At 34.4% G+C, this 132,656-nt stretch overlaps 10 protein-coding genes and 3 pseudogenes across 13 annotated transcripts; 9 read left to right on the plus strand and 4 right to left on the minus strand.

Moving 5' to 3' along the window:
• The first annotated feature begins 7,058 nt into the window (after positions 1-7,058).
• LOC145601834 (uncharacterized) lies at positions 7,059-17,015 on the plus strand. The gene is made up of 7 exons (XM_081657912.1): positions 7,059-7,421; positions 7,778-7,908; positions 8,262-8,299; positions 8,394-9,004; positions 10,158-10,238; positions 15,506-15,568; positions 16,672-17,015. Exons 1-7 carry the CDS (start codon positions 7,368-7,370, stop codon positions 16,726-16,728), a joined length of 1,035 nt encoding a protein of 344 aa, XP_081514038.1. The 5' UTR covers positions 7,059-7,367; the 3' UTR covers positions 16,729-17,015.
• A 2,500-nt stretch (positions 17,016-19,515) lies between these two features.
• Positions 19,516-20,806, plus strand: LOC145600703 (uncharacterized). Its single transcript, XM_081656583.1, has 2 exons — positions 19,516-20,559; positions 20,738-20,806. Exons 1-2 carry the CDS (start codon positions 19,516-19,518, stop codon positions 20,804-20,806), a joined length of 1,113 nt encoding a protein of 370 aa, XP_081512709.1.
• A 10,632-nt stretch (positions 20,807-31,438) lies between these two features.
• LOC145603115 (uncharacterized) lies at positions 31,439-32,041 on the plus strand. Its single transcript, XM_081659247.1, has one exon. The coding sequence runs from the start codon at positions 31,439-31,441 to the stop codon at positions 32,039-32,041; it is 603 nt and encodes a 200-aa protein (XP_081515373.1).
• A 12,391-nt stretch (positions 32,042-44,432) lies between these two features.
• Positions 44,433-51,416, plus strand: LOC145601506 (actin-related protein 2/3 complex subunit 2A-like). 2 transcript variants are annotated; one of them, XM_081657536.1, is made up of 12 exons: positions 44,433-44,502; positions 45,757-45,993; positions 46,839-46,905; positions 47,108-47,315; positions 48,381-48,550; positions 48,706-48,783; positions 48,951-49,089; positions 49,179-49,270; positions 49,762-49,818; positions 50,711-50,782; positions 50,873-50,950; positions 51,059-51,416. In XM_081657536.1, the coding sequence occupies exons 2-11, from the start codon at positions 45,932-45,934 to the stop codon at positions 50,927-50,929; spliced, it is 1,002 nt and encodes a 333-aa protein (XP_081513662.1). In that variant the 5' UTR covers positions 44,433-44,502; positions 45,757-45,931; the 3' UTR covers positions 50,930-50,950; positions 51,059-51,416. The 2 variants fall into 2 exon arrangements, with proteins under 2 accessions (XP_081513662.1, XP_081513661.1); XM_081657535.1 differs by having other exon boundaries at positions 50,873-51,413.
• A 4,196-nt stretch (positions 51,417-55,612) lies between these two features.
• On the plus strand, positions 55,613-56,731 carry LOC145600705 (uncharacterized). The gene has a single exon (XM_081656584.1). It carries the CDS (start codon positions 55,613-55,615, stop codon positions 56,729-56,731), a length of 1,119 nt encoding a protein of 372 aa, XP_081512710.1.
• A 6,510-nt stretch (positions 56,732-63,241) lies between these two features.
• LOC145602853 (putative FBD-associated F-box protein At1g55030) lies at positions 63,242-65,515 on the plus strand. The gene is made up of 3 exons (XM_081659007.1): positions 63,242-64,113; positions 64,281-64,430; positions 64,502-65,515. The coding sequence occupies exons 1-3, from the start codon at positions 64,000-64,002 to the stop codon at positions 64,781-64,783; spliced, it is 546 nt and encodes a 181-aa protein (XP_081515133.1). The 5' UTR covers positions 63,242-63,999; the 3' UTR covers positions 64,784-65,515.
• A 4,931-nt stretch (positions 65,516-70,446) lies between these two features.
• LOC145600967 (chaperone protein dnaJ 16-like) lies at positions 70,447-78,728 on the plus strand. 2 transcript variants are annotated; one of them, XM_081656849.1, is made up of 11 exons: positions 70,447-70,996; positions 73,765-73,888; positions 73,998-74,192; positions 74,393-74,497; positions 75,630-75,680; positions 75,977-76,066; positions 76,151-76,259; positions 77,504-77,652; positions 77,887-77,940; positions 78,054-78,285; positions 78,432-78,727. In XM_081656849.1, the coding sequence occupies exons 1-10, from the start codon at positions 70,824-70,826 to the stop codon at positions 78,270-78,272; spliced, it is 1,269 nt and encodes a 422-aa protein (XP_081512975.1). In that variant the 5' UTR covers positions 70,447-70,823; the 3' UTR covers positions 78,273-78,285; positions 78,432-78,727. The 2 variants fall into 2 exon arrangements, with proteins under 2 accessions (XP_081512975.1, XP_081512974.1); XM_081656848.1 differs by having other exon boundaries at positions 78,054-78,728.
• A 460-nt stretch (positions 78,729-79,188) lies between these two features.
• On the minus strand, positions 79,189-80,933 carry LOC145602965 (peroxidase 41-like). The gene is made up of 2 exons (XM_081659103.1): positions 80,430-80,933; positions 79,189-80,186 (listed from the first exon to the last, which is right to left on the minus strand). The coding sequence occupies exons 1-2, from the start codon at positions 80,931-80,933 to the stop codon at positions 79,665-79,667; spliced, it is 1,026 nt and encodes a 341-aa protein (XP_081515229.1). The 3' UTR covers positions 79,189-79,664.
• Positions 80,934-87,144: 6,211 nt separating this feature from the next.
• On the minus strand, positions 87,145-89,016 carry LOC145600706 (anthranilate N-benzoyltransferase protein 2 pseudogene; annotated as a pseudogene).
• A 6,315-nt stretch (positions 89,017-95,331) lies between these two features.
• On the minus strand, positions 95,332-96,984 carry LOC145600707 (anthranilate N-benzoyltransferase protein 3 pseudogene; annotated as a pseudogene).
• Positions 96,985-97,922: 938 nt separating this feature from the next.
• Positions 97,923-99,600, minus strand: LOC145600708 (anthranilate N-benzoyltransferase protein 2 pseudogene; annotated as a pseudogene).
• A 9,000-nt stretch (positions 99,601-108,600) lies between these two features.
• Positions 108,601-109,583, plus strand: LOC145600710 (uncharacterized). Its single transcript, XM_081656586.1, has 2 exons — positions 108,601-108,814; positions 108,916-109,583. Exons 1-2 carry the CDS (start codon positions 108,601-108,603, stop codon positions 109,581-109,583), a joined length of 882 nt encoding a protein of 293 aa, XP_081512712.1.
• A 10,831-nt stretch (positions 109,584-120,414) lies between these two features.
• On the plus strand, positions 120,415-129,813 carry LOC145601189 (uncharacterized). 2 transcript variants are annotated; one of them, XM_081657142.1, is made up of 17 exons: positions 120,415-120,895; positions 122,293-122,505; positions 122,763-122,821; positions 123,964-124,101; positions 125,606-125,680; positions 125,873-125,956; positions 126,056-126,117; positions 126,271-126,340; positions 126,543-126,618; positions 126,843-126,973; positions 128,026-128,085; positions 128,186-128,260; positions 128,349-128,453; positions 128,537-128,632; positions 128,748-128,828; positions 128,932-129,033; positions 129,126-129,809. In XM_081657142.1, exons 1-17 carry the CDS (start codon positions 120,592-120,594, stop codon positions 129,192-129,194), a joined length of 1,800 nt encoding a protein of 599 aa, XP_081513268.1. In that variant the 5' UTR covers positions 120,415-120,591; the 3' UTR covers positions 129,195-129,809. The 2 variants fall into 2 exon arrangements, with proteins under 2 accessions (XP_081513268.1, XP_081513269.1); XM_081657143.1 differs by having other exon boundaries at positions 120,690-120,895; positions 122,286-122,505; positions 129,126-129,813.
• Positions 129,814-132,656: the final 2,843 nt, after the last annotated feature.

Genomic DNA, 132,656 nt, shown 5'->3' on the forward strand with positions numbered 1-132,656 from the left:
CTAGTATGGCCCAAAGTTTAAATTAAAAAAAATACGATCTGCGTATCGTTATGTATTTTTGTAATTTAAATACGATCTGCGTATCGTTAAGTATTTTTGTAATTTTATTTAATTAAGAATTAGTTTAATTATTTAAATTATTAATTAATCCAAAGAAGAGCCCAGATGAGAAGGCCCATGATGAAGGTGGATGGTGATCCATGAAGAGTCCAAGGAGGTGCCCATTCAGGCTTAGTTCTTAGGATTAGGGGCCATACTAGCTCATATTTAATTTTGCATTTTATTATTATTCTTAAAATGCTTATAAGTTTATTGTATGTATGTTATCAATGCGCTAGAGTTCACTGATTTATAACAACATAATAAACTTAAGTCCCACAAATATTGAGGCTCGCTTTTACAAATATAAAGTACTTATTAAACCCTTGATTAATAGTAATGGGTCATGCCTCCGCAGGGTATTATTGTTAATCTTGGGAGGTAAGGTGAAATTGCGAATTTCGCACACTTAATTTGGTCATCCTCAACAAAATCATCAAAAGCGTTTTGGATTTTGAAGCAAGGGGATAGTAGAACATGTGATGTTATCTATCCAACCAAGAATTATGTTGTAATTAGTAAAGGAGTTTACTTACCTTGAAAATGTAACCTTAAGGAAGGGCCTCCGTCCGCTTAATGCTACATAGGGATAGGATCTTGGAATCACGTTATTCATAAAGGGACACAAAATGAATATAGTGTAAAGTAGCTAAAATGATTTCAAAGAATGTTTGAATCATAAACTGCTTTGATAAACATAGTTGAATTTTGTATTTGTTTGCAAATAATGTCTTTATTGATTAATTTTCGTGTTATATATGTTATCTCCTCGATTGAAAGAAGTATTGAGAAACGTTCTCAAGACTAAAAGAGTATCCGTAAACCATTATTCATGCTTTGCTAAAAGGATTTTAAAGACTAAAAGGAGTATTAAAAACCTATTTAATAATGTCACATGTCTAATGAGAGCTTCCAAGAACTCAAAAAGTTTGAATAATTGAATGGCTCTACCATTGACTCATTTTGAAAAACGTTTCAAGTGATTGGACTCGATGGAGAGGTACAAGACCTCTAAAGACAACATGAGTGCGACTCACATGAAGAACCCAATATTTTTCTTTGATCAATATGATTGAACATGGTGAATGACTTGGATTTTCATACTGTCAAATGTTGACTAATTTAAGTGACATCATTCATTACTTATTGCATACGGTGTTAAATACAAGATTAAACTCCAACATGAATTGTGTTGAATGGTTTTGGCAAAATTATGTAAGATGCTTAAAGTAGTTGAGCATAGTATCATTTTGAGCTTGACAGAATTGTTCTAGATGGTTCAAATGAGAAAGGGTTAAGATGGATGGGGACTACAATAAAAGCTAAAGGATAAAGAAAAGACAAATAATTTGTCAATTCTTAATCACAAGGCTACTAAAATGTCAAGTGCTATTATGAATAACAAATGTTTAAATTGAGGACTAGCTCCAAGAAATTGAAAACTACCCCATAAAGTATAGTTGGAAGGTAAAGAATGGAAATGTTCCACATCAAGTATTTATAGAAATTGATTTAGCAAAAAATCTACTTATTTGACATGTGATGTCAAGATTAACTCTCTTATTGAAGAATGAGGTTAAGCTAAAGAGTAGAAACTTGGATAAGGGAAACGTAAATCTACAATGAGAAACAAATGTTGTCTCACATGTATGACTTTACATTTCACTTAACTATATATAGTTTAGCATTGACATAAATAATCGTTATTATATTCTTGCTATAATCAAAACATCATTCCATTGCAGTTATCACTGAATGTCAAAGATTCAAAGCATCGAACAAATGTTATTTTGTGCTTAGTTGAATCAAGGGATGTTTTGAAATGCTAAATAGGTTAAAGAGTTCTATATGTTAGATATAGATGAACCATTTCTATGTATGAATCACTTCTAGAAATGTCAGTTTGATCAAAATACGAATAGAATTGCATACGGAAGCTCCGAAGGGATAGACTTCTAACATCATAAGATTATGAATCCATTGATGCATGCAAATCTTATTGTAGTTTGATGATTGAAAAGTTTATCTTTTGGAGAAAAGGTGACGTGAACCCATGGTTGAATACATAACGATGTAATTAAGAAACCTAAGGTTCACAGGCTAAAGATGAACATGGACACTTCATTTGAATGTGATCACACATGCTTACATGAAGCATGGATCTCATTTGAATGTGATCACACATGCTTACATGAAGCATGAATCTGAAAATTTTGAAAGAGTTCAATAAGGTTCAAAAGAAGAATAAAAGAGACTTGGCAAACATTGCGACATGATCGTAACAGTTTACTTTTTGAGTCAAATTGTTAACTTGGCAAGAATACAAAAGCATTTACGATGTGATCGTAGTGATGAGCATTTGAGCCAAGAACTTGATGATCATCCCAAGGATTGTAAAATTAGTTTACAACCTACTCCACTAAAAGAAAATGTTTTTCAAATGGAGGAATTAAACTATATAAGATATAGCATAATTCATGATGAACTGTACCTATCTTCCAAACAATAGTTCTAAGGATACACTTTTAAAATGAGCTTCTTACACTAATTAAAACTGCGTCAAATCACAATGTAGATAAGACATCATATAAGATATGGATAAGAGAAGTTCTTATTTTGTTTTTCTACAAATTTAAGAATAAGAAACTTGTATTAAACTGTTTAATGCAATGTTGAATTCTAAAGCTTAGTACGAGGGTACTTCAACCACAAAATGTTAATTGGTTGTTACTCTACATTGGTGCCTTTTTGAAAAAAGATGTCATTTCTAAAAGGCAAGTGAGAGTAATTCTCGAAAAGGTCGAGAAGAGCAACATACCCTATGCTAAAAGACTCTTTTTCATAAGGCAAGTGGGAGTATAAGACTCGAAGGTGTTCGAGATAAGGTAAGTGGGAGTATAAGTCTCGAAGGTGTTCGAGAGAACCAACTCACACCATGTTAAAAACAACAACAAGTGGTCTCATTAATGTAATGGGATACGTAACCATGCGTCAAGGGCCACATTCCATGTATACCCTTCTTATGTTGTTCTTCATTGAAAATAAGTTTTCACTTGTTGCGCATAAACCCAAAAAGTCTAGTAAATCTAAGCCAGAGAAATAAGTTCGATGGTTAAGAAATTCTAAAATATTGATTTTTGAATGTAAGATTTGACGAGTCACAAAATAGCTTAGTACAATGAAAATCTGAAATGGTTTCCATGTCTGAAAAAATTGAGTGTGAGACACTTGGCTGATTTGCATGAATTGGGAGAGAACCATTGAATGCAAAGAGTAGACAAGGAAGGAAAAATGTTTTCCATGCATTGATTAGTCACTAAAGGATTTAACGAATTCATAGTATTAACTATGATGAAATCTTTCGTTGCTAATATTGCTTATATCTATTCAGACTCTTCTAGTGATTTCAACTCTATGTGATATGGTTGATGGAGTTCAAAACACTTTCCTGAAATTGTTCATGAAAGGGAATGTGTATGAGATACACACATTAACGTTTTGAAGAACCAGGAAGTCCTAGAAATGCATGTAAGTTTCATAAGTCCATTAGTGGATTGAAGTAAGCATCATGGAGCAAAATCTTCAATTTACTAAGTTAATCAAATTGGTTGATAGTTTTATAAATGAAGAAGCCTGTACATACAAGAAGTTTAGTGGGAGCTGTGTAGTCTTCTTGGTTTTGTATGTAGATGACATACTTCTTACAAGATACGATGTTTCCATACTTGAATATGTCAAGTAATGGCTAATGAATTGTTATTGTATGAAAGACCTTGAAGGTTTAAATGAGTACATCTTGGGAATCAAGATTTATTTAGATTGGTCTTAAAGAGGATTGAACTTGATTGAGAAACTTATATAGATGAGGTTCTCTCTACGTTCAAGCATGAAAACTCCAAAGGAGGTTTCACTCCCATGTGGCATAGCACATTGCTTATCAAGACTCAGTGCAAAGCGAAGACTGATGAGATTTAGCGAATGAGTGACATTCCTTGTGCATTTGCAAGGGATTCGTCATAAAAGCCACGCATTATACTCATTAGATGCATGTATGCAATTTTCAATCGAATTATGATATGTGATATTGGAAATTATAGAATTAAGAGTTTCCTGAAGTACTTGGAGAAGAACAAAAGGCAACGTCTAAGTATATGGAGATAAACTATCATAAAAGAAAAGGTCGCAAAGTTCATATGGATGAGAATGTCTCAAAATTTGTTAACTAAACTATTTCAGAAGCCTAAATATGAAAGTCATATTAGGTTCAATAGAAATTGAACATATTAGATGGCTTTGATTGTGTATTGGACACAGTTGCAAAACTATCAATTGTGTTCTCCCTATGTTTATCAATGTGAAACAAAGTTTCATACTTATTTAATCATGGTTTAATATTAAATAAAATGTCCAATATATTTATTGAATTTAATGGGCTTGTCAAATACGTGATTTGATGAATGAAACCCCATAAGTGAACTGGATTCATAAAATATTTAAGTTCCTAATCTGAGTTGTTAATTTGGACATAAATGACTCAATAAAAAGATTAGCATATAAGATTGATTGATGGTGCCGTTTCATGCGCTATGGAAACATGGAGATGTTTAGTCAATCATATGGATATGTATAGTCAATACATGATCGAACAGACCTACTTAGAAGTTTTAAAACTTCGCGAATTATATTAGCAGATTCCTTAGACATGAGTGGAACACTACTCAATTCAATGATTAGTGTAACCTTGATGTTATCAAACGTCATGCCGTAAAAGGGGACTATAAAGGCGACACTCGGGTTGTGCTAAAAGTTGAGTGGGAGTTTTGGTTGCTACAAGATTGAATAGGTCCTCCTATGTTAGATAGGATGGGTGTCTTGGCCTCTTGAAGAGTATGGATTGGAAATGCATGGCCGTGCTCAAATAGATTACTAGATAATCATTTGTTCAGCAATTCGAACTCGGATTTCAAGAAATAATTTGAACGCTAGTATGGATGACATAGAGATGTAATCATACTATCAAATTAGACACTAAGAGACTTAAGGAATTTGAAGATTGCACGCTTGTCTCAGACAAGTGGGAGATTGAAGGAAATGTGTCCTCGACTCTCGTGCAATTACTAATATAATATGGATCGAATTATGGAGATAATAAGTTCGTTTAGTTGGGTCGTCTTTACGTCTTGCTAGAGACCAATATTGATCATTGGATTAAACCAATGCCAACTAAATGGATCCTATGAGGTCACACGTTATAGTGTTAGGTCGAACATGAATACCGAGTCCAAAAGTTGGGCTTAGTGAATGACTGGCCATAAGGAGTAAGATAGGAATAAGTCTTGCCCTAATTAGATAATATGATTATATATAATAAAGGGCTTGGGGAAAAATAAAATGGACGTTCATCTCTCAAAAGAAACAACGTAATATTTTTCCCTTCCTCTCTCTCTACAACCGGTTAGAAGTTCTCCATAGAAGAGGAGATTAATCTCTCCCGTCCAACTAGCATTGGTAGAGGTTCGATCTACACTTGTGGACCAATATTAGAGGAGCAACAATTGGGGCTCTAATCTCCGCAAGAAGGTAGAAGAAAGCTTGGGAATTCACGCATCAAAGGTTAATTCTAAACTATTATGTGATCCTTTATTTGTATATGCATGAGATCCTGTTTAGGTGCGTATGAATGAGATTCATGAAATTCCGCTTAGAGTACCTAAAACCCTACACATTACTCAAGACTATAAGTTACAATTCCTTCACATTAAGGGGCCGTTTGGCTTATTAGGGAAGTGGAAATTCCCATCAAATTTCAATTTGTAGGAAATAAATTCCATCATCAAAATCATGGAAATTCAACAAATTTATCTAGTTAACAATGGAGGAAGTAAATTCCCATGGGAATTTCAACTTACCAAGGGAGGATAGATAAGTGAATTCTTATATTTTGAGGGAAGTCAAAATTCCCATGAATTTTCATTGCTTTCATTTTCACTTTTTTGTGTCAACCAAACTAGACGTTGAAAATAAAATTCATGGGACTTTTGACTTTCCACAAAATATTTAGCCAACCAAACAAGGCCTAAACTAAAATAAACCACACATATATTACAAAAGGGGATAGAAAAATTCCCAGCAAGCAGAAAGGTACACATGGCCTATAGATCCGCGACAAGGCAACTGAGAAAACCGAATTCGCCCCAACCTCCAAAAAATCTCGCATCGGCTTGCTACTTTTTCTCCTAAAAGGGAAGTCAACGAGGAGAGTGAGATAGCAGGTAAAGGCCCCGGGAGCTTTCTCGGGGTGGGACATGTGCTTTTGCCGCGGACGCCACTAAATCAAAATGAAATGCCACCTCAGGAAGGGAAATCCGCGGCGTGTTCGAATTCTGATCGCTTTTACGCGAGAAAGGGGGGACTAGTGCTAAGGAGGCATCTCCTGGCGACAGGTAGTCAGTCCGTCAAAGCCCTCTCGCAAGCCCAGAAGACAATTACTGCCAGTTCGCCACCCAAATTTATCACCACCGCCTTCATTTCAAGCAAACTGACAATCTTGCCCTTACTAACTTTTTTCCCATTTTCCTTTGGTAATATTAGTCCACCAACCACAACCGTGTCAACCAACACCTTCTACACCGGACAACCACAATGATGGCGAAAGTCGACAAGAAATGGATGGTCATCGAGGTGGCTCGATGGAAAACGAACCGGGGGTCAATCGGAGCTCTATGGTGACCGATTTTGACATTCGGTTATTGTGGACGGTTATTGGTTTGGGCTCCGATTATTGGTTTTGCCTCCGATTACTAGGTTATCTACTTAAAAGGTTTTGTATTAAGGGACGGAAGGAGTACTTTTATAGTTTTATCACCACTTACGGGCTAAAGCCTAGCTTATATATGGGCTAACATAAAATAATTGAAAATAGTGATCAAGGCCCATTACATCACCCCCTCTCTGAGACTCTGACTCTCTCTCCTCCCTCTTCAACATTTTGCCTCTTGTTCCAACCTTCAAACTCTTTCAGCAAAAGGGGAAAATTTTGGAAAAATAAAACCCTAAATTCGAAATCAATCTCCATTTTTAATCTCTCTCAAATTACTGCAACTTCCAATCTTTTCCTTCTTAGTGTCGTCGCTGTTTGAAAGTTTTAATGTTTAGTTTGTCTATAAATCTTCTGTTTCGTCAGCTTTCGAATCAAATTTATTCTCAGTACTAATTTTTTTAATTTTTTTTGGAGATTTATAATTAATTGAGAGCTTTGAGAATTTCTAATGTCGGAAAGTTCGAGGCCTGGTTTTACCGTTACTCTTGGTCGTGGTGGTCGGGTACATTTCTTCATGCTGTTGTTTTTTATCATCAATTTTTAATTTTAACCCAAATTTAGGGTTTTAGTTACTTATTGATTGTTAATTTTCCCCATATTTTTAGAGAAATTGTGAGCATGGTGAAAGTGTTGGAAAATTAGTAATATTTTCATTTTGAATTGGGGAAAATGGTGAAGAAATGGGGAATGGGTGTTTATAAGAAACAATGGTAATTGTTTGGGAAGACTCGAAGCTCGCCGAAACATGGAATTTAAAATTACAACGTGATTATAGAACGTGACATCAGTTAATTGAATATTTTTAAGGGGTGTTGTTGCTATTGATTTTGATTAATTAATGGGTATGAGTGAATGTAGGTGGTGAAGAAGGCTGGTGGTTTGTCGGAGGAAGGGTTTCGCAATGACCGAGGAATGACAGGAAGCAAACGATCTATCAGAGATAGACTGGGTGGCAATTCTGATGATAGATATCATCCGTACAACAAGCGGTGCGTTACCTTGCCCCCCTGCCTTAGTAGATGTTTTAGAGTTCACATATTACAATTTTGTTTTAGTTTCTCGACTTATACGAAGTATTATGTAGTGTTTGTGGATGGCTAATGCTTCAGAATGTCATCCTGAATTCAATATGAGCTTTGTTGCTTCCTTTGTTTAGAATCAATCTACTGCTTCATTTGTCTGTTGCTTTCTTGAATACATCTGGTTTCTCGAACATGTGCCAATTATGTATGATCTACAACCCATTGGGGTTTATAGTTGATTTGCACATTGCAATTAGTTGATCAATTAAGGTATTCTTTCCTGGGATTGGCAGTTGATACCCTATGTTTATAATTCTCAGGCAACGTGGGGAGGGCTTTGGCACAAGTAGCTTAAATGGTAACGAGCTTTTATGAGCATTAGAGTGTTTTCCCTTCTGTATTTCAGAGCTTATTTTCCTGTTACTGACCATGTTGCCTTTGGAACACAAAAGATACGCATCTTCGTAAGGATGATCTTCGATTTAAATTGATGCAAAAAAACACAAGCCAATCTCAGAACAGTGGTGCACGTGGTAATGTTGATCTCCGAGATAAACTGTTGAGTAGGACCTCTCGACCTTCAGTAGATAGTAATTCCATGCGTCCTCCTGAGTCTACTGTTAGTACTCGACATCCTTTAGATGAACAGAGGAATACTGTAATACCTAGGCACCCTATGCTTGAACAGAGGGATGCTAGCATATTAGGGCGGTATCCTTCCACAAGAAAAACAAGTGAGTTATCTCCAGCGGACCCTGGCCGAACTTATTCTTCCTGGACTTTGGACAATTTGAGACGAAGGTCCCCGGAGAGGCTATATCATTCTTCTGTTCATAGAGGGATATCTCCTGAAAGAAGTAGGGAAGATTTGCAGAGAAGGGCAGTTAGGGCATATGATGATGGGAGATCAAGTTCATACATGAGAATTAGTCCACAAAGACCTGTCAGTTCTTCACCCTTTCTGTCAAAACCTTCTATTTCTGTTGCTCCTGTTAAGTCTTCTGTACCTCTTCCTCCACATTATTCTCAAGCGAGTGGAATTATGCACAAGATTCCATCCACGGTATGTGTTGCATTCTATGTTACCTTAATTTTTTTTGAGGTAATATGTTACCTTAATCATTAGAGTGTCATTTGAGTTTGGCAGAGAAGAGCTTGTATACTGAGTTTATGTCCTGCCCTTCTGACATTTGGACTCATTGGATATTCCTAAATTGTATGTGTCTGAATAATAAGTATATCTAAAGAACTATTGTATGATGCTAGTACCGCAAATCCTTTTCATAGACCTGATGGTTGTAGTTTTTTTTTTTTTTTTTTTTGTTTTTTTTTTTGTTTTTTTTTGGGTGTTTATCTGCTTATGCAAATGTTAATGTTAATGCTCCCTATTGTGACGAGCTTCACATGAAAATAGAAGGGGTTTAATTTTTAGATTAGAAACAGTGACAGTAGGTCAACAGGTGAAGCTTGTGCGTTTTCCAATGACTATAGATGATAATCAACTCATAAGTTTGTGTCAATGAAGAGTTGTTGATTTAGGTAGTGAATTTTTTGTTACTCTTGACAGAATAGCTACCAAAAGCAATTGTGTTGGGTTTTGTGCCTTGTTTATGAGGATAGGCTAATGTTAAGTAAGAGTTTAGACATGTTTGTTATGGATTTGGAACCTGATTAAATTTTTTTTTGATGAATAAGAGATTAATAATATATATGATAAGATATACTTCCTCCGCCCATGATTATTTGCACCAAACGTCCTTTTTGCAGACTCCTAGGCAAAACTTTTAGTTTAATTAAGTTTAGGTGGGTTTAATTAAGTTGTAAAAAGGAGGAAAATAGGAGAGAGAAAGTGGTCCCATATGTTTAAGTTTGTCAGTGGGTTAAAGTGAGTGAGAAATAAGAGAGAGAAAGTGGTCCCATATGTTTAAGTTTGGTAAGATGGTCTTTTTACACTTTAAAATTTACTAAAAGAGGAAAGATAAAAAATTGTTGCACATAATAGAGAACATCCATTTATGGCAAATGTTGCAGATAATTGTGGGCGGAGAATTGGGGTGATGCTTGGTGGCTGGCTGATTGACTTTGCTCCTTTGTGAAATTGTACATGCCAGTGCCACAGACCAAAGCTGCTACCCATTACTCTGAAAGGATACTTTCTTAAGTTGATATTTTTTATCCGTCCTGCTTCTGTTTGTTGACTATTATAACCTTTGCAGGTTGATGAACTACCCACTGTTGATAGCTTCTTGCATTCTCTAGGGTTGGATAAGTACATCATTAATTTCAAGGCTGAGGAGGTGTGTATACTTTATTCTTATGTATCTGACTGCTGATCACTAAAATCTTACAGATTGAGATAGGTTGTAGTATGAATATTTATTCAGCTTCAGATTAGGTGAAGGAAATTTGAATACTTGTTAGGAAAATTAATGTGCTTCTATGAGTAGGCTTAAACCTGAAATTGCCTTTTACACTAGGTTCATAATCATTATTTGTGTTAGCATTCTGAATTTGAAATTGTCAAGGTAGGTACTTATCTCTGGAATTTGTGTACGTGAATGGGCTATGTATCTGAATTGGCTATGTATGGAAAGGTTTTAGTTTATTATTTTTAAATGTCCTGAAACCAGATAACATATAGCGTCATATGTAATCGTGTGCCAATCACCAAAAAAAAAAAAAAAAAAAAAAAAAAAAAGAAAGAAAGAAAATTGAGATGAAATAGCAGCTGAGTAGTTGACGAATGAGAAAGAAAATAGTGAGAAAAAAGTTCGGCAGTGTAAAGCCGTAAACTGTATAGTGGAAACCCAAAGTGAGGATCTAGAAATAATATTTGATAAGTTTTATAAAAGACGGCTAAGGGGACATATTTCGGTTTATGTAAATAATTATCTTGAAAATTGTAGTACCCGTGTATACATGTCAGATCTTTGAGATTTTTGACATGGGTTTTTATACTCAATTTGATTATTCATTTTGAGCCATATTTCATGAAATAGATGAGTATGTGACCTAGACACCGTCTCCACTTAGCCGCCTAGTTTTAATAACAATGCAGAGTTAATTGATTAAGGTGCTTTTTCAAGAAATAACAGCTTTTTCACTCCAAGAATGTCTGAAGTTGTAAGTGGACTTTTGGTGTTAGGTTTGTGTTTCATGCAAATTAGGTCAATTGTCATGCCTGCTGTCTTTTTCTATAGGGATTTAGACTTTATGACTTTCTTCATGCTGTTTATGATTTTGTGGTCTCAGACAACACTTACTACCTTTCAGCCTTGCTTAAGTGGTACGATTGTCATGCCAAATAATAAACCTAATTATAACCTCTTAAAAATGTAGTAGAAAGCTAGGGTCGATCCCACAAAGAATTGAATTTATCAAATTATAACTTCTGTAAGTTAGAAAACCCCTATTTGAAAGAGTATATGATCTAATTGAACCACATACAAATTAGATTATAATTAGAGAGCAGTAAACTTTTTTTTTGAAGGGGGGAGATTAAAATTCATTAATAATAAGCCATACGGCACTTACATAAGAGATCGTAATCGAACAATACAAAGACAAAAGAACCAATTACAAGTTCGAAATAAAGGAAACTACAATTGCACTTGCAAAATGACTTTCTTAAGTACCCTTGGCTCATATAACGCTGTCCTATGCAGCCTCTTGCAAGGGGGTCTAGCAATATGCTGTAGTTTCTGACGTGAACCTTCATTGGCTCAGAATCCCGTACTCCTCGACCTGAAATCAAAATTGGTGTCGTACACTTCACCATAGACAAGACAATCTCCGATTCAAACACGGATATCGGCATGGAAGCATAACCCTTAAGTCCAAACCAACAGAAGATCCAACCAAAGCCCCATAGCCAAAAAACCCGGCTTAAATCCTGCACCAGAAGATCGGTACACCGATCTGCATGCCCCATGTCACCCAAACACACCACACAGACAGAAAATATAACAAAACTAAACAGCACACAAAGACTCCTAAAACAAAAAACAGGAAGAAACTTAAAAACTAAAACAACGAACAAAACCCTAACAACCCACCCCGCCTCCACTCCGAGCACAACCACCAAAGCTCCGAGGATCACCAACCCAACCCACATGCCGCCTGACAATAAAACCCGAACCACCAAGGCCCGCCCGAGAAGCCCATACCCCCCACACCTCTGAACCGCGGCAGCGACGGCCCTACGCGAGGGACTAAGAACAGCCCTACGCGAGGGACTCAGAGGGATCTCCCTCCCCGTTCTCGACAACAACGGCGCAACGACGGACAAAACGGAGGGGCATAGCCACGGCGGGGAAGCGGCAACAAAAACCGGCGGCAAGCCGGCAGCAAGGCCGGTGAGAAACTGTAGCGGCCGAAAAGGGGAAGCGGTGCGCGATGCTAGGCCGGAAAAACAAAACACCAAAACGAAAACTAAAACGCAAAAGAGAAAGGAAAAAAACAAATTAAAGGAGGAGATCGGAGGCTCGCCGACGCCGTGGCATGGGCGGTGAGCCGCACGCCGGCCGGCAAGCCTCATGACTGGAGAGGTTAAGGGGGAGGCGAAAGGGTTTGAGAGAGGGAGAGGGGCGCTAGAGAGAGAAAACGTGGCTCTTATGCTACAATAGAGAGCAGTAAACTAATAAGACTAAGAAACATCAAAATCAAGAATAATGAAATAGGGATTGGAAGACATATATTAGTATTGGAATATTAATTGATCATTGAACTAAATAAACCATACATATACTTTGATGCTAACTTGAGAAAACAAACTAGTATTCAAATTTTCCCTTAATTGCAAATAAACCAAACAAGCTCTTGGATTATTGTCTAGGTAACTAATAATCTAGAACAAGCTCTCTAGACTTGATTAATTAGCAGCATTGATAATGAAGAAGTAGTCAACCTAAGCCACAATCTCACAAGCTTGGATTGTGCAACTTAAAAGGGTTGATAGTCTTAGGTGTTCGACAACTTTAGTCACTAATTTAACAGCTAATCGCTACTAATGGCATTAACGAGGAAAGTTATGCATCACAAGTTAAAAGTAGCAATAAAACTATCCAATTGCACTAAAGAGAGCCGGTCTAAAATGCATTTAAACTAGTTTTAATCAATAATACGGAGTATCAATCCAATCAAAGTACAAGCATAATCGCCAAATAATGAATTTATAACTCTTCCGTTCTCACAAGTCAATAATCCAATACTTCATTAGTTCACATATCTCTCCCGACCTCCCCTAAGAACAATTAGCCTAGCATGTATTTGATTATTTAATCAATGAATTGATAATTAATAACAGTGACGAATTCAAGTAACAAAGTACCAACAAACTGTATACGATTATTCCTAGTAATCGAATCCTAATTATTATCACCCACCTAATTTGCAAGTGAACAAAATAATTGCAATTAAAGTTTATTAGCAAATCCTACCACTTATATTAAGATATAACATCATCCACCACTACCAATTACATGGTAAATAAAACTAAACTATACCCAGCTCTTGAAGTAAAAAGGATCTGCTAGCCCCAAGTTGACGACGTCGTGTAATTTCCTTTATTCCCTGCTGCTTTTGATGCTGCTGCTACCTGCAAAATTCAGACGATGCTAGTAAATTTGCATAAGATACCAGCCATGATACACCCCATTACTGCCATAATACCATGATACACCCCATTACCGCCATAATACCATATAATATATAGTATATATCCCTCCATGATACACCCCATTATTGCCATAACCATATTTTGATACTAAGAAAATATCAATGATACTGTTACCAAAATTGATATCCAAAAGACCCAAATCTTCCTCTCCACAATATTACGACTCCAATAACTTTCCAATTTTATATTTGATTTCCTTTTGCTCGATAATTTGAGAATCTTGTGAATCATGCTCAAGATTTTCCTTTGTTGCTTCCGCAAGAAGGGTGAGAGGGTTTGAGACTTTGAGGTGCTCTTTGCTTTTGTCAAACAGAAGTTTGCTAGACATAAAATCCCACTTGGGCTTATTACTTAATTCATTAGTTTTGGGCTTGAGGCAAGTGTGAGTCGTCAACTCGTCATGAACTTGTAGGTTTCGCTTCTTTTTTTTTTAATTTTTATTTTTAGGAATAGGTTTCACTTCCTTTACTCCCAAGCAGTAGTAAAATCCATTTTGATGCCAAATTTCTCCTTTTTATAAACAAATAAAATAGTAATAATTCGCGTCTCTGAAAGGAAAATTACATAAAACACTCTTAAGGCATAGAAAGAGTTTAAATGATAAAGATAATGCAGATTTATGACCCTATCATTAAGCGTAAGAGTATCCTGAGCTTATTGGGTTGAGCTTAAAGCCTTTTTTTAATTTTAATCCTTAGTAGTATCTGTGCATGTAGTTTTTTGTGTAAAATTGTTTGTCATACACATCTGTAAAGACTTGTAACCGGAATTATCATATCATTTTGGTCATTTATGATTTTCTATTAGACAAACTTTTAAATAAATATTGAACATCCGTTATAAAGTTACCCCTAAAATGAACAAAAGTTACCCTAATATGAATAAAAGTTACCCTGACATAAATAAAAGTTACGAAGTATTTATGCTTTACTGATAAAAGTTACCCAAAAAATTGTAAAGTGACCCTAAACTTAATAAAAAGTGACCCCCGATGTACAGTAAATTACTGTACACCGGATGTATACAAAAGTTATTCTTTCTATTATGGCATTGGTCAATATTATCTGAAAGAGGGAAGGTACATTTCCTTTTGTAGTCGGAAAGTTACTTTCATGGCATCCATTGAGATTTAGTAAACCAAATAACCAATTAAGCATTGTGTTCTATACACCTCCTAGTACCCATCAAATGTGCCGATTTCATTAAAAAAAAAAAAAAAAAAATCGTTGTAAAAGGGCTTTGCTGGAAACCTAGCTTGTATCAGATAAGCTGTGTAGAGAATAAGATGAGTAGGATATGTCTAAGTTAATTTTTTAATGACATGGAAAGTGTGTTGAGATTCAATTGGACAACTATCGTAGTAATTTTAAATATGGAAAGTGAGTAAAATTATACAGGTTGGATAAAGCATTATGTCCTATATATCTGTCATATGTTGGATAAAAGACATCATTGGCTAAATTATGGCTCTATATATACATGATTTAGTTGATTGAAAAACCCTATTTGACATCATTCATGTTACCTGGACTATCAATTAATGATTTTAATCCAAGTAGCATGACTATAGCACTAGTATAAGATATATGTACCTATCATGAAAGAGATTCATGTTACCTGTACTATAAATTTAATCCAAGTGAGTAGCATGACTATCACTAGTACGTGATATTGTATCTATCATATTAGAGCAAAAGCATATATCTTATAGCTCTGCATTCTTTTTATCCGTGTCTGATCTAGATGGTAATATAGTATATTTTGGTGCTCAACTTAGACATGCCAATAACAGAGGAGCTTAGTATTAAGTGCTATCAAACCTTTTCTTTCTCCTTCCTGTGATTTTGTATGCTGATTATGTTATAAATTTAATTTTTCCTTGAACAGATAGACATGAATGCATTGAAGCAGTTGGGTGACAATGACTTGAAAGAATTGGGTGTACCTATGGTAATTCACAATATTCCTCCTGTCTTTTTTCTCCCTATTCTGTAGAGTTTCATAAAAGATCCTCGTCATCCTTTCATTAATTATATGTCAGCTGTCTCTTGCCATTTACTTTTGCAATATGCTGAGGTCAGTTTCAAATTACTTGACAACAACAATGAACTGTGGAACTTTTAATCCCAGATAATATATATACGCATGTCAAATGTATTGTATTGCATATGCTCCAGTCAAAACTACATTCATTCATGTGCCCTAGTTGGTATCTTTAAAAACCCTTAACTTCTTTTTGTCTTTGGTATCTTTAGAATGGAATGTATATATAATAATGGGACAACCATATTTGTCAAGTGTGTACGTTTTATCTGTAAGGATTGAGGAGTATTAGCTATTCATTTTGCTTGTGACTTCAACTTGATGGATTCATTTCATTTTACTTGGGGTTTTGCATGTACATTGAGGTCCTGGACAAACTTCAATACTCTCGATTACAGTGTTTACTTTTATTTTATTTGTTTTTGTTTTACGTCTTGTTTCTGGAAACTTGCCATCTGTGAAGAAAGTGGAGTGGGAAACCTGCTCTTCCATAAATGTTCAACTCAGAGAGTGAGGGATAGCTCAAGTGGTTTCCTGAGATCGATTCTCACCCCCGCCCTTGTGGCTCTCTAAATACCAAAAAAAAAAAAAAATGTTCAACTCAGGCTATGATGGCTGAATTGCTTTCCCATACTTAATTTTAGCAGTCACGAATTGCTTTCTTAAGAATATTGTGCACTAGTTGTTGCTGTGGTCTGTGAAGAATGCATCTCTAATACTTCTACTTCAGTAGCATAGATGGTCTTCTAATATTTGATTTCTTATAATTTGAGATGCAGATGTAGGGAAGGATGTCTTTTTAATTTTTTCCCCCTCCCCTTTTTACTGAGGGGAGCATATCCCAGGATTTACTTTTATGTTGTGTTTGGATGAGAAAACTTGAAGGGAAGGGCAGAGAAGAAGAGTATCAAATAATTCTGATTTTCTTTGCTTTCAATACTGGCTATGATCGTATGACTACTTGATTAGGCTTTCCTTTCTGATTGATGGATGTTGATTATCTTCTGCAGGGGCCTAGAAAGAAGATACTTCAATCCCTTGTGTCTCGTTCTAGACGGCATCCATAAGCTGGCATCTGCAAACTTTCTATCATATACAGTTGCAAAATCTGTGTTGGGCATATATTCAGCTGTACATCAACACAATGGATACTCTTAGACTTTGTTTCACCCTTGGGTTGATAAGAGACCCTTATACTGCTGTCTAGATTACCCACTTCAGCCATTTATAAATCATGCTTGTAATGTGGGCAAGATGAGTAGTTGATGTATGTATGATAATTGAAATTTTTTGCCATAATTTTGCAATTGAGCTTGAAAATTAAAGAAGGCAGGAATTGTTTCAGCTCTAAGCTTAGCTCTGAGCTTGTAGTGCAATTTTTTTGTCTAGCAAAATCTGTGAATGTGACTTGTTGGAACTAACTGTCTGCATCTTCAATTCTGTGAAGGTGTAGAAATTCTGTATGCATTTGGCTTTTGATTTAGGTAAATTTTTCTGGAAATGTGGCAGATGCATGAAGAGTGTTGCAGTCACTGCTCCTGATAACTGTATGTATTGACATGAATAAGGCAATGCCTATATCAAAGATGTTAGAAGCTGTGATCGTTATTGTCGTTGGTTTAATGGTGGGTGATGGCTGTGGCCTTGTGGGGTTGTGATGGTCAGGCAAGTACAACAAGATAAGCAAAGTGCTTTGTGCTTTGCTTTTGTCTAGATCTATTAAAATCAAAGCCACTTTTGTACATTTGCTAGTAGTGACTATGTTGGGTTGTTTTTCCACTGTTAATGGTGGTCTTCTGGTGGATGTAATGGTAGAAGTAGAATAGTGGAATTGCAAATTCTAATTCTATAGTTATGTGCGATTATGGCTATATGTTGGCAGGGCATATTACATAACTAAGGTTGTTTCTTTGCTTGCATTTTACCCTAAGTACTTGCGAAATGCACTGTGTACACCTAAACAGTTTTGAATTCCCTGACAAATGATAATGTATTTATTAAACACCCTTAATGACTAACACTGTTAAGTCTAATTTTATGTCCCAAAATAGATCAGATATCCTAAAAGCTTTCATTCTGATTTTTGGCGCGCTATAATTTTTGTGTAAATTCTACATAAGTCATGTACTCCCTCCGTTTTTTTATATGCATCACTTTGACAATTGCACTATTCACATACTATGGTTGACTTACTTTTTTTACCTCTAAAAAATAAATAAATATTATTATATAATATATCATTAGATTTGTCAGAATGTCTAGTTTCATAATATAATTTTGTTACAATTTTTACTAATACACAATTAAAGTTATTAATGGTCAAAGTAACGTCTCGACAAATGTGCCAGTCAAACTGATGCATATAAAAAAACAAAGGGAGTAGTTTGCAGTTTTGCACTGCTGCATATCTACTTAATGCTTGTTCACTTCTAGAAAAAAAGCGCTATAATGAGGAAGCTTCTTATTTGTTAATGCTTCATTAATGGTGTTTGGTACATACATACTCTTATTTATTAGGGTACATTGTTCATTAAAAATCTTTTCAAAGGTACACGAAGCATAATTTAAATCCTCAAAGGTACACAAAATAGTTTTTTTTTTTTTTTTAATCTTATTTGAATATTAGCCTTGAACTTATATTCTTAAGACTTATTCCTCGTACCAGATTTGAAATAAGTGAGTAGCAACAAGTTTAGGAAGTAAAAACCTAAAATGGTTGTTAAAACCCCTTGGCTTTTATGTCGACGGCTAATTTGTACTTTTATGACCTTTATCTTAGTATCAGTAAGAAGTATGTACTAGAGTCTTGAGTGTCAACTCTTATGACTTGTATAGTCCAAGGTATCTGGATGTATTTGGTATGGTATGCTGCTTGTTGTGTTTGACTCTAGTGACTTTTGAAACTCAAGAAGCCAAAAATGAATGAGTTATCTTGTTTGGTGAGGCTGCTTGTGATAACAGTATACTACCTCCGTTAAATATTATGTGCAACTTTGAGTGAGTTCACGGTTGCCAATGCAAAAAATGGATGGGGTAGATTAAGGTGTATTTAGATTGAATTAATCAAATGGAGAGGAGAGAGAAAAAATGGTCCCCCCATGTGGGTTAGTGGGAAAATCAGATTCCCTCTTTTTTTGGCCAAAAATTCAAATTTTTTGAAAATTTGGGAGGGTTTAAAATTCCCTCCACTTTTTTTAAAAAAAACAAGCATTCATTTCTCCTCCAACATCATAAATAGAGCATTCTACAGCATTTAAGAGGCTTATAAAAGGAAGCCCCCATTGTCAAACAAGCTTTGATCACTCAAAGCATTAAATACAGCCATCAACAAGTTTAATCATACATCCAAATGTTTAACCCCAAAAGTTAGACCCTAAATTAGAAATTAGCCCCCCATTAATCCAAAAAATTACATCCTAAGCATCATTAGTACTGCACAGAGGAAACCACCATCACCAAGTGTTGTTGCTCGTTCTTTATGTACACAAAAGTGTAGGGCAGCTTCATCTTGCCAAAAAACTTCATCTGCCAACCCTACATCATCATCAACAACCTGAAAAAGGAAGGGACCCCAACAAAAAATGGCAGATTTCGATGAATCTCAGCAGTTTGATATCAATGAATTACTAACAGAGGAACTCATGGCAGAACTTTATTATGAAGAGGAAGAACAAATGCAAGATGAAGACATTGAGTTCTATGATTCTGATAATGAAAACATGCAGCAAGAAGAGGACACAGAAGGGACTCAGTCCACAAATGAGCAAGCTCAATAGGAGACTATCCACCAAGATGAAGAACAACAACAAGGAAAAACTGATGAAGCATCAACAACCAGCAGAAAACAACTCACCATGTATCAGAGAAGAGAGATTGTTGATGCAATGTTGCTGATGATGCAAGATGGGGCTTTGCCAAGAGGGTATAAAATTCAACTTTCAACAAAATTCAAAGTGCATAAATCAACAATCACAAGAATCTTCACAGACATCAAAAAACAGATGGCAGAGGGGAATATGATTGATGTCAGGACTAAAAAGTTGGGCAAAACAGGTCCAAAACCAAGAGAATTCACAGATGAATTCTTACAATCTGTCCCACTGTATTTAAGGCAAACAGAGAGGTCATATGCAGCAGCACTCAACATTTCACATGTCACTTTGCACTATTTGAAGAAAAAGGGAAGGCTGAGAACACACACAGCAAGTTGCAAACCAGCACTCTCAGCAGATCACAAGATAGCTAGAATGAAGTGGGTTTTAAGTCACATAAACCCAGTTGAAGGTAATCAGGACCCCACATTTGAAGACATGAGTTCCAACATTCACATAGATGAGAAATGGTTCTACTTGAACCCTGATAAAAGGAGGTTTTACCTTCTACCAAGTGAAGAGGATCCATACATGGCACAACAGTCTAGAAGATTCAAGTTAAAGGCAATGTTCATGGCCATAATTGGTAAGCCATTATATGGCAGAAATGGTGAACTTGTACATGATGGAAAGTATGGGATTTTCCCATTCACAGTCCAGGACAGAGCTAAAAAATCAAGCAAGAACAGAGCAGCAGGAACAATGGTGACAAGAGCACTTCAGAATGTTAACAGGGAGGTCATTAGGGACATGTTACTCAACAAAGTCATTCCAGCAATCAAGGAAAAATGGCCAGAAAGTCTACCCAAGAATGTTACAATACAATGGGATAATGCAAGGCCACATCAAATACCAAGAGATGAGGAGTTTATTGCAGCAACAACATCCAATGGGTTTAACATTCAATTTGTGTTCCAACCAGCTCAATCTCCTGATTTAAATGTGTTGGATTTAGGTCTGTTCAGGTCTATACAATCATTACAATATCAATCTTTCCCTAACAATCTAGATGAGCTAGTTGAGAAGGTGATAGAGTCATACAACACATTCAAGCCTGAAGTGAACAAGTACATATGGGTCACTCTACAGAGATGCATGATCAAAATACTGAAGGCACAAGGAGGGAATAGGTACAAAATTCCACACATGAACAAAAAAAAAACTTGAAAATCTAGGTATTCTGCCAAATCAAGTGTTTGTTCAGAAGGAGATAGTGCTAGAGGCTGTGGAGTACTTGAACACAATGTTCAGACCAGCACCAGATGACACTTAAGCCGCAACAACACATGAATTTGAGGTGGATGCAGATTAGGCAAGAGAACTCCTCAAATCAGGACAACAGCATATACTGCCACACATAACCATCTTTAGTCAACTTTTTTTTTTCCTTTTTGTTGTTAGGTGGTTAGGTGTATTTTGTGTTTTACACTCTCAAATCAACAACAACATAGCCAACTAAACTCCATCAAGGATGAATCAGTCACCCATCAAAACAAACAACCAGATCCAAGCCCAAAAATAACCACCAACAAAAAAAAAACAGCAGCAATTACATCAACAACCAACAAACATCAACAATTAACATGGTAATTAAACATGAAATTGGGACATCATCAACAACAGTATAACCAGCACATAGTGAAACAGATCCGTCAATAAATAGGGACTCAAATAATTTAAAGAATAAATTAGGGTTAGGAAGCGTTACGAGATCAGTCACTCTGAGGGTTGAACCCTAGAGTTCATCCGCCTCACGTAGCACTGCACAACAGGGACAGGAGAAGAGGCGGGCTCATCTTTTTGGGATGGTGGATCCTCATCTCCCTCATCATCAGAAGACAAAACGATGAACTCGGTGTCAGGGAGCCCACGCATCCTTCGCAAAGTCACACGCGCCGCCTTCCTCGAAGAACGAACCTTTGGTGGTGGCCTTTCCCGCTTAGATCTGGCCTTTGTTGGGGCCACAACACTACCCTGAGCACTCTCAGCAACCAGATCTGGAGTACCCTCACAAGGATCAACAGATTTGACACGGGACTCACCTTGTCCTTCCTCCCTCTTCTACCTTTCCTCCTCATCCAAGCTTTTCAGCACTTTTCCCAGATCCCTGTAAGTGTATAAGGTACAGTAGGGACCCGTTTCACATGACTCATAGAACTCACGAGGGAAGTTAGATCCAGTCTCGAAGCAGTGGAGGAAGTGGTTGATGAGATTCTCCTCCCCTTTGTCGTTAGTAGCCATGTAAGCATCTTTCAATGGATCTAGGTCTGGCATTTTGTGGTAAGGAAAGTAGTGTTTCAGAAAGAGAGAAGGAAAGGGGAAGAGGGAAATCGAAGAAAAGAGGAGAGAGGTTGTGCAGATCTGGAGAGAGGAAGTGGGAAAACGAAGAACAGAGGAGAGAGAAAAACCCAGATGATGAACTAGGGTTCATCTGGGGAAATCTCCAGAACAAATACAGAAGCTCAACCATCTTCATTAATTGAAGGTGGTTGGGAATGTGAGTAAATGAGAGAGTTGGGGGGAATTGGGGGTAATAAATGGAGGGAGTCATTAGTTTTAGGTAATCTGATTAGTTTAGGTTAATGTGATTAGTTTAAAGTAAGGGCATTGTTTTTAAAAAAAATTAAGTTAAGTAAGGGTAAAAAGGTAATTTCACAGCTTTTTCCTTACTAAAAATAGGTAAAAAACTGAAAGTTGCACATAATAGAAAACATCCCAAAATGGCAAAAGTTGCACATAATATTTAACGGAGGTAGTATTTGAAATAAAGGAAAACATTCCATAGGTCATTGCATTGTTGGCAATATTGAAATTTTTCCTTAGAAAGATTGCGCCATAGCAGTTGCGTTTTATGTGCGATTGGCCACATCATGTAGCTGCTTATAAAAATACAAAATAACCTTTATAAAAACTAACGAAATAACTATTATAATGGTTTGCCACATAGTGTAGTTAACCACATACTCCCTCCGTCCCCTTTTGATAGTCCCTTATGGGCAAATTTTAGTCCCAAAATGTTCACCCAATTTGCTTTTTTCAACAACCATTAATATTACTCCCTCCGTCCCATAATTACAGGCAAATAACTCTAAAAAGTACGACTTTTAAGGAGGATGGAAAAAGTAGAGGAATATTGTATGGAAAAGCTAAAAAGTGAAGAATGTTGATAAAAAGTAGAGAATATTGTATGGAAAAGTTAAAAAGTAGGTAATGATTTTTTAGGCATGTATGTATTTTGTATGAAAAAGTGAAAAAGTAAGTAATGATTTTTTAGATATGTGTGTAATTTGTATGGAAAAGGTAAAAAGTAAGTAATGATTGGGTGTTATTTTTAGTAATAGGAGGAACATTTGGGACACCCAAAAATAGTATATTTGCCTGTAATTATGGGATGGAGGGAGTAATTTTTTACCAAAATTTCCTCCAATTTGTAACAATACTTGTGCAAATTTAAATTCCTCATGTAAATTTTGTTTTCCCATGTACTTTTATTACTTTCTTTCTCTACATTTTTGCATATCCAATGTTAATTTACTTTTTCAATGTAATTTTACTACTCTTATTTATGTTTATTAATTTCCGTGAAAAATGCCCATAAAGGACTATCAAAAGGGGATGGAGGTAGTATAAGAATTTGAATTATTATTATTATTATTATTATTATTATTATTATTATTATTATTATTATTGTTGGGCAGGTTGATGTCTACTCTAAACTATATAAGTGGTACATGGAACACCAAAATAGATTCCAAATTATAGTTTAGTCAATAAAACTCTTCTCTAATTAAAGACTATAGTGATACGTTTGTGTAGAACAATTCATACACCCCATTTGTACTTGTAACTAAAGCCCCTTCTATGCTTATAAATATGATGTATGGGACCCTAATAAATAAACACTACCCAAGAAAATACGAATTCAAGATCCAAACTAGACCAAATAAAATTGCTCATTAAATCTATTTTAATCAATTAAATTTTGTCCCGACTTGCCATAAAATATACGAGTTATTTGTATGTAGCTAGAATTGATTATATTTAAGTGATAAACATACAAATTGTACATTGGGCCTGTTCTCATACGATTATTTTCAGTTCACTTCAGTTCAATTCAGCTTTAATAAGTTTAGTTTAGTTCAGTTGAGTTCAGTTCAGCTCCTAATTTCCTTCTTTTATAAATATTCATTTTAGTTCAGTTCAGCTCCCAATTTCCTTCTCATATAAAATATTCATTTAAGTTCAGTTCAGTCCAGCTCCTAATTTCCTTCTTTTATAAAATATTCATTACATTTCAGTTCAGTTCAGTTCAGCTCTAATAAGTTCAGTTTCATACAGTTCAGCTCAATTCAGTCAATGAGAATAGGCCCTTTGTATATTGTACATTGTACTTGATTATAATTCAACAAAAAAATGATGATATTCATTCAGTATTATTAACGAGCATAAATTATTATAGTCAAAACTCCGTTTAAAAAAAAATTCTTATTGTAAAAAAAATAAAAAATAAAAATAAATAAATTAACGAGCATATATAACTATATAAAAGACACTAAAGGTTTCTCTTAAGTCCTTAAGTAAATTATTGCACAAGCAAATTAATGAAGTTGTATTAATATTAAAGTGAAGTTTACCTCGTAAGTCTTAAGCATCATTTTCATGCATTTTCATATGCATTTTCATTTGTATGATCGGTATAAATCTTGTGAGATAGCTCACTAGTATATGCATTTGGTGATTTAAGTCCCCCTATATCTCTCAATAAGCTCTACATACGCACATTCATGAACGATATGTTGCTCTATATCGATCGTTCATATTATCATATACTACGTATACTAGTAATACATTTTTAAAAAGTTAATACATTACGTGATTACATTAACATACTAGCTAGTACTACGTACCAATACTTTCCAATTTATGACTAGAAAACCAAATTAGGATTTATAGCTAATTAACACATATCGTTGAATGATAAGATGATGAAATTAATTCCCTCAATTAAAATTTAATTATCACGACTTTAGAAATACACAATCAGCCATCATAAGTTCATAACTGTTAATTCCTAAATAAATCAATCATCTCACACGTAATATGGTGCAATGTCATGCATCTGATCTAATAGTCTAATTATAAGTTCCCTCAATGTCATAACTATTAATTGGAACTATAGAGGACTACTCATAATGGACCTTAATATTTTTTTTCATTCTAAATGAAGATAAATTCAAACACGCAACAATGATCAAACTCAATGTCTAATCAAAGGAGTGTTAGGTTGTACGAAAATAAAGGTCACGAAACAAGCTAGAAGAGCTAATGGTTAGGTTTAATTTAATAAAAATTATAACTTATTATTATTATGTGATTATGTCTAATCATGTTGTTATCCTGTGGAGTTAGATACTTATAAGTCATCCGTTTGTTTGGCACACAATAATTTGTAGGAGGTGTTGGCTTCTTGTGCATTATACATGATCTTATCCAATTAACACATAGCTAGAAGCTTTACCATCCTATTACACTAATTAACATTATCTCATGCCACATATATAATTGTGTACATTAATAATAGAGTATGATTTACAATAAAAGGGAAAATGTAATGTATAAAATCATACAAAGTACTTTTAAGATTATTTAATTATTCCCGTCAAAAAAAGATTATTTATTTATTACAATAATGCATATGTAGTCATTTTTTTTAAAAAAAATATATATAAAAAAAACTATGACCATGTACAAATCTACTGATTAGAACAATCATATTCAAAGGTTTATCATATATTTATCTCCATGTATAGAATCAAAATATTATCTTTTGATAATTTTTTTAAACAACATATGCACAAAGTAAATAAACAGTGCATATATTGTTAGCTAAAGACGTGAACGAAAATAGTGTAAAGTGAATAATGAGAGTATGAGACATACGTAGTATATATAATGGATCAGGTCAAATGGGTAGTAATCTAAGAGCCATGACAAATTCTATTTACTTGTATATCTTTAACTAACTTGAAAGAAAGCATTGTATTTTACTTCAACAATTATATTTACCAAAAATGTAATAATTCACCAATAGTTAAAAATATTAGGGTAAAACATGCAAAGTCTTATGCTCTTATCTTCTTGTTGGAACATGCCAAATGCCTAGAGACTAAACAAGCTAGCTAGAACCTATTGCAAAAAGACGAATAATGGTTACATTATTGTCTATTACCCTCATTTTTCAAACTATGTATATATATATATAGTTAAGAAGCTCATTGATAAGACAAAATTCCTCTAACTTAGGTGTTCATGCAACTTAGCTTCTTTGTTCTTACCTCGAGTAGAGTTATTCAAACTCACAAATATGCAGCCTATCCAAATCATCCAATATTCCAATTGCACCAACTTTTCTTTTTGTTTATTGTTAGATTGTTATAAATCTTATAATTAGAGGGATTTTCAAAATATTGTAATTTTAAGTTCATGATTATTGGTCAACATCACTTATTTTATCTAAACTTATTAATTGAGTTTAATTTATCGTATCTGATTAACCCTATTCTAGATTGTTTTACCAAAACTTATTGTAGCTTAAAATTGAACTTAAGTACCATGCACGGAAAGCGCACTAATAAAGAGCAATCCATCACTAATTATTTTAATGTTTCTCATTTAGCTAAAATTAGAATTATTTACATGATCAATGGCTCTAATTTTAGAATAAAGGACAATAAGCAAAATGATGGGTGTTACAAGTATGCCGTATTTCTGTATTTGGAGCTTGTGTAGTTATATTTGGGAAGACTAGCCAATATATAAGTCACTAAGTCAGTCAACAGTATACGTACTGCTATATATCTGTACTGTTATTGTTCTCTTGGATATGTACTTACATAATACTCTAATACTAAGCACTAATTATCATCATTATTACATTTCATTATTTAACTATCATTCGCTTTTTCCAGGTATGATTTATATTGCCGGCCGTCGTGGCTTCTAGCTAGCCTGAGAATCTAGACCAAATCACACTTCTATGGGGTTCGTTGTTGCTTGTGTTACAGCTCCAATTCAGCTAAAAGTTTAAGCTTATGGTTGATGCATAATATTGATTGTATACTCTATCACACATTCACACTCACTCACACAAGAGTGTGTTGAGCTTGAAATATGATTGCGACATGGGCCTTCTCATGTCTAACACTAACTATTCTATTTGAAAGGAGGTGTGAATGAGATTTGAACCCGTAACCTTGTCACCCTATACTACCTCTGATGTCATACAAGTTAGATAACCAATTCAACCAAAAACTTAAAGTTATAGTTGAGGCTTGGGATTGTTGATAAACTCTATAAGATTATACATATATATGTCACTCGTATCATACTCGATTGCTCGTACACCTTCAAAGTATTTAAACATCTATCCATACCAATACAATACATATACAATTGTATGTGACATTACTTCTTATATTATTACATACAAAGTAGCTAATCACTATTATAATCTACTTCGTATGATTTAGAGTGTTGATTGTTCAGCAAATTTCCCTCATATAATTTGAAGTTGTTAGATTAGTTGTCCATATGAACAATTTAAGTCATAATGCGTAAACAAGTGTGAATAATGTCAAAACGGAAAAAATACAAGTTGATATAATCTTCATGATAAACAGCAATTGTTTATCAAGTGGCAATATTGTGAATAATAAGTACATATTTTTTTTATTGTTTATCAGTATAAGCGCTACTCAAAGTACCGGATTATACCAAAACCGGTATTTGAAATAGCGGTTTTAGGGCAAAACTGCTACTTGAGATAAACATTAATCGTTATAAGAAAATCCACGGGCTTGCTCGTCAAAACGCTGTAATAAAAGTGAACAGAAGAAGTGTGCTTTTAGATATTTTGACTTTTTCTATATAAGTAGATACGTAACGTGGCACATGTTGGGTGGATAACATGCAATTAATACCTTTAATTGCAAATTTTCCTTAATATTAAGCTAAATATTCCTTTTCCACCAACTAGAACAATTTTCTAGCTTAGCACATTGGTATCTAAGACTGTGCATGATAAAAGTGAGAATATATGTGATAACTAAGAACATCATATCGATGCTTCATTGTCCCCATCTCTTTTCAAACACTGCTAGGGCCAATCATCTAAGGCTACGTTTGCATTCATTGGCTGATATTTTTGTAATTAATTAATAATTAATGTCATTTCTATACCTTATTTTACTGTTGATTTATTAAAGAACCTAATTAATTAACTTTTTATGAGTTAATTGTACAAGTGTTTGGTTTAATAATACTGATTAGGATGAATTGAGTCCATTTATAATAAAGTCAAGATATGCACTATTCTTTGATGTTAGATATTGTGATGGACTAAGTAAACATGATCAATTTAATCTTCCTTATACTTCAATTTTGTTGTAATGGTGTATGCTTTCTATTTGCCTACAAATAATAAACTACGAAGTATAATTTTCAAAAAAAAAAAAAAAAAAAAAAAAACCCTACATTTTGATATGTGGTCTTTAACTGATAATTCACTCTTAATTTTGTACTTTAAGCTATACCTTCAATTGTTATACATAAAGTCCATTTAAAAACATCATTTTTTTTAATCTTATATTTAATTTCTACCACATTCATTGCCAATTTTAGAGGAGACTTTAATTAGTAACAGAAATAAATACAATTCTTTTTAAAAATGCATACTATTGTGAACATTTGAGATCATCTTTACATATACAATTAAGTATATAAAAAGGTATACTTTAATTAATATTGTCGTTTCAACCTTAGATTAATTATTGCCTAATACGTTTAAGATATGGTATTGATTATATACTTAACTAAAAATACCACCGAAATCTATCTACAATGTACTATGTATAGAAGTTGAAATACATAGTGAATAATAGTGATGGTTATGGTATTCTCTAACTTTGTTCTTTACAAAATAAAACGACTCTCAATTTTAATGTATATTACCTAGCTAATAATTAGTCCGCATATAAGTACGAATAGAGTAAAAATTTAAAATAAATATATTTCTATAATTATATTGATCACCATATAGTTCGGAGCCGGTAAGGTTGCATGAATCTAATCCGTCACTTTACCTTATCATAGGACACTTTACCATATCATAGGATAGGCAACAACTTCATAAACACATGCAATTTGGTCATGTCACTATTGATGAATTTATTGGCAGACATAAAAGGGTAAGATCAACATAACAGGCACATAACTTTTCTTGCTTCTTGTTTACTGAATTGCTTTGGCTAAGAATAGTAAAATGTCAATGAGTAAAAAATGTCATGCATATATATAACTAAGCTTAATGTGACAAAGTTCAATGTTTCTTAAAGTATATATATATCACATGATCTTTGCTTATAAAAGTATAAGTTCACCTGGTCAATTTTGGTACACAATTTTTGTGACAAGAATTGTCTAGAGGAAAAGTATTTAAATGATATTGAAAATGGAAAATTGATGTGGCTTACTAAAATGGTGGGGTTATCTTAGGATCCTAAAATTAGAGATTAGATTAGATCAAATCAATCAACCAACCCACCCACCTAGCCAACTTAATCCAAATTATCATCCCTTATTTATAAAATTAATTACTATTAAAAAAAAAAAACCCTTATATTCTTCCACATGTCAATGACAACATACTCACTACTCTAATTTGGAATTTTTCTCTTATAAAGAAGAAAGCAATTTGAATATGATTGAAAAGATTAGATGATGAAGGAGATAGGAAGAAAGAAAAATTATAAATAAAAATTCTAATTTAATATATAAAAAATAAAATAAAATAGAATAGAGTGGGAATTGATAGAGTATGGGAAACCTATTGGTGGACTATTTCCACCAATCAAAGAAAAAGATCTAATCAAGAGAGACAATAGAATAAACAACATAATCTAATTAGTTTAATTTGTTTTCTCATGTCCTAAATAAAGCTAAAACTAAAGATGGGGTCCAACAAGAACAACTGTCCAACAAAAATAACTTTGTTTCAATTTCAATAATAATAGTTGATGACTTGATTCACCTATAAACATATGCTTTTTATTTGGGTATATTATATGGGTTTTGCCTGCTCTAAGAAGATATGCTGAGATCTTAACGAAGACCTCCTAAATTGTAATTTATTACTTTACAATTATAATATAAAGTGTACTACTATATAATTATGATGCTTACATCATTTGCCCACTTCTTAATATTCCTTAGCTTGGTTGTAGCAACTACTCTGCTCTTCCAAGAGCTTTTATCACATTCATGGTCATAAATTTATAGATAAACATCTTCAAGTTGCTCTCTTTGTTAATTTATTTATTTAAAATAGAGTTACTTAGATGTGAATCTTTCTATTAAATTTAGGGTTTTGAATATATTAATTCGACCCAAAGTTCTAATTGAGAAACCGAAAAATAAATTGATTAAAAGTTCCCTAAAAAACAAGTTGTATGTACAACATAGAAGTTCATTTGACCTAATTAGTTAACCGACCTGATCATAGGTTTCGCTCGGTCGAGTAATCAAGTATAGTTATTTGACCCATAATTCTAACCAAGAACACAAAAACTGAAACATTTTTTTATCCAAAATGATCTATTATTACGACATACGTATAAGTTTATCTGATATGATTAATTAATTTTGCAATTATCGCTCTTAAATATAATTATCTATTAATTCGGTTCAAAACCCTAGTCCAAAACCCTAATAAAATTATACTTTAAAGTGTTTTGATCCAAAAGCTACTCATAAATAAACAAACCAACTTCATCCAACTTGATCTATCGATTTGACAGGTCTAGACATTGTGTTTGATTAGTTCAATGAAGCTTCATCTAGAGCTGAATAATCACACCTTCTACAGAAGTATAGGTTAAAATAATATGCATCATTTTTGAAGCTACATAGTGGATGGGACTAGAGACCAAATTAAAGTAGATGTTTATTAATTAATCAATTAAATTAATTATTAAACAATTAAATTAATTATTAAAGTAAGTAGCTAGCATATATTAATTAATTTCAGATTTATGTATATCATATTATAATAAGCTTTTCGGTAGATGGCATTATATCATGACTCCACTAGCTTGTTAGTTGGTCAAGATATATATAATTAATTTTTAATTACATTGTTAAGTACAGTATGCTAGATTTGTTACAGACCAACAGGAACCTTAAACTATAAACCAGGGTGATTACATCCCCATCTTTCTTTGACTTCTCTATATAATATGATTATTTTATTACCATTCTCACATCTTTAAACATGGAATATTAGCTTATATTATTCCACATGATGTCCCATAATTGCAAGTTTAATCAATTCATAATTATAATGCTTATCTACCATAATTCTTCTTAATTATTAAACCAACTGAATCTCTTTTGATAGTGAAAGTTAGAGGTGTATCTATTATTTTATACAAAAGTTTCAATTTTTTTTCCTTAGATTATAAATTAACTATATAATATACCATTTTGCATGCATACATGAGCTTCCCTTATATGACTTTTTGTTTTTTTTTTCCTACCTTCCTCTTATCATTATTTTTTTAAAATTGACCTTTGCTATTCATGTCAATTAAACTAACATAAGGTGTGTTTGCTTGTGATGCAACGCATCGTCGAAACCGGCCCGTAAGTAGTCCTATATAAGGAAGGTTATACCAAAGGACAAACAACACCAAATTAGTGAAACAACAAAAAAAAAAAACACTAATCATACTTTCCTTTGTTATTTTGTTACACCCCAAAAAAAAAATCTAATAACATGGAGAGTAGTCCATATTGTGTAGAAAAGAAGCTAAAACTATTCGGGTTTGAAGTCGATTTATACAAAAATCCCATGAACATAAACGAACACGAAGAAAGTACGAATTCATCCAACACAATCTCCTCTGGTTCTAATAAAAAAGAAAACCAGGGTGATCGTGAAAGAAGCTCATCCGTAAACAACAACAACATTGAGATCGAAATCGGAAAGAAATTCGAGTGTCAATATTGTTACAAAGAATTTGCAAATTCTCAAGCATTAGGTGGCCATCAAAATGCCCATAAAAAGGAGAGGATGAAGAAGAAGAGGCTTCAACTACAAGCTCGAAAAGCGAGTATTAATTTTTACCTTCAACCATACCAACAAAAAAACAATAATTCTTCTTTATGGTACTTTGATCCTAAATCTTACTATCATGCACCAGCTGAAAATCATTTTTCACTATATGAAGAATCTCAGATTAGCTTCGGCCCGTTTGATTATCAACACGAACATGAACACGAACACGAACACGAACACGACCATCAGAAGCCGAGGGCAGCGGCGGCTTTCCAGCAGTTCACGGTAACGCATGGTGGCAGCAGGTGCACTTCAGAAAATAGTAGTCCTGTTGTAGTGAAACCTGTTACAAAAAAAAGCTGTAAATCTTTGGATCTTCAATTAGGGCTTATTTAGCTTAGATTCTAATGTTGTTATCAAAAGCTCTCCTAGAGCTGGGTAACTTTTATGAATTCTTTGCATTTTTCTTAATCATAGGTTAATATATATATCATATTAATTTTTTTTGAAACATATATCATATTAATTCATATACTTAGTTTTTTCAAAGATTGCCAGCTTCAATTTTTTTATTTTATTTTTTTATTTAGTTAGTTATTTTTTTTTTTCATCTTAGTTTTGATTTCTTCATGTACAAAAGTATATAAAATGAAATTAATATTTTTCCCTGCCTTTCATGAATAGATATACTCATTTCCGTATTACACAATCTCCACTAACGCATAATTTTGATTATTCTTATAATCAATTACTATATACTCCAATAATGCATAATTTTGATTATTATTAGTATTATAATCAATTACTATATACTCCAATAATGCATAACTTTTTTTTTGAAGGAAGGCAATAATGCATAATTTTGATTAGTAGTATATATTAATAGTTTTTTTTTTTTTTTTTTTTTTTTTTTTTTTTTTTTTTTTTTTTTTTGGTTGTAAACTATACATTGAAATGAATCTAACCTAGATTTCAAATGATTATGTTTTACATTGTATATAGTTTCCTAAACAGTACACAATCAATGGTAGGAAAAATAAAAATATTTGACCACATAAATAGTAAATGTGTAGTCATCTAGAATATTGAGAAAATGAGTAGGCCCTGTTCTCTTTATCTTAAAAAACTAATATTAAGTAAAAATAATTTCAATTCAGTAAAAATAAGTTCAGTTCAGTAAAAATAATTTCATAAGTAAAAATAAGTTCAGTTCAGCAAAAATAATTTCAGTTCAGTAAAAATAAGTTCAGTTTAGTAAAAATAATTTAAGCTCAATAAAAATCAGTAACTTCAAAGAAGAAATATAACATGGAATCAGTAAAATTAATTTCAATTCAGCAAAAATAATTTCAATTCAGTAAAAATAATTTCAGCTCAGTAAATATAATTAAAGTTCAGCAAAAATAATTTCAGTTCAGTAAAAATAATTTCAGTTTAGCAAAAAAAATGGGTGAAGAGAACGGGCCTTATCTTAAAGAAGAATTATAATAGAAAATCAGTAAAAATAATTTCAGTTCAGCAAAAATAATTTAAGTTCAGTAAAATTAATTTAAGTTCAGTAAAAATAATTTAAGTTTAGCAAACATAATTTTGTTTCAGTAAAAAAAATTTCAATTCAACAAAAATAAGGTGAAGAGAACGGAGCCTTATGAAGGGAATCCAATATGGCATGCAGTATTATTATTAGTTTAGCTAGGTTCGTTCATCATCTATGATGCCGAATGGTTGATTAGAAGCTAAGGCAAGGCTTGTAATTATTTATATATATAATCTATATATTCGTACTCTATATTTCAATGATTATATATAAAAAATCTATATAGTCGCACTACCATATAGTAATTGTAAGGAAGAATCCAATGATTTTAATCAGCTTGTTCACCGTACCCGCTAAATATGTACAAATAATGGTACAAAGTACAATGAATAATTATATAGTGTTATTTATTTTTTTTTTTTTTTTTTGAAACCAAATAATTATAGTAGTATATGTAGTTAGTTTAGTTTGCACCCTTCAATTAATTACTCCACATGGTGTAATGTTCGTTAAGATGAGTTACCTTTTAGATATCTATGATTTGTACAAATAATCGATGATTTGTACTATCATTATAACGTTTGTCGAGGTTGATTATCAATTATCAAATACTTATAATTTTGTTACACTAAATAATAAAACAAAATGATGACTTAGCTTGATATAAAAGAGATAAAATATTCTACGTAAACATCGTTGAACTAGGGATGGAAATTGGGAGCTAAAAGCAGGTAGAAACCTAGATTCACACCCAATGCACCACTCATGTGGATATCCACTACTCGCTTTTACTCGTTTTTTACCCTCCTACCTAATAACATTTGTTTAACAAATTTCATATAAATATGTTATTTTTCCATCTCTAAATTGTTGTAAAGTCATAATTTAATAGTATATTATACAAGGTAGTAGTCAATTTGTGATAAAGTAATAAAAGTAGAAATAAGTTACCGGGTAACTAAGAGGGTAGGCGGGGAACTGCGCGGTTAGGTGGGTAGTTAGGCGGGTAGACGGGTAATAGACGGATATAGTATGGCATCAAATCCACCACCTATCTGTTACCCAACATGGCTGGTGGGTGTGACTTTTATACTCATAGCCGTTTACTTACCCACTAAAATTAGATCCATACCCGCTTCAACAGGGACAAATGTGGTGCAAAATCCGCATTTTTATACCAACCTACCATCCCTTCCTTGAACCATTTTATTATTATACCCCCTAAGTTAAGAAATACTCTGAAACTGTGTTATTGTCGCAATTTCTTATAATTAAACACTTACTAGTCTAGTCTATTTCTCTAGTATTATGAGTTATGATCAATTTAGGAACTAAAGGAAGTAAAAATAGTAAAAATCATATAGCACGGAATGAGCTATGGCCTATGGCCCATGTTAAACATAAAACTGAAGCCCACGATCGACACATAGTCGCGTGCATACTCTGCCAAACTATTCGCAACTAGCATGTTGGTGTCACAAGGAGCCTTCAACACCGAGCTAGCTCACAATGCCTATATTCACAAAAGAGTTGTTTTACTAGGCTAAGTGTGCTACAAATTTGGCTAAGTAAGAGAAGTAAGATGCTCATAATAGATTTTAAAGGAATGCTTTGATTGCTTGAGAGAAATTACAAATGTGTTGGCTAAATGTACAAATGAATGGGATGGCCTATTTACAGGCATCCAAGCTCTACCCTAAGTTTCTAGAGAAATCCTAACCTCCTCAAATGGAGGGTTCTAGACTACCCTTTTCTACACTACTCTAGAACGTTCTCACCTCCAAATGAACATACACACAAGGAGGTTTCTACATCCTTTCCTAGCTTGAATGTCCAAGACAACCCTAGATTATTCTAAAATGTAAAACACTTATGTACATGAATAGAAGACCTTAGACACTTCTACTATGTACATGAAGACCCTTGAATATTCTAGAGAGATCCCCTCTAGAATACTCCATCAAAAGAACACTTTGGAGAAGCCTGGAACCTTCTAGAAGCATCTCACGTTTTCTGGACTGCCCAAACTCATACCTTGGGACCTCATTTCGGAAAACCGACACCACCATGGTCTTCCTTGGCCTAAAATATGGTGGACCCTTAAATTTGAGCCCATTTGAAGCCCATTAGCCCATCCAAATGGCCCATTATTATGTTACCGTCAAGTGGGTGTTCACTAGAATAACAAGGCACCCGCAATATAAAGCTCTATAGCGGGAAGTGCTTAGTTGAGCAACAATGCAAGCCCCCTGGCCTCGATTGTTGCCTTGTTGCCTAGTGGCCCTATTGACACGCCATCCTTAGTGTGGGAGATGACCCGTGACATATAGCACACTTGCCTATAGGGGTGTTCGTTCGATTTTCGGTTTGGATTTAGCCCAAATCCAATCCGATCCGAAATATAATTCGGTTTTAAAATTTTCAATACGATGCGATCCGAATTACTCTTCTAATCCAAACCGAATTAAAATTCGGTTATTTGGCTCCGATCTGAAAATCCGAATTAAAATTTTTATTTTTAGCATCTATTAGACTCATACAATAATGAAAATAAATACAAATGCAATTATAATAATCACATTTGTCCAAGCCATAATATTACAAATCTTTAAAATAGACATGATTATATAAAATAAATTGTTCAATACTAACCAATACTAGTACACCACTACACCTATAAGGAAACACCATTACAACAATAACATCAAGAACCAATTAGGCAAATATCAGTAGCAAGTAAAAACTTTCACCATGTTAGAGCCACTAACTTTCAACAGTAGGTACTAGGTAGCTAGCAGCAACAACTTAAGACAGCAAGTAGTCCATATTTGAGTCATATTCATACATGCTTAATTTTATAATTCAGTTTTCGGTTTAGTTTGGATCCGATTAGGGTCAATCTGATCCGATCCGAAAATCTGAATTTTCAAAAAACCTCAATTTGATTCGATCCGATTTAAAGTTCGGATCCGATTCGAATTGATAATTCGGTTTGGATTGGATTGGATTTTGGTTTTAATCTGAATTATGGACACCCCTACTTGCCTAGAGTAATAGCTTCACTTTTGTCATCCTCCAACGACCTTCGTAAGACAACTACTCAATCACTCTCATGCATGTATGCGAGCTTTAGTCAAACCCTTTCGTGTATCATTCTCCTATGAGCTACCTAGCGAGCTTTAGCTGGCTAACTCATTCATGAGTATGTACTGTATAACAGATTCATGGTATATTTCAACAAGATATAAAGTAATTATTTTAGAACATAGAAATTGCATAGTTATTTGAGTCCCATTTGCTTATCTTTCGACTGTAGTTTAATTAATGTAACAGAACAGAATCGCTAAAATAGAGTTAGTGTACATTTAATAAAAGTTTTTTGGACACTAAAGTATTAGCTTAAGTAGATTCTACTGAAATATAATTAGAATGGGGAAGGAAGAGCATTAAGTTCAATTTGCAAGATAGTGGAAAAAGGGCTAATTAAAAGAAGGATGAAGTCTCAACCAATCATAGTCAATTTTTTTAATCCTAAGTTTTTCCTTCGTACATTTTAGGGATTGTGGAGGTTAAAACCGTAAAATTGCCGGCCACTTTTAGTGTTACAAAAGTGATTAATTATGCTTATATTAGATGTGGCATGTATCATATTGTTTGAATTAAAGAATACCACATGCATGAAAGAGTCTAGTAAACGAGTACAAGTTTTCGAAATATATAATACTTATACTCCGTTGTATATATCTCTAAGTACTACGGAGTATATATTGTTGACTTACAAACATAACAAAGAAGGCAAGAAACGGGTAAATACTAGTTTCTCTTATTGATTAACAAGAGATGTATCTCAAGAGGGCATATTTGTAATTTCAGACAATAAGTTAGGGTTAATATTGTAATTTGTCTAAGAAAATAAAGAATTGCAGCAGAAAACTAGAGGTTTAATGGAGGTATCAACCACTTTTAATGGAGAATGAAGCAGCTTCAATGGTGTAATCGAAGCTCGCGAATATCTTTAATGGATAAGAACGACAACCTTATCCTTTTGGGGTTAACCATGCCATTATTTTTCTATATTTTCTTAGGGTTTTCGTTTTAATTAGGCGGCGAAGCCGCCGGAAATATGGAGGTGAAACGGTGGTGAAACGATCTTCTTCAATGGAGGTGAAACGATCTGCTTCAATGGAGGTGATCGAGGCGCTGGCTTGCGATCTGCTTCAATGAAGGATATAGAAAAGCAGTGTGATTCACGAAGTAGACAACCCAGATGAGGGGGGAAGTGGAATACAGATAACTAAAAGTACAGCAAAATAATATTAAAATATTAAAATAATTGATTTATTTACTAAAGTGCCATTTTGAGAAACAAAGTTGTTAATCAATAAGAGCAACTAGGGCGAGCCCGCAAGAAACCATCAAATATTATTATTCCTAAGAGCATTTTCTTAAATAAGTTTTTTTTATAATAATATAACGTACTTTACGGCACAAATTTAAAATGATATGTGTAAACAAAATCCATGATATGTGATTTTTTTCTACCAAATATGAGACGGTGATGGAAGCAAATACCCCAATTGTCAGAATATGGATCTTAACAAAAATCAGAATAATTTGACATTCATAAATTATACAATTAGTAGTAATAGTAATACCACCTTTTCAATAGACGTCGAGAAATAGTACTTGTGCCTCTTCTCGTGAGCCAGAAAACAAAGCTAAATCATTGTCTTTTCAGAGATTCTTACTAAATTACATTAATCGATTAAGTAGTTATTAGTTTATTACGAGTAATTTTCTGAAATAGCATGGATTAAGTAATTTAGTGTTGGGTTATTCTCCCCAAATTAGTTAGTTAAGTAATATTACTTATGTTGTTAGTAATATTTGTAGTTGTAAGAAAGAAAAGAAAATGAAAAAATAAAAGAGTGAATGCATGCTTGTTTTGGACGGTTGGGACTTGAAGTCCAATTGTTGTGGCAGAAGGTTTTTTAAGAAACCTTGATTTTGTGACTTGCATTTATTTAGCAAGTAGGTGGAAGCTTGCTTGTGTACGTGAGAAGCTTGGTGAGTTGTGTTGAAGAAGCCAAGGAGGATGAGCATTATAAATAGAAGTGTACCAAGCAAGTTGTGTGTGTGTGTGAAAGAGCCACACCACCGTGAAGAAGAGTGGAGCTAGCAAAATGTAGTAGCTAGCAATTGAGAGTATAAACAGTGAGTGCATCTCCATGTGAAGGAGTGTACAATAGCTGTAGTAGTGAGGGAGGAACAGACGAGAGGCAAACACAATATTAGTGTGAGGGGTATTTTAGGATTAGTATAAGTACCAATGTGAAGGGTACTTACTGTAGACTATTCTAAAATACATTGTATCTAATATTGTAATTGTAGTGGTGGTCATTGTACTCCCTTAATTATTGCTAGTGAAGTTGTTTCGTCCGTAAAGATCCGGACCGTGGTTTTTTCCCTTATTGAGAAGGGGTTTTCCACGTAAAATCTTGTGTGTTGTTTTTCATTGTTGTTCCGTATTTTATTATTTTTCCGATATTGTGTTTATCTGTTGCTCCGTCCCCAACATTTAGTACCCTTTATCATTAACTAGTATGCCATGTTATTTAAATTGTACTCTGAACTACATATACATATTGATCAATTGATCTCCGCGTCCTTATAGTCCACTAATAAGTAGACCCACTCTAAGCACGGACTAGCATATATACACTCAGGCACCTGGCCTTCTTTGATGAGAGATCGGGTATACTATACAACCTATAGCCCCTTTCCTCCGGATCAGCTTAGGCTGGCTAGCAGCCTTCTACCTGATGCTTTCTTTTCCCCGGATCAATATACAATGAAGAAAGAACTAAGTGGATTCTTCCTAAGAGAGGCCAATCCTTCACCTCCTTAGCATTTAGGAGACAATGAGGGTACACCAATATCATGTTTTAATTTTAGTCTTTCTTAGGGTGCGTTCTATACATACTTTAATTTGATTCTAAACTTATTATTTCTATACATACATAAACCAAGATTTCACTTTAAATTAATTAACCTTATTATATCTAAACTTATCTATTTTTCTTTTTTTAAATTAGTGAAAAAAAAAAGAACATTATTGGTCCTTAATGTATATGCTTCGAGATATATATATATAAGTGGAAAAAAGTAATTAATATATTAGATTCAAGTATGCCAGGTCTTGTTGTTGGAATATGTATGATACTGCGCATTATTTTGTACTATGTATTTATTTCTTCATTATTTAGACGTAGTTGTCACTTGTCACACTTGACACATAGTTAAATTAGTTCAAATTCATTACACCATGCATCAGATTCACTATGATGGATGTTGATAATTTGTTATGCACTTATGCTTTTCATCACGTACTAATTTTAAGATCAATAAATTCACATAAGCTAAACTTGGAATCTACAAATACAAATAAGTTTGGTCAAGAAGTGAAATAAGCATATACTCCTTTGTTGTAAGAGACCTCTTAATTATTCTTAGACGAAGAAATATACACACATCAATAAATTAATATATGCATGCATGTATGTTATGACCAACTCATTATTGTTTAAGATATGACAATTAATCATATACGTAGTATATGATATATCTATGGGATGAGAATTTAAACATAGAATAAAGCTAGCTTAGGAAACTTTATTGTTCATAAATTAATTTCAAATGTGTTTAACTACCTCAACATGTATAATTTTTCAAGTGGAACACTAGATGAAGACATACTCCTGTTCAATTTAACCAGCACATCACCTTTTACACATAAAGAGGTTATGTGAGAATTTGTTGATAGATTACTAGATATTGGTTATTAATTGAAAAGTGAATACGAAGTATAATATTTATGTACACATACATACAGAGAAAATTGTGATAATTTTTTTTTTTTTTTTTTTTTTTTTTTTTTTTTTTTGAAGAAAAAAATGTGATAATTTGATATTAGATTACTAGTTACTTATATAGTAATTTTTTCTTCTGATACGTTAGGAATCCCCCTTGTAAAAAGAGCTTCCTAATATAAGTACTATAAGTTTCTAACCTTTTCAAAAAAAAATATACTGAAAATTTTAATTGAAAAGTAGATACGGAGTATGATATTTACGTACTCATATAGAGGTTAATGTGATAATCTGTTGTACGGAGTATGATGTAAGATAGTGAAACACTGAATAAAATCTTGAGACAGAGAGATAAGTAAATTGCCATGTCAAGATACTATACGTAACAACAAAGAATAAAAACTCGTTCAACACCCAAATTACTTGCAACGCCTAGATAAACTAACAGTAATAACTTGTATGATCAAGATTAATCATTAAATTAATACTTTGTATAGAGACAAAGGTAATCATTTTGGTAACCGATCAAAACTTCGCCTTATTATAATCATGATGGTATAAAAAATTAACAATCTTTTCAACAAATATATTTTTCTTCATACTATATTATACTTCAAGAACAAGATCCTATAAACAATAAGAGATTAATCTTACAAGAAACTACTACGTTTAAACATATGCAGTCATCAAGAATCCATAAACTTCTAATTATATGATGATGAAAGATTATTAGTATTCTAGAATATGAAAATAAATTATTTGAAATTTGACTGGTCAACACAATTACATGTACATTCTTAATAGTACAATACTTTGTATAATACTTCGTATTTGACATTTTCTGCGACATTGCATCCAAAAAAAAAAGACGATACTACAAGTTGATGAAGAATCAAGCACATCGACTTAATCAAATGATACACACCTGTATATATATATAATTGCACACCCCCTCAACTTTCTAGCTAATACATTAGTATTAAACATTAATTATTGGTGGAATCACATGCTTTTTGCTACTAATAATTCAAATAACATTGACGGACCTTTTTTTTTTTTTTTTGCTAATACATTTGACTGACTATGTTATACAAAATTATATACTTATTAAGTAGTTAGTAGGGTACAGGATTTAATTAAGCATATAATGACTATATATAAGGCCGGTTTGGGATTCAACTAAACAAAAACTATGTATGCTAATAAAAAATTGTTGAAGTGTATTACCACAAGTAAGTGTCTCACATTGGTTGAAGAAGAGAGAGCTAAACACTTTATAAGGCTAAGGGGCTACTTCTCTTATTGTCATATGGTTTTGGGATGGAACCTCCTTCGAACTTGTGAAGTGGACTCTCTCTTGGATTGTGGGTACGGCCTAGGCCCGCGCTTAACAAAAATACTCCCTTTATTGATAAATACTTGTATGTGTTGAGCATATTGATATATCGTCTCAAAGTTCATATGTTTGAGAATGTACCACGGTTATACTCGTACTCTATATATATTATGCTTATGTTATGTAATAATAATTGTCATTTCTTCCTTCCCTTTCAAACGTTTAATTTTGTTAAACTAAATCAAGATTTACACATATAGAGGGCTAAGATGATCCTTGAGGCCTAAAATGACCCCTTAAACCTTAACAAAACATTTTTCGGCACGTAAATCGAGGATAAAATTAAACTGGGTGGCAATTAACAAGTTATTAGTATTTTTGAGCTGTAATTTGCAAAATTTTAATGGCTACAATTTGCAAAACATAAACTTTAAATAGCTGCAATTAACAAATTTTTCTTTTAATTTGATCAGAAAATTTTCTTTTATTAGCTATTTATTTTTGCATTAGTTAAGAAAGGAGAGAAATTAAAGTCGACACACGAGAATTTTGCCACGAGTTATTGTCTAACATTTTTTTTTTGGTTAAGGGGGTAGCAATATTCAATTAGTCAATTATGCAATGCATGTATTATATATTAACATTACTTAACAATTGTTTGAGTTTTTTTAATTTAATTATTTTTTCTAAGATAGTATATTCAATTAGTTAATTATGCAATAATGTACTATATTAACTCTAGAGGAATTAATATATTATAACAAAAGTACAGTAGATGATCAATGAATGTTATAATACACAACTATATATGTACTCTTTCTTTGTTTAATATTTTGATTTTGTTCTGATTGATTATGGAGTTTTATAATGTATTTCACTAAATCATTTGAAAATTCAATTTGGTAGAAGTGGAATGAAATTTTCTTAGTAGGTGGGAATTATCAAATTCCTAGAAGCAGTCAACTAATCAAAAATAATAGATTTGGATTAAAGTTATATTAACACGTTAAATTAGTGAGATTTGATATTAAAGATTATTCTGTATTCATGCAATTCCTTCTTACTTAAAAAATTCCACCGAAAAGTTACAGAATAGACAAAGGCTAAAACCAGCAATAATGATATATAGTTTTCATGTCGAGTTCAGTTTGAATTATTGACAATTTTTAAGTACACTTACAAAAGATGCAACAATAATAACGTTGTTAATACTATTTATTTTATGGAGGGGTTGTTAATGCTTCTTTATTATAATCATCATCACTACTACATTGGATATTTATATCATCAGTAGATTCAATATAGACAAGAAACGAATCGAAACACTATTTATTTATGTTATCGTCGCATTAATAATAAGAATATATTAGAGATACCTCCATGTTAATATTATGTTGCTTTCTGCTAAACCTCCAAAGTTTGTACTCATGTCTATTATATACGGGGTACCTTTTATAATACTCGTATAATCTAGTAAAACTTTGCCTAGTTATAAGGTTTGTACTCGTAACTTAAAAGTCTTTAATTTGCATAGGACAAATTTTTACTTTGCCCCTTTTAAAGGAAAAATTATCTTATTATCTCCTCATTTCTAAGTGTTGGTCTAGTACTCTAGTAATATTCTTACCTTAAAATATTTACATACCTCTCTCAACTTAAATTTTGGATGGTAATTAAATTGTACTTGTACATCATTTGACGAGTTGCATGACAAAATCTCAATACCAATACATAGTAGGTTGTCTAGGTGTTACCAAGACTCCAACAAATTAAATAAAAAAAATCACAGCCTCTAACATGCAATTATGTAAAGGTTACAATTAATTTAGACCACTTTATTAATATATTTTATCAAGCAACCTAACAATTCATAATCACAAATATCGGATGAGTTCGTTTCACACACTCAAAAAAATAAATTTCAGAAGTTGATACATCTAATAACTTATTTTCAAAAACCTATATGATGTCCAAAAACTTATATTCGTCTCACCATCAGTCCAAACTGTCACAATACTTTCTCAATTAACATATATAATTGATTCTAATTTTATTTTTCATTAAACCAAATTTGTTGATTGCGTGAAAAAACTTAAACAAAAAATAAAACAATAATTAATTACTTTCGAGGACTAGAGGTGATCATTTGTGGCCCGGTTTGCTAGCCCGAACCAAAAAAATGTGGATTTGGGCAGCACAAACTGCATTTTTAATTCGAACCTCAGGCCTGGCTCAAAAAGGACCCAAAGCCCACCTTGGATGAATCGATAAATCCAACATTATATGAGCCTAACAAATGGAACAGCCTGTGTGGATCATGTCTGATTATATGCCACGCTTACCAATATCCTAAATTCAGACCAATAAAATGGAAAATTCAGGAGTTCATGACCAATCCCAATATGATAGAAAATTCAATCCCAAATTCCAATCAGATTAGTCTAGTTCACTTCCTAATATACTCATCTCATAAAATATTCAGTTCAGTTCAGGACCTGTTTTAATTGACTGAACTGAATATTTTATGAGAGGTGGATATTAGGACCTGACTTGAAATGAAAATAATTTGAAGAGAACAGACCCTCGGTAAATCAGAACAGGCCCTTAGTTGCCAAGTTTGGTTGCTTTAGTTGCAAATTCAGCGCTCGTGTTTAGTGAAAACACTTTTAACTTATTAACGTTTTGGCTATATAATACCCTTTATAAGGTTCTTTAAAGACCCATTAATAGATTCAAAGTTTCTTTTATAACTTTGCTTTCAAAGTTTCAATGGGTCAGGTTTAAAAAAAAAAAAAAAGTTCCAATGGGTCGGGTCAGATTGGGCACTTGGGCCTAATAACCCAGTTCAGCTTGTTCCAGATCCCGACTTGGCCCATTTAATTTTGGCCGGTCTGGCGCGGATCTAAGCCTATTGAACAGGTCTACTATTGTGTCTTGCGGCTCATGCCTGGCTCACAGACTCGTGCTAGATCGAGTTATTTTCATGTTGTGCTAAACGAAACCTTTTGTTGACCCGACCCATTTCCATCTCTAATTCTCTGCTCATACGAGTTATACCTCATCATTTCTCTACTACATCGTATCTCGTTCTCACAACCTCTCTGCTTCTCCCAAGGTAAGCTCTTTGTTTTTTCTGTTCATTAATCATTACAATCCTTAATTTTTTTTTAATAAGAAAATAAAATTGTGATGTTCTTGTTTATTGATTCCATTTTCAATTACGCTTCCTTGATCATTAGACCTGTTGCTTGCATGGTTTCTGGTTGATTTCGAAAGTTAATTGGGGATAAATGTACTATGCTGATTTGGCCTAATCGATAGAATTTTTGCGTGTTAGGGTTTTCAATTTTTGACCAATTTATGCAGCAGAATTGCGATGCACTTCAGAAATTAAGGTTCTTGAATTTAGACTTTTAGATGATTGGATAGATTGTGGGATTCACATTGAGTTTTCTAGTATGTTTTTATCTGAATTGTGAAAGAATTATAATTAATATACTTGGGCTCAAAAATTGTAAATGGGGATGTGAATTCTGATAATCATCATTTATATCTCTTGAAATTGGCTGTTTATAATTGTTTGTTATGGAACAAGCATTACATTTGAAGGAATGGTTGTGATTCTATTTGGAAAAATTGAATTTAGGGGAGCTTTAGCTTTGCCAAGCAGAAACTTTATCTGAAAGTGTGATTTAACTATTTAAGTGAGAGGTCAAACATGACGATGAACGGATGAAGCGCTCTTATCAGGTTGAGGTTCCATTTCAAGTTTAGTATTCGAGAGTGGCAAAGTCAAATTTGTACTCCGTATTAATTAGAATACACTCTTGATTCAGCTGAAAGAAATTTTGGGATTATTTTCTTGCCTTGATTTTTGGGTCTTTTATGTATGTTACTAAGAGCATCTACATTGGCTGTGTAAATTCCTAAATCTCAATTAGATGGAAGTGTTGCTTTATTGTCATTATTTGGCAGCATTTGACAGTACTACTAATTAGGACCATTGGTTTAAATCTCAGATGCAACCACTGTTGTGGGCAATATGGGATAGTAATGCGGCCGAGATTAAATACCATTGTTAACCTTTTTATTACAGGATTTATAGAAGTTTTATATAGATGGTGGTGAAAAAAATTATGCTTCTGATAGAATTCTATAATGGCTGTGGTATGAGCTTGGTTTGGGCACAGAAAAGTTAAGTAGCACTACAGAAATTCAATTTAGACAATTGTAAATGCCACGCTTAAATTTTGCCAACAATTGTTGTGGTATGTGTATATATTATGATATGCTATTAGATTAAATATTATTACTATACCCATAATATTGGAGTTATACTGACCTTTGCAAACTTTTTTAATTTTTATAGGCCGTAAAATTTGATAATTTAACCTACAAAGTAGTGGTGACAAGCATAAATAAGTTTGCTTGTTAGGAGAGGATTAGGCTATTGAAGCCAAATTTTGCAAGCTTGTCCTCTTTTGGTCCACTATCTTTGCTTTTGAGGGAGCTACAGAGTACAGATTGGCAGTGGTTGTAATCAAATGATACTCCTGCAATCCCATTCAAAGTATCTTCTCCAACTCCTCACAAATCGCCTTCAAAAGTAAGTTGTCATTGCTCTTCCTTGATTTTAAGATCATACACTTTATGTTTTGAATCTTCAGCAATTTTTGGTTTTACTAGACAAATATGGGATCCTATATTATTCTCTGAACGTATCACAATTATTTGTTTCATGAGATCCAAATTGTAAATGCTTACTTTTTTGTAACCTTATGGAAATTATGATATGGACATCTGGTGTTTGAAACCCTGGATATGAGAGGGTGAAATTAGACCAGAACATTAGGAATTGTACAAGATAGCTGATTGTGCCCTTGGACATGGTTAAAATCTCGGATGCAGATGCAGTCGTAATCACGATAACGATTTCAGAACCAATTGGACTGGATGGTTTAGCCGAGATTTAGTACCATGCCCTTGTATGCTCAATCATATTTTACCAATGCCCTTAAGTTTTGAGAACACTAGTGGTCTTCTTGTGAACTAACTGGTTGCTGCAATTCTTATATTACGGCTGGACATGGGAAGGGTGAAGCAGGGGGTAAACCTAATACTTCCTCCGTTCCAATAGTAATGCAACAAGGATGAAATTACCTCATTTTATATGTTAAATATCTATAATTGTGTAAGAGTAAAAATTATAAAAAGTTGATGTTGTGAAAGAGACGAATCTAACAAGATCCCACATGACTATACTTTGCTTAACATATAAATCATATTATATGGTCAAATAAGAGTGATGAATAGTGCAAAAAGTCTATTGTTGCAATATTAATAGAACAGAGGAAGCATATGTTTTCAATGTAATTTGAACTTTAAACTTTATGACTCTTTCTGTACTGTTTTGTCTTCATGCTGTCTAATATCTACTGTGGTGCTCTACAGTCTTGATAAAGGTGTTGAACTGGATTGCCAATGGATTGAGTTTGATGATGTGCGATTCAACGTCCAGGTATATTTTGGTCTTTCATTACAGTTTATTACTTTAAGGCCTTACATGTTTAGATAGAAAACATATCATACATAGACTAGTACTGTATCATATTATCTGTCTATAGTGAACTGTCTTGTTTACCAAAATACCAGTTAGTGACGAGAAATTATGGATTATTTATGCTTCCTGTTTTACTATATTATCTGTGTTGTCTTTGCAGACTTCTATGAAAAATCCACTCATCTTGTTGTTGTCAGTATCATTACCAACACCACCTCCTGGAGCAATGTTTGCTGGAGGACTGCCTAGTGGAGCTATAGAAGCTATAAAAGCTGCATATGGAACAGTGGTGAAAATGCTTGACCCTCCAAAAGATGGATTTAATCTCACACTGAGGCTGAATTTCTCAAAGCTTTCTCCTGATGAAGGTCTTACGAGTTCTTCTTTCTAAGGTCATTATGATCTTTGCTGTGACTAGCTGAATCATATGGTCTCTTACATTTCAGTGAATTCACTGTCAAAATATCTTTTGCGTATTGACCTGCATAATTTAGATTATGATTTCTTTACTTATTTCCTCAAAGTGCATCAATTGCTATCAGGAAGCTGCTTAGCTGCTTTTTAACTCCATATAAAGTCTCTTAGTCCCAAGGAGTTGGTAATGTACAGAAAGTTTAGAAAGAAACATTTTTTATTGTATTTATATACATTACTCAAATGTCACATCCCATATTTCTTGATTAAGGTTCTCAAATCTCACAGCAACTTAGATTACATTTAGGGAGGAAGTACCCCTCTAGGTTGGATAGTGTGCCCCTTCGTATTTACTTTTATGCTAGAGTTTTACAATCCTAGAGGCTTCTTAGGAGAGATAGAGGACACTGTTTCTGTTCTTTTCCTAATCAGCTTATATAACGTGGCTGTAATAGACTATGGTTTAGAGGAAACAGCTATTAGAAATTAGAAATTGTTTTTTATGCAAGACTGTACCATGAACAGAATTGCAAAGCCTAATTTTTTTTGATGTGCGATGTTTTACCATACTTGTATATATGTGTGTCTTTGGGATGTGCATGTATTGTTTCGATTAAGAAGTAATTGCATGCATAATATATGGATCTGGACTGAAAAATTAATGTTAATTTCATTTTACTAGCACTTTTGGTTGGGAAGATGAGAGAGGACAGGTCGGGGGGGGGGGGGGAGAGAAATGTAGGATATGTGTGTTTGGTCTATAGCAATGAAAATGATATCCTGCTTGCACAAATATACAGAACAATGAACACCGTCATGAAATAGAATAATTGTTTTAACATGCTTTGGTCTCGACTTCAAATGTAAGATATTATTCAAAATTCAGTCAACTGTGGACATTTACCATCAATGACTTGGCTGAAACTCGTTTTGCCTTCCAAGTCCATCTGGAATGATTTTATCTTTCTGCCATCTTCTCAGTGACACTCTTGTGACAGTATTCTGCTTGTCATTTTCAGAAACTAGACAGGCTCTGTTGATGAAGGTTGCCTCTGTTAGGGAAGTGGTGCTTGGTGCACCTTTAAGGGTGATCTTAAAACATCTTGCTTCAAGATCACTTGCTCCTGATATGGATCAATTAGTTGCTCTAGTGCATCGGCCTAATGAAGCATTCTTTCTTATTCCTCAGGTTTGAGTTTTATTTCAATATTTTTAGCAAAAGTTTGATTTTGGGCTGTTCGGTTTAGTCTGCACACCCAAATAATGTGAGTGGCTAAATTTTCATTTGTAGTCCTGTTACTGAATTTCTAAATGTAACTTCAATTAGACATTTTCTTGTGGCAGACTGAAAAAGTGACGGTCATATATCCTATGAGATTTAAAGATTCCACAGATACATGTCTGGCCACTTCTTTTCTGCAGGTATGTTATGATTAGTTTCTGTCAAGTGTGCACAATTATTTGATTGAGTATTTGAGACTATATGCTGCAATATACATGGTGTTGGAGACGTCATGGTTTACTACAATATTGCCATAGTGATTGGAATCTCTTGACGTTCTTGTTTGATACTCTTTGATCTTGTTCAGGAATTTGTTGAAACACGTCGTAGTGCTAGTGCTGGACTTAATAATGCTCCTTCATGTCAATGGTCACCTTCACCACCCGAAGAACTTGCAGGAGTGCCTGCAGAAGCACTATCTGCAAATGCTGGCTTTGTTTCTTTTGGTAATGTCCACATTAGCTTCATAACATGTGTCCTTTCACTCTTATACTTGTATTATATCTAACTGTATTAATATCTTATTAATTCTCAGTCATTTTCCCACGCCATGTCGACAGCAAGAAGATAGATAAAACTGTTTGGCTTTTGTCAACCTTTCATGCATATGTTAGTTACCATGTCAAGGTAATGTTCCTCAGTTCCTCAAGTCCAACTTTATCTTCTTTTATGCCCCTAGTTTTCACTACTTTGCTGTATTTTAATGGAAATTTTCAAGTTTGTAGTTACCAACAGTAGTAGTCATCATCTCAGCGGCAGCACTAGGATACATTTGAGAAGCCCTGTACTGTCTTGTGCATGAACTCAGTCTAACAAATGTGTTACTCCCTATAAAAAGTTGCAACTAAGAAATATCATTTTCAAGCCTGAATACTGTAATGTGATGCATACATGCATAAACCAATGATGTGGGAATACTATATAGCTGTGTGATTGTCTTACTGATGTCAAAATAACTGATCCAACAACCAAGTTGGACAAATTTCATATTTGGTTTAATGTTCTTTTACCAGTCTCCATATCTCACGTGACTTTTCTTTTGTTTTAGTTTATTATAAATGATTTGTCTTGGAATGCCTTGACTTGCATCTTACTGTATCTCACATTTCTGGCACCAGTGCTCTGAAGGATTCATGCATACTCGAATGAGGCGTCGCGTGGAATCTTTGATTGAGGTATCCTTTCTATGTAGCTCTCCTTTTACTCTGGTAGTCCCACTTATCTCCTCAAGTCATCGTGGTAGGATGGTATTTGACTTAAATTTTATAGTATGAGGAGTCATTCCCAGTTGATACTGGATTCTGTTGGAATATATAGGCAATTATATTAATTCCATGCCTCTGCATCTTCTTTGCTAAGTTTTATGTATTAAGCTGGATATGGTGTACAAAGATGTTGATATTACCAGGACTTGAAAAATCATATCAGAAAACAATGTGTGTCTGACTTGCCTTACCTTTGACCATATTTTACTATCATATAAAAAATACATGTAATTATGTAATGCTATTGGATTAGTCACAATGTATATTTTTAGAATATCAGCTTGTTAAAACTTTATAGTTTTTACTAAGAGAATTTAATATGTTGACAAGTGTGAAAGTCAAACTGTGGTTAATTAAAACGAAGAAAGTATTAACATTGTTCTAACATGGACTATTGATGTGCTCGACAGTCCGTAGTGATGTTGGAGTGTTGAGAATCTGACAGGGTTTTTAGGTATTATGAAGAGTATGAGTACACAGGGTAGAATATTGGTATTAGCATACTAGCTTTGCATATTGCTGAGTGGTTTCTCTGGCATGTTGGCACCTATATTGAGACACAAAAGACAAAAAGGAGTTGATGGCCTTGATGCTTGCACCCTTGCTTCTGCAGGTGCAGTGCTCATAAATTACCCAGAACAGAGGGGGAGAAAATGAGTAGACTCTGTTGTAAAGATGTATACTTATTCTGTAATTATTTTGGTTCTTTTTAGACAACAGCTAACAAAAGTAATCAGTTATGTTTAGTTTCTCTCTCCCGTATGCATAGTAACATCCAAAGGATCTATCTTTCGTGTCTCAGGCACTTGATCGTGCCAAATCAGATCCAGAGAAGATAAAGAAAGTTGGGACTAAAACATCCTTTAAGCGACTGGTAAGCCTGCACTGCTTCTTTTGTCCATAAAATGATATTATCAGCAAATTAGAACTTTGCCCTGATCATTTGATTTCCACTGTTGGTTAGAGCCTAAAGGATTCTCGGAGCAATTCAAATTCAAAGGCTTCAGCCAGTTGGAGATAATTTTTATGGTTAATTTTAGAGGTAACCTTGAAAACTTAGAGCTCTACACATTTTCATCGAATAGCTTCAGCTCCAGATTTTGACAAATGGTGCTTGGCAAATCATTACACGTGGTTGCTCAACTTTCAGAAAGGTGCAATTTTATTAACTTTTCTATCAATCCTTCTGGCTATCATGTACGAGTTTCATGCCTGTGGAGTTAAAAGCTGAGCAGGTCAAATGCTCCATTTTTCCCAGCCTTTTTTCTTTCCTTTTCTTTTTCCTAGTCTTGAAGATAGGTATATTTTGTCATTTATCTTGTGAGAAACTGATTCTTGTAGTTGATACTAATTGAAATTAGAATTCTTTATCATGCAATGCTAGTTGGTGTTGCCGTGTTGGTATACTGTCAATGTTCCTCTATGTCTGATGACTTTGAAAGCTGTTTGGACAATGTAGTTTTTGAGATAAAACATTATGGTTCATTTTATGCTTTCTCTTGTTTTTTCTGCCCTGGAGCATGAATGCCTCTACAAAAGCACCCCCACTTCTTTTCCCGTGAAACTTCGAGCTTCTTTTTGAACCTAAATAGTTTGTGGTATGAATGTTCACACCTGCGCAATTCAGAACTAAAATGTGCTACTTGTTTACATTGAAGAAACAGTGAGTCAGTGACCAGTTTTTAAGTCTCTAATCTGTGTTCATCCGCTGGAATTTACTGTAAAGAGATTGCAAATTGTACGCCGGAGGTGTCTGTCACAGAATTCTGATGTCATTTAATGATAGTTATGTACTGCATATTGTTTCTTTGTTTGAATTAAAGAAAAATAAAAGAGTAATGCTTGTGAGTAGTACAAACCTGCACCAGATGGCTGCATACGCCTTGAAGGTATTAGAGTTAGCCTTCTGATGGCAGAGTAGCCTCTGGAAAACCCCTCAGAAATTTAAGTCAGCTTAAATCTTACTCCAGAGAGAAATAGATTATCTATAAGCCTCCTGCTACATTCTTTAAGACATTCCTGTTTACTCTTCTCAGAAGTCAGAACTGACAGCAGTGATTATGTTCATTCTCTCTGTGTTTAAAGCAAAAATGTGAAAACAATAAAAATAAAATCATGTTCGTTCTCTTTCATTCTCAAAGCAATCTGATTACCAATAATTAGCAGTAATTAAAAAAAATATAACAAATTTTAGGCTCAAAGCGGAAAAAAAAAAAAAGTAATAATAATAATAATAATAATAATAATAATAATAATAATAATAATAATAATAATAATAAATACTGCCTCCTTTAAGCCTAGTATTCAATCCTATCACAATTCTGAACGATAGGCAGTATTGTGCTCAATTCGATAAAGAGAAAGAAAGAAAGAAAGCTTTGAAGTGAAAGAGGATAATCTTTGTATCAAAAAAAAAAAAAAAAAAAAAAAAAAAAAAGAGGATAATCTTAAATGGAGTATTTGTTTTATCAGCTGTAAGCTAGGCTAAATATTGGCTGTCAAAAAATCAATATAACTAATCGATCAGCTGAAATTATTTTACCAACTATTAGCTAGACTAAAAGGTAAAATTACAAATTCACAACAATAATTTTGAATATTTTTAAGGCATCATTATGATACATTTGAATTATACTCCATGGTTTATAATACTATATGTACATAATAATTGGAAATTTACCAGTTAACATCATAAGTCATAAGCGTATGTTAGATATACAAATAATAATAACAAAATATCTATAATAATTTGCAAGTGACTATGTAGATCTTCTAATACCACCAAAAACCAAAATGTATAAAAAGCAAAAGCAAACGAAACTAGCTTAACAGATTGTTGATAAGCAGAGGAATTTGGTTTTATCATTGTTGTTGTTCCATGGTTAGGATTGCTTGTTCGAATGCTCGTACGAAAATTGGAAGACCCTAGCATCGTCGGGGTGGCATGAGAGTTCGAAGGGCTTCTGTCGGGTGTCATACGCCTTGAACTAAATGAAGAACTTCCACAACCGCACGTATAATAACAAGACTAACAAGAACGTAAGATACAACAATAACTTTTGCATCTCTTTAATTTAACTTATAACATCCCTAATTGCCTATGGGAGACTTAAATCAAGTAGAGTTTTTAGGTGATAAGCTTGGGGGTTCTAGTTCTATTCAAGGTCGGGATGTTTTTATTGACTGGAGATTACAAAGCAACCTTGTGGAAGTGCCTTTCTCGAGGCCTCAGTTCACATGGACTAATAAGAGAAGGGGTGGTGAGTTGATAATGGAACGGCTGGACCGTGCTTATTCTACTCTTCAATGGTTCAATGACTTCCCGGAAGGGAGGGTGGTCAATGAACCGATTACAGTTTCAGACCATGCTGCAATTGTGTATGATACGATTGCAAATACAGGGCGCTCTAATAGGCCCTATCAACTGGAAAAATGGTGCTTGCGGTTTAGGGATGTCAAAGCATTAATTGAAAATGCGTGGGGGCTAACGTTCAATGGATCAGAAATGTTCCAACTTGTAAAGAGGAGTGATGGAGTGCGTAAGGCTTTGAAAAATTGGTGTTTGAATAATAAGAAAGTGTGGGGTGTAAATTGGAAGAAAGTTACAAATGAGCTAATGGAAGAAGGAGCTGCTATTAGCTCGATTGGGGAGGGAGACGCCTTTATTGAGTCCATCAACACTAAGATCCCAATCTGTAAGGTTGAATTTCTTTATTGGCAGCAAAGGATGAAAGATAGGTGGATTAAACTGGGGGATGTTCCTTCGTCAATGATGTATAGTCGAGTGAAGCAACGGCAAAAACGAAGGAAAATAATAACTTTGAGAAAAGCAAATGATGAATGGGTCATGGGTCAGGAAAACATTGAAGCTCTAATTCATAAGTCTTTGAAGGAGGTTTATAATCCGATCATGGTGGATAGTGATGGACTAGGGGGGAAAATTGATCTGGTTTTGAGGGAACTGGCTCTCCCTCAATTATCAATGGAAGGAAAGGGGGAGTTGGTCAAAAAATTTTCTTATGGAGAAATTAAAAAGGCTATGTTCTCCATCCATGGGCTTAAGTCTCCAGGGCCGGATGGATTTATAGCGGAGTTTTTCCATGTTCATTGGGAAACGGTGGGGGACTCTGTGGTCAAAGCGGTTCAACATTTTTTCAATACAGGCTATTTACTGAAAAGTTTCAATGCTTCGATACTGGTGATGATTCCTAAAGTGGATGTTCCGGAGACAGCAGCTCAATTGCGACCAATTAGCCTATGCAATACAATCTACAAATGTATTGCTAAGTGTCTGGTTAATAGGATGAAACATTATCTCCCGGTTTTGATTACGAATAATCAAAATGCGTTTGTGCCGGGAAGATATGTGGAAGATAATATTCTCCTAAGTCATGAGCTCCTACATGTGGTCAATACTAGTAAAGGGCAATCCACCAAAGCAGCTATGAAGCTGGATATGTCGAAAGCTTATGATAGGGTCAATTGGCTTTTCCTCTTAAAGGTTCTACAAGCCTATGGTTTTCCACCTAGGTGGATTCAATGGATCTCACAATGTATTACAACGGTTTCGTTCAAGACCTTAATTAATAATAAGGTGTCGGAAAGCTTCAAACCGGAGTGTGGTCTAAGACAGGGGGACCCGTTATCCCCCTTTTTATTTCTCTTTTGTATGGATGTGTTGTCCCGGATGTTGAGCCTCGGTGAGGATTTGCAACTTTTTAAGGGAATCAGAGTAAGTAGAAGATCACCCTCGATTAACCACCTTTTCTTTGCGGATGACGCAATGGTCTTCTTCGAGGCAACAGAAAGGTCATGTGACAATATGGTGCAGCTTTTTGAGAGATTTGGCAACATCTCGGGCCAACAATTAAATTTGGCAAAGTCCTTTGTCAAATTTAGCCCTAACACTGCTCCGGAGAGGGTCAACCTGTTTAAGGGAATTCTACAAGTCAACAGTGTTACATGTATGGATAGACACTTGGGGGCCCCTATAGACTTAAGTGGGAAGAAGAAAGTTTCCTTCCAATACTTGATTGATAAGGTGTCGAAGAAAATTACTAATTGGGGGTCCCTAAGACTGTCTCAGTCGGCTAAGCTAGTTTTGATAAACACGGTTCTGGTAGGAATCTCTGCTCATGTTATGAAATGTTTCAAGTTACCGCTTGCGGTAACAAATAGGATTGATTCCTTGATAGCTAGGTTCTTTTGGGCTTCAGAGGGCCAGAAGGGGTTACATTGGGTGAAAAAGGATACGCTGCAGCTTCCAAAGGGGATGGGGGGTTTGGGCATTAGAGCAATGGAGGTGCTGAATGATGCTCTCTTGTTTAAACAGGCATATAGAATGCACTGTAATCCTCAACTGTTGTTATCTAGAGCCTATGATCTTGGTCATGATTGTACTATCTGTACTGGAGGGCGGAGGATGAAAGGGAGAGGTAATGCCTCATGGGGGAGGAGAGGGGTGCAGAATGTTACTAACAAATTTATTGCAGGTTTTGCGTGGAAGATAGGTAATGGAGAGCGGGTCAGAGCAGCTAGCGGAAAATGGGCGGAAGGTCATACTCCTATTCTGAAGTCAAATCGGGTGTTGTCAGGGGTGGGTTCTTGGAAAGTGAAGGACTTGATACTGCAGCAACCGAGGAGATGGAATGCAAATTTAGTAAGGGAGCGTTTTGAGTGGGTTTCAGCACGAAGGTGACTAGGAATGGAACTTCCACAATCAGAGGAGAGAGAAGATTTTTTATATTGGCCTAATCACAAGTCAGGGGTTTACACGGTTAAATCAGGATATGCCTTCCTTCTTGGGTTAAAGGAGAAGGACCTTTGGGATCGGGATTTTGAATATGTAAGACTAATTTGGAAACTTAATATTCCTCCACAGTGGAAGCTTTTTCTGTGGAAACTATTAAGGAATGGAATAGCATTGAAGGCCAACCTACACTACAGAGGGGTAGACATAGATGAGGAGTGCGAGCTTTGTCAGGACACGAGGGAAGATGGCCAACATTTGTTTAGGTTGTGCCCTTTAGCCAAGGCGGCTTGGAGAGGATGCCCTTTGAGCATCTACTCGGACTTTGACGAGTCAATCCCGTTAGGGAGATGGATTCGTAACTATATCCTGCTCTTTTATAGCAAGGATGGTTTGGATAGTAAGCGTATAGAGATTTTCATTATCGTCCTATGGAGTCTTTGGGTAACGAGGAATGCAAGAGTGTTCAGGCTCGAACCGGGGGATTTGCCAGCTTTTGAGAGGAAGGTGGAGTCCTCTATAAAATCGTTAACAACTTTCCAGTCTCAGGATCGATTTAGTGAAGAAGAGGAAGACCCCGGAGATAGACAAGCAAGGCACCCGCCAGGTTTTCTGAGAATTGAACTAGGTTATGGAGGAGGTATAGGAGGAGATAGGAATAAGGATGTGATTATTGAGATAGATGGATCATGGAAAAAGCAAACAGGTAATGCAGGATTTGGGTGGAGTTTCTCTGAAGATGGCTCAACTTATGAGGATGGGGGAGGATCATATGGTAAGACTAACTCAGCGGCTCAGGCAGAGTTCCTAGCTTGTCAGAAAACGCTGACCTGGGCCCGACAGAGAAATTATGATTCAATTACGATCTACACTGATGCTGAGATTCTAGTGCATAGTTTGCAGGCCCCTAATCAGAGTAATATAGAATTCAGATGGACAGTTAAAGATATCCAAAAAATGGGAAATTTTTTTAAGAAGTGTACCATCTGGAAGGTAGGAAGAGAACAAGTGGAGAGAGCTCATTTGATTGCCAACAAGTGTAGGAGCAATTTGGTTTCCCTTTGTAATCTTTAATTTAGTTTCCTCTTGTCAAAAAAAAAAAAAAAAAAAAAAAAACTTTTGCATCTCTTCTTTGAGAAAAAGCCATTATTTTGTATTAATTAATTTGTGTTTGTGTTATTTCGTAGTAGGACAATATTTAAAATACCTACTATTTTTAAGGGATATGATAGTACATTGTTAATAATGAGGTTGCTAACACTGTCTCACAGTACATAAATTGATTCGAATTTTAATTTGCCACCTAAGAGGTGAGAAAGGATGTTAGGATCACAGTTGAGTTTATGAAACTATGACATTGTATATTGTATTGCATTATTGCATTCTCATAGAAGGTTCTTTTTTTTGGCTGCTAATTAGTTATAATTTAATTTTCATTGCTATACATCTTAAATTTAGATTTTTCATAATTTATTTGTAATTTATTTATTTTACCCTTAATCACATAAATAACTTTAATTAAACTATATAAAATGTTGATTATATTAGATTTAACAAGTACTTAATACTTAATTTTTTTTTTAAAAAAAAATCAATAGAATTAGTTTGGATCGACTAGGGTTGACGGGTATATACTACCACTAATTTAGGTATTTTTTGGAAAGAAAAAAATGTTGGTTAACAATTTTATACTCCGTAATGTTCTTCTCTCGTCTAAAAAAAAGTAAAAAAGAAAAGAAAAAAAAATCCTATAATGAGAGAAATCCTTCAAGTAAGAAGGATTTATGCGCATTTCTTTTTTACTAAAATGCTTAAGAGGTATTAATTCGAGTCATCAGTTAGGGTTGGATCTTATTCAATTGGGTTACTTTCGGTGTTGAATCATGCTAAAATTTTTAATCTTTGCAGATCAAAGTACATATCTAGTCACTTCAACAATTGGATAATGGCGCATTATTTTGGAGAGTTACTACAAGATAAGATCCCATTAACGACGAGAATTCTCGTCGTAAACCTGTCAAAAAAGATCATTTATAACAAAATTTTCCATCGTGAACCGATCCTAGAAGGGAGTTGCCGTAGATTAATTTCCCGTTGTGAAAGCTAATTACGACATGAAGAAATTGTGCATAAAACGGGTAGAATGTTTGTTTGAGCTTCTAGCTAGTTGAGTCATAAGAATTGGTTGTGCCCGTCAATAATGGGTTTTCATAATAATTTTGACTTTGATACCTCTATTTTATTTAGTAATTTAATAACCAAGATAAACACTAATTGTGTTGCGCTAGCATGTCTCATGCTTAAGAGGACCGTACCTAGAACGGACAATAAAGAGTCGTGTCTTGTATATCGGGCTTGTGCTAATCTTCCACAAATGAACCTCATAATTAACTTAATCCGTGTGTTGTGCCAACGGATCACCTAAATACCTAAAAATGTACATGAAGTATTTTGGTAAAACAAACGCTGGCCAAAGCGCGAGACAACTTGTTGTGCTCGTGCCTGAAGTCGTGTTAAATTTTGACTGGCTCACCAGCATGCCTCTTGTGCTGTGTTGGACTTGTAACTGGTTCATGATGGGTTGAACCATTTTGGTGTCATGTTTAAACCTTCTTACCGGCCCAATCCATTTCCATCACTAATTTTTTTATAAAAAAAGTATTACTCCGTACTCCTTAGCTTGTAATTTTTTTTTAACAAAAAAAAGCAAATCGTACTTTTTTTTTCATACCCTCTTTCATATCGCTGTGATTTACATCCTTTATCGGCGAGGGGGTCTATCGATCTGTTGTAGCCATGGAGAAAATTTCCGTCTGATTCGCTAGATTGTAATCGAAATATTAACCTCTTTTTCGATCCTGCACAAAATTTTACCCATGAAACAACTCTACAACAATCCATGAAATAAAAAAGCAAATGCTCCCTCAAAAGAGAGAAGAAAAACCCTGTCTTTTGAGGGAGAAATATTCTTCCTAGAATAGGAAGAATTATTATAAACCTGAAACAATAGAAAAAACACACAAAAACAAACAATTAGGGCATTCCACCGATAAAAATTGATGGAAGCCCTTTAAAATTCAACAAAGGCTTGTGTTTTAGAGAGAAGAGAGGAAAGAGAGGCTAGGTTATTTATTTATTTATTTTTTTCCCTCCTCCTTTAGCTTGTAAATTAATACTTGTATAGTTGTATATGAGTAAGTATAGGTCCATTCCTGGTATGGTCCACGCCTCAACATTACTCGGCGGTTACTCGCTTACTCCCACTCTCGGACTCTCTTACTCTCAACAACCTTTCCTATAACTCAGTAGTTAAGTACTCCGTATCACCTTCAAAGTTCATTGACGTAAAAATCATCTAAATTCATCAATTACCCAGGTATGAATCTACATTTTGTTTCTTCTTTTCTGTCAATTATATTTCCAATTGTATTTTCGAATTTATTGCTACTTGTTTCATGCATGCAAATATAGTCTAAAATGTTAGGGTTTTGATTTGGTGAATAATCAATCCGATCAAGTTTTCAATTTGATTTTTCCCAGTTCAATTATCATGTTAATTTCGTTGAATTTCCTTTGTTTCTATTTTACGGCAGCATTTTCTGCACTCATATTTGACAAAAATAAATGATTTATCTAAGAAATTTACACCAATTTTATGTTTTTTTCACTTGATACGAGTATTATTAGACTCAAATGTTTCTACTTCTGAGTTCTGAGAATTGTAATAGATTGCCGATAACTGATTGTGTTGTTTCCAAAGTCATATTGTTTTGAGCATATTGTTGGAATATAATTACTTCCTTTGAGTTTCATTTCTTGCAAATTCATCTGCTATCTATAGTTTTTTTTGCCGATTGGATGATAATTTGTGAGAATTTTGATTGGACTTTAAATTGTTGATAGATTGTTGTTTTTTCAACATTTAGCATTTAATCGAGGAGTCGTATGTTAAGAGAAATATTTTCCGATATCTCACATCTCTAACATCGTAATTATACGATTGATTATTATTGGTGACTAGAGCTGATATACAAGCAGTCTTTTATGCAGGAAAGGTGAGATGGAAAGGGAAAATCAAATCGAACAATTAGACAGAATTAGTAATTTGCCGGACCATATAATTGCACACATTATTTCTTCCCTTCCAATAGATGAGGCAATTAGAACTAGCGTTTTGTCTTCGAGGTGGAAGTATCTTTGGAAAGATATTCATAGTATTTGCTTACGGGGTCGTGAATCTAATCCCGGTGGATTCGCAAACCTTGTGGAGCATGTGCTTGAAAATTGTAAATCTATCAAGTCTCTTTCAATTTACCTTCCCTGTCCAGATGACATAGATTTAACACGTGTGAGTGCATGGGTTTCCACTGCTCTTAGCTGTAAAATTGAAAGGCTGCTCCTCTGTTTTTGACAATTTTTTCTGGATTTACCCGCATCTATCCTGCCAGAATGCATTCTTAATTGCAGCACGTTGGTAGTGCTTAAGCTTGATACATATTTTGATACTCGCATACCTGAGTCAATAGTTTGTTTTCCTCATATCAGATCACTTGGTTTCGAAGTTATGCTCCCTAATCAGGATAGGGTTATGCATCAGCTTTTGTCTTCCTGTCCGATATAAGAACTGTCCCTGACTGGCCTCCTAGATTTTGGAAAAGTACGAAAAATTGATATATGCATTCCCACTCTTAAAAAAAAATTAAACCTGGTTCTTGAGAATAAAAGAGGTGATGAGTATGTTATTGCCATTGATACACCCAATCTCGAATACCTGAGAATAGATGAAAACTCGTTGTCTAGATTTGTGGTGAAAAATCTATCACAAGTCCATCATGTTGATATCACGTATGAACCCATGGGTGTTAAAGGTTCAAAGCCTAAGCTCAAAAAAATTTGCTTGAGCTTTTAAACGGATTTGCTGCTACAGATTTGATGACATTACAATTTTCCACTACAGCTGTAAGATTCTTTCCATACTTTTTTTTTTGCACCTAGTATTTCAGCTCTATTCTAAACTTAGCTCCACTTGTTATGTGCTATAGATGAATAAAGTATGATTATTGTTGGTACCATTGGTTATTAAGTTTGATTGTATTTACTTTGTTTTTTTTTAAAATAATTGTGTGAAGGTTCTCGGATCAGCTCTCAGCTATACTTGGCCCACATTTTTTAACTTGACGATGTTAGAAATGTGCATAACCGATGAATTATTTGGTTGGACCTGTTTCCCATGAGTGCTCCATTCTGCTCCCAAGTTGAAAGTTCTTGTTTTGGATTTGGTGAGTATCCTTACTTGTTGCTATTGCCCTTTTTAATATTTGAAGGTGAAATGAAGCTAATTCTTAGTCTTTCAGGGAAGGATGAATAGTGACCTTGAGGAACGTGAACTATGCGTGTGGATTCAACCAGATGAAGTTCCTCTTTGTTTGTTAGAAAATCTCCGAATAATTGAAGTTAAATGGTTTGCAGGAAACGATGACGAAGTACAAGCATTAGAGTATTTGTTAAAAAATGCTCGAGTGTTAGAGCAAATGATGATGGATTCTCGTAGACTGGACGAAGAAGAGATGGAGATGTTATTGATGTGTCCAACAGCTTCTGGGACGTGTGATGTTCAATTCTGTGAAGAAATGCTCTTTAAGATTCCACTCACTGAAATCAGTGAATGAGGCACATAGGTTCATTGGTTATTAAGTAAGGTGTTATTCTTAATCTGCAATTGTCGCTGCACCTGGCAGATCCATTTGGGTTCGGTGAACTCAGCTGAACCCATCAAGGGCAGACATGGGGTTTTGGGTAAAATACGCCTAACTTGGATGAATTGTTTAAAACATAGACTCTATACATATGTTTCATGTTGTTAGTGCTGCTGTAGTGGTGTATGGGGTTTTTGTGCATCTAGGAGGTTAAAGATTCAAAACCTTTCCCATGAATTTGTAATTTTTTTAAAGGGTTTTTTTTACATGGTATCCTTGAGTATTTGAGTTTTCTACTTTATACTCTCCTAAATTCAAATTTCTACAAGGTGACCTTGAGTTATAAGTTTATTTTACATTATACCCTTGAGTTTTTGGATTTTTCTATATGATACCCTTGAGTAGTAAAATAAATGACTCTAAATTAATTTGACTCAAACCAACACCATCTAAACGACTTATTTAGCACCCTCAAAGACACCACTAGCATGTTAAAAAAAAAAAAAAAGGACTAACAACTTGAATCCCCTCTAAAACAAGCTCTTTTAGTTAAGTAGGAGCAAAAAAAAATTTTTATCTTCCATCTCAAACAATCATACTAAAGTTCCACTAAATAGCGAATAATGAAGATTGGTAATTCCTCCATCTAATATAAGTATAGAAGTGATAAATAGATCATTTAGATCATGTTGGTTTGAGTCAAATTAAGTTAGAGTCATTTATTTTACAATTCAAAGGTACCATGTAGAAAAACTCAAGGGCACCTTATAAAACTTTGGATTTAGAAGGGTACAATATAGAAAAGCCAATAACTCAGGGGTACCATGTAGAAAAACCCTTTTTTTTATATAATTATTATTAATTGTTTAACAAGATTAGTATTGCTCAATTAAATTTCCTACTGTCATTCATATTTGTTTTCAATTAGATTGATTATTTGGAAGAAAATTAGATTGATTAAGATATAATTCTTTAATTAGTGATCAACAACAATGATTAAAAGTAAAATAATTTCCTACTTTTGTCGGTATAAAAACTTATTCCCACCATATTGTCCATGTAGGATTAGCGAAAGCTTCGTCACATTGTTTTAATTCTGGTTAAGTAAAGAACCGCTAACGATGATAGCAGTTCGTGTATTAATACCGCACGGTTAGCGGTTCTTTTAATTAAAGGGGAAAGAAAATTAAACTTTGATATTAATTAATTAAAAATAAATAATAATAATAAAATATATTTAAAAAAGAAAAAAAAAAAAAAAGGCTGAAATAGCCGGAAAAAAACTGCCCAAACCAGGTAAATTTCGGGCTGGGCTGGTTTTGAGTTTTGAACTTTTGATACCTCTAAATTTTAGATATTCCGGGAAATCGTAATATATTTTTGGTTCGAAATGCTTTTGCACATCTCACTCTTACTCCTGAATTACCCTCAAAGTTCATTCATGTAAAAGTCATCTAAATTCATCAATTACCCAGGTAAGATTCTTCATTTTTTTTTCTTTTCTTTCAATTATATTTCCAATTATGTTTTTGATGTTATTGCTACTTGTTTTATGCATGCAAATTAGTTCATAATGGTTAGGGTTTTGATTTGGGGAACAATTAATACAATCAAATTATTCAATTTGATTTTTTTCGGTTCAATTAACATGTTCACTTGTTTCATTTCTTGCAAATTCATCTGATATTTATAGCTCTTTTTTGCTGATTGAATAATAAGAACTGATACTTCTTATTATGGTTTAATTTGTGAGCATTTTGACTGGATTTGAACATGTTGATGCATTATTGTTTATTTAACATTTAGTTCGATGAGTCGTATTTAACACTGTCTAGAGCTGATATACAAGCAGTCTTTTATGCAGGAAAAGTGAGATGGAAAGGGAAAATCAAGACGAACAATTAGACATAATTAGTAATTTACCAAACCATATAATTGCACACATTATTTCTTTCCTTCCAACGGATGAGGCAATTAGAACTAGCATTTTGTCTTCGAGGTGGAAGTATCTTTGGAAAGACATTCATAGGATTTGCTTACGGGGTTGTGAATCTAATCCCAGTGGATTTGCAAACCTTGTGGAGCATGTGCTTGACAATTGTAAATCTATTAACTCTTTTTCAATTGATCTTTCCTGTCCAGATGAAATAGGCTTAACACGTATGAATGCGTGGGTTTCTGCTGCTCTTAGCTGTAAAATTGAAAAGCTATTCCTCTACTTTCAAAAATGGATTCCGGATTTACCTGCACCTCCCGTGCCAGAATGCATTCTTCATTGCAGCACATTGGTAGCACTTAAGCTAGATTCATGTTTTGATATACGCATACCCGAGTCAATAGTTTGTTTTCCTCATATTAAATCACTTGGCTTTAATGTTATACTCCCTAATCAGGATAAGGTAATGCATCAGCTTTTGTCTTCCTGTCCGATATTAGAAGAATTGTCCCTGACTGGCCTCCTAGATTTTGGGAAAGTACGAAAAATTGATATATGCATTCCCACTCTTAAAAAACTAAGCCTGTTTCTTGAGTATAAAAGAGGTGGTGAGTATGATATTACCATTGATACACCCAATCTTGAATACCTGGAAATAGAGGATAACTCGACGTCTCGATTTGTGGTGAAAAATCTATCACAAGTCCATCATGTTGATATCACGTATGAAGGTTTATTGCCTAAGCCCAAAAAAAAACTTGCTTGAGCTTTTGAACGGGATTGCTGCTACGGATTTGATGATATTAAATTATCCCACTACAGTTGTAAGATTCTTTCCATACTTATTTTTTTTGCACCTAGTATTTCAGCTCTATTCTAAACTTTGCTCCACTTGTTATGTGCAATAGATGAATAGAGTATGATTATTGTCGGTACCATTGGTTATTAAGTTTGATTGTATTTACTTTGTTTTTTTAAAATAATTGTGAAGGTTCTAGGATCAGCTCTCAGCTATACTTGGCCCATATTTTTTAACTTGACGATGTTAAAAATGTGCTTAACCGATGAATCATTTGGTTGGACCTGTTTCCCAAGAGTTCTCCATTCTGCTCCCAAGTTGAAAGTTCTTGTTTTGGATTTGGTAAGTATCCTTGTTGCTATTGCCCTTTTTAATATTTAAAGGTGAAATGAAGTTAATTCTTAGTCTTCCAGGGAAGGATGAATATTGACCTTGAGGGACGTAAACCATGCGTGTGGATTCCACCAGATGAAGTTCCTCTTTGTTTGTTAGATAATCTTCGGATAATTGGAGTTAAATGGTTAGTAGGAAAAGATGATGAAGTACAAGCAGTAGAGTATTTGTTAAAAAATGCTCGAGTGTTGGAGCAAATGATGATTGATTCTCGTGGATGTGGATTGGACGAAGAAGTGATGGAGAAGTTTTTGATGTGTCCTACCGCTTCAGGGACTTGTGATATTCAATTCTATGAGTAAAAGTTCTTTGATATTCCACTCACTAAGATCAGTGTATGGGGCACATATGCTCATTGTTTAGTAAGGTGTTATTATTAATCTGCAATGGTTGCTGCAGTTGAGAGAGTTATTCAAAATGGCTGCTACCTGAGTTGTGCTTGACAGACAGTCGCTTAATTTGAGAGCGCTTGCGAAGAGTTTTATTGTATTGTATTGTATTGTGTTGAATTATCACAACATCTCGACAGATATTCAAAACTTGAAGAATGCAACATCTTGCTTTGGAGGATGCATGAATGGCTAATTTCGTTTTTTAAAATTGTTGTAGAAGCTTTTTGCTCTGTGCTCTATATCCTTTGCTAAACTTGTGGGTGATTGATCATTTAGTTAACCATTCTCATTCATGTCTATTGAACTGTGAGAATGCATAGTTTTACTTTTTCTATTTTTTTTTTTTTTTTAATTATTGTGTGAAGGTTCTTGGATCTGCTCTCAGTTATACGTGGCCCACATTTTCTAATTTGACGATGTTAGAAGGCTGTTTAACCGACGAATCATTGGGTTGGACCTGTTTTCCAAGAGTTCTGCACTCTGCTCCCAACTTAAAAGTTCTTTTGGATTTGGTAGGTACAAGCTTAAGGTTTGTTCTCATTGACTGAACTCAGCTGAACTGAACTGAACTGAATATTTTATAAGAGAAGGAAATTAGGAGCGGAGCTGAATTGAACTGAACTGAATTTCAACGTATGAGAACAGGCCCTTAATTAGTACGCTTACTTCTTTACAAATTGTCAAAGATATTGGAAGAATGCAACATTTTATTTTGGAGCATGCATGAATTGTCAAAGACAAAGAGATTTTATTTTTTATGTCATGGAAACATTCTCTCTTTCTGCTCTTGGGGGTGGGTGATGAGCGATTAGTTAACCATTCTCATTCTTATGTGTCCGTTGTAGTATGAAAATGTCATAGTTTTACACTGGTTACATTTGTCCATGGAGTCTTCCTCCGGCTTCCAAATGGGAGGGCGAAACAGGGCATTTCTGAGTAGTGTTAATTGAATAATGGTTTATCATGTACACTGGTTTATCATGATAACTGGAGACAAGTATCAAAATGTCAAATGCATTTTCCTTTGTCTTAGTTTCATGTGCATGAAGTACTCCGTGTATATTTCCATAAGCATTGGTGTGAAAGCACAGCATGGAGAGCACCCGAGCCACCCGTATGCTGAGAATTGTGAGTACATCATGTTTTCGAGTACTTGGACATGAACAACATGACAAGGAAATAATGTTAATTAACCTTGGACAGACTGAACCCTAAAGCTTCAGAGCATTAAAATTTACTTTATTACTCCCTCTGTTTTTTAATACTTGCTCCACTTTTCTTTTTCGGCCGTTTTTAAATACTTGCTCCATTTCCTTATTTGGTAAGCTTTTATAATATTTAACTCATTTCTCTCACCTAGTGGACCCAATAAATATCATATTTTATTAATTTTATATTCTCTCTTCTCCAATTTCTCCACTACTTTTGCTTTTTACAATTTTTTATTCTTCCACCAACCCCATTACCTCTATATTTTTTTACTTTCTTCAATTTCTCCTAAAACTCCGCGCATGGAGAAATAGAGCAAGTATTTAAAAACGGAGAGAGTATTATTTTTAATACAAACTAAGATATGAGAAAATTTAAGTTTATCTAGGAGATAAATGGGGGTTGCCTCAATTTTCTATATCAAAATGATTACTTCATATCTAACGTCGATATTTCAATAATTTTTCATATAGAAAGTACTTTATTTCAAAATCTTCGTTTGGTTCAAAGTTAATTCCAACTCAAATCGAACTAGTTAAACTAGAGGTGATCAAAGTTAGCCCGACCTGACCTGATCCGATTTTAGGCGGGTCTTGGCCAGAATTTTTCGGCCCGAAAACTGGTTTAGAAATGTGTTTTTATACAAATTTAGTTGTTCTTTAGGCTCGACCTGAAAATGACCTGAATAGCCCGCACGGTCTGACCATTATGGGCGGATTTGGGCACAAAGATTCCGACTCGAAACTTGGCCCGGCCCGAGAAGTGGGCTTTTTGGCCCGCCCCGCCTAATGATCACCTCTAAGCTAAACCCATGGAGTTCAAGTTCTAGCATTGTAAAAATTAAAATAAACTCATCAATTTTTTCCTAAGAAAATTACTTACAACTCTTTATCGCCGATACCTCGGTCAAAACTCAATAAAAATGATTTGGATTTATCTTAAAGTAATGTTAAACTCTAAAAAATGAAGGAAGTACAATGGAGGAATAATTAGCAATGACATCTTACTTGTAAAATATGATTATTACAATATGATTATTTGTAATTAATTTGTTTGGTTTGAACTTAGAGACAAAGCTCACAGATATCAAGCAGTGGATTAGGTGTTGGGTCAGTGTCAGAGACATTGCAAGGAAACCTCCTCCTGCTATTTATTTAGGAAAGATCCGCTGCTAACTACTGCATTTATGCTAAAAGCACACTGTTTAACAAACAATTAATACAAATTACACTTGCATGAAAAGACATCAATTAAGTTATAATCGTAAAAATTAAGCTAACCTTGGTTTATTGAAAAAGTTTACATCTCTCAAGGAGTAATTTCTTTGTAGTCGATGAATCAAATCAAATCAAATCTAATCATTTCCCTACAATCGAAGGCTTTTATCTTATTTGTTAAATCAGGCTGATTTTAGGGTAGTTTTTTTGACTCAATACGGCAGTTCTAATTACCTATGTATTGTAATTGGTTGTAAGTGTATTCAAATTTTATTTGGTTTTTAAAAAACTGACCTAACTGTATAATGCATAAGAGTTCACATTTTTGTAACTACTTGTTTGTATGTATCATTTACTGGCAAATACCATACAATTTTAACTCTAGCTTTGTTCCCTTTGATGTGAAAATTGGTAATAAAATATGACACACACACTTGCCCTGTAACTATCTTTATGAATCATCATGCATGGATCATTCTCAACTTCCCCACATATCCATATTCTAGAGTTTTCTTCTTTTGTAGTTGTTGGGTATTAACAATACAGAATGACAACTTGTTAGATAACTAGCAATCTACCATTGCTTTGAATGATAGTAGGAGGGGTGGTGGTTACTTGCAAGATGATTTAATTAACATGACTTAAAAAGATCTCATGGACAGTGTGTTCGAGGAACCCACTTTGATGGCTAAGTATTGGTTTAATGGTGTTTAAATGTACTCGTATGTGATTGGGGTTCATTATTTATGTAGTTTTAAATAATGCAAAATAATATGATAATTAAACTCTCATTTGTCTCACTCTCATCCACCCTATAAAAGTATAAAGTAAGGTCATTTGTTAGTAAATTTTACCAAACATAGAAGTGTTGCAAATTTTCTTTCTTTTTTTATTTTTCAAAAACATTCCTGTTTAAGCAAGCCTTGCATTGGTGTTTAAATGTACTGTATGTGATTAGGGTTGATTATTGACGTAGTTTTAAATGACCAAGGTGATTCTTCTTAGAGATTCGTGGAGACTCGTGAGTGGGTTTAATTTGACAAAATTACATGTAAAATAGCATGATAATTAAACACTTATTTACTTTCACATTAATTAAACAACAAAAGTCTATCCTGTAAAAAAAAAAAACAACAAAAATCTACGCCTATTCTTAGTCAATGTTTTGTGCGCAAACATTGAACAAAACATAAAACATAGGCAATAATTACTACCACTAAGTTGGAAGCAACCCGTTAATTTTCTTTCATCAAGGGTAAAAACACCATCATATTCCAATTAAGGATCATGTGATAATGTGAAAAATACTCAAAATCAATAAAAATATGAACTAGTACAGTATATGAATTGAAAATCAAGTTTCCTTGGCCTAAAGATTGTGATTTCAATGCCCTACCTTTATTGCTTTGATTATGGCAATAATCAACCTCATCTCTCTTTCTCTCTCCTCTCTAACCATTAAAAACTGTGAAAGACTCTTTTAATCTAATTCTTAATCACATTTTATCTATCTTTGTCCTAGGTGCACACTGTGCACCCTCCATTACATACTCATTTACTCACATGGGATCCTAATTAAATAAATTATGTTTAGGTAAATCTTAATTAGGCTATTGATTCCACACTATTATACTTTTGAGTTTCTAATTTAAGCGGTCATTTAGTTAGCATCGTATATTTAAATTGCGTAGGAAACACAATTTTGTAGGACGTGAACTTGATCTGTTTGGTGGAAATGAACATTAAAAGTTATTAGTAAAGGCGAAGTTTTAAGTTTTACTTATGGATTCATTTTCCCCCCTACATTTAAAATGCGGCTTAGATCATTAATAGAATAAAAGGTGACAATGGAGGCGATTTGATCACATTCAAATCATATACGAGTGAGATCATATTGAAATGATGAATCATTTGGTTCAAGACTATTCAGTCCAAGTTATGATTAAGCTATTTTAAATTAACTTATTACTCCCTTTTGCTTGTTTATTCATTCCATTTCTTTTTTACCCTATGATGACTTGTGCATTATGTAATCGAGTTAAATAGTTGGGTCTATTATAGATAAGGAATAAAAATAATCTTTATGGGACTAACTAAAATGACAAATGAGACAATCTTTAAACAACAAATATGATCGAACAATAACACTTCTTTACATAGCTCAAATCAGTTTGACTAGGTCGATTTCAATACAGGTTATAATTGAGCTACAAATAAAATGAGTTCTATTAAAAGTACTAAGTACTAGACATTAAAAGTTAATTTCGAACAATTGAACTAGTTATAATTAGGTTAAAATTAAAAGCCATAAATATTCAACTAAGTACGATTTATAGGTGTCAATTTGGATGTGCGGGTCGAGTTTGGTAAGGTCAGGTCGGGTTTAATTTTAAAATTGAATTATGCTAAATTATTGTGTCCATGCAAATCGAAATCCGAATGAGATATTTTTCTAGTCGAATTTTCTCTTCAGCTTAATTTTAGTTCAGTTCAGTTCAGTTCAGTTCCAATCAGTTCGGTTCAGTTCCTGATTTCCCTATCTCATAAACAATTTAGTTCGGTTCAATTAAGGGCCTGTTCACATTTACTGAATTGAGATGAACTGAACTGAGCTGAGCTGAAATGAATATTTTATAAGAGAAGGAAATTAGGAGCTGAACTGAACTGAACTGAACTGAAATGGTTGGAGCTGAACTGAAATTTGTAAATGTGAACAAGCCCTAAGTCCAGCTCTTATCAGTTCAGTAAATAGAAGGACATGTTCTCTTTAGCTTAATTTCAGTTCAATTCAGCTTCAATCGGTTCAATTTAGTTCCTAATTTCCTTTTCTCATAAATAATTTATTTCAGCTTCAGTTCAGTTCAGCTCCTAATTTTCTTCTCTTATAAAATATTCATTTCATTTCAGTTCAGTTCACTTCAGCTGAGTTCAGTTCAGTTCAGTCCAATTCAACCGAGTTCAGTCAATGAGAATAGACCCTTAGTCGTGTCAAGTTTTAACACCAATTTTAGCAAAAGTTGAGTCGTCATCTTAACTACTTGTGTATCTTGCGAGTGAGCAAATTCTAAAGACAAAACACTAAAGGCTCAAGTTCAATTTTGAAAAATTTGAATGAAAGCTCAGGTTCTTTTTATGAACCATTAAAAAAAATAAAAATTCACCTAAATTTTATTCCGTACTAAAAATTTCTCTCTCTTCTTTCTCTTTCTCTCTCTTTCAAAGTTAAGCTCAAACTTTGTGACGCATATGAAAATTAGTTTCAATTAACCCCAAATTTCAATTTCCATAATTTCTCAACCAAATAAAGTGTCGAAAATCACATTTTAATTTTAATTTTTCATTTCAAAAATTATTATTCATGATTCGTATCTCACTGAATCTACTATGTCTGTTACTATAATTATGTCGAAGGGTAGATTTCTATTTCTGAAGAAGAGTGTAGATTTCTAGGGTTTGTTTTTTTTTTTCTGGGGTTGGTTGATTTCTTGTTGGAAGAGAGAGAATTTGGCAAATCGATTTCGAAAATGCCGGCAGCTCAGAAATCGAAGCCGGAAAGAGTGAATTCCGGGAAGAAGCAAGAACAACAACCGCCGCAACAACAACCGCAGCTCCGTCGTGATCCTTATGAAGTTCTTGGCGTTTCTCGAAACTCCACGGATCAAGAAATCAAATCCGCTTATCGCAAATTAGCTCTTAAGTATGTTCTTTACTACTATTATTTTTTTTAAAATTTTAATTAGTTGTAATTTGATTTTTGAATTTGTTTTATTTATTTTTGAATTTGTGGTTTTTGATTTGATTGGCATATATTGTCTGGGTTTATTTTATCTTTTTTTTTTTTTTATATTTTTTTTATTTATTTTTTATATATTGCTGAGCTAAGATTCATTCATGTATTGTGGGATTTATTTAAATTTTGTTTATTTTGAAATTTGAATTTGGATTTTTTTGGTTTTGATTAGAGGAAATTATTGTAGTTTTAGAAATTAATTAGTGTAAATGTGTTTTGAGTGAGTTTAATTTTTAGTGGGTAAATAAATGAATGGTGGGATGTAATAAAGATTGGTTTTTGATGGAGGAATAGAGGGTAATTTGTTGTATATGCAAATGTAAGAGTGTTAAGGTGAAGTGGTAGTTAGTCAAATGCATTGGGTATGTGACGGTTGCATTGAGCCCTCTAGACAGGATTAAAGTAGCCATTGTTCATATAAGGAGAAGGTATAATTTACTTTGTAAGTGTCCATCAATCACTCCCAGTTGGAGCTTCCAAGAGACCAAGACTATTGATAAATGGCCTGCTATTGGAATCAAAGACTTGTGCGAGGCTTTTGTATAGACTCATGGAAGATTTGATTGTTTGCGTTCTGAACCTTTTGTGTCATAATTAATGACATTGGGGGTTCAAAAGCGTAATGCTTTGTAGCTAATAAGGTTTTGTTGTTTCTATTGGATATTGTTTATTGTATGTTGTATATCAGCAAAACTCAGCCTCATCTTTTGTTTGCTTGTCATGGAATACAAGCCAATCTTAAAGGATCGTTATACAAGAGATGGTGCTACGGTCCATTACGAGTTTCAGCATGGGGAGTGCTTGATATCTGTGTGAGGATTTGGAACGTGTTAATCTTGATTATTTATGTTGGCATTGTCAGAGTAGAATTATGCTGAAAGTCTTGAAGTATGTGCAAGGAATCAGTATTTGAGGGAGGGGCACATTAGTCATAGCCTATTAGTAGTGTCTTGAGGAATAAGTTAGAGTTAGTTATGAGACTTTTTCTATAAATAGACCTCATTAGGAGGAGTAATGATCATCCAGAAAATTATTGTTGAGCTTGGCTTAGTTTTGGGAGAGCTCCTTTCCTCTCGAATGAAAGGTGTATTGATTGATCTTTGCTAAACATCAATACAATTTATCCTTCTTCTTCCTCTAAATCCTTTTGTTATACTCTGAGTTTACTTACAGGCTAGTTAATTCCTAGCAGTATGCTTTTACACTGATGAAAATGGCTTGACAAAGCTTGAGAATGGATATATCAATCTATATGTATATTTCTTTAAAGAGATGAAAGTACTTAAACTTTCATTGCTGGTTGTAGGAGAGGCAAGTTGAGATGGTTTAGTGATAAGACTGTGAGAGACAATTCAAACTCACGCATTGCTATATCCTGGAATGCTATGAACCCGTCCATACCATGAATTTGTGATGGTAGAGACCTTGTCTGTGCATAAATGTTGTGGAAAAGTCACACAAACATTACAAAGCTCTATTGGAAGGCTGGCTGAATGTTACTGCTTGTGGCTGGAGCTTTGTGGTCAGAATTCAATAGTATTTCAGATAATTATGATTTGAGCAGAAAAAGAAGAGTGTGTAAGGCTTCTTGTTGGACTTTGTGCTATGCATATTTGATTATTTTGCTTGAATCGTGCAATCTTCCTTATTTTCCACTATACTAGATAGAAATGGGATACTGGGATGTAGGGCCTGTTCATATTTACTGAATTTTGCTGAACTGAACTGATTGGAACTGAACTGAACTGAACTGAGCTGAAATGAATATTTTATGTGAGAGAAAAATTAAGAGCTGAACTGAACTGAACTGATTGGAGCTGAACTGAACTGATTGGAGCTGAACTGAACTGAACTGAACTGAAATTAAGTAAATGTGAACAGGCCCGTAGTCTCCTTGTTGGTTGTCTCCTTCTGGAAAGAGGCATCTTCTTTCCCATTATCAGTCATTCAGCCCCCAGCTAAATCTTTTGTTCAGGCATAGACTCCTGCACTCCTCCCCGACAGATCTTTTATTGGGACTTGTAGTGGGTTAAGGAAGATGAGGCTTCTTGGTAAGAAAGAGCAAGGGGAGGAAGGAGGAGCGAGCTTGGATGGAGGGTTCACTGGGTATTAGTGGGTCCAACGGCATTTGGTGGGTTCGTGATGTTAGGGGGAAGGAGGGCTTTTTTTTTTTTTTTTTTTTTTCTTATTTTATTTTATTTTATTTTATTTTATTTACTACCTCCGTTACATAGTAGTTGCAACTTTGGAATATTTTATCTCTCACAAATAATCCCCAAAGTTGCAACTAATATGTAACGGAGGTAGTATTTTTTATTTTTTATTTTATTTTTATAAATGTATTTGTATTTATTGTTAGGCAAACATTGCGCACACATTAGGTAATGTTGGTCTTTCTATTCATTAGATAGACCAGATAGCTGAATGGAGCTTGCAATATCCGTTCCTGATTCGCAAGCTTTGTTATAAGCCTGTGACAGGGTTTGAGGGAGATGAGGCAATTTGAAAGACATATTAATGCTACATTATGAGTTGCTCATATATTCTCATATTTGCAGCCTTGAAAGCATGCCCAGTAAACGTATTATTGATGACAACCATAACAATTGTTATTATATATGATTGTAGTGATTACAATTACAATTGAATAAGACTATTGTTGTGACTTTTTTCAGGTATCATCCTGACAAGAATGCAAATGATCCTAAGGCTGCGGATATGTTCCAAGAGGTCACATTCTCTTACAACATACTATCGGATCCTGAGAAAAGACGCCAGTATGACACAGCTGGTTTTGAGGTGAGCAACCGCCTAGGAACTTCCTAGGCATGTAATGTTATATGAATGGCCTTTGATTTTCCAATATAAGTCTCTTCAAATGGGTGAATTTGTTTTATTTGTAAACTAGGCTGTTGAATCTGAAAATCAAGAACTTGAGCTTGATCTTTCAAGTTTGGGAACTGTAAATACAATGTTCGCAGCACTATTTAGCAAACTTGGTGTGCCCATCAAGACCACAGTCTCTGCCACAGTGTTAGAAGAGGCATTAAATGGCAGGGTACCTGTATCACCTCTTCCACTAGGCCAGCCTTTATTTAGAAAGGTACAATTGAAGTTTCAATTGTCTCTCTTTTGATCTTTTTTCTTGTGCTTGTTGAATTTAAACTTGGTTTACATGTAGAAAAACAATCTGCAAACTTTTATTCTGTTTCGATAACTGAAGTGTCAATTATCTGTCTTTTGTTTTGTTTTTTTTTTCTTTTTCTTTTTCTTGGGCTTATTCAATTCCAACCTGGTTTACAGGTAGAAAAGCAGTCTGCCCATTTTTATTCTGTCTCAATAACTGAAGAAGAGGCCCAAGGTGGACTTGTCTGCCGTGTGCAATCATCTGATAAAAGCAAATTTAAGGTTTGTGTTATCTTCCAGCACTATTTCCTTTCCGCTCTAGTTCTCAGGCCTAGAGTTGGTCTAGCCTCTGTGAGGGCTTGAACTACTGATCTTGGAATCCTATACCAAGCCTAGTGTGTGTTAGGCCTTTAACCACTACGCTTCTGTAATATTTCTTTTGTTAGTGGTGCATATAATATTATGCATGTAAGTATGAATGCTCCATTGCGACTTGGCATTGATGGTTTAGAGTCTAGACATAAGTAAATCAAATCAGAAAAACGGTGGGGGTGTTGAACTGCTACGCCAGCAAGACACTGCCTTTGCTAGTTTGCATATAGTAGTGGACTATGTAAATCAATGCATAAGTTTGGCGAAGCATTAAATTTGGTACTTTCTTTGCTAGTGGTTTCTATATGGTAGTTGATTTGAATAAAAATAGTTGTTTCTTGTGTTGAAAAGAATGTTGCATGCCTTTTGCAACCTGGCATGAATTTTCTAGATTCTAGCCAGCAGTCAAATTTAAATAAAAGGCTGGTGATGCATAAACTGAGTCTGCCTTTAATCAGATCCAATAATGTGCTTTCTAGTGCTTGATAAGTGAATCTGTCTCTGTATCACATTTCTATGTGCAAGCTTGAGATATTTGAAGGGCCTCTGTTCTTTCTTAATCTATGTTTTCTTTCTCACTCATTCTTGTTTTACTGCTCTTACACTAAGTAATCAAAATACTGGTAGAAAGCAATTTTGGAGCTTTTGAAGTTAAGAGTGCTTTGTATTTTTTTTGAGTAATGAGAAGCAATTTTGGGCTTCACTGAAGAGTAGTTATTTTTTTCTGCTACTTTCTCTACTTTGCCAGTCCAGGAAAAGGAACATAGAAACATATAAATGCTCTCTCAACTTTCAACCATGAAAGTAATTGTTGGTTTGAGTTTCAGAATTTTATTTCCATTTATTTAAATGTTAACTTGCTTAATTATTAATGCTCATTGTAGCTCTAAAGCATTTGGCTGCTGAATTTCTTTGCTAACTGTATTCTAGTTGGAACCCACTGGCATTGGACTTCATCTCTGTTGGTGGTTCTAATTTTTTTTTAATTACTACTTCGTATAACAATATCATTGTTGCTTACTGATGTATACCTTTTGTGCAGCTACTGTATTTTGAACAAGAAGAAAATGGAGGTTTAAGTCTTGCTCTACAGGTATTCCACATTTGTTTCAAGTATGATTGCATGATTCCACTTGAGGTTTAGTGGCTATTTTCTTTTGGTAGGCCTGGATAAATTGGTTTAAATTTAAAGAAAAATTGCAATCTTTTATGATAAATTGGTTTTTTTTTTTTTTTTTTTTTTTTTTTTTTAATATAAAAATTCTGAGTGTTGACCTTATTGTCTAAATCTTTACTTCAACTACATATTTTGTCAATTGAAAGGAATCAAGGATGTGCTAATTTTGCTCGTCTTTGTAACGTGCTAACGCCTTGCTTCTTTCAACATAGGAAGACAGCACCAAGAGTAGAAAGGTCACATCTGCTGGAATGTATTTTCTTGGTTTCCCTGTTTATCGATTAGACCGTGCTGCTAGTTCGGTGAGCTATCATTTGTTGCGATTTCAATTATTTACTTCAAAATAAGGCATGCATTTGTTATACCCAGTATTGTGAATATTGTAGGTGGCAGCTGCAAAAGATCCAGATGCTGCCTTCTTTAAGAAGCTAGATGGATTTCAACCTTGTGAAGTGATTGAATTGAAAGCTGGAACACACGTATTTGCAGTTTATGGTCAGTGGATCTAATTATGGTCAAATACTCAAATTTGCACCTGCTTCTTTGTTTTTGCATGAAAGCCTCTGTCTGAATTTCACACTTGTCACTTTGGAATTTTCGTTATGTTATCCCAACATCATCCACACTTTGGTATCCCTCTGTTTTTGCATTCTATTTGAAGTTCCGATTACCAATTACAAAACCCTTTACTATTGATTCAAAGTTTCTCTCCCCTCTTTATTACCTAAAATGGTTAAAAATAAACCAACATTATTGCCACTCTGGTTGTCTCTTATTCTTTCTCTCCACTATTTTCCCAGCGTCTGCTACCCTTATCTTCAGATTTATTTTATTGTAGATTGAGAGCAGCTGAAATTTGACCTGAGGAATTTTAAAGTTATATGTTTGGTTTGGATGCTGTGAGGGTACTTTTTTAAATGTGGCCTTTTCTATTCTCCCCTTGTTGGTTTTGCTAGAATTGATTACTTTGGAGTTGGGACTGCTCTAACTTTGCAGAGAGCCAGAAGTAGTATTATATTTGTGCAAGTGGGGCAAATGGTTGATTTTTTATAAACAAATATCAGAACAATGGATACCATGAAGAGAGAATGTGTGAAATTGGTTTTTTTTATTTTTTATAATTATACAAGTAGCCAGTGGGACTGTGAGAGAGAAATGAGCATATTTTGAGTGGGATTATGGTGAGAGAGATAAATGATAGAATATGGTGAAAAGCTACCAACAATATAAGTGTTGCATGTACTTTGGAACAGAGTGTATTCGTTTTTTTAGCCGTGTTAACATTTCCATCAGAACTGATTTTTGGGTTTCATTGTTGATTTTGGGTTTCATTGTTAATTTTGGGTTGTTTGGTTAAGTGTATGGTGTATGATAGGGGAAGGAGAACAGGGTTCTAATTTTCTATGAAAAATTCTGCTGTATTTTGTTGCACTTCTTGTCATCATTTATCTTTCTTCCATTCTCAACTTTTTCACAACTCTTTTTCTCTATCAATAATCCACATTAGTTAATTTAGGCTATGTTTGGTGGTAGCGTTTGAGGTAGCAGTTAGTGTTTTGACCAGTCAAAACACTACTACAAAAAATTTTACTCTAATTTAACAAACTATTCCTAGTCTATGGTAAACCTAAATGTGAAGTTCATTATGGGATGAATACTGTAATATGTATCCTGAATCCTGACACTTTAATAAATTGCTGGGAGAGACCTAAACATTTTTTTTTGTTGCATGCTTACAGGTGATAACTTTTTCAAAAGCATGAGCTACACAATTGAAGCTCTTTGTGCTTCACCTTTTATAAAAGAGAAGGGTGAACTTAGAGAAGTGGAAGCTCACTTGTTAACTAAAAGGGCAGAACTCTCGAAGTTTGAGAGTGAATACAGAGAAGTATTTCCTAGCACTCCTCTTTCTTTCTATTTATTTATGTATGAATAATGCAAGGAACGAAACAATAGAGCTTTCTATCTCAGGGAATAAATCTACTGAAAAATCAACATACCCAAAAAAAGGGAAAAAAAAAAAAAGAAAAAGAAAAAGAAAAGGAAAGATAGGGTAGGGTGTGAAGACTTTGAACTGTTTGCTGTTCTTGTCTTACATGTTTCTGCATGTGTACTTGTGTAGGTTCTTACTCAATTTACTGAGATGACAAATAGATATGCAAAAGAAATGCAAACGGTAAGTTTGAAGAGTATATTGAAGCCTTTTCATTTTAAAGCTCGATCTTCATTTGTTTCTGCTATTAATGTAAAGAGTCACAACCTCATTCATGCATTTAATATGTTCTGCAGATTGATGACCTCCTAAAACAGCGAAATGAAATACATGCCTCATATACAGTTGCTCCTCCGATGAAGCGTAGTTCAAGTAAAACCAAAAGGAGTTCAGCTAAAGAGTCTAAAGAAGAGGGTTACTCAAGCTCAAGAGAAAGGAAGCCTGTTAGGGAAAGGCTGAAGAAGAAAAAATGGTTCAACATCCACTTAAAGGCCGATAAGAGGAAGTCATGCTGACTTGCTGAGCGCTGTAAGATGATGTCATACTATATCTTATTTATCTCAGAGTTAGGGATTCTTATATACGGATGGAGTGTGATGAGAGTCTTTAATCCAGCTGCTTGGATTAAAATGAAGAAACCATGTCGATGACTGCAATTTTGTGCAAAATTTCAGGATATGGGGCAAGCATATCTTGGATTCAGATGCATCAGGCTGTTCTCTGTCATGCAGTTGCCGATACGACTACATAATTGTTTGGTAACTCTCCTGTAAAGCATTAGTCATTCATTTTTAGTGTAATATTCATTCATGTAGTTTCCTTTTCCTTTTTTTTATACACTACTTTTTTCATGTATTCCAAGCATCAGCTTCTATAAAAATGCATGATTTATTCATTACTTGTTTTGCTGATGTTGATTCAACTTTTTAGTGGTTAACAACAGTAATGTGAGTTATATTGCTTGGACTTATCAAACATTTTAGAGCGTTTCTGTTGGATTGTATTGACGATCTCATATTTCAAGTTATTTAATCCAAGTTTAACATTTAAATCAACTTTTATCATTATTCACATACGCAGACCTAGTTACATAATCATAATCGGCCAACACAGGAGACATTTTTGACAAGTGAACCAATGTGCAGAAGTCGTTACTAATTATGTTGAATCCCTGGTGCGTTACTCCTTAGCTCCTTAGCTTAGACCTTACAGTTCAGGGTAGCAACTCGGACACAAACCCAAGTTGCACGATTGTGCAACTATTGCATGCAGCCTTATGACTAGTATGGTTGTCAAATTGGGTGTGCGACATTGGCTGGGGCGTATAAGATTTGAGTTATGCTAGGTTAGTGTATGTGTATCCATGCGGATTGAAATTCAGGATCGGGTAAATTTGGATTTGATCGAGACCGTCAAGTAGTTGGAGTTTTTGAGTCGGGTTGGTTTTTGATAGCTCTACTTGTGAAATTATGTTTTTGAGCTGATTTTGAAGAGGGGGCTAGTTCTTACTTTAATACAAGAGAAGGTTTATTTATTTATATTTTTTATTTTACAATCATTAAAATTCTAACAGGAAGCTAAGCATACTATAATTTCTATATAGTGAGAGGAAAGTACGACAAAAATAAAATGAAAACTCTTTTGGGTTACAATGGAAAGTTACGTTACATAAAAGAAATTAAATCAAACCATAAAAACATGTAAAAAAAAATGAAAAAAAAAAAGAAAGGAAAATGACAATAAAATCAAATTGATGTCACTACAATATGATTACATGAAATTTTTGGTTGTGTGTTACTTCTTTTCTTTTAGGTCCAACATTCATCTCATTCCTAGGAAAATAAAGGACTTTCTTTCTCATTTCCTCCTAATTTGAATTCCTTTTCATCTCATAATTAAGTTCCCATTTATTTGTTGAAGGAATCACATCTGTGCCTGACCTCTCCATCCTTGTCAGTTCTAATCTTGTACATACTCACCTTTAACATTGCCTTAGCAAAGTCATTAAAGAAGGCTGTTTCATTAGCAGCATAGAGGTCCACTGTGGGCTTGGTCCGGGGGTCCTCGGCCATGGCTTGATCCGAAGCAAGGAGGCCTAGGCCACGTTGGAGGTTCTTGTAGTACATGTTGTCAAACTTTCCAGGGGTCATAACGTCGTTGAAGGCCGCCATAGTTGGGTCCTTTGTGTAGTTGGCACATAACTTTTTGAGCGCTTCAGCGTATTTAGGGTTCAACTTTGGGTCCACGGGTTGGGTTTTGCTGTAGTGGAAGATACGGTTGCTGAACTCGCTGCAGTGAGAGAACCCAATTGTGTGAGCACCTACAAGAGCCACCATCTCTTGGACTGTAAACCCCTTGATCTTGAACATGTCTATGATATGAGTCATTGTCATGTTTGGAAGGGCTAAATTGCCAAGCACTCTTGAGGCCTAGTATCATAGAGACAAATACAATATGTTAAAATGTAATATGTTATGGTTGGAATTTTGCCAAATATTTTGTTGTAACAATTAACAAAGTTTACATAACATATGTCTGAAATAGGTAGTAATAGACTAATAGCTACACATGTTTTAAAAATTAATAATCAATGTTACACATGGTCAAATGTGAAAGTCAAAATGTTGCATGTATTAAGAAACGCAATTAGATAGGTGGGGTCGGGATCAAACCTGGGAAACTAGACCATCTTTACGCCCAAGGGGAACCTCATAGAAAGGACCACCAGTCATCGTAATAAGGTTCCTAGCAGAGGTAGCCAAAATGTCCGTACAAGAAACAATGCCAGGGCACTCCAACTCAAGGGCTGTCTTAGCCCGAGTCACGAGATCAAAGGCGTCTCCAGGGAGAGAAAGATTGATGTCAGCATCTCTTTCCGCCTTGCCATGGAGATGGTTCGATGCCACGAGGGTTGATCCATCACATCCATCCACCATGCAATCATGAAAGAAAACTCGAACCACAGCAGCTGCTGTTGTGGGTGTCTCTGCCTGTTTGGCTGTTATGATCCCGTTTATAATGTCGTCGAAACGAGGACATGATTTCTTGTAGTAGTCCTTTGTAAGAGGAGGTGGCCTCTTTGATTGCACTACCAACAATGGGAGAAGGATGGTAACCAAGACAACCGAACATTTGTTTATTTTCATCATATTATTTGATGATAATAAATCCGCCATTGTAAGAAATGGCGTTTTTTTTTGGTATTTTGTTACTTTATATCTATGATAGTTTTATTTTTTCACCTTAGTGTTTTTCTAAGGTGTTTGTTTTAGGAGGTAAATTTTTATTTTAGATTGGAAAAGAGAAGGGTTAATTTGTGGAGAAGAGTAATTATAGGAAGGAGGTTGGATATAATTGGAGTTTTATTAATTCTTTCAAGAGAAATTAGAGTTGTAATAAAGTTTGGTTAGTTTATGTTTTGCTTGTATTTGAATGGATGATGAGTAAATTAACGAAAAACACTAAAATTGGCTTTTCCAATTTCTTTGATTTGAACCATTTTGACATATTCTTCTACAATTCTTATACTTGATATGTGGAAATTAAACACCATAGATTTGTTGTCGTTTATATGTTAAAAATAGTAATGGTGCATTTTTTCGTTCTAAATCATATATTTGTTTTTAAGTATTGTTGAATCAACTAGCAACAGATAGAGGGTAGCTGTTAGAATATTAATATAATCATATATAAAATAGCTAAGATCACCAAAATATCAAATTTTTTTATAGAAAAATATATGAATTTATATGTCCTCACAGCATAGGGTTAGACAAACGGAATATATAAGTTCTTCAGTCTTATGATTGAAAGAAACAAAGGAAAAATAAAAATTACTAAGATAAATTAATATGAACTAAACTATAAACTAAACTTCAAATTGAAAGGGATTAACGTTGTGCTAGCTAAGTTTGCGATTAACGACAATTAACAACAACGAAGACGGAAAAACAAGTAATAATAAACGAGACAAGGATAATTTACCGTGGGAAACCCGAGAACCGGGAGAAAAACCCACCAATCCGCTATGGAGTAACAATATGATGAAGAACAATGTAGTTTACAAGCTTTCAATCACCATGAAAGCTCCTACCCCAAACTCACCCTCTCAAACACTCAAACCCTAAGTGTTTGGGTTTACATGAGGCTCTCTCTCTCTACATCTTTCCCCTCATCTTATTTTTTTTTTCCTACAATGATAATATAAGGGAGTATATATATAGTACAAGAAGATCAACGGCTAAGGATTACATCCCGAGCGAAATAAAAGAAATCGCGTCGCTGAACAGGGGCTCGATGGTTCGACCGAACCAACCCTTAGTTCGGTCGAACATGAGGTGGTTCGGTCGAACTTCTTCCTTGGTTCGACCGAACCTGCTCTAGAAATCAAAAGGCTGCACATTCTGCCAACTAGGTTCGACCGAACCTTCATGAGTTCGGTCGAACTCCCGCACTGCGCGGACAACTCTTCTTAAAACAGTCATAACTCCTCGATTCTTAACCAAATCGAGCTTATGACCAGTCGTTGGAAAGCTCTTGAGACGAGCTATCACCTCCAACTTGAATCATCTCAATATCACTTCTAGATCTTGAAATATGCCCATTTGAAGTCAGCCCTTTGTCATCCACCATTGCTTAACACCAAACAATAGCCCATAGCTTAATCTCCTAAGCTATGCAACCCCCCTTAGCCTTCTTGAACCTTTCTCCACACTCTCAACCTAACACAAATCATATCAAGGAACCCAACCAAAAATGCGATAAAAGGTGAACCAAGCGTGAACTTAGTGACCAACATTAAAAGATAAATATTTTCCTTCATCTTTTCATTTTTAATTGTTTGTTTTGTTGAGAGATGGAAAATAATTTTTCTAAAGGTGGAAAATTACACTTCGGGAAAGGAAAAGGAAAATTTGTGAACCACTACCATTTACTTTGCACTTTTTGAAAACAACTGTCATTCAAGTGTATTTTTTTTTTAACTACCATTTAACGGCAAGAGTTAAAAAATCCGTATTGTAGGGCACACTTGAACCCTAACCACCCACTACTCCCTACCCAAACCAAACTCCAATCACCCACCAGTTCCCTACTTGAACCAAACCTCAACCACCCACCACTCTGCTACCCAAATCAAATCAATCGCTCACCACTACTCCTCGAACTTGAGCTGAACTAGCCACCCACCACTCCCCCACCTGATAATGCAAGTGTGAGTGGGTGTTGAGGTGAAAAAAGAGGTGATGCGATGTGGTGGAATTGGCACACAAGGCACGAAAGAGAGAGAATGGAGCACGTCAAGGTGAAGTGGTGGTTGGATAGGGTTTGGTTTACAGCTAAGGGCTAGTTGAGTTGGTGGTCTTGTGTGGTCAGTGGTGGGGGTGGATCGGTGGGGGAGTGGTGAGTGGTTAGGGTTTGATTAAGGTGCAGTGGGCCCTATTTGTCGGTTTTTTTTATTAGTTAGCGTTAAATGGTATTGATACTTAAACAAATTTTCAAATAGTGGTAGTTTTCTTTTAAAAAAAAAAACAAAAAAACTTAATTGGTAGTTGTTTACAAAAAGTGCAAAGAAAATGGTAGCGGTTCACTAAAAATCCAAAGGAAAACCATTTCCCTTTATTTTCCTCTTCACTCATTACTTCTCCTTATACTCTCCTCCCATCCTTCCTTTCCTTTTTACTTCATTTTCCATTTTCTCCTTAAGTTTTTCTCTAATGAAACGAACAAATTAAGGAAACTTTATTTAAAAATCATGTTTTTCATTATAAGTTTAAGGCGATAGCTAGCTGGTGAAACTGGGAAAGATTAAGCATCTTTTACTATTAAACCTTGCTTATCATTTTCTCTTGAGCACAAGCTCGTTTATGTAAAGACTAAACTATATATGAAAGGCTCCATTTATGAAAGATTGACACGACGATTAAAGCATGTGCGACTTGTTTGAGCACGAAACACACATGCATAGCAAAAGGTCTGCATGGCTCAACACAGTTCTAAGCTAGCAAGTTAGATATCTTTATTGTAATTGTTGTATTAACAAAAATATATTGTGTTTAATAAGTAAAAGTGGTTGTTTCAATCTATCGTGGATAACTAGACATGGAATAACACTATATTCGGATAACAATAATAAAGGAAAAGGAAGGGAAAGGAAAAAGAGGGAAGGGAAAGGGAGGAGGGAGGCCAGGAGAGTGGAGATGAACTTCTATTTTCCTTCCAAATCTTTCCATCCAATAACAAGGGAGAGATTTGATTTATTAAAAAGAGGAAGGAAAAAAAATACTGTAGATCTTTTTAATTCTCTCCTTGTAAAAGGAGTCCAAACAAAAGATGATGCATACTTCTTTTTCTCTTCTTTTCCTTTCTCTCTAACCGAACATATAGTTAATTTGTAACTGTATGAATTATATATCTGTCAAAAATTTGGTGAACAAAAAAAAAATTACTTAAAGGATTAGCTTACAGTTTTAAAAAAATTTCTACTCGGTCCAGCCTTTAGGTTAATCTGGATTCGAGGCTCAGTTATGGGTAGTTAGGTTCCAATCTCCTCCTAATTATTGCTGTGGAGGATCGAACACGCAATACTTCCTACCAAGTGCACCCATCACTATTACACCAACCACCAATTGGTGTGAATTAGCTTACATACACGTCATGCAACATGATCCAGTGGACACATTTTTAGACGAGGACAAAGACAAGGAAACAAGTGGAGTTGCAAGTGGATGGAAAACTTTACCAATTAAGGTAGGAGCAATGTTTTAATATATAACTAGCTTTTGGACCCGTTCTACACACGGGTTATGCTTAAGTTATAAATTTATTTGAAACTTTACAAATTATCTTGTCACCAAAAAAAACAAAAAACCCTTTACAAATTATTTGAATGAATTATTTTATCGTCTTTTGACATATTATAATATTTTATGAATTAGTGGTAATAGACTAATAGTTGTAGAAAAAATAGCTTAAAATCGTAAAATCATATCTCTATCGCATGATATATTAATCAACAATTTGTATAAAAAACTACTTTGTTAATACCAAACACTTATTATAATTTTACAATTTTTACATCAAATGTGAAGGCATGATATTCTTCTTTAGTTTTTACCAATATATGTCTCTTATATTGCGCTTAATATCTTCAAAATTAAAACCCCATGACACGCAAACAATGTCATCCCATGGAATTTCCATAGTATTCTTGCCACCTCAATATTTCCCTTTTCAATCATCATCCTCATTGTTGTAGAAATTTCACATAGAATTTTGAGAGATGTTTATCTAATTTTTAAGTTTTTGAAACTTAATAAGTGTGAAAAAATCTTTATTGAAAATTTGTATTTATATAAGAAGAGGGGGAAGATAAGGGGTCAAATTAAAGAAATGAATTATGAATGTGAATAAATTGAATTGATAGATGGAATAATGAGAAGAGGAGAAGGTTTAGGAAATTTAATTTGTTATTGAATTAAAATAAAGATTACAAAATATTAAAGTTATTGGGAAATAAAGGGGGAGATGAAAAGAGAATTTCTTTGAAAACATAAGGAGGGAGAATGAATAAAGAAAGGTGAGAAAGAATGATGACATGTGTCAATTTTGGTTTGTGTTTTTAAATACTAATAAATAAATACTAATAAAGTATAGATTAGTTATAATTTTAAGTTCATACAAGTATTAGATAAGATAAAAACCTCCTACTTTGACCGACTTAATTATCAATACTTTTATACGAAGTATTTTGTATTTCTACACGATTCATGGGCGGTGTTGGCACTAATACTTGATCTACAAGTAAATGATTAGGATTATATTTAATTTCATCAGAATTCAAAAAAGTCAAATTAAGGTAGATGTACTCATCAAATAAATTTGATCATCATTTCTTCGATTGAAAATCAAAATAACAAATTAAATGTAAGGTAGAATCATACATATTTCTCAAACAAAACCCAAAATCACCCATGTAATAATATACAATCATTCATGCTTAAGGTATATACATATGCCAAAAAAAATCCAAAAAATGAACATCTAGCTTAGTTACTATATTTGATGTATAGAATATCTTCTATTACCAAGTTATAGCAAAAAATATGAATGAAAAAATAAAAGAAATAAGCTTCAATGATGGTTGATAAATAGGGGAGCTTTGAGATGATCCGTGATGACCTGCTCCTCCTGCTCCAATAATTACCGGAGGTCTCCTGCTACTCGATCTTCCACCACCGCCACGACTTCCACCACCACCCCCACGACCGCCACCGCCACCACGACCTTCAACCATATTTATAAGAATAATATTTAGAAAAATGCAAATAATAACCATATATGTTGCTCCTTTTCTTTGAAATGAAGACATTTTTATGAAAGTTTAGTTTTGTATGTATGTGTTAAATTGTGTAAGTCTATTATTTAGCTTTTTAGCTAAACGTATATATAGTATAAAAGGTATTAAATGTATATGGTTTGTTTGGGATTTTAAAATACTCGTTTTTGATTTGTTCATAGTTTGACCAACTTATAATCATTTTATACTTCGTATATAATTAATAGATTGATATAATGTGAGCTGGATTTTTGTAAGAACGTTGACGAAGTATCTACGTTAGTTATTAGTTGGTCCGCATGTTGAAAGCGGAGTTAAGGGATTTGATAGATTGCTAGTCCACTCATATATGCCAGGATATATATGCAATTATAATGATTTTTTAAAAATTAATACCTTCCTAGTAGTTGTTTTGTTTTTTTTTTTTTTTTTTTTTGGACGGGATAGAGATAATAGTTGTTAACCTCGTGTGTTGTTCGTGCTAGTCGGAATGTTAGACTGAAGAAAAAATATGTAAAATAATATTTATGATATTTAGAGGATTGACTTCTAATAAATTTGTTTGATCAACTAGGTTAACTCTAAGACACCTTTAACATAGACTTATAAAAGCTTGTGGTTTAGATAAATAAAAATATACTTTGAAGAGATGATTTAAGGTTCGATTCTTACATACTTAATGTGCAAGACTTGCCACAGTCTGTTTTAACCTTGAATTTCAAAAAAAAAATAAAATAAAAAATAAAAAATAAAAAATTTTGAGAGACGAAGCAATGCAGCTATGCAAGTGGGTTGCCAAACCATAGATAATACAAAAGTAATAAGCATTAAGTATAAGGTTTACTCTATGATGTAAGAAAGATTTAGGGGATGAGATAGAATAAATTAAATACTTTTTAGGTTCAATTCTCCCTCAAATTTTTAAAATAAGCTTTTTACACCTAGGTATAAGGTGCACACAAAACATGAAATTGAACAAACAACTATCGTTGGACGCACATACTTCTATATGTACCCAAGTGTATGTAAAATGGGTTGTCACAAAAAATAATTCAAAGTTTGCTGCTAATAATGTTGTAGAAGTACTCTTTAAAAGCCTTGACATGAGAAGTGAACAACTTGATAGTCACAAAAAAACTTCCATCATCAACCGAACTTGGCACAATGTAAGATTTTCCCTCAAATTTGGTTCCATTTGTGCCAGTAAATACAGGTCCACCCCATCCAAAATCAGCTTCACGACAAGGCAATTTAGCCCAAGAATTTATTGACAAATTTGGACAAATAGTAGCTTGTGGCCCATGAAAGATATCTATAAGATCTGACCGTGATTCCAACAAATCAATTGCTGATTTCAAATACTCAATATCATCCAATCTTTTTATTGCTTCATGAATCTTTTTCACTGCATACCACAGTGGTTTGCTTGTAATATCTCCTGCCTTTTCTACACAAATTGCATGAAAGAGGAGATTACCACAATACCCTTGTGGTAGCCCTATGTCCTTCAATCTTGATCGTCCGTTTACCAATATATATAGTTTGACATCTTGATCATCGGGTAATCCACGTGCCATGCATACACTGCGCCAAATGTGCCCAGCTTGAACCTCGAATGTACTTAGCTTGTAATTTGTTACTTCTTGACGAGATGTTACTTGTAGCTTTAAGATGTTAACTTGTTCTTTAGTGAGCTTGAAAATGCACTCTGTTGCCGTCATAAGCATCTCACCTAATCAAATAGTGAATGTCGTATTAATTTTATGAAACCTTTAATAGAAATTAGACACTAGTAAACTATGTCCAATCCAACTAAATTATTTGAGAATTGAGAATTGGCCAGATCATACCAGACCGGACTAGGGACGGAGGGAGTATCCGAGTATGTTAACATTCTTTGTATACGGAATATCAACATGTAAATTAAAAAAATAAAAAATAAAAATAAAAAACCCAATCTCCTTTTCTCTAAAATCTAATAAAAAGAAAAAATTGCCTTTGCTCTAAATTTAATTTGATCATAATTTTGTCATACATGTATGTACTGTGTAAAGTCTTCTTATGTATCTTTTGATTTTTAACTTATCACTTTTCTAAAATAACTTTTCCTCACAAAAAAAAAAAAAAAAAAAAATAGTGACACTATATAATGTTTTCCTCAATAAAAATAATTGTGAATATATGATATCCAAAGTATAAACATTACAATAGTTAATAGATGAAATGAAATGAAACATATATTCACCTGATGATCCCTTTGGGGTTAAAGGGGGTAAGGGTGGCTCATACTCTATGTGCCGAAACTTAACTTGAGGCGGGTCACGAGGAGCAAGGTAAGTAGCCCTATCATGAACCGGATAAACATCGAGGTCTAACCCGCTAGCTAATCTAGCCCATGAGTTAAAAAAGTGAAAATGAGAAGATCCATCGGCTACATGGTGATGTGGTGCAAATCCAAGACATACACTCCCGCATTTGAACCGAGTTAGTTGCACTAGTAGTAAAGGGAACGAGGAAAGCCCTCCAGAGTATTCGCATTTAGGGAACACCACCTTTCTAAGTTGAGAATCCGGCCTCAAGTAGTCCCCTAAATCGGCTAGACATTCAGTTGATTCTGCCTCGATAAACAAGGCCCCTTTTGCATTGCAATCGATCTCATACCTTCCATTTTCATCGTTAAATTTTAATCTACCCGCCATTGGGTAGAATGGCACTAAGGCTTTACTAAGAGCCTCCTCCAAAATGTTGGTATCAAAAAATTTAGAACAAGACGTTGTATTATTAGGAGAGTAGAAGTAGAGAACATTAGTGTGTGAGTAAGGTGCACGTATGATCATGTCTAACTTTGATAGCCAAAGACTACCTTTCGGAGTCTCCTTAGCAGGGCGCACCATGGTTGATTTTTTCACTTTGATGCTGCTCATTTTTTTTTATGATTTGATGACTAATTCTAAGGTTCAAAGAAAAGGATAGATCAAGAAAGGGATATACAAAGTGATGAGCTTTGTCTTTGACACTTTAGATATGGCTTACCAAAAGTGTACTATATAATATATTAAACTAGCCATAAATATTTATAGGCATTTTTTATTTGGTATCATTGTAGTTTTGGCTTTTTCCGATTTACGTACTGAACTGAGCTGAACTGAACTGAATTGTTTATGAGAGAAGGAAATTAGGGACTGAACTGAACTGATTGGAGCTGAACTGAACAGAGTTGAACTGAAATTAAGCTGAAAAGAACAGGCCCTTAGTAGTTAGTACCCACCCAATTGTTATTCTTATTTCACATGGTACCATTGTAATTTTGATTTTTTTTTTTTCTGTACTATAGCATCTCGTTAAACACAAAATTAGTTTGGAACAACCCTATAAGGTAATAAACTCATAATGACTCCTAAAACTTTAACCGAACATTTATTTTGCAAGAAGCAAATCAAAATATATAAATTGAGACATTTTTCTTGCACCAAGACATTTTAAGCGTTTTTTATTATTTTTTTTATATTTTTTTTACCATAAACTTAGCCTTGCAAAGCTCCAGGGCCTGATGGTATGCACGCAATTTTTTATCAAAGATTTTGGCATATTGTCGGAGACGAGGTAACTGCCTTTGTTAGTAGTATATTACATGGCTCTATCTCCCCTAGTCGTGTTAATAACACTAACATTGTTTTGATCCCCAAAATTAAAGATCCTCGTAGTACTTCTGAGTATCGACCCATTGCATTGTGTAATGTTCTTTACATGCTTGTGTCTAAGTCTATTGTTTTAAGACTCAAATCTGTGCTCCCTGATATTGTTTCGGAAAACCAGAGTGCTTTTGTTCCGGGGTGCTTAATCACTGACAATGTCTTGATTGCGCTTGAGATTTTTCATACGATGAGACATAGGAGTAAAGGGAAGAAGGGGATGATGTCCTTAAAGCTCGACATGAGCAAAGCCTATGACAGAGTAGAATGGGGTTTCCGCGGAAAATGCTTCTTACTATGGGTTTTGATGGTAGATGGGTGAACCTGGTTATGGATTGTGTGTCTTCTGTTTCTTTCTCTTTCGTGATTAACGGAGGAGTCTGTGGGTCGGTTCTCCCAACTAGGGGGCTCCGACAGGGGGATCCTCTTTCCCCGTATCTATTTATTCTGGTTGCAGATGTTTTTTCTAGAATGTTGCAGAATAAAGTGAGAACGAAACAGTTACATGGGGCTAAGGCTAGTCGCAATGGTCCTGAAATCTCTCATCTTTTATTTGCGGATGACAGCTTACTTTTTACCCGAGCCAACTGGCAGGAATGCTCAGTTGTAGTTGATATTCTCAACCAGTATGAAAGAGCATCCGGACAAAAAATTAATTATGAAAAATCGGAGGTCTCGTTTAGTCATGGGGTAAGTCTTGAGCAAAGAGAAGATTTGATGAGTGTGCTTAACATGCGGCAAGTTGATAGACATGAGAAGTATCTTGGCATTTCGATGATTGTGGGAAGGTCAAAAAAGGCAGTGTTTGAGGCGGTGATTGATAGAATCTGGAAGAAATTACAAGGGTGGAAGGAAAAACTTTTATCTAGAGCCGGCAAGGAAATTCTTCTTAAGTCGGTCATCCAAGCCATTCCAACTTATTTGATGGGGGTCTACAAATTTCCAAGAGATACTATTCAACGTATTCACTCGGCTATGGCTAGGTTTTGGTGGGGTTCGGATGGTGTTAAAAGAAAGACTCATTGGAGAAATTGGGATGCTATGTGCACGTTGAAATGTCTTGGGGGTATGGGGTTTCGGGATCTTAATGTTTTTAATGACGCCTTACTAGGTCGTCAAGTGTGGAGGCTAGTCAAATCCCCGAACTCTCTTCTTGGTCGTGTGCTTAAGGCCAAATATTTTCCTCATAGTGATTTTCTTGAATCTTCACTTGGTCTTGCTGGTAGTTATTCATGGAGAAGTATTTGGTCTTCTAAAGCCCTCATTAAAGAAGGATTTATTTGGAAGATTGGGGATGGACAAAAGGTGAATTTATGGAGTGATCCGTGGTTTGCCGATGGTGAAGGTAGATTCCTACAAAGCCCTGAAATTTCTGGTTTGAATATAGTGAGTGATATCATTGATGCCGAGAGTAAGGAGTGGAGGTATGATGTAATTGAGCAGAATTTTAGTGAGAGGGATGCAGGGTGTATTTTTGCCATTCCCCTTAGTGAGTATGGCATGGAGGATGAGATAACTTGGGCTTTCTCCAAGGACGGAGAATACTTGGTTAAAACAGCATACCTCGTGGGCAAAGGATGTGACCTTGATTCTTTTCATCAAGCATGGGTGGAGATATGGAAGGCTGAGGTTTCTCCAAAGGTAAGACATTTCCTTCGGAAGCTATGCACGAACACTCTTACAGTCAGAAGTCTCTTGAAGTACCGTCACATGATTGATGATGCGATTTGCCCCTGGTGCTACTCCTGTGAAGAAACTCCAACTCACGCTCTGGTGGAGTGTGATCGTGTGAGAGACTTATGGGATGCTTGTCAGTGTTCTGCAATGACCAATTGGAACGAGTCTGATTCGTTTTGTGACTTGGTAGTGAGCTGGAAATCTTTGGATAAAAAGATGGTGCAAAGGGGTATGATTCTTGCCTGGTGCATTTGTGGGGGAGCGCAACCTGAAGATCTTTGAAAATAAATGCACCCCTAATCACATACTTATTGATAGAGTTAATAGATATGTTGATGAGCAAGGTTCATATGCTAAGCGAATTTATGCAACTACTAGGCTAAAACCTCCTCAAATCCCCAACAAATGGACAACACCTCCCTGTGGACTGGTTAAACTTAATGCTGATGCCTCCCTATTTGATTAGGGATAGACTGGGTTGGGTGCTGTAGGGCGTGATTCTGCTGGTAATGTCCTCTTTGTAGCTACAAGACGAGTTTGTGCTTCTTGGTCTCCTGAAATTGCAGAAGCCAAAGCCATTATGCTAGCACTGAAGATGGGTAAGAAGCTCAAGTTGGATGAGATAATTCTTGAATCTGATTGCAAATTTTATCATTGACAAGCTGTCTAAGGGTGCTATGCTCTCGGCTGACATTGATAAAATTCTTAGTGATATTATTCTCTTGTGCTCCAAGTTTAAATCTGTTTCGTGGTCTCATGTTAAGCGTGACAGCAATTGTGTTGCGCATTATCTAGCTAAGCTTATTCCTTTTGGTACCGAGCAATCTTGGGTTAATCATTGTCCCCAAGAAGTTGCTCCATATGTACTTAAGGACCGTATTGTTGCTAATTAATATATGAGCTTAGCTTGTTTTCAAAAAAAAAAACTTAGCCTTAAGGCCGCTAAAGGCTAATATATCCTCCTATAAAACCGGTAAATTTTTATGGCACCCGAATCAAAGGATACATAATATTGTTAAGATAACCGAAATATAAACAAGGTAACTAAATTTTCTTAAGGCTAAACACAAGGAAACCTAAATATATATACACAATAATATTTACACTATCTTTTTCAAAAAAAAAAAAAAATATTTACACTATCTTAAAAAATACTGTGTATTACGTTAACCGATCAATTCGAAGTATTTGCTGCTAATTGTGGCTCGTGTTCTAGACTTCTAGTACGAAGGCTGAGCTTCTTGGAGTATCGTGAGGACATAATGTAGTATTGTAGCTTGACTGCTTGGAATGGAAATCATCGAAAAGCCCAGCTCACTGTTCATTCGCAGGTGGTTGCGAGAATTTTATTAGACGAGTGCCCGTCTAACTCTCAGGGCCGGCCCGGAGGGGTAGGCCTCGAGTGCGACCTTCTAGGGCCCACGCCAGAATTGGGCCCAAAAATTCAAAGAAAAAATCAATTTGCATAGCTGTAGAATTTAAACTATCTAAACTGTAGTGTTTACTCGTTAAAAAATAAGCTACTTTTAAAAAAGATAATAAATGCATTTAGTAAGCAATTAATATTAAATTACTTAGATGTCAATTAGGTGGAGATAATTATGCAATATAACCTCTTCTTCTTCTTCTTCTTCTTCTTCTTCTTCTTCTTCTTCTTCTTCTTCTAATCTTCCGATTTTATGAGTATCTGTTTCAAAATATTAATCTTTTCAATTACACCGTTTCATATTTATTCAATTACCGAAATATTATGCAAAGTTATTACTCCAGTATTGTGTATGGAGACTTATTATTCAAATAATTTAAGTTATTTTCATTGTCTTATATTTAAAGCTATTGCGTGTAAAAAAAATTTGTTTACGTAAGGGGCCCTTTTCTTACATTATGCCTAGGGCCCATAAATTTCTAGGAACGGGACTGCTAACTCTCCATACATTCATATCATTAGTTGATGTAAGGCTCTTATTTCTCGTTGTTTAAAAAAAAAAAGCTCTTATTTCTCGTGAAGAATGGGAGGTTACAGTCCATCATTGCTTTCGATAGGCTAATTGTGTTGTGGATTGGTTAGTTAATTTTGAGATGAACTCCAATTATAAAGTAGTAAGCTTTGAAGTGGTCTCTAGTAGGGGTGAGCATAACAGGATACCCTCTTAAATTTCTTAAAATCGAAATCGGAACCTGCTGAATAGGTTCCTGAAAATTGTGAACCGGAACAAAAACTTGCAGGTATATTCCGATTCAGGGTACTCTGTCTTAAAAAATTGTAGGGTCATAAATTTACAGCTTGCAAATATAAAAAACCCAAAATAGTTGTTTACCAAATTTAATACATATAGTTATAACAATTATTTTTTATTTATATTAAGTAAAAAATGGGCTTAAATTGATATATGATTTGGGCTTAAGTAACACTTTTATTAGGTTACACGGTACCCTACAGGTTTCGGTTCCAAAAAATCGAGAACCCGTACCGAAACCTGTTGCAAAAAGTTCTCTATTTTACTACCGAACCGGAACCTCTTGTACAAGTTTTAGTTCCAAAATATGTGGTTCCTAACAGATTTCAGTTCCGATTTAGGGTACCTTGAATTTTTGCTTACCCCTAGTCTCTAGGGAATTTCGTGTCGTTTTATTACAGGACTTGTGTGGACTTGAGAGATCGAGGCTTGTGCCGACTTCGATAGGGGCCTAGTCTGTATAGTCTTTGTTGAGTTGTTTAATTTTTGCTTTTAATTTGATGTGTTTATGTTTTGTTTTAGTTTTTCGTTTGTTGCCTTGTTTTGGGACAGAAAGAAAAGGAAAAACACAATGAGTGGGACTAGCTTTTATACGATTTGTTGTCTTTGTATTGTTTTTATTATTTTATTTTGGAATTATTCTTGGCCTTTTGTTTGTTTCTTCCATAAACGAGCCTGCTTTCTTTGCTTATGTAGAAGATAATACCAAAATTTCACCTTCATAGATCTTCTTGAAATATCTCCACCGTGATTACAGTAGCTTGCATTATGCATAGTATAAATATCTATGACTTATCTTTGCTATATATGCGCATATCCTTCTATTATGTAAATAATACTCCGTATTTTTTGTTAAGACTTAGGATATTGTTAGATATATGAGATATCGGAAAATATGTGTAGAGATATGAGATATCGAAAAATATATTACATACATATCTTCCGATATCTCATATCTAATAGAAATTATTCCCTTTCCTTAACTAGTTTATTTTTTGATACATCCTTAATTAGTTTATTTTGTAAATTAGTTGGCTTGGAAATTTGTACAATAAGTTTTTTTAAAAAAAAAATTATGTAATAAGTACCGTGTAATACTTTTTTTTGTATAGGGGTGAAAGTTCGGTTTGTGATATGGTTTATAGCCCAAACCAAAACCTAATCATATTATTTCGATTTGTGATCTTTCAAATTGCACTACATTATATTTCCACTGTTTTTTTTATAGTTGCAACACTTCTCATTTCACGCTTGCCGATGCATGATTTCAATCGTGAATATCTTTAGTTACCATTACGTAAAATTATAAACTTTAGATATTAAATTAGTATAAATCGAAATGATTATAACAAGACCCCACATGACTATAATTTTACTTATGTATAAATTGTCAAAGCTAGTCAAAGTGAACCACATGAATATTGTAAAAGTCAAACTGTTGCAACTATAAAGAAACGGAGGAAGTATTTTTCATTTTATTCAAGGTAAAAACTTGTAAGCAAGATGCCAAAAAGGCAAAAAATAACAAGATTTGCCACTTTATATTAGCGTTTTGATGAACTTCAAGTAGAATGTACGTAAAAAAAAACAACCTTCCAAGAATCGTGCAAGATTCACATTAATTTAGACTTAATCAAATTTTACTGTTAATCTTGTAGAAATGCTCCTTAAAAGCCTTCATATGAGGTGTGAAAAGCTTGATTGTCAATGAAAAACTACCATCCCCTGTTGAGCATGGTGTAATGCAAGTTTGCCCCTCAAATTTGAGCCCATTAATACCTGTAAATATGGGCTCACCCAGCCCAAAATCAGCTTCATGACAAGGCAACCTAGCCCAAGAATTTATTGAGAAATTTGGGCTTGTATAAGTTTGTGGCCCATGAACAAGATCCAATAGATTTGGATGTGATTCCACGTAATCAATAGCTGATTTTAAATACTCAATATCATCCAATTTTTTAATTGCTTCATGAATCTTACTCGCAACATACCAAAGTGGTTTACACGTGACATCTCCGGCCTTTTCTACACAAGTTGCATGAAAGAGGATATTACCACAATACCCTTGTGGTATTCCCATGTCCTTTAATCTTGACCGTCCGTTTGCTGTGATGTAAAGTTTGACGTCTTGATCGTTTGCTAATCCACGCGCCTTGCATACACTGCGCCACACGTGCCCAGCTTGAATCTCAAATGTACTTAGCTTGTAAGGTGTTACTACTCCTTGAGAAGTTGCTTGTAATTTTAAGCAGTTAACTTGGTATTTAGTGAGCTTGAAGATACACTCTGTTGTCGTAACCATCTCACCTAAACAAATAGTGAGTTTTGTGTTAATTTACGAAAAATGTACATACTTTTCGTATTCCAAAATAATTAACACGTTGAATTTTTTCATTATTAACGTACTTAAATTTTTGCATAGTTTTTTTAGTAACGTTTAAAAACATATCGTGACGCAAAATATATATTGTTAAATATATATTAATATAAAGTTTTATAATATCAACTTTAATATTTTTGAGTATTAATTAATACAATAATATAGATTTAAGGTCAAACTAGTGCAATAACATGTGTGTTAAATTTAACTGTGTCAATTATTCAGAATCAGATGGAAAAAACAATCACCTGATAAGCCCTTTGGAGCTAAAGGAGGCATAGATGGTTCATACTCCAAGTGTCGAAACTTAACTTGAGGAGGGTTACGAGGAGCAAGGTAAGCAGCCCTATCATGAACAGGATAAACATCAAGGTCTAACCCTCTAACTAATCTAGCCCACTCATTGACAAAGTGATAATGTGAAGAACCATCAGATACATGGTGATGTGTTGCAAAGCCAAGACATATACTACCGCATTTGAACCGAGTTAGTTGCACTAGTAGTATAGGGAACGACGAGACCTCTCCCGAGTAGTCGCACGTAGGAAACAACCCCTTCATGAGTTGAGGGTCGGGACTCAAGTAATCCCCGAAATCGGCTAGAGCTTCCGTTGATTCCGCCTCGAGAAATAAGACACCCTTTGCATTGCAATCGATCTCGTACCTTTTGTTGTTATCGTTAAATGTTAGCCTCCCCGCCAACGGATAGAATGGCACTAAGGCTCTACTAAGAGCCTCCTCGAAAACGTCGGTATCGAAAGCGTTTGTATAGAGGTGGAGTACATTAGTATGTGAGTATGGTTGGCGTATTATCATGTCTAATTTGGATAGCCAAAGACTACCTTTTGGTGTCTCCTTAGATGGACGTACCATGGTTGATTTCTTCACTTTGATGCTACTACTCATTTTACTACTATAATATTGATGAGTGTATAAAGGATAAAGAAATTATTGTAAATGAAAGATCAAAGTAATTTCTAATATGAAATTAAATAAGAATTGGGGTATACAAATAAAAATGGGTTTTTGTTGGGATAAACTTTATTATATTTGAAGGTGAGTGTATTGTAGTAATTGCATTGGGATTAAAATGTGGATAAGTGAAGTTGTACTTATAGATGAAAGCTAGAGTTAAAGTGTGACTACAAGAAGGCTGGATTGGTAGAAAATGGAGGTGCAAATTTGTGGTGAGGATTGAGGAAGGAGGTTGCATGGTTGATGGATGGTGTATGAATTGTTTTGTTACACGTAGAAGATTGTAATTTGCATGCAGTAAAATTTGTAATGTTTGGGAACGTAACTTTTAAAAGTTTATATAAATGATGGCGATGTTACTGATGGAGGTAGGGATTTTTTTTTTTTTTTTTTTTTTTTTTTTTTTTTTTAGGGAACTGGTTATTAGGCAATTTATTGCAAATCAAGAGCCGTTAATTCGTCAAAGTGGTAAGACTTTGGGGATGGAGATAGGGATGTTATAAAATGAGTTTTATTTCCTTTTTTATTTTATTTTTGGCTAATTCGTAGTTTGAAATGCTAATTTATAAGCTTGGACTTTGATATACGTTCATATATACTTCCTACGTTCTCATTAAATATTTATTATGTAGTACTTCATTCGTATTTTCCAATGCAACTTGACAAAAATAAGGCTTTGATTCTTTGAGGTATGTACTAAGTTGGCGGGATTTGAAGAGAGTCCAACAAAACAATGCAATTTAAAATTTGAAACCTTTTTTTTTTTTTTTTTTCCTTCTCAATCATATAGAGTAATATCATAAGAAAAGTCGATCATGCCCGAACCTTACAATGATCATTAAAATCATACAAATTTCACAAACAAATATTCAAAGTTTGCTGCTAAACTTGTAAAAGTACTCCTTAAATGCCTTCATATGAGAGGTGAAAAGCTTGACAGCCACTGAGAAACTACCATCACCATTACAACTTGGTACAATGAAAGTTTGCCCTTCATATTTAATTCCATTAATGCCAGTAAATACAGGTTTACCCCATCCAAAATCAGCTTCATAACAAGGCAACTTAGCCCAAGAGTTTATTGAGAGGTTTGGGCTGGTAGTTGTTTCTGGCCCATGAATAATAAGTTCTTCTAAATTTGAATGTGATTCCACAAAATCAATTGCTGATTTCAAATACTCAATGTCATCCAATTTTTTAATTGCTTCATTAATCTTACTTACAACATACCACAATGGTTTGCAAGTGATGTCTCCTGCCTTTTCAACACAAGTTGCACGAAAGAGGAGATTACCACAATACCCTTGTGGTAGCTCCATATACTTCTGAAATCTTGACCGTCCGTTTACGAATATGTAAAGTTTGACGTGTTGATCGTGTGGTAATCCACGTGCCATGCATACAGTGCGCCACAAGTGTCCAGCTTGAACCTCAAATGTACTTAGATTTTGATTTGTTATTGCTTGAGATGTTACTTGTAGTTTTAAGGTGTTAACTTGGTCTTTAGTGAGTTTGAAGATACATTCTGTTGTCATAACCATCTCACCTGATAAAATATATAGTGACTTAGTGAGTGTCGTGTTAACATATATTAGGTGTAGCATGAAAAGTTTGTGATTGACATACAATAGTAAGATATTGCTTTAACAATTATAGAAACACTTAAGATCGACATGTACTAATGTATACTTTATTTGTTACTTTAATATTGTAATCTAGATGATATAACTAATTAATTAGCCTTATAAAATCGCAAATTATAAGAATCTATAAATTTATAATGGTAAAAATTAAGTGATCTGCTGAACAGTATTAGTGTGAACGATGCAATATTTAAGAAACTGAAAGAGGTATATATATATATATATAATTACCTAATAAGCCCTTTGGTGGTAAAGGGGGTAAGGATGGCTCATACTCCAAGTGTCGAAACTTAACTTGAGGCGGGTTGCGAGGAGCAAGGTAAGTAGCCCTATCATGAACAGGATAAACACTGAGGTCTAACCCCCTCACTAATCTAGCCCATGAGTTGAAGAAGTGATAATGGGAAGATCCATCAGCTACATGGTGATGTGGTGCAAAGCCAATGCATACACTACCACATTTGAAGCGAGTTAGTTGCACTAGTAGTAGAGGGAATGACGATAGCCCTCCCGAGTAGTCACATTTAGGGAACACTACCTTCCTTAGTTGAGAATCCAACCTTAAGTAGTCCCCAAAATCGGCTAGAGCTTCAGTTGATTCTGCCTCGATAAACAAGGCCCCCTTTGCATTGCAATCGATCTCATACCTTCCATTTTCATCGTTAAATTTTACCCTACCCGCCATTGGGTAGAATGGCACTAGGGCTTTGCTAAGAGCCTCCTCAAAAATGCTGGCATCAAAGATTTTTGAAGATGTATTATTGGGAGAATAGAAGTAAATAATATTAGTATGTGAATTAGGATCGCGTATGATCATGTCTAACTTTGATAGCCAAAGACTTCCTTTCGGAGTCTCCTTAGCAGGGCGCACCATGGTTGATTTCTTTACTTTGATGCTACTCATTTTTTTGTTATGATTTTGATGAATATTTCTTATGTTTACATCTTACATAAGTTTAGCATAAGTGTGTTATATACTAAAATTAAACGACGTACTAAAGTTGAAATATTATATTTTTAATACAAATCCTTAAAATGTACGTTATCCATTAATAAGAATTCGTATTATAAATGTAACGTGATGCGTCAAAAGTGGTGTTTAGCATTAATACGATCTCTTGGGTTTTTGTTTGTTTAATTCTAGCTTGATCGATGGAATTTGATTTAATTTCTTTGTTTACTTGTTTTAATTATTCAAGTCTTTTACTCCTTTTCAATTACTTGTTTTAATAATTACAACCTGAAATCCTAGCTTAGCCCCTTAATTAACAAGGAGTATAAATTTAGCAATCAGGCTCCAAGATTAAAGGCATAAGTTTTTTGATTTTCTCGCCAAGTTTTTTCTAGATCTAAAGTATAATCGATCGACTTTAATTTTAATATATCTTATGTAATTTCTATCCATTTTATTTATGGATTGAATTTGTATTTGTTTTGATGTATAAGCAAGGATGCCCTTGCTTATTTAATTTGACCTCCTAGCATCCGTTGATGCTATGAAACAATTATATAACCCTGCTTATAGTTGGTGAGTCCGCCCCTGTCCCACGTACTCACTTTTAGGGGTGTCCATAATTCGGATAACAACCGAAATCCAATCCAATCCAAACCGAATTATCAATTCGGATCGGATCCGAACTTTAAATCGGATTGGATTGGATTGAGATTTTTTGGAAATTCGGATTTTCGGATTGGATCGGATTTACCCTAATTGGATCCAATCCAAACCGAAAACTGAATTGTAAAATTAAGCTTGTATAAATATGTATTTCTTTATTTTTTGAAGTTTAGATCAAATACTTACTACTACAAAAAATAAATTAGGGAGACTTTGTATTAATTAATTAATGACTTGACGTTGAACTATTTATTTTACTCATTATTTTAAAGACTTTTATTTGTATTAAATTATAATTGTATTAGGAGCTAAAAAATAATGTATTATAATTCGGATTTTCGGATCGGATCCAAATAACCGAAATTTAATTCGGATTGGATCAAGAGAGAAATTCGGATCGGATCGGATTGAAAAATTGAAAACCGAATTATATTTCGGATTGGATCGGATTTGGACTAAATCCAAACCGAAAACCGAACGGACACCCCTACTCACTCTAGGAACAACAAGACTTTTATAGACTGTGATCAAGTGTGACCAAGTGATTTCACTATGGGTATGGTTGATGTACCTGATTTTCATTTATTTGGTTTTATCTTATCTAATATGAACTTATTTAAACTTATTGGACCTTCAATTGTAATTTGAACTTAAATAACCTTTACAAACCTTTATTAGAACTTATTTTTCATGAATAATTGAAAATGAGGTGAATGACATGTATAAACCTTGGATTTGATACATATTGAGATATCTCTATTGTCTAATCAAACAAAATAGGATTCTAGAAGAATGGGAACGTAGCTCCATTAAGTGTCAAAATCATACCATGATAAAGGCATGGTTCTAACCACACAATTAATCAATTAATAATCAAGCAATAGCATAGATTACACGGCTATTAATTATGTCACCAAGAAATTAATCAACGAAGCCGTATAATAACTATATAATTAAGAAAAACAATTTCAAGGAAACTTAAAAAATGCAATAATGAAAAAAAGCACACATCAACGGCTCAACGCTTATACTATAAGCGTAACGAATTGAATAATCGCAGCACATACGCTTAAATCCTTGCCAACGACACAACGGATGCAATGGCGGCGAGAATCAAGGCTGGGAAGGGAGCAAGTGAACTAGAAGCACCATGGTCATGCTCACCATTAGGGCTTGGGGCATGGTCATGGTCATGACCGTGATCATCGTGGCTATGGTCGTGGTCGTCAGCTGCCATTGCAGCCACTACCATGATGATCAAACAAGCAGCAAATATGTAGGTCTTAACACGAGAATAAGCCATTGTAATTAAAAGAGAATCAACTGCTCGTATTTTGATTAATGACTCTAAATTTAGAACTTAAGTAGTAATAATTGGTAACGTTTTATTTTTTGTTGGTTTATTTAGCTACCATAACTTGGGTTTATATAATGACCTATTGGCCAGCCAAAGGTTATCTAATATCTATCATCATGATATAACGACATAATGTGTTAATGTCATAATGATGATTATATTGTACTTAAAATTGTACTTTCAATACGTATTATTGCACAGCACGACTTCTATTTCTTTTATTGTAAAGCTAATCATAATTGTATTACGAGTAATATATTTGCATATTGAACCAATTGAGAGTTGACATTTTAGATTTTATGAATAAATGAATGTCATAACATTGTTGTCAATTGTCACCACCAAAAAAGAATGACAGAAAACAGAAGCTATAAGCAAAAAAATAATTAGAAATTTACACTAACGAATAAATTTCTGAATCATTCAAAACAATGTCTGACTAACATTGTATTCTCAATTCCGTACTTCAACCCAAGTGAACGGGGCACAAGTGTACAACTAGGACAAGAAAATAAGAAAAAATAAACTACAACAAAATAATACTCTCCTCCTTTAAACTACTAGGGGTAGTAGACACACTGCACATCAAAACATTAACCGGATAATCTTTGATCGATCGAGTAATTTTTGACTGGGTAACGTCTGGCTGAGTGAGTAACCCTTGACCAACCAAGTTACCCCTAAATAAGTAATCCCAACTATATGGTGTGGCCAAGGTTTTTTTTTTTTTTTTTTTCAGAAACTACCTATTAAAACTAAGAATTTGCGAGAAATTACATATTAAAAAATGTTGTAATAAGAAACGACGAGTACTTAATACAGGTAAATTATTGTAGAATACTACTTATAACCGGAATTCCACTGTCAACCTAATTTTCTGGCATTGACACATGCCACCTCAAAACACCCCCAAAACCACCGCGAGTATTGGTTTCAAAGTGGTAAGGGCGTGGTTGGGGATATTTCTAGTTGATGGGGGTAGTTTCGAGCTACAGTCGTTTTGGGGGTGTCTTGAAGTGAGTCAATCGTGGAAATCCAGCCAAATGAAGTACTTTTACATTATTTTAGTATGTATTAGGTAGTTTCTAATAACATTTTTTTATTAGATAGTTTTTCACAAATTTTGGATTTTATTACTTAGTTTTTGACAAAAACCCAATGTGTTAAATTATTCTCCTTGCTTTATTGGCATGGGATTATTAAGGCTAAAGAATAGGATAGTGTTAAATTTCGAAACAAAATGAAATGGGCCTGGGCAATCCAAACAAGGAGGAGGAGAGTTTGGTCCACAAACAAGGCTTTGGAGCTTCCATACCAAAACCAATTGACAATAGTAGGAGTTACTCCTCTACCTTATAAAGTGGAACCACCTCTCCTCTTTCTCTAATGTGGGACACTCACAAGTGATACACATTGGGTTCCAACACTCCCCCTCACTTGTGAGTGTCCTTACAATTAGAGCACACCAGAAGGTACAATATAAATCCTCTTTGGGAATGAACATCCAATAGAGGCCCTTTAACCAGTGGCTTGACAAATACCCAGTTATAAACGACCCAACAAACTTGTGATCTGATACCATATTAAATGGACCAACTCAACCAAAAGCTTAAGCTGATGGTTGAGGCCCAGAAAATGTTTTATACTCTATCACTCCCCCTCACATGAAAGGCCCTTTAGGCTTCAAAAGTGGATCCGACACAGGCCGACCCATACCTGGTGCGAATTAATACCACTTTAAAGGAGGGGTGGATGAGATTCGAACCCGTAATCTTTGTGAACCTTTTAGATAGATACTCCATAGTAGAAAGGTGATAATAATAATTTTGGTTATGTTTCAAATAGTTAGAACTTAGAAGGATGAGTGCTTATGATGCAAGTTAAGTTTGAGTTTGGGGTATAGCTCAACTTGACTTGTTATCATATCAAGTCAAGCTTAATCAAATCGAGTTTTGACCGGGTTTAAGTTTATTCAAATTTGACTGATTCGAGGTTTAACCGAGTCGATCTCGAGTAACTAGCTTAGCAGATAACTTGATGTATACCTTTGTAGAACACCTTATTATGTGTAATATCTCCTATTTAATTTTGACTTTTGAGAATATACATTTGGTGATATGTATTTTTAATAAATAGAATACTATATATAGGAATTCGAGTTTCCCACGAGCATTCAAGTCGAGTAATAAGCTACTTGAATCGACTCGACTCATTAACATTTTAAGTTAATCTCGAGCTTGAGTCGAACTCAATCGAGGTGAGTTTTAACTGAGTCGAACTCGAGTAGTCTACCAGTTGTCTCATCTTATAAGAATCTAAACTCTTTTTTTTTGTGTGTAAATTAAAATAGCTGTAAGTAAAAGTGATTTTATTTTATGTTTTTTTTTTTTTTTTGGACAACATGATTTTAGATTTATATATCTATCAATTTTCTTTTTTTTTTTTTTTTTTTTTTTTTTTTTTTTTTTTTTTTTTTGACAACCTGATTAGATGTATATATCAATATAGCTTGAGACTTGGCATGGTATGTAGTTGGTAAATACATACAATAATCCATCTATGCAAATATTATTATATAAAAAGAACATTTTTTTATCATAAAAGTTTGATTAATCAACGAATTACACACAATAACCGAAAAAACAAATAAATCTGCAACAATTTGATTCGAAACTAACCAACTTGAGTAGATTGAGATAACAAACGTGCGGATAATATAATTAATCAACGTACAAAATGAAATCGACGATTGCATGAATTCAAATCCTTGCAAAAGAGAAAATAGCACCCACAAGTCCAACCATCAATGTGGCTGAAAAGGGTGCAAGTGAGCTCGAAGCTCCGGTGTCACCACCGCCTTCCTTGCTCGTCGTTGGACCTTCGGCATGATGATGGCCTTCATGAGCAGACACAAACACCGCCATAGCAATTAAACAAGCAACAAACACAAAAACTTTCATTTGAGAGTTAGCCATTGCTAAAATAAAGACTTGTTATAGTAGTAATACGTGTATGTATGTAATATGTTTTTTTTTTTTTTTTGTTATGCTCTTTAACGAATTATAGCTGGGATTTATATAGAACAATCCAATTGAAAGTCAATGCTATTAATTTATGTAGTTTAGTAAATTATTCAATCCTGCATTTTTTTTATACCAATTCTGAAAATTTCCTCCTTATTAGGTGCGATAATGCGTGGTTGTACAATTGTACTAATAGTTGTACATTCGTACTAGTCAATTGTATTGGATAGACAGAAACTTTGTATGAAGTACTTGGTAATCATGACTCAATTTCATTTTTTACACTTTGTTCTTTTTCTTTTAAGTAATTGCTATATATTTATTGAATGCGTAATTACTTCTTTTTCTTTTATGTAATTGCTCTTATATTTATTGAACACATTACACGTATGTTTATGCATGAGTTTGACGATTGTTTATTTATTAAAAAAAATATATAGAAATATGATATTGTAGCAAAAATATGTATTGAGGCAGATGTTATAAATCCAATTATTTTGACTGTAGTTTGAAGAGCTTAAATTATATACTAGTATAACAAATGAAAGTCAATGCAAAAGTGAATAATGTATATGAATCTTCAAAACTCCAACCCCATTTGTATTAGTTGTATATGAATCTTGTGTCAATGTGTATTTCTAATTAACGTATCAATTTGAAAGGAAATTTTTATTAGTATAAAAAATTATTAATTATACTTCGTACGAGTATTATGCATTAAGTATGATGGTCTGCTTGTAGATATGAGCTGGATAGATAATGACAAATAATTGTTAGATACGTGCATTTGATTTTGACAATTGCTGGCCGGCTTCCGGCTGAGTTTTGGAGAGGTTTAATAAATAAATAAATAAATAAATACTTGTAGATTTAAAAAATAAAAATAAAATAATAAAAAAAAAAAAAAAAAAAAAGTCACAGCAAAAAACAGCTAGTCACCCCTTCTCTTTCTCCCTTGTTTATTTTCTGATTTTCTCAAGGGGTCTTAAAAATTAGTGCTTTGGCTATTTTTGACCCTTTCCCTTTAATTTCTTCTTGTAAATTCTTATGCATGGTCCAAAAAAATCCTTCGATATCAATTAGATGAATCTGACGAAAAAAATTTCACATGTACATTAAATTGATAGTTCTCTCACCACAGAATCCTGTAAATTACATGATATGAAATAGGGTTTGAAGAATATACGATGGGTAATAATAGACACAACATAGCTTTGTTGAAAAGATGGTTTTATTTTTAATTTAAATGTCATTTATTTCGATGTCAGACTTTTAGTCCATTTAGAGTAATTTTAACCTTCTTTAGGGTAATTTAATAAACTATAAAACTAATAATGTTTTTAATGTAAATAAGTCATGTAATAAGTATTACATAACAAGAATATAATAATATAAATATATATACCCCGCATTCATAAATTTGATTTTTACACTCTACAAAGAGTATCTTTTTCGTCAAATTAAAAGAGTAACTTTGTAGGACAATTTTCAAATGGCTACAATAAAATTGTGGCCATTGTAACTGAGTGAATCTCAACCCTCCATTTTATAAAACATATCATATTCATCCATTTAGTTGACTTTAAAATACACTTTATTAACAAAAAAAAAACAAAAAAAAAACAAAATTTATAATACTAGAAATTTTGGTCGAAGGATGAATTGATGAAACTTATGATTTATCTTCTTTTCAATTTTTTCTTAATCTTTAATGTCAAAGGATTGGTTTCTTAAAAATTAGAGACAAATCTCACAACTTTTATCTTCTTATTCGATCTTCTTCTATTTTGCTCCCTTTTTCTTCTTTAATGGAAGATGATGATTCATTCATTTGATAAACTGATGAAAAATCATGGACCCAGTAATATATAATGTCGTAGAGTACTAGTTTATAGGTCTATTGTTAATAAACTATAATCAAATGTTGGTTTTTAATGGAGATGGGAGAAGCTTTTAAACTTGTAAATTGCAAATATATGCGTCAATCAATGGCAAAGTGCAGTATTTTGTTTTAGAAACTGAAAAACAGTTTTTTTAAATCATAATCAAGAAAACTGTATTTTTTTCTTATTAAAAATTAAAGTCAATTGGATGAATAAACAAGATTGATTATTAAAAATATAGGGTCAAGATTAAGGGCCTGTTCTCTTACGTTGAAATTCAGCAATTAGTATTATGTGCACTATGGTGCACCTAGTTCTAGGTGCACCATGTCTATACTTTTGAACATTTAATAAAAAAAATTGAACATTTTACAAAAAATGAACATTTAGTAAAAAAATATGAACACGTCACAAAAACTGAACATAAACATGCAATTTTTATGTTCATATTTTATAAAGAAATGTTCATTTTGTATATAGCTAATGTTCAGATTATATTACAAAATTATTAAATTATTACGAGTCAGACAAACTTCTTTCATAATTTGTTTGACTTGTAATAATTCAAAATTTGCGATTGTTCAGATGTTTTTACTAAATGTTCAAATTTTGTTATTGTTCATATTTTATAATTAAATGTTCAAAAATATAGGCGTGGTGCATTGCGATTGTTCAGATTTTTGTTCTAAATGTTCAAAAGTTGCGATGTTCAGATTTTTTTACTAAATGTTCAAAATTCACGATTGTTCAGATTTTTTTACTAAATGTTCAAAAGTCTAGGCGTGATTTATTGCAATTGTTCAAAATTTTTAGCTAAATGTTCAAAATTTGCGATGTTCAGATGTTTTTACTACATGTTCAAAATTTGCAATTGTTCAGATTTTTATACTAAATGTTCAAAAGTCTAGGCGTGATTTATTGCAATTGTTCAAAATATTTAACTAAATGTTCAAAATTTGCGATGTTCAGATGTTTTTACTACATGTTCAAAATTTGCAATTGTTCAGATTTTTATACTAAATGTTCAAAAGTGTAGGCGTGGTGCACCTATTTCTAGGTGCACCATGGTGCATCTTAAACATTGCGGAAATTCAGTTCACTTCAGTTTAGTTCAGCTGAGTTCAGTTCAGTTCAGTTCAGTTCAGCTCAGCTCAATTCAGTTCAGCTCCTAATTTCCTTCTCTTATAAAATATTCATTTCAGTTCAGTTCAGTTCAGTTCAGCTGAGTTCAGTTCAGTTTAGTTCAGTTTAGTTCAATTCAGCTAAGTTCAGTTCAGTTCAGCTGAGTTCAGTCAATGAGAACAGGCCCTAAAAACTAATTACAATAGCTACAGGTTTATTGTAGCCATTGAATATCATCCAACTTTGTAAATAAAACATAAGTAACTTTTTTTCTTTCAAAAAAAAAAAAAAAAAAAAAAAAAAACATAAGTAACTTTTATGTATATTAAGTTAATTTTAACTTCCCTAAAAAAAAGAGTTAATTTTAACTTATATTGGGATAACTTTTAATTATTATCGTCTTACAATTGTTGCACAATAGTTATTGTACTATTTGTACACCCATGCCATTTGCTTAAATAAATTTATAATTTGACAAAGTATATATCTCAGTCAATAAAATATATAATCTACAAATAAAAAGATAATGTAATACTCCCTCCGTTTTTTTTATTTGCATAATTTGGGATTGCACGGAGTTTTAGAAGAGTAATTATAATATTGTGAGTGGGTGAATAAGTTATTATGGTAAAAGGAATGTGGAGACATGAAAGTGAAAGTATGTGAGAGAGAGTAGTAGGGAATAAAAATAACTTTTCAATTATAAAAAAAAAAGCTTTCACTCTCTAGAATTCTAGTCACTGGAGGTTTTCTCCTACACTCTTGTGTGTGGAGCTCCGGGAGCTGCTTTCTTGAGAAGAGCAAGCAAGGGTATTCTTCGAATGCCATTCAAGTGTCTGTGAGTTCTCTTTAGTGTCTTTTAGCTAGTTAGTTCCGTTCTGTTCCTTTAGTTAGTTTAGGTATGGAGGTGGAATTTTCGTCGGGAAATGAAGTTCAATCAACTCAGGAGCTAGACTTAGTCAGTAGGTCAGTCATAAGATTGGATCATGAAGGGGTTGAATCAGCAACAACGGAAGTCAGCTCTAATCAGGAAATGGTAGTAGTGCAGGATCAAGATCAAGTGGGGGCTGGAAACACCATTATGACAGCAGAGACAGCAGTGAATCCCACTGTTGGTAATAGATCAGTCCATAGTCCTTCGAGGAGGCAGCTGGGATCATTTAGGGAGGCAGTAACAAGCTCTTCGCATGGTTCAATGAGGCGAGGAAAATTGTAGTTGCATCACAAGAGTGGGAGGATGAAGAGGATGATACCACAATTCATTCTCATGCTGTAAGGTTTGACAAAGCAAAGTTAAAGGAGTTAAGAAAACCTTGGAATATGACACTAATAGGGAAGTGTCTGGGAATTAAAATCAGAGCAGAGTTCATTAGCCAGAGAATTCAAAGAATGTGGAATCCGAAGGGTGGTGTTGAAGTAATTGAGATGGAGAATGGAGTTTATCTCTTTCGTTTCTCCTTGCAAGATGATCTGGAAAAAACTCTCTTTGGAGTCCCCTGGTTCATTCTAGATCATTATTTAATGATGGCAAGATGGAAACCAAATTTTAGACCCTCATCAGAAAGTTTCAAAAATATTTCAGTTTGGATTAGATTCCCAGAGCTACCGGTGGAATATTACGAGAAAGAAGCTTTGTACAATATTGCAGAGGTCGTGGGTAAACCAATTAGAGTAGATTATTCAACAGATAAAATAAGTCGATGCCGATATGCAAGAGTGTGTGTCGAAATTGACATGGAGCAGCCTTTGGTCACAAGAGTATGGGTAGGCAAGGCTTGGCAAAAAATTGAGTTCGAAAAAATTCATAGCCTCTGTTTTGAGTGTGGAAGAATAGGTCATTCGAAGGAGCAATGCGGATTGCGAAAGGAGAATCAAAATCAATAAAAGGAGAAAAACAAGGTACAAGCTAATTGCACACCTATGTTGGAAGGAAGAAGGGAGAAGGATATTTTAATGAAGGATTGCTCGGAGCACAACAAGACTATGCCGTCTACTGCTATTCTGCAAAAAGAAAAGGAAGGAGATATAGGTTTGCAGAGAGAGGATGTAGAGGTGTATGGGCCTTGGGTTTTGGCGGCAACCAAAAAGAGATATTACAAAAAAAGATGATGGTAATAGGAGGGAAGGAAAAGTAGAGGGGGAAAAGAAAAATCCAAAGGAAAGATTTGCAACGGATAAAAACAAAGGTAGGTACCCTAAGGATGCTAGTAGCCGCCAAATTAAGAATAAAAAAATACAGTGGGATGTTTTGCTCGAGGATCAAGAGGAGGGTGAATTAAAAAATCAGGAGCTTGAACATAGGGAATTAGAAAAAAAAAAAAAAGGAAATCACACTCAGCAAGATTTTTCCCCAGAAAAAACATTAGCGTGGAAACCAGCCAACATTAATGGTGGTACTGTCCCAAGACAAAAACCCATTGAACGCACCAATGGCGTTTCGTCTTCAACCACCAACCCGATTTCAAATTCGAGTATATCAAATACGACTGCCCCTGCTGTTAATTCCATCTCTGTTTCTAGCCCTTCCCCTGAAATTATTCCTGAAAACGTCGAAATTAACCGGAGAAACTCAGAGCTTCAGCTGCGTCGAATTGTCAAGAATCGATTCCAATTCCACCAAACCGTCCAACCATCTAGATGAACCAAACCCAGAACCCACACACAACTTGCCTATCACCGTACCACCCCTCTCAACACAGCCTATTATCACCACCAATAGCACCAACGATACTACCACCACCGCCATATTTATCGACCAAGAGCCGAACCCCATCCATTCTATCCCGGGGCTCAATTTCATCACCAACTCATCACCTATTCCCAACATTCTAGACTCCACACATATGGCCATTGATGAAATTAATCCCACCACCCACGGAAAAATTGAACATAATCAAAGCGGGTATTCGAATAATGATGAATCATTTGCCCCCACCCGTTCATCCCGATCACGAAAATCTATTCATCCCTACAGAAATTCCACCAAAAAATTCACCAATCCTACCACTCCAATTGACAAGCCATATTTTGAATTTAATGGAGCACAAGAACCTCTTGACAGTAATGGAAACGAAGAAGGATGTAGTGGGTATCGAGATGGATATCCTATATGCATCGACAAGGAATTTAATTCAGGAGATCCAAATGATAGGGTCTCCTCTGTCAATGGAAGACATCTGGGCGATGGGGAGACTAGAGCAATGGCAGGATTGGGGGAGGTTGTTCCCAACCAGGAACAATTACATTGAGCAAACAAAGGGATTTTTCCCGACTACCCTCTTCCATACGTGTCCATGAAAGCAGTATTATGGAATGTTAGAGGTGCTACAAGCAAAGATTTCGCTCCTCATGCTATCGAGGTGGTGAGCATGCATAAACCAGAAATTTTGTTTTTATTAGAAACAAAATCGACTAATGAAATTGCACAAAGATTGTGTACAAGACTTGGTTTCGAGGAGGTAAAGACTATCCCTCCACAAGGGCTTAGAGGCGGCATTTGGCTTTTCTGGAGGAAGCCAGCCATTCTTATGGATTGGGTTGCGGATAAGCCGCACATAATCCATGCCTTGTTCAAATTATCACCTACTGATCCCAAAGTCCTTATAACCGGAGTGCATGCTCCTTTGATTCTTAGGGAAAAGAAGGAGCTGTGGCAGAAATTGGGAGATAACCCACCTCCTTCTAATACCCCGTGGCTAATGATGGGGGATATGAACGAGGTGGTGCATCAATCAGAAAAATTGGGAGGTAGACCAGTGTCTAACTCGCAAGGTAGGGCATTTAAGGAGATGATTGATGGGGAAGGGCTTATTGATATGAAGTATAGTGGTCCCGCGTTTACTTGGAACAATGGAAGGGAAGGAACGGAACTAATTAGGGAAAGGCTCGATAGGGCTCTTACGAACGCTGAATGGCTGAAGGTTTACCCTCAAACACAGGTATTTCACTTGGCTAGAACATACTCTGATCATTGTCCTATAATGGTTGATACTTGTTGCATGTCATATTCTGGTAACTATCCTTTTAGATGCAAAGAAGCTTGGATTGAAAACCCTAGCTTTGGAGAATTTTTCAAAAATTCGTGGGATAAGGGTAGCAATTTTTATGAATCTAAACTTAATTTTACTACTGAAGTAAGGGAGTGGAATAAGTTCGTGTTCAATGCTAATACTCTTAATAAAAATCGGCTCATTGCTAGAATTTTAGGCATCCAAAAATTACTCAGTGTAAAGTATTCGTCCTTCCTTATTAATCTTGAAAAAACCCTCTTAAATCAGCTTAATATCACGCTTAAACTGGAACGTGTTAAATGGGCGCAAAGGGCGGGGGTGGATTGGAGAAAATTTGGGGACTGGAATACTAAATATTTTCATATTTTGGCCAAAGTTAAGAACAGTAGGGGTAAGATTTTGAGCCTAAAAAATGAAAGGGGTTGCTGGATTAGTGATCAAGGGGAGCTCAAGTTAATGTGTGTTAATTACTTCAAAAAAAATTTTGAGTCCAAACAGATGAGTCAACCTAGACTAGTGAATTTCGTGCCTAAGGAGGTTGTTAATAATGATGATGATATGCTGCTGTCGAGTGAGATTAGTGTTATGGAGGTAAAAAATGCTCTTTTTTCTATGGCTCCAATGAAAAGTCCGGGTCCTGATGGCATTCAACCAAGATTCTTCCAAAAATATTGGGATGTTGTATGGGGATCTATTTTTGATCTTGTGTCTAGTTGTTTTAGGGAGGGTAAAATTCCAGATTATGTAAATGAATCTTTTATTCGTCTTATCCCTAAAATTGACCAACCTGAAACTATGAGTGATTTTAGACCCATTGGATTATGTAATTCGATTTACAAAATCATCACTAAAATCATTTCAAATAGAATCAAACCTTTATTGGGAGAGTTAATTAACCCGATCCAATCTAGTTTCATAGAAGGAAGATCTATCGATGAAAATATTTTAGTCATTAAGGAAGTTGCTCACTTTTTAAAAAAAGCGAGCAAAAGGCACCTTATGGCTTTCAAAATCGATATTTCTAAAGCCTATGATAGCTTAGAATGGGGCTTCATAAAAGAAACTTTAATTGGGTTAAATTTCCCAATGTCTCTTGTTAATCTCATCCTAAGTTGCATTACTACTCCGTCCATCTTTATTCTTTGGAATGGGGAAATAACGAAGGGTTTTACTCCTTCTAGGGGGATTAGACAAGGGGATCCTCTTTCTTCATATATTTTTGTTCTTTGTCTTGAAAGATTGTCTCTTTTAATTGAACAAAAGGTGGGGGAGGGATCTTGGGAGCCTATTAAGATTGACCGGGATGTTAGTATTTCTCATCTTTTTTATGCGGATGATGTGTTCCTTTTTGCAAAAGCCTCGGTAAGTAATGTTAATGCTATTAAGGAGGTTCTTCTTGATTTTGGTTCTAAATCGGGTCTTTTCATTAGTCCTAATAAATCTAAAGTGATCTTTCCTCCCAAAATGTGTCTTTCCCTTAAAAGGACTATCCTTAGTGTTGCTAATATTAAGGGTGCTCCTTCTTTTGGAAAATATTTAGGTGTTAATATTAGCCCAAATAGACTAAGAATTTCGGATTATGTTGATCTCCTAAATAAAACTAAAAATAGGATTAGGGGATGGCAAGCTAAGCTTCTTAATATGGCCGGGAGATGCACTCTAATTAAATCAGTGCTTAATTCTTACCCGCTCTATACTATGCAAACTACCTTGCTCCCTAATGCTATTATTGATGAGTTAGAGAAATGTTGTAGACGTTTTCTTTGGAATAAGGTGGACAAAACTCATTATCTTCCTAGAACTAGTTGGGAGAAGGTTTGCCTTCCTCTAGGTCTAGGGGGTCTTGGTATGCGTAACCTTAGAAATTGGAACCTAGCGTTTATGGCAAAATTAGGATGGAGAATTATGAATGACCCGGATAAGCTTTGGGTTAGGATTCTTCGTGCTAGGTACTTTAAGAGATCTACCTTTCTCAATTGCATTCCCACTAGCAAAGACTCCCCTCTTTGGAGGGATATTCTTAAAGGTAAGGAATTGCTTATGAAAGGTATCTCTTATAGAGTTGGGAATGGGAAAGACATATGTCTTTGGTTTCATAATTGGGTGGGAGATAAGCCCATTTATTTAGTCATAGACAAACCCATCCCTAACTCCATGGCACATTGGGGGGTAAATCATATTATAGACAATGGAAAATGGAACACTAACAAAATAAAACACATCATTCCCGAGTCTCTTTGTAAGTTAATAGAAAATATTCCCCTCCCTTTAGTTGCTTCGGTGGAGGATTCCCTTTGTTGGGGAATTGAGCCTAATGGTCAATTTTCTATTAAAAGTGCTTACAATTTGGCTTCCAATTTTGTTACCCATCCTACTTTTCCCTCTATTAATTGGAAGAAACTTTGACATCTTACCTTGCCCTTCAAGTATAAAATGTTGGGGTGGAATATTAGCCATCAAATTCTACCTACGGCTACTATTTTAGCTGAGAGAATAGACAATTTGGACTCAATGTGTACTAGGTGTAGTCTTGATAAAGAGAGCCATTTGCACTTGTTTAGAGATTGTATCAATTCTAGGACGTTATGGTCTAGGATCTTTGCGTTGAATAAAATGGACAAGGATTTTAATTACTACACTTTTTTTAATATTAATTGGGAAGGATGGATGAATTACAACTTGAACATGAGTACTACTTGGAGAATGGCCTTCGCTGTTGCTTTGTGGCACTTGTGGAAAGCCCGTAATTATGCAGTTTTCCAGTTAGCCATTTACCACCCTATTACTTTGTTTATTAAGTACAAATTGGACTTGGATGCTACTCTTAACATTTTTCAGGGAAAGGGGAGAATCCCAGCAGCTCTTATTCGTGAGACAAGGTGGCAAAGACCCCAGGGAGATTGCATCAAGATAAACACGGATGGGGCTTGGCGTAAGAACGGGCATATTGCTGGAGCAGGGGCAGTTGCTAGGCTAGCTGATGGTTCCTGGTTCTTCGGGAAAGCATGGAATGTGGATGGCAATAACTCAGCTCAAATCGAGTTGATGGCAATTCGTGGAGGAATAATGCAGTTAGCGGTTGATGCTCAACTCAAGGAAGTAATCATCGAGACGGATGCTTTGTCACTAAAAGGAACTATCGAGAATGTGGCTAAGTATGGAACTCATGAGCTTGCGGTGATTTTGTTGGATATGCAAGCGCTGCTCAGCAAGGGATGCTCGTTCTCATTTAATTATGTCCCAAGGGAAGCTAACAGGGTGGCCCATAATCTGGCTATGGAATCTGCTAATATTGCCATGGCTATGGGAACTACTAGTGGGGCGAAGTTCTTCACTGAGGCTCCGGAGTGTGCAAAGGATGTTTATGAAGATGAATTGGCAGGAAGTACCTAGTTTTTTTAAGACCTGCTTTTGGTATTTGAGCTCGTATCTGATGGATAATCATGTAATGGACTTCATTATTGCTTTGTCTAGTATTGTAGCTATGATTAATTGTAGTAATGGGCTGAAGGGAGGGATGATTAACAGCCATGGTAGGCATCAGGGTCCATCGGCTAGTAAGCTTAGGGATCCTAATTTTGTAAACTTTGATCTTCATCATTAATTAATTTAAGCTCCCCTTTCCATTAAAAAAAGAGTAGTAGGGAATAGGGACCATGACAAAGAAATGATAAAATAATTTGAGTGGGATTTAAAGTAAGAGAGAAAAATAATAAAATATACTTAAAAGTTACTCCCTCCGTTTTTAAATACTTGCTCCATTTCTATTTCTTGCACTATTCATTTATCTTACTTCAACTAATATTTGTGATTTATGTATAGGAAAAAATATAGTCTTATAGGTACTTGTTGGAATCGTATCAATGAATAGATTATTGATTTTCAATTGTTAGAATTTATACTTATTGATAAGTAAAGATATTATTGATCAGAGATTAGCATCGGCAAACGTACCCAAGAGAAATGGAGCAAGTATTTAAAAACGGAGGGATTACTATACATAGAAATGATGCAAATAAAAAAACAACCATAAATGAAAAGTGGTGCAAATAAAAAAAACGGAGGGAGTAACTATTAACGGATGAATGAGCTAAACAGTTAGATAACTATTTATTAGTCTACCGATCGGATCCATTGTTAAAATTCGTTTTCATATATGAAAATGTTTGAAAATACAGTGGCGATTCGAGTATGGGTTCAGTGGCCTCATGCTAGATCTGGAAAAAATCTGATTAGTTTTTTTTATTTCAAAAATTGGTTAAAACTAATACTCCTTCCGTCCCTAAATTACATTCCTCCTTTCTATTTTTGGTATTCCAAAATTACATTCCTTCTTTCTATTTTTGGTAAGTTTTTTTTAATAAATCAATTCTCTTTTTCTGTTTTATATTTAATGCTTTCTCACTCATCCTTACCTAATCTCACTCATAATCCTTGTGCCAAATTACAATGAATATGATTGGTTAAAACTTTTTAATTAGGAGCATGTGATTGGTCCTTTTTTTTTTGCAAAGGATTGATGACTTGTCATGAGTAATAATTAATCTATCTTTGTACTTCCCATTGCATAATCTAATTATTGTTATTTGTCTTATTCTTCCCTCCTTAATTCCCGTGTAAATTTCCAAAGAGGAATGTAATTTAGGGACGGAGGGAGTATAATTTGCTACTTAGACAGTATTACGTTCAACAGCCCGGCGGTTATAAGCCTAACTTTTTACACCGTGGGTCGTGACGCAAGTTTGATGCTCAGCATCCATTTTCCTATTCTTTTTCATTTTTTTTGGCTTTTTACTTGACTAATTTACCTCTGATGCTAATATTACTGATGATTATGAATTTATATTTGAGAATTTAATTACTTGCAGTTAATGAAGATGATTATGTACATATTTACTCTTGAAAATTTAATTGCTTGTACTTTGTATAATTTTTGAAGTTTTTTTTTCTTTTTTAATTAACATGCATGTATACACCCATATAATTAATTAGTTGCAATATAGTATTTTTTTTAAATTATAGATTAAGTTAACATGTGTGCATATTGTACACCCATATGTCGAATGATTCCAAATAACAAAAATTTTCTAGAACCGCCATTGCGAAAATATAAAATACTCTGCAATTAATTAATTTGCTTGCCTCGAAGTATATATATATATAGATAATTATTGTGTAACTTATTGACTGAGCGGAGTCTATAGCTAGACTAACTAATTAACGATACACCTTAGTACCCCAAAAATAAAAATAAAAAAGCATCAGTTAAATTAGCTGTTTTAAAGAGAGTAAATAAATAGGTCTGGTATGTACATGAAATCAACACAGATAAAAACTCAAAAATGCATAAAAATCGATAAATTACACGTAAAATAATAGCTGTAACAAAGTTACGTACGTACCACAATAACAGTTTGCGAAATCAAATTCTAGTATTAACCATTAAACACGAAACCAACATGAGTCGATCAAGCTCATCAAGTGTATACGTAACAAACAAAGATCCTGTATATATGATTATTCAAATCCTTGCAACGGAGAAAACAAACGCCACAAGTCCAACCATCAAAGCAGAAAAGGGTGCAAGTGAGCTCGAACCGCCCATGTCATCACGGCCATTTGGTGTATCACCACCAGGTCCACCATGCTTCATCATTGGCATTGGGCCATCAGCATGATCATGACCTTCGTGAGCTGACACGATCACCACCATGGCAATTATACAGGCAGCAAACACAGCCACTTTGATTTGAGACCTAGCCATGACCAAAATATTTATAATAATACTCGGCTCGTATTTGTGTAATATTTATGCAATGCGCGGCTTATATTGTTATGTGCTTAGATGAAATGTAGCTGAGATTTATATAGAAGCTAAGCCATTCAATGGCTGGTTATATTATATGATCAAAATTATGTCATGTTCCATTTTTTCAAGCTTTAATTAATTTGTCATAGACACTATTTTTGAATTGATTTTCGTTATGCATGCAATTGAACAATGTGAACTAACAATTGTACTAGTTATCAATTGTATAGAGCAGCACGAATATCGCGTCACTCTGACTTTAATTTATGTACATAAGCAACATAACTACGTCCGTACTCTTGTTAATATATTCTGTCATTACGAAAGAGTTAACAATTTAATTAATAAATTAAAGGGTACTTTGATTTTGTCAAAATAACTGACTGTATGGCTTTGAGTCTTGACGACTTTTTCATTTCATGTTTATAAATTTGATGTTTTCTGCATTATTTTATGGATTTTTCCTTCATGAAAATGAAGCCCACTTTTAATGACTTAATAGTTTATTGGTGTAATTGGTAAAAATATAAGTATCAATATGAAAATAATAAAGTGACTCGAATTTTATACGTACTTCCTTAATTTCTAAACAACTCATGCATACATTGCCATAAATGATCATCAAAGAAAATAACATTGAATGTCCAAATTGAATAGTATTCATTAAGGGTGAATTTTTTTTTTTAATTAATTTTTTATTAATTTTTTAATTTTTTATTTATTTATTTTATTTATTTTTTTTTCTTTTAAGAGATTAAGGATAATATTGAGATGTACATATACATACATTCATACAAGAATATTTTTTTAAACATATTGACAAATTGAATGCAACATTTTAGCATATGCACATTAGCACATAAGAAGTTCTCTATTGAAATAATTGACATACTTGACTTTTATTTTTTATCAACTTTGACTATTGTACATGCCAGCAGCTAGCCGTATCACATAATGAACAACCTAAATCATGCATCATTTTCAATACTGAATAAATTTATTGAATCAAAGCATAATGTGATCATACTTTTTTGTTGCTGAACTGGATAAATAGTGAAGGTTGAGGTTGACTTCACAATTTGATTAAATTTTAACTTTAACAACTACAAGTATATGAGCTTTATTTGTCTAGTTCCTAGCCTTAGGAGATATTTTTCAACTAGGCAATGTAATGTTTGGTTCACCTTAATTTCACTTTTTCAGATCAGTTCAGAAAAAATAAGATTAAATTAGAAAAATTAATTCTAAGATGCTTTATTGTTTGATGTGCAATTATAAAATACACATTATTATGAATCTAACACAACCCCACTTGATATATTTTTTTCTTATAAATTAGCATACATATAAGGTCAATTTTTAGTCAGACAATCGGATAAGATTTGGAAAAAAAAAAAAATCAGATCAGATTAAAAAAAGGAAAATTTCACATTTGCTACCAGGGAAAGCACCCGTTTTTACATTTGCTACCCCTTTAATTTTTTATTTTATATTACTACCACCTAAATCAGAGTTTTTTAAAAATCACTACCACTTGACAGATACCGTTACTATTTCCGTTGCCACCACCCAACCACCGTCCAGCCACCACTCCTTCCCACCCACCACTTCTTCTCACCCACACTCCACCAGTTGTCACCGCAACCACCACTCACCGTCCAGCCAACCATCCGTGACTCCCTTCCCGTGACTCCGACCAAACCAGCCACCAGCGAACCCTTTCTTGCCGCCGACCAGCCACCACAACGAACCCCCCTTCCCTTTCCCCGTTCTCGCAGCAGCCCCGACCCCGCGACTCCAACCACCCACCCTGTCGGCGCCAGCGTTGCGTTCCCAGCCCCCTCGAAAACCCCATCTCAGCCCCCTCTCTCCCCTAGAAAACCCCCTCGATCCCAGCCTCTCTCCCCTCGAAAACCCCCTCGATCCCAGCCCCTCTCCGCGGGCCCCTCCCCTCGAAAACCCGATCCCAGCCCCAGCCTCTTCGCCCGTTCCCTTTTCCGGCCGCGTCGGCGTTGCTTTATCAGCCACAAATCGCAAATCCCTGCCACCCAAAACCACCCTAAGCGAAACCCTAAAACTCGTTTAGGGTGGTTTCGGGCAGGGAAATAGGGTTTAGGGTTGTCGGTTTTGGGTGGGGAAGGGGAGGGGTTCGATTCCAATGCCGGCCGCCGCCTCTTTGGGCGTTGGCCGTCGGCAGGGGGAGGGGGGAGGGTGGCTGACGGGGAGGGCAAGGGTTTTTGGTTGGCTGGTTTTTTTTTTTGTTTTTTTTTTAATTTTTTTTTAAAATTTTTTTAAATTTTTTTAAATTTTTTTATTATTTTTTTAATAAACTTAACGGAATCCGTTTTAGTGTGTTTGTGTGGTAGTAGTATAAAATAAAAAATTAAAGGGGTAGCAAATGTGAAATAGGGTGCTTTCCCTGGTAGCAAATGTGAAATTTTCCTTTAAAAAAAAAATTGAAAATCTATTATACGAATTCAAATTGGAGAAAGTGAGGGATAACTCAAATGGTTAGAGCTTCCTTCCCGGTTTTAGGAGACCTTATTACAGGTCTAACAAGACCCCACTTGATTTATTTTTTCCTTATAATTTAGGGCTTGTTCTCTTCAATTCAATTTCAGTTCATTTCAACTCCAATCAGTTTAGTTCATCCTTTCATAAACAATTCAGTTTAGCTTAGTTCAGTTTATCAAAACAGACCCAGTGTACATACTCAAACAAGATTTAGTTTAGCCAAAGCAAAAGAAAAATAATTTCAGATCAGATAAGCGAGAGAAAGTGAAATGACCCTGATCCAATAGCAGAAGAAAAAAGATAAAAGTAGAGAAGGCCCATATCACAAGGAGGCTGGGGGCCATTCATAATCTCAGCCCAAAATTCCTAACCATTTTGGCAACTCTCCCACTCTCCTCAGTCCTCACTACTTCGAGAAGCGGCACTATATCTTCTTTTCTGCAACTTCAACTTTCATACTACCCAGAAATTAACACCAGTATCACTTCTTCTTCATTCATCATCAAATGCTCAATTAACCCCAAAAAACCATCAAATTCCCCAAATTGAAGCTCCATTAATGGCGTCCACACCTTCTCCTTCCTCCACACTTTCTCTCTCCTCAACGCAACTCCCTTTCCAACCCCAGAACCACCACCCTCTTCGTCGGGGGTTGCTTTTTCCGACCACAATTGGTGGTCGAAGACGATGTTTGAAGCTCAAATTCTCCGCCGTAAAATCCGCCGCCGGAAGCGGTGGTTCTTCTCGTAGTCGTAGAGTAGTTTATAGGGAATCTCAGGCGCAAAATCCGGCATCAAATGCCCAATTTAAGGAGTTTGCTTCTGCAATTGTTCCTCCTGCTATTTTCATCGCTGTTTCCTTCGGTAATTTAACTGTTCTTCTTTTTCGTATTTCATTTGTTTGTTTGTTTTAAGGTTTTTTTTTTAGTAGAATGTAGATTGTTTAATTATTATTTTTTTAATGTTAATTGTGTGTTGAGAGAGCTGCATAGGGTATAAATGTAGACGGGATTCGATCCTAGGTCTTGGATTCGGTTTGATTAATGGTATGTAATTAAGTTAAATGATATAAGTTCAATGTGTAAATTATGCTAACTCTAATTCTGTTTCTATTGATTGATTGAGCACTACTTATGAAATTCAAGTAAGTTATAACTTACAAGTGTTTGGGGTGATTGTATTTTGAAAAGTTAGGTTCTTGTAACTTGGAAACCCGAATTTTGATTATTTTCATGATTTGAAGGATAAGATCATATATTTTGGGTCATTTGGGTAGTGAAATTATTTTAAGCAATAGTTAATCATAGGTCTGATTTTGGTAGGAGAAATTGGTATGGATATACAAATAGGATGCTTATAAAATTTATGTTTGTCAGATATTTGAGGCAATTGTGTTCCGTCTTTGGGATTTAGTGAACTTATGAATGTGATTAAAGGCTGTCCAATATGACTACAGTTGTAACTTATGGATCCAAAAATGCTGCAAATTGCGTTGGAGGGTTGTGTACTTGGTTTAGCTGATGTAAGAGGGAGGTAGGGTTCAATGGAAATTTAGGCTATTATGGTTTCGTGAGGTAGTTAAGGTGGATTGGATCTGCCAAAGTTCCACTTGGGGAGGCTAGGTGGTTATGCAATCCCTCCCTTGGGACAAATGCACACTTTGATTTTGCTACTTAGAAGTTAATTGTTTGGGATATGCCCCAATGTGGAGCAGACTTGTGCAAAAAATGCAGAGCGTAAAATAATTGGAGTTGCTTTTACCCTGCTGCTTCAACACCTTACTAAAAATGCTGTGTTGTGGTGTCTTGTATCCAAAATGATAGCATTATCTCCATTTCCTTGTGAAGTAATTCCAAGGTACTTAAAGCATCCATTTAAGAGTTCCTTAGTCCTTAAGGTCTGATGTCTGTATATCTTTGATTGGCTCCCTCGCAATACTTGTGACATTTTGTGTACTCATGTTACCATGAGCCTAACCCGTGTACTCATAATCCTAACTAGCCTTATCCTTTAGATATTAACTTTTGTCCCCATTGCTCCACTTTAGCATTAATCTCGCCTTTAGACATCTAGTTTCATCTACCAATACGATATCCTTGAATTTAACGTGATGCTATTTTCTCTACAATTGTTGAATGGACGCTAGATCATTAGACAAACATCTCTATGAGAAAACACTAGTTTTTATAATTGTTAGCTTGTTCCTGAAACTTAATGGAGGTTTCAAAAAGGGTTCACTAATTTGTTCTTTCAGCTCACAGTTTTGTGGAAGGTGGTTGGTAAAATCCTTTTGCCAAAGCCCCATAAGGCTTCAACAACAGAAAATAAACCTGCGTCATCGGAGATGAAGTGGTCATTTGCTGCTGGGACAAACTTGTTAAAAAATATGAGCCAGAAGATTGAGAGAGATTCAAAGTTAAAGCTCGACGACTTTGCCAAAGAACTTCGGTCATTCAATGTAGTTGATATGTCAGGTATGTTCAATCATGATATTATCCTGTGCTTCCTTCATGTCCCTCTTGAGGTATTCATAGAATCACTGTTTTAGGGTGGTTTCGAAATCATCTGTTATGATTCATCTCTTCATCATTACCGTTGTGCTTTATAGCCCTTTCTTGTTTTATAGCTGTCTCTATGATGCTGGTCTTTGTCTGCCATCTAGGTGTGAAAATTCAAGTGTTTTAATACTAAAGGACACTTCATCAAATTGATTTGCATTTATATTTTGTAGGCCGTAATTTTGGTGATGAAGGTCTGTTTTTTCTTGCTGAAAGCTTGGCATACAATCAGGTTAGATATGTGATAGAAAAAGATTTCTTCGTTCTGAATGTTGTCAGTATGTACTGAATTACTGACGTTCATGAGATAAACTTGATTAAAATGTAACACTGTATTGTTTATGTCAGGACATACAATAGGGCCAGTAGAAAAGAAACACATACAATATCAAATAATTAAAGAATTGGATTATTTATGATAAAAATGTCTTATTGAAGAAATTATAATATGTAGTTTTTATTGGAGAAGACGGAAGTTAAAATCCTCGTCAACATCAAACGGGGTGATCTTAGAATGCAGAACCTGGGATATTTGCGTGGTCCCTCATTTCTTTCCAAACTTACCCCCAGGTTGTCAGCGCGAAAAGACGATAGCACCCCTATATTAACAAACTTTGTTAATATAGGATATGAACTTGGATTTTCTCATACTTATTGTGTAGAACTATAAGATAAAATAATTGTATATGATAAAGTGGCATTTGACAAATATCGAAATTGAGAAATGAGCTAATCATTTAAGTACCTGTCATATTTTCCAATTAATAATTTAAACAAGCATGATGACTACAGCATAAGACAACACTTTGCAAGATAAATATCATTTGGAAGCCAAAGGTGAAGCTGTTACAAGATCAAAACTAGAAGTAGGGAGATAGAAAGACATATGAATTGAAATATACCACAACAAGAACAGGTCGATGAGAAATGCTATAACTAAAACAGGTAAATGAGAAGCCAAAACTAGAGTATAATGAGGAAGAAGCTAGGACCAAGTTGGTGCAAATGAATCAACGTAATATAGGAAAATGAAAGTACTTTAAGGAAGAGGGTGCTGTTGAATAATGAATATCAAATATGGAGCCCCAATTAGATTAGAAAAACTTTTTCATAAAAAGAGATATCTAACCAGCCAGCTCATTTACATTCTAAAGTGGACTCTCTAAAATTTGAAATCAACCAAAGGGGTAGGGATTTAGCCTCTGGTGCTACGTTTTCTTTAAAATATCCTCTTGTATGTCTATAACCATTTGTTCCATATGTTGATAGAACTCCTCTTATATTTATTTTTGGTTTGAAGTTTGGATTATCTGAAAAATCTGCTTTGCCATCATTTGCTAACTGCTGATTGACATTAACATCATTTTGCTTTAGGTTGCTGAAGAAGTAGATTTTTCTGCTAACGGAATCACATCAGCTGGAGTGAAAGCCTTTGATGGCATTCTCCAGTCAAATATCTTCTTGAAAACTTTAAATCTCTCTGGAAATACTATTGGAGATGAAGGAGCCAAGGTTAGCCTTTTGAAACCATAGCATCCACAATTTCAAAAGATGAACAATGTTATATGTTTGTATATAATAACAATTTAGTTCATTTTGTATGGAGCCTGAATATATATCTCACGTACAAATCATATGAAAATTAAAGATCCACATCTAGAAGTTGCACTTCTGTCTTTTTGCTTCATTATCCTAGATATTGTGCTATCATTGTTTGCTTTTATAGGATGGCAGCCTATAAAGGTCATGGTACTGTAAACAAAATGGCTTTGAAGGTGGCTTCTATGCAGATCTATGCAGAAAAGTTAAAAGTTTGAGTTGTTGAAGAAAATACGAGAGGTGGTCTCGGTTGGCCACATAACAAGCAAACATCATCATGACTTACTCCAGTTCTATCTAATTTGTCTTTTGTATTCAACCTGTTATGCATCAATAACCAGCTACTAATCTAATCCTTAGTGCTCATCGAATCTCCTAAACCCTTGAGGTGCTAAACTGCCCTCCAACCCCCCCAGGCCTTTGGATCAGAAGTAACAACTACAAATAGTATAGCACTCTGTAGTGTACAAAACAACCAACTTTAAGAATACTTTTAATTCATACAGCTAGCTCCTGGGTTGTGGTGCTTACAATCTACCAGCTTTAAGATTGGCCAAATTTTTTAGGTCACTAACCATCAGAGCCCTAACATCTCTGCTTAAATATTTAGTAGTATATGATTATGCTTCCACCTTGCTCTTAAGCAAGCTTGAAGGATATATGTCTTCTGATGGTCATCTATGAAGCTATAAACCATGTGCCTTGGTCTTCTGCCTGAAAACACTCTTTTGTAGAAGCTATGGATAATTGGATATATGACAAGTGGTGCATAATCTGTCTCATCTATAATTTTACAGAGATCTTATGAGCTTCTTGATCCCGAAAATAAAACATTAAAATTGTCCAGATCTTATGAGCCTCGAGGTTCTATTTTGTGAGGGTGATTTTGAAGAGCCTCATTTTGTATTCTGATAAATCAGTGTCATTGTGTGTCTCACAATCTGTATTGATAAATTGACTTAATTACATCTGGTTTGCTTCTTTACTTTCCTCATTATGTGTTTTCGCATTGATTGGCAAATATGATACTTCTTCGTTTCTTACTGCTCTCCCTACATAAATCTTTTAGTGAGACAAAATTGGTCAAAGTAAGAAGAACAATAGGAAAGAGAGGCAGTATGTAACACTGTAGAAGATGTCTCTTCCTTATAGTAGATGAAGACATTGTGTGAGACTGTTTATTGTGGATCTTGCCTTCTGCTATTCCTCCCTTCCCAATATATTTTGTTCCTTGCTTGTTTACAAGTAGATGTGCGTATGATGCCATATCTACTTAAGAATCACCATGTTGTTATAAGACATAACTACATTGCAAATGGATGCAAGGTATCCTAGATATCTGTTAAGCACATTACATTTTTTTTATCACTCTGTTGAATCTCTGTATGTTGTTATCATTTTTAATAATCTTTTGCAGTGCTTGTGCGAGGTATTGGCAAATAATAGTGGTATTGAGAAGCTGCAATTGAATAGTACTGGCTTGGAAGATGAGGTCAGTTTATATCTCAAATTATAAATTGGCACTGTTTGTTTTGTTTCAAAGGCCTACTTGAGCTCAGCTTCTTAGGCCTATGATTCACTCTTCTCCTAGACCCCTTTGCTTAAAATTTGTACCCCAGAGAATTATCAGATTTTAAACCACTTACTCATATACTGAAAATAAAGAAATACTCTTTTCATGCAGGGTGCCAAAGCTATCGCAGAAATGCTGAAGAAAAATACGACTTTGCGTACTATTGAGCTTAACAACAACATGATCGACTATTCTGTATGCTTTTGACCTTAGTATTCCACTTCTGCTGTATCTTTGTCAAACTGGGACTTGTGAATATGTTCTATTTATGTTGTGTTCCAAAAATGGAAGTAGGGATTTGCAAGTATTGCTGGGGCACTAGTTGAGAACAACACCATCCAAAGCTTACACCTTACGTGAGTTTAAGCTATCTAGATCTCTTATTAAAATTTGCAAGCTCTCTTCTGTTTCTCATTCTCTAGCTCTGTAACCTGGCCAACCTCCCTGAAATTCCTTCTATTTTGTTTTTGTACTAATTGTTTGCATTTATACGCTCTCTAACGGTGCAGTGGCAACTACGGTGGGGCTTTGGGAGTTGCTGCTCTAGCTAAAGGTATAGAGGCGAATAAGTCCTTAAGGGTATGTTTTCTATTATACTTGAATGCTTCTCCTGGTTGTTCTTTTGACTCGGTTTTAGTTGTAAGTTCCCTATGTAATAATTGATATGAATTGTGAAAATGTTTGCTTTTTAAGACCTTATTCTAATTAAAAGCAAATGCTTTTATGATATTTTGGTATTCTCTAGTACGTAATCTGAAGGCTAATAGATTATAAATATCAGGACCTTCACCTGCATGGAAATTCTATGGGAAATGAAGGAGTTCGTGCTTTGATGTCAGGCTTGTCTACACGTAAAGGTTTGTCTCTTTTTAATCTGTAAAACTTTAGGAATCTTAAGCTTAAGAACTTCATTTTTATCACCAATTTTCAGGCGCTTGATTATTAGTTTAATTATCATTTACATGTTTTTCCCTTTGTTCTCCACGGAGGAGAAAAGAGACATGGTTCTTTCTTTTCTTTATTTTTTGTTTTTTCATTTTGGGTTTCGGGAACAGAAAAACCTAATGGATTGTACTTACAGGAAAATTGATACAGCTGGATATTAGCAACAATGAAATTGGTTCTAGAGGTGCTTTTCACATAGCAGAATATGTGAAGATCTCCAAGAGCTTGTTGTGGTTGAATGTTTACATGAACGACATTGGGGATGAGGTATATTCTTACGTGCCTAACTCCTCCCCCTATCAGTCTCTTATATTTTTATTTTTCGTTGACAGTTTGTTATTATAAAATGGTGCTTTAGCAATGTGATTGTTTTGTTTCATACCTCAAAGAAGAAAATGGAAAAGGGAATTACTTACGTTTGGATGTCTTTTTATTTTCTTATGTGATATAAAGTTCAATCTTTTATCCAGGGATAGATTTTAAGGCATGAAGGTGGCAAACATTTGTTGTGCTTCTAATTATATAGTCAACCCCTGATAGATCATTATTTTTTTATTTTTTTTTATAGGAACCATAAGGCCATAGAGTTCTATCCATGACCCCAAACCTAATTCTACGTGTTACACAATTACTTCACTCTGCGTTGGACTGAAACCTCTCTTTTGTCTCTCAATATTGGAAGTTACCGAAGTAAATGGCTTGTATTAATTCAATTCTTGTTAGGAAAACCTATATTAAGATTTTCTCTCCTACAACTTCTGTTTCATATATGTACATCAGTTCAGAATGATTAGATAAATATGTAAGTCATAGATGTTTGCTTCATTATACTATGCTATTAGAGATTTTGCTCCTTTCTAGCAGAATAGGCTTTGCACATGACCTGGTCAACAACGCCGGAGAAAACTGTCAAAGTCCATTTTCTGGCAGTAGGTGGTGATTAAACAAACAAGTTTATTGGGTGCTTATTTTACAACATTTTTTTAAAGGTGGTTTGTCACAAAAGTAAGGATTTAAAAGGTGGTTTCTGACAAAGATTTCTTTTTTTTTTCTTTTTTCTTTTCCTTCTCTCATCTTTCTACTTGGTTTCCTCTTCCCTCACTTCTGTCTTGGAGCAAAATTTGAATCGAGTCATGTTATAATTGGAAATTTGATAATGATAAACTCTGTTATTAAGAGTTTAGAGGCTGACCCTGCTTTATTAGTCAGACTATTCCTATATTTCCTGTTAACTGTTTGTGGATAAGCTGTTTCTTCTTACTAATTCTGAATTGTTGCTTGATTTATCTTATCATCTTGAATGTTTACATACTAACTAGGGGGCAGAAAAAATTGCTGATGCACTTAAGCAGAATCGATCAATCACTACCATCGACTTGGTGAGAAAATAGCACGTTGTGTTAGCACAATGGTTTGATAATTTGCTTTCTACTGTCTATATATCATAATCTCAAAATTTTGGGATTTTGGAATTCTCAGGGAGGAAATAACATACATGCTAAAGGAATCAGTTGCATTGCTGAGGTCTTGAAGGATAATGATGTCATTACAACAGTAAAGCACCCTCATCCTCTCTTCTCCCAGTTATCTCTTATTCTTCTACATTTTTCACTTGGTTATTTCAACATTATTTTTCTCTTAGTTGGAAATTGGCTATAATCCAATTGGACCTGATGGAGCAAAAGCTTTAGCCGACGTTCTCAAATTTCATGGGAAAATTAAAACACTTAAACTTGGCTGGTGTCAGGTAAAGTTTTTATATGTAAAATGTCTGCAAACATATGCCCCTTGAGATATATATCTAAGATTTTCTCTTGTCATATCTTGCAGATTGGACGAAAAGGTGCAGAATTCATAAGTGATATGATAAAGTATAACACCACCATATCAACTCTTGACTTGCGAGCAAATGGTTTGATGGATGAAGTATCTTCCTAAATTATATGCTCTGAATTTCCTGGATATACTACTGTAGCCATGCTTGATATCTTTTTTTATTATTATTTCATTCTGTAATTTTTATGTTACAATTTTATTGCAGGGTGTGGTTTGTTTAGCACAGAGCTTGAAAGTGGTGAATGAGGCCCTGACTTCGCTGGATCTCGGATTTAATGAAATAAGAGTATAGACATACTGTCATCTTTTCTTTTCTTTTTTTTTTTTTTTTCTTTTTTTTTTTGAAAGACAATATTTTTCTCCATCTTTAATCTGGATTTTCTGGACAGGATTCTGGGGCATATGCAATTGCACAAGCGCTGAAGGCTAATGAAGATGTTGCCTTGACGTCAATAAATCTTACCAGCAACTTTATTACAAAACTTGGACAGGTAAATCCATTTAGAAGTAAAGTTTTTTGATAACTAATTCCCTTTTCCACTTTTAAATTGCCATAACTTACCTAGGTTTTGATAAAATACAGAGTGCTCTTACTGATGCAAGTGATCACGTATTAGAAATGAATGGACAGGAAGTCGCCATATTCTTCTAGTTTCTTGTTGCATAGAGTAATAGTTTTTGGCTGTCAGCATACCTATAGCAATTTAGTTCCTGCTCACATTTGTAGATTCTTTACATTTTAGACTTATCCCCTTCCATTGACTGGGGATGGAAATTTTGATGTTGAGGCAAAGTTAACATTAATAGATACTGTAGCTAACATTTTGATTGAATAGAAGTGGCAAACAAGTTCTACTCTGTTCAGATCATCAACGGCCAATACGTGTAACAAATCATTTGGTCCAGTTCCAACTTAGTCGAGTTTATTCAAGTCGATTCATGTTCAAGCCTATTTTCAATTTAGTTATTGTGATAAATAGTTTTATATCTCATTTTTTAGTAAGGCAGGTTAAGAAGGGATTATGTAATATTTGGTACAATTTGGAATGGGGTCTTGTAAGGTAGGAATTTGTTTTGCCAGATTTAGATATGATTCATGCACCAAAATAAGGTAGGTGAAGATTGATGGACATAAATGACTAAAGCCATTTGCGAATAAGATTCGTTCTAGGCAAGTTATTTCTCATTACTAGTCCTAGTCCTAGATTGTATGGATTTGCTGTCAAGATATTGCCATTTTGCATCTAAAATTGTTTCTTTTCCTCTCTTTGTAACAAATCGTTTGTGTATAGAATTTGTGTGTATCGGCACTCATGTTGTTTCAAGTTAGGAGTTTGTTTTGCCTGATTTGGATATGTTCATACACCAAAATAAGGTTGGTGAAATTGATGGATTATCTATAAATGACTGAAGCAATTTGTGAATAAGATTCTTTCAAGGCAAGTTGTTTCCCAATTGTATTGTTTTGCTATCAAGATCGTGCCATTTCGTGTTGAATATGTTATTTTCATCCCTTTGAACAAAATTTTTGTGTGTAATACTCGTGTTGTGACTAGTAATTCTCTAATGCTACAACAAGTGAATCTCTTTCAAGGTAGGTTAAATGCCATTGTTTCAATGTGGTAGGTTAGAATTGAATTTATATGGCTGTTGGTTTCTAACAAATGATATACTCAACACTTTCATGGTAGCTTATTCTTTTCCATGAAAGAGCTCTAACAAATTTAATGGTTACGGAGTTGGTTATGTAAAATAGTAAATCGGGTTGGATTACTGTTGTATTCGTTAACATGAGTAGACCTATTTTAACTGTTATTGACTTATTGGTATATATTTTTCCAAAACACTAGTTAATTGTCATGATAACATAATAGTACTTCGTATATCGTAAAAGTTTAAAAATAGTACTCTATATTTGTTTATTATTGAAGTCGAGTTTCTAAAATACTCCCCATAGTTGAATGTGAAAACTTTGGATAAGTATAGGAATGACAAAATATTATGGATAATCATCTTCAAATTATGATCCTTCAAAAAAAAAAAAAATCATCTTCAAATTATGACTCATGTAATTTCTTCAACACCAAACATCGTGTAAGAAATTCAAACATGGTAAACCACAACATAAAGCAATATTAATACATAATTATAAAGTCAATGATATTCTAATTATAAAGTCAATGACATTCTATTTTCAAAGAAAGGCAATTAGGATATTCTACTTTCAAAGAAAGGCAGTTATGCTAAAACATAAAGTATAGGACAATTGTTTTAACAAATCATTAGAATAATCTAATTAAGATGATGGTCATAGTTTAATAAAGTAGACCTCAAAGTAAATGCTACGGAGTATATTTAAAGGCTTCATAATGGTTGGTTTTATTTACATTTTTTTTAACTGTACAATTTATGGAATGTTGAATATAAACAAGTTGAAGGTGGAATTGTTTCATAAATAATGCAGGATATAAAATAAATTAAGCAGAAATATTTGTAGGCAAGCATGCCGACTTGCCGAGTAGTAGAGAGAAGGATCATTCTTATATGCTCAACACATTTTACCATTGAACCAATGTTGCTTTATATATTTAATGGATGTCGGTGGCAATTTATTGATTAAAGTGGGGGAGGGGGACCAATGCAAGATATGAGATTGAATCTCACTATATCATACCATTTTCGCTACACAAAAAATATATTGCATTAATATTTTATAGATCGGTGTTAGAGGCGAAGCCAAACTTAATTGAGTTGGGAGGGGGTTAGTCTTACAAAAATATAGAGCCTTAGTCCATAGGGACTAATTCAATAAGCGACTAAGCGTGAGTTAGGCAAAGCACCACAGGGGCTGTGGACCTCTTAGGCTGCAACTAAGTGTCAACCCTGTTGGGTGCCTATTTTGCTTTGCGTTCTCTAGCGATATTCCTTGCCATATTTTTGGTTCACATTGAGCCACATGTCAAAAATGACGTAACAAGATTTGATCATGAAAAGCTTGTGTGTGAGGCCGGACTCATCGTGAGTCCAATTTAATTGACAATAATATATGATATTAATATTCTAATATCTGACATTAATATTTTAATATCTGACAATAATATTCTATAATATGACGTGAATAATAGACTTGATTATACTTTGACTTTAAAAAAATTGAAACAAAAATTTACGTAATCAATAGATTTGATTTACTACGTAATTGTTTTCAAGATATAATACTCCCAATTGAGTAATGATGTACGCGTACACTAAAAGATGATGAAAGAAAGATGACATAATCATAATTACCTCAGCAACAATGATGTAAGCAAGGATATAATAATGTCAAATGTTTAAATAATTGATCATGCATTAAATGTATACTAAATTTGTTGTGTAGGTGTGAACAAGTTTCCATCCATGGTCTGCCGCAATTCATTACGAAGTACTCCTCAAAACTAAAGGTTCATATCTCATGCATGCTCCAGGTGTTGTTTATCACCTAATTTTAGCTGGTTGGTGGCAAAACATAATAATTTGATATGAACGATGTGATGTCTTATTACGTCTCATAATATAATGTCTATTTATTAATTATCGTTGTGTGTGCAATTATGAAACTAATTTTTTTTTTTTTTTTTTTTTTTTTGAGAAGCTTATGAAACTAATTTGACTATCGTAACCACATACGTATTTTAAGTATATACTTCGGAATAGTTGATTTACAATGAATTTTCCCAATTACAGATAATTATTGTGGGGTTAAGTAATCATTGGTAAATTGAAATGGTCTTAACAATCTTTGAGAAGCTTTTGCAGTGTCTATTCCTTCAACAAGAATCCCAATTTCTTAACACTAGTACCTTTTTTTATTTTTATTTTTTATTTTTATAATTTAAGGAGAAGAACCCTAATCAAACCTCAATTATTACGGGTTTTTTTGGTACGGTATTTGCATATCAGATACATTGAGAGTAAGGGGTAAGGATAAGGGATCCCCACCCTCAAGTGCCTCTAGTTGGGATTGAACCCTCAACCTCAAAATTGAAAGGTGCAATCTTTCCCACTAGACCAAGCTTAGTTTGGTAACACCACTACCTTGGAAGCACCTCGATCTTACATGAGACTCAGGCTT

Source organism: Chenopodium album, chromosome 21 (assembly GCF_948465745.1).
Source record: "Chenopodium album chromosome 21, dcCheAlbu1.1, whole genome shotgun sequence".
NCBI lineage: Eukaryota > Viridiplantae > Streptophyta > Magnoliopsida > Caryophyllales > Amaranthaceae > Chenopodium > Chenopodium album.

Excerpts from the sequence above, each read along its gene's own strand:
- LOC145601189 (XM_081657142.1), top strand. The coding sequence starts at position 120,592 with ATGGCGTCCACACCTTCTCCTTCCTCCACACTTTCTCTCTCCTCAACG. Across the intron at positions 128,454-128,536 it reads TTAAACTTGGCTGGTGTCAG|ATTGGACGAAAAGGTGCAGA; the intron begins GTAAAGTTTTTA and ends CATATCTTGCAG. Across the intron at positions 128,829-128,931 it reads TCGGATTTAATGAAATAAGA|GATTCTGGGGCATATGCAAT; the intron begins GTATAGACATAC and ends TTTTCTGGACAG.
- LOC145600710 (XM_081656586.1), top strand. The coding sequence starts at position 108,601 with ATGGAGGTGGAATTTTCGTCGGGAAATGAAGTTCAATCAACTCAGGAG. Across the intron at positions 108,815-108,915 it reads AGCAGTGAATCCCACTGTTG|TTGCATCACAAGAGTGGGAG; the intron begins GTAATAGATCAG and ends GGAAAATTGTAG.
- LOC145602965 (XM_081659103.1), bottom strand. The coding sequence starts at position 80,933 with ATGGCGGATTTATTATCATCAAATAATATGATGAAAATAAACAAATGT. Across the intron at positions 80,187-80,429 it reads AAGATGGTCTAGTTTCCCAG|GCCTCAAGAGTGCTTGGCAA; the intron begins GTTTGATCCCGA and ends CTATGATACTAG.
- LOC145600705 (XM_081656584.1), top strand. The coding sequence starts at position 55,613 with ATGGAACTTCCACAATCAGAGGAGAGAGAAGATTTTTTATATTGGCCT.
- LOC145600703 (XM_081656583.1), top strand. The coding sequence starts at position 19,516 with ATGTATCAGAGAAGAGAGATTGTTGATGCAATGTTGCTGATGATGCAA. Across the intron at positions 20,560-20,737 it reads TAGATGAGCTAGTTGAGAAG|AAGGAGATAGTGCTAGAGGC; the intron begins GTGATAGAGTCA and ends GTGTTTGTTCAG.
- LOC145603115 (XM_081659247.1), top strand. The coding sequence starts at position 31,439 with ATGAACATAAACGAACACGAAGAAAGTACGAATTCATCCAACACAATC.
- LOC145601506 (XM_081657536.1), top strand. The coding sequence starts at position 45,932 with ATGATACTCCTGCAATCCCATTCAAAGTATCTTCTCCAACTCCTCACA. Across the intron at positions 45,994-46,838 it reads CTCACAAATCGCCTTCAAAA|TCTTGATAAAGGTGTTGAAC; the intron begins GTAAGTTGTCAT and ends GGTGCTCTACAG. Across the intron at positions 49,090-49,178 it reads TGCTGGCTTTGTTTCTTTTG|TCATTTTCCCACGCCATGTC; the intron begins GTAATGTCCACA and ends ATTAATTCTCAG.
- LOC145601834 (XM_081657912.1), top strand. The coding sequence starts at position 7,368 with ATGTCGGAAAGTTCGAGGCCTGGTTTTACCGTTACTCTTGGTCGTGGT. Across the intron at positions 7,909-8,261 it reads TATCATCCGTACAACAAGCG|GCAACGTGGGGAGGGCTTTG; the intron begins GTGCGTTACCTT and ends TATAATTCTCAG. Across the intron at positions 15,569-16,671 it reads AAGAATTGGGTGTACCTATG|GGGCCTAGAAAGAAGATACT; the intron begins GTAATTCACAAT and ends TATCTTCTGCAG.
- LOC145602853 (XM_081659007.1), top strand. The coding sequence starts at position 64,000 with ATGTTGATATCACGTATGAAGGTTTATTGCCTAAGCCCAAAAAAAAAC. Across the intron at positions 64,114-64,280 it reads TAAATTATCCCACTACAGTT|GTTCTAGGATCAGCTCTCAG; the intron begins GTAAGATTCTTT and ends ATAATTGTGAAG. Across the intron at positions 64,431-64,501 it reads AAGTTCTTGTTTTGGATTTG|GGAAGGATGAATATTGACCT; the intron begins GTAAGTATCCTT and ends TTAGTCTTCCAG.
- LOC145600967 (XM_081656848.1), top strand. The coding sequence starts at position 70,824 with ATGCCGGCAGCTCAGAAATCGAAGCCGGAAAGAGTGAATTCCGGGAAG. Across the intron at positions 70,997-73,764 it reads TATCGCAAATTAGCTCTTAA|GTATCATCCTGACAAGAATG; the intron begins GTATGTTCTTTA and ends GACTTTTTTCAG. Across the intron at positions 74,193-74,392 it reads GCCAGCCTTTATTTAGAAAG|GTAGAAAAGCAGTCTGCCCA; the intron begins GTACAATTGAAG and ends CCTGGTTTACAG.